At 40.4% G+C, this 144,179-nt stretch overlaps 3 protein-coding genes across 10 annotated transcripts; 2 read left to right on the top strand and 1 right to left on the bottom strand.

Moving 5' to 3' along the window:
- Positions 1-21,607: 21,607 nt before the first annotated feature.
- On the top strand, positions 21,608-37,450 carry PDIA6 (protein disulfide isomerase family A member 6). The gene is made up of 13 exons (XM_005521859.3): positions 21,608-21,698; positions 24,642-24,783; positions 25,590-25,647; positions 26,292-26,418; positions 26,909-27,015; positions 28,364-28,497; positions 28,910-29,024; positions 30,225-30,365; positions 31,523-31,607; positions 31,703-31,775; positions 32,773-32,931; positions 34,992-35,088; positions 35,836-37,450. Exons 1-13 carry the CDS (start codon positions 21,665-21,667, stop codon positions 35,902-35,904), a joined length of 1,341 nt encoding a protein of 446 aa, XP_005521916.1. The 5' UTR covers positions 21,608-21,664; the 3' UTR covers positions 35,905-37,450.
- Positions 37,451-37,543: 93 nt separating this feature from the next.
- On the bottom strand, positions 37,544-56,536 carry ATP6V1C2 (ATPase H+ transporting V1 subunit C2). Of its 6 annotated transcripts, none has more exons than XM_014251452.2 (14): positions 56,433-56,536; positions 55,388-55,605; positions 54,164-54,231; positions 48,819-48,904; positions 48,229-48,258; positions 44,650-44,744; positions 43,874-43,965; positions 42,156-42,254; positions 41,042-41,110; positions 40,028-40,120; positions 39,524-39,617; positions 39,100-39,197; positions 38,552-38,681; positions 37,544-37,744 (listed from the first exon to the last, which is right to left on the bottom strand). In XM_014251452.2, exons 2-14 carry the CDS (start codon positions 55,514-55,516, stop codon positions 37,649-37,651), a joined length of 1,179 nt encoding a protein of 392 aa, XP_014106927.1. In that variant the 5' UTR covers positions 55,517-55,605; positions 56,433-56,536; the 3' UTR covers positions 37,544-37,648. The 6 variants fall into 6 exon arrangements, with proteins under 6 accessions (XP_014106927.1, XP_014106932.1, XP_014106930.1 ...); XM_014251457.2 differs by lacking the exon at positions 56,433-56,536 and adding an exon at positions 54,750-54,792 and having other exon boundaries at positions 48,819-48,918; positions 55,388-55,527; XM_014251455.2 differs by lacking the exon at positions 56,433-56,536 and adding an exon at positions 54,750-54,792 and having other exon boundaries at positions 55,388-55,527.
- Positions 56,537-60,475: 3,939 nt separating this feature from the next.
- NOL10 (nucleolar protein 10) lies at positions 60,476-113,362 on the top strand. Of its 3 annotated transcripts, none has more exons than XM_005521862.3 (21): positions 60,476-60,631; positions 61,091-61,136; positions 61,890-61,988; positions 62,723-62,800; positions 64,606-64,643; positions 68,076-68,212; positions 68,948-69,013; positions 70,700-70,760; positions 71,271-71,356; positions 71,717-71,795; positions 73,007-73,156; positions 75,502-75,568; positions 80,228-80,280; positions 95,902-96,028; positions 97,009-97,088; positions 97,264-97,362; positions 97,933-98,022; positions 99,530-99,703; positions 100,086-100,333; positions 105,593-105,695; positions 108,547-113,362. In XM_005521862.3, exons 1-21 carry the CDS (start codon positions 60,566-60,568, stop codon positions 108,664-108,666), a joined length of 2,067 nt encoding a protein of 688 aa, XP_005521919.1. In that variant the 5' UTR covers positions 60,476-60,565; the 3' UTR covers positions 108,667-113,362. The 3 variants fall into 3 exon arrangements, with proteins under 3 accessions (XP_005521919.1, XP_014106947.1, XP_014106948.1); XM_014251472.2 differs by having other exon boundaries at positions 100,083-100,333; XM_014251473.2 differs by lacking the exon at positions 108,547-113,362 and adding an exon at positions 107,272-107,469 and having other exon boundaries at positions 100,083-100,333.
- Positions 113,363-144,179: the final 30,817 nt, after the last annotated feature.

Genomic DNA, 144,179 nt, shown 5'->3' with positions numbered 1-144,179 from the left:
CAGCAGTAAGGCCTGAGCAAAGCTTGAGACTGACTCATATTTGCAGGTTTTAGCCAGGATGGCTGAAAGAGCCCCAGCCCTGCTGCTCCCAGGAGCTGCTGCCCACAGAGCAGAACAGCAAGGTATTACTTATGTTCCCCCTCGTGCAGAGCAGCACAGAGCAACACCCTGTGCATCAGCACAGGATGAAGTGCACACAACTACATCAGGCTGTAACTTCTGGCCTTTGGAGGTGGACAAGCATCCTGTTCAGCTTCTTCTTCAGGGACACCAAGCACTGCAAGAGGAGTGGTGCAGACAGTGGGAATGGCTGCAGCTACACCCACAGCTCTGCCTGTGAACACAGGCAGCAAACGCAGCTGGAGCACAGGTAGGCAGGGATACAACAGTGACCAGACTTCAGAGATATGGCTAAGAAGAGTTTTTTAAAAGCAGAATTCCTCAGAACAAGCAAAAAGCCCAGAATGGGAATGAGACTTGTAAGAGTTATGGACAAGTTCTTTCTCCTGCTGTCCACTGTGATGAAGAGCTGGTAAGGAACAGCTGCACCCTGCAATCCTGAACTGAGGATGAGGGACTTTGTGGCTACATTAGTAAATTAAATAATGCTGGAGACCAATCCCTGGCAACTTAAACAACTGGAATGGCACTGTAATGTCCCCCATGTCAAACTGGATCAGGAGACTTGTTAACAATTTAACTGAACAGATGACTGGGCAGCAGTGCTTGCATCTGTGCCATAGTGTTTTCTTATCGATTAGAAGGAACACAGTTCTCATAAAATCCTCTACTGATATTCCTCAGTGGACACTAGTTCACAGGAGTTATGCAGCTACAAAACCCCTTGTTTTGTTCTTGGTTTGGGAACTGATGTTTGCTGTAGCCATACCTTCCTGGTTTCCCACAAATTTCTGCAGACATTCAAACCCAAGGTGCTGGCACACTGCCTCAGTCTCTTGAAAAAGATTCCCCACAATAAATTACAATCCCCTCCACACAGCAGGCCTGTCATTACCTTGCTAATCAAAGCAAGTACTGTCAAAGGACCTGCAGAAAGGAAACTTGCATTTTTACGTCAAGTTTTTTCCAATTTAAAAAATTGCTCATTGCCTAATTCATTAAACAGTAGGAACTAGAAATGAAACATTAAATTTAGCAGAGATGCTACTGCTAATTATTAACCACAGTCTCTCATTAAGCACTTGTCTATCATTCTAATATACAGTATGAACTAAAGAGAATAAAACATAATCTCCTAATCAAATTGAAACCTAATGATACCCAATTGAACAAGCATATGGTCATTTTCTCAAAAGATCAACTAGTGGCTTTATCTTCCTATTGTTAATTAACTGAAGCCTCATTGCTTGGAAATAGCATGTATTATTTCCATATCACATTAATTCCTGTCAGGAATAGGATAAAAGTGTACCTCACACCTGAACAAGAAGCACTGCCACAGGATGTAGCTTCAATCATATTGTTTTATTTGATAAGGGACAACTATCTTTACAGGACAAAATCTCCCCCTGTGACTCTGGTTTGAGTCACAACTCTTCTCATGGTTAAAGGAGGTGCTTTGTGTAGACACTACATGATTTACTGCTCTGTTTGCAGGGCTCCAAAGCAAAACTGTGCAACTCAACTGCCATACACATCAACTCTGAAAGGCAAATCAATATCGAATTGCTCTGTCCTGGTAGCAAGTTAGTCATTTAGAAATGTTGAGGCCAGTGTTTCTCACTGCGAATGATGAAATTGCTAAGGTTGCTGTGTGGAAATCAGGAAAATAGCTGAAGGCAATGTTTGCAATTGTCACTCTTCCCAAGAAAATGTAGATTATAATGGCCCATTTTTTTTTTCTGTAAGGCTTGAATCAAACTGAATCCAATGGATAAGATCTTTTATTTGGCTTTCTCAGTTTTTCTATCTAGCTTTGCAAATCTGAAGTGGGGACAGGGTAAAAGAGAAACTTCGTGATCTGTGTGAGATTCTGCTGTTGCCTTGGCCTAACTCAAAGGATTCCTAGGAAAACATATTCAAATTTGAGCTTGCTTCTAAAAATATGCAAATGGCAACTGCCTTTCTCTCCATTCCCATCTCCTACCATTTAGGAATTCAATTACAGATGATATCAACCGTGACAAACCACATGAGAGCAAAAGCAGTAAGATTTAAATGATGTAATTGTAGATATTGGAAAATTAATTGCCTATGTGTCAACTGCACAGCCATAGTAATTCACAATCAAAAGGCAACTGCAAAGAGCAATTCATTTGACCCATTTCAGACTGAGATAAACTGCCTTCTCCAGAGAAACTGGAAAAGCCTGGTTTGATCCACTGACTACAAAAGTGTTTCTGGTAATTACCTTTGACTTACCCACCATCTAGACAGATAGTTAAGTAGAGATGTATGTCACCTTACATCTACCATTCAGGACATAAAAATGATAATACATATTGATCCGGTTTTCAATATGTAAGAATTCCAGGTTTCCAGCCTGCACAACTATTTTCTAGGCTGCCTCCTTGATGGTTTTCGAGCCTGCCTCCAGTATTTCTGCCCTTTGACAGGAACAAATGCCCCTTGATTTGCCTTTATTTTTCAGCTCCACTGAAATGCACCAATATTTGAATATGGGTTTCACAATATTTGGGGGTTTAAGAGGTAGCTTTAAAAAGCCTCTATCCTGCATTGCTTTGTTTTGCAGTTGTGAGCACACAGCAATTCAACACTCCCTATAGCTAAGGGTTATCATTTTTCTTTGCTCCAGATGTTCATTTTAAGACAGATCCTAAATGGCTAAAAGGGCACTTCAAGATGGTGTTTTCTGAAAGAGACTGTTAATTAACCTTCTGATTTCCTGTGTTTGCTAAAATCCGCATTGTTCTTTTTGCTAATTCCTCATCTCTTAACCTGACATTTTGGCCTGTGCCTTCAGCCTTCAGAACCAAACCTTCCTGTTTCTTGATCTTGCAGATAGCTCAAGGGACTGGTTCTTTAGCTCTTTCTATCACCCTCATAGATTTTGCTACAAGGAAGATTTCGAAAACTTCTGTGAACTGTCAGCGTTTTTCCTGGTTATTGCCCCTCTCCTTTATTATCAGAAAATTGCAAAATTTATTACTATTGCAACACCTTAATTACTGTTAGATTTTGTGACTGTCTAATAAGTGATTTAGTATAAGTTTGTGCAAAAGATAACATTCATCTTGTCAGGACAGTTAAAGGACTAAAAATGAAAGAATTCACCTTCAATTACCTATTACCTAAAGATTTACTGTGAATACTGCATTCCCAAATAAAGCTATTCCTACTCCTTTCCTCTAACAAGAAAGGCCGTCATAGTCTCCCAGTCTGTTTCAATATCTTAATATTTTCCTCCAACATACTGTAAAACAGTGCCCACCAGAATCTTACCTGCACCTTTTGTGCTCCATCTCCCTCTGCCAAGCACTCAAATTCGCACTCTTTGTTGCCTGCTGCCTTCACATGCCTTCATACGCCTGGCATAGTTTAACTTGTAACCACTCTCGTCACTGCTGATCTCATCACAGATTGATCATGTTAGTTTGCAATTGACTTTACCATGCTGCCCGATGCCTTGGAAAGTAACTTATTGTCTCCAATTCCAAGACAGTGGGATATTTGATTGTGTTTTTCACAAAAGACTATCACAGTTTTTCAGCTATAAATGCTTTGGAATAACACTGTTCAGTTTCAGTCTGACCACATCTGTGAACAGCAGTGTTCATGTATTAGGTCTCAAAAAAAACATTAATAAAAGATGTCAGTGATAAGAAAATTGAATAGCAGGATTATACAAGCAAACCTAGGTATTAAATCGTAGGACATTTACCTTTTGAAGAGAGCAGGAATGTCTTCATGGCTGTCAGTGCCTCTATGCAGTAGGGACAAGATTCCAGCTCCACTCACACCATGGTCCAGTCTCTCTCCCTGGCCTCAGAGGTCCTGCTTGCAGTTGAACACTATGGCCATTGGGTATGTGCACACACAGGGAAGAATTTGTCTGGACTGATGCAGGTGGTATTCCATCTGAATCAGCAGGCTGTACTGCCATCATCAATGGCATGTAGAAGTTTTAGGCTGTGATTCATCTGATTTATTTTGATGTTGCTTTAAGATGACATGAATCACATCTTAAAACTGCCTGTCTCTCACCACAGAGCTGAGAGTGACAGTGATTTAAATGCATATAGACACAAACACCTAGAAGTAACATTCATACTAATGTTGCAAACAGTATCAGGGCCAGGCTGCAGGAGCAGGCCCAAGAAATGCTCTCTCCACCTCCAAGAAAGGATGGTGATGCCTGTGGGAAAAAGCCCTAGCCTGGGATCCCTCCTCAGTTCTTCTCATGAACTGCTTGGGGGAGTGCTAGGTGAATGGGACCAAAACTATGTCAATGACTTTTCTAGGAAATTTACAGCATGGACAATCAAGCTCCCAGTCCTCGATCCATGTCTGGATTTAATGTATGTTCCCAGAGTGTCATAGCTACTTTTTAACAGAATCCTGATACCAACTTTCTCTCTCAGCTCTAGGCGCTAAAACAGACTTGGGAACAGGAAATTTTGGTGCCTGTATTATTTCTCTTTTCTAAGGACACCAAGGAATTTTCAGGATCAACACCTTCTCACAAACTGTATTGCTTTGTTGAACTGTTTTACTATCAGACAAATCACAGTTTAGCATCACATGCCATCACCCAGTAACTTCAAGGACTGCACACATCTCCATTTGTTATTAAATGTTTACTTAAGCCTGGAGGGAAAAATGTGCCCAAAGACACACACACACAGAGGCAAAAGGCATTATTCTGTGATGCTGTTTCCATACAAGACAAAAAAAATTACTGAACCCTCATCCACAGAAGTTCTACAAACTGTTCTCCAGGATGGGAACCAGAGTTTCCCTGCCCACACTAACCTGCTGTCTGCTTACCCTGCCCACTTACAGATGAACCTTCCAGCCCTTTGTTCAAGGAGGAACAGCTTCAAGACGAGGGGTTCAACAGTCCCTTTTTCATCCAGAACAACGTAGCTCAATGCTTAGTTTCCATATATGCAGCATAGGTCTGAAGCTGCTCAGTCAAAGAAGATAACAGAATAAATAAGCTCCCATATACTGTTTTATTGCTTTGGTTAGACTGAGCTCTATTGGGCATCTATTAAATCTGCAGAATTACTGGGTCTTGTCAGAATATGGCATGAGATAAATAACTCTGCACAGTCCTGTAGAAAACAAGGTTATTCTGGCATGCACAGAAGGAGTCCCAGCTCTTGCTGGAGCTATTAAAGAAAACTGAGCTGCCTGTGAAGCTTAAGCGTCTCTGGCAACAACCCCATGGGAGTTTTGAAGATTTAAGTCTTTGATACCTAAGATACAGATTAAGTTTGGGTTATGCTCAAAGGTCTCAGTCATTTGCCCAATAGGGAAAGTGTCATTTCTTCATGGTGGTGTAAAAGGCTGACAGAGATACCTTAAATCTTGATGATATATTCATAACTGTGGGTTCTCTTCCTTCCAGCAAGTTACTTGGCTATGCTTTGAGAGTGAAGGTGATCTTGGGCCACTGGTTACAAAATCCCTAAAATAGTCTTCATAATGATTTTTCAAGTTGTATAATTTGATGTTTGCAAGAAAGGCAATTTGAACATACCAAATATCTTGATGCAACCTGGTAGCAACATCATAGCAGATGTTTCACTGAATTTTGTAATTAATGCAGAACTAAAACACCTTTAGTTCATACTTTATGATTAAATTTTCTCTGCAGATTAAATTTTCTCATAACCCCTGCAGTAACTCTTCAGGGGACTGTAAAATTGTCTGTATCATATTTTTAGAAAAATATTCCTCCAACTATTGCTATGGAACAATTTAAATTTCTCTATCCTGGATTTTAGTCTCAACTTTAAGGATTTCTTATCATCTGCAGCACAAGCTGCATACATTTTTATACCACTTCTTCAAATATAAATCATCTTAAAATTCATCCACAAGAATATGACTTCTGTATGTTTACCTGGCACAAACTCAAGAAAAATTTTTGCTCTTTTGGGAAAAGCTCAGACTGGGGAATCATTTCCTTTCTGACAGGACATAGCATCAAGTTTATAGTCTTTGTTATTTTGAGACCTCTTTATCCACAGGAAGTTCTCTCGTGCTGCCTTCCTGCTTGGCCTCAGGGAATTTAGCAGTGAAGAGTCAGGATTTAGCATCTGCCCCACTAGAAACTACTCATTCTCCCATCTTTGTGGCTTATTTCAGGTGTAGCCTCAGCCTGTATCAGCTTACAAGACTTGCACTGACCTGTATTAGGAGGAGCAGAAAGTAAGACATGGGCAGGGAGATAGAGAGAGCTGCTATGCTGCAATGCAGACTCCCACACCCAGCTCCCGTTGCCCACCCGGCCCAGCTAGAGAGCCCTCTTCCTTGGTTCCTCACATCATGAACAGGAAGAAGAGGTTTTGAATGACATCTCTTTATTTCCTTGTCTTCAGAATCTGCATTAATGAGATATGCAGATTAGCAAACCAAAGTTAATTATTTTCTGACACAAATTACGGGAGATGAATCACTGATTACTAAAGCAGCTTTGAGGTCTTTCTCTGTATGGCTTATGTAAAAAAAAGGGAAAAGTGACAGCCACACAAAGCTCTGGTGATGTCTGTAACACCCTTGAGGAAGTATATAGGGGTAGACGTTTCCACAAGTATATTTCACAGCCACCAAAATCAGAATCATTTGGGTCGGAAGGGATCTTAAAGATCATCTATTTTCAATGCCCCTGTCATGGGCAGGGAACCTTTCACTAGACCAGGCTGCTCAAAGCCCCATCCAATCCAGCCTTGAGCACTTCTAGAGATGTGCATCCACAAATCCTCTGGTCAACCTGTTCCAGTGTCTTATTAAAAAATAAAAAAATAAAAAAAATTAAAAGAGAATTTCCCATATGTGCCAAAGTATCTGGAAGAGCCAAAATTAGCCATAATGGGCAGGAACCCACTTGCTCACATTTCATCTGCCTGAAGGCTCAGTATGGCATTCAACCAGGTTCTTCATACGATTTCTGACAGAAAAGACATAAGTGAGATTAGCAGTTATCTCTCTTAACTACAGAGGCAGCCTAAAATCCCATCATGGTTTAAATAAGTGTTTGACATAGAAGTCAAGCAGACAGCTCCTGTTCTAGATGATTCCTTTCGCACATTTGTCCCCTGGGCTTTTAATCACTCTAACAAATGGCTTCAAAAATACAGATTAAGTGTTCTTACAAACACTTATTGGGTTTTGTGGAGGGAAAAGAGTCACAGGGAAATTTAGCTTTTCATCTTGTCTCCTGGCTCTGGAAGTCATGGATGAACTACACCCCCTGCAAAAAAACACCAAACTAAACTAATGCTTAAACTTGTAGGACTCTATTTGTATTAATAAATTAAGCTAGAGGCATAGGCCTGACCACTGGATTTTCTAGAGTGGCTACATCATTAGAATAATCCATGGCATAATTTTGTCTCAGACCAACTAGCACTTTCCTACAAGTGAACACTTGCCATAAGCCTCAGGTACAGTTTTGGATTTAATGTAAACCAGAGATTTTTGGAATTAATGCAAGGCAGGGATCAATCAAAAAACACACATTTTTTAGAAGCTAAAGAGCTCCATAGTGTGATAATAGCTAGATAAAGTCAGCTGGCTTCAAAGCCATAAAGGGCTCCAGGTTTTGTTGAGTTTACCACTGGCAGTATAACTGCAGTACATCAGTAGTCCAAAGCAATGAAACCAAAAGATCCTTTTTGTCCCTTAACCATTCTGCTGAAATTGCACTGAACTTAATCCATTTGGTGGTAAAAGGAGGAAAACTGGCATTACATGTTTAAAGCTAAAAACAGAACATAAATCTAACCATAAATTAATCCCCTTGGTGAAATCTAGACTCTGGATTTTGTGCTCACTGTTGGTGTCACTGTTTTCACATGCAGCAGTGTAAGGAAAGTCCTTGGGGTTTTTGAGGGGTTTAACAGAAATAATCTGGGCAGGTTACTGTGATAGCAAAGAGCTAGAGTGTAGCACCAGAGCTGCACAGGCTCAGAGGTTCAATCACAGGTTCTAACAATAGTGATACTTGCCCAAATTATACCTTGCCTCCTGATAATGTGTATTTGCACACTGACCTTTCACTAATCACAGTGCCATGTGTGCCCAGCTAGTATGATCATAATGTTTACTTCTCATGAGGCACCTCCAGAGGCTAAGGACATAAATTTGAAACATAGATGGTATAAGACAGGCCTTTAAATCCATCCAATCTGTCTACTGTATTGCTGCCCTCTCAGTGTGATTTCAGAAGCTTTAGCAAAGAAAGAGCTGTGAAAAACAGGCTTTTGCTCAGTGTATTGGAGCCTTGACATCTGAGCCACCTCAATCCAAGCACAGTAGATTTTGTGACGCCTAAAGTCAGAGTCAGCCTTTTCTCCTCTGCCCTGCTGAAAGACATAATATTGGTGGCTGCTCACCTGAGAGCCCAACCTAGTAACTGTAAAGTTCTATGAAGCCCAAAGGTGAATATGTGTCAATAAACACAAAATCAGCATTTTGTAAGCAACAGAGGCACAAGAGGCACACAGGTCTCAAGCAGTGAAATGAAAAGTTTCCTTCAAGTCCGTATTTCCACCAGTATCGGAAAAAGTCAGAAAAGTCTTTACATCTCACCCAAGTAACTCTTGTAAGCAACAAATAAGGTTGTGGTCCTAAAACTTCACATTTCACAATAAGAATACAGACTAATTTTGATCTTTCCCTGTACATGATCTTTCAGCTACTCAGTGTTGAGTTCTCCTTCTGAACCTCTTAGCATCCACTCAGGACCCTGCTCATTAAACAAATGTCCTTCAACATTCAAGAAGCCACTTGTTCTAACTTCAGCAATGTAGCAAGGATATGTTCTTGCATTTCCCTTCATTACCATAGTGTCAGCCTCCTAAATTAAAACTCAAGATCCTATTTCTATGTCATATACAGAGGTGACAGAAGAATTTATGTGGTTTAATTTGAAATATTGTCTTGTTCCCTCCAATTATGTTTATTTCTCTAAGTTGGATGAGAAGAAAAATATCTTACTCTGCTACATCCATTTCTGTTATTCCTGGTGATTCTGCACTAGCATTTGCCACATTAAATCAAATGTCCCTATATGACACTGATGATGTTAAGATTTGGAACAGAAACTTCAGGATCAGTCCCAGTAGAGAAAGAAGACAAATGTCTGAATGTGGATGCACCATAATGCATGGAAGACGTGGGGTGTAAGAATGGCATGTATTGACACCTAGATTTGCTCATCATCAAGTTCATAGCATATCTACCAACAGTTTCTGCATGTCTCACACCCAGGCTGGGTTAAAAAAGGAGTGCCTAAAATAAAGAACATCCTACATCAAGACTAAAACAAAGATTCAAGACATTACAAGATGATGGAAAGAAGATGAGGAACAGGAAATTTCATTTAAACATAAAAAAATGTTTACCTGAAAGGGTGTTCAAAAATGGTAGTTGTGAAGTCTTCACTCTTGGAAATATTCAAAACCACACCTGGCATGGTCTTAAGCAAGCTGCTTTGGTTAACCCTGCTTTGAGCAAGAGTATTGGACTAGATAATCTTCAGAAGTCCAACCTCCACCATTCTGTGATTCTAACAGTGCTGGATCCTTAAAACCTCTTCTTAAGGAGACAAATAACCATAAGCAAATTCTCTGAAGGAGATGCAATAGCATAGTGAGATGAGAGCAAGGTCACCATCAGCTTCTGTGGGTGCAAAAATGCTTATCCAAAACTATCAACTGGTCATGAAATGTCGCTCTATTAGGAACGGCGAAATGAATGACACAGACTCTCTAAGGAGTCGATCAGGAGAATTTCCCCCAGTTTATTGCTTCAGATCTTTTTTATAGACCGATACATGAAAAGTACAGAAAAGAAACTCTTATTGGTTAGTAAACTAACATATCACCATCATTGGTCAGTGGGCCTCACCACCCCTCGACCTTCTCCTGCAAGAAAACAAGGAACAGACAAACAGCACCTGCAAGGCTGTTTTCTGTCTCTGAGGATTGTTTTAATTCCTCCTTATGAATTCCCAGGCCACTTTCTCAGGCAAGACTGAGAAAGCTATGTGGCCTGCAGTTTCACATGCTCTCTGTTTCAGAGTTAGCATCCATAATGAAACTATGGAGAACCCAGGAAATTTGATGAGTACTCAGTAATCAGAGTCATTTGTACATTTTCCCTCCACAATGCATATGGACCAGACTATCTTGTCTACCTGATCAGTTTGATCATCTCAGATGCCTAAATGGTGGGCATGTGACTTGGACACACATCTTAGTGCTTGAGATCATTCAGGTATGAGGATGGGAGGAAATAAAATAACCTTTCCTTCCATATAACATCTGCCTTTGAGCTTTAAAATATTGTTTCTACAATGGTGCGGAATTATTTCCTACAATGATGTGATGCAATATGCGGCAGTGTGAGCTTTTTCTTCTACAGAAGCACTGTAAAATTCAGTGCGCACAATTTAATGTAGCATTTCCTCAGATGGGATAAATTAATACTGACCCAGCTCTTGACCTTTGCTCATTTTTAAACTGCAATTGTGTGCTTGTCTAAAAGATATGGGCTAGTTCAGATAGGGGAAGCCCAAGGACCTTTGTTTTAACCCAGGTCAGCCCGGACTATCAGAATGAACCCTTCTTGCCCTAGAGTTGACAGCTATATTAACTTATGAGTACTCAGTTAAAAAATACAACACATTATGTCTAATTTTGGACATACGATTTTCCATTTTAATGCTAGTAAACAGTGCAAATTGACATGTTAATGCAGTAGCTCAAATTAACCTTATTTCTGTTAGCTTCCATCAAAGTCTTAAGGACAGTGAGACTTAGACCTGTTCAACTCTTTTTACTCTTCCCTTCCCTTGATCTCCAATCTCGAGCCACAACATTTTTATGAACAGACTGTTTTGACAGTACCAACAGTATAATGATGAAATATGCTGCATGTCAAAGGCAAGCAGCACCATCTGCTAGCACTTTCAGAGCACTGCAAGGAGCAGAAGGCTTGCATCAAACTTGGGCAATCCTGCAGTAGAAGTGGGTGAGAAAAGGCAAGATGATATTTCTCATATATACACCAATTCTCTATAAAATTCTAGAGTAAAGATGTCTTTACTGTTATGTGCCATTAAGTCAGTTCATGACTCAAACTAATCAAGATTTTTTGAAGTACACCAAACTACAACATATTTTTCTGAACATTTTGATTTATTGCAATAAAAAGCATTCAAAGTAATATGCTAGTTTAATTTAAAGGCTTTGGGGAAAAAGATTCCTAAGGTCCAAGATAGATATCTGGCAAAAGAGACCTGATCACAGGCATTCATATATAACCAATATTCTCTTGTCTCAGATCATCCTCTAATTTCTCCCCCAGAGAATCTCTAAAATAGAGTGTAGATGCTGTCTCTAGTCTACCCATTTCTATTCTTTCACTCCCTCCATTTGCTCTCCATCCCCTTTCCAGATGTGTGTGTCTGAATGAATGTTGCCCTGCACAGGGACAATTGGCTAGATATTTTCCAAATACTCATTTTAAAGAAACTTTTAGGAAACAATGTTTTTTTCTGGCAATATACAAGTTACGTTAGTTACGAAAATAGCCTCCCCTTCTGAGGAGGAGTTGATCCAAGCCATTCTCCCTGATAAAAGAAAAAAAAAAATACTAAAAAAGTCAAAAGAAGATAGTTCTCCAGACCTCTAGCTTCCACAGCATAAACACGTCACAGTTCTGAAGCTGCTAGAAACACCCTTTCCTCAGAGTGCTCTTCTGTACAGTAGTGGGAATTAGCTTTCCGATGGATGACATGTTTTAATTAATGACAACAGCAGACTGAGTGAGGGGAAAGGAAGTAAGTTAGTCTGCAGATTTACAAATTCTGGCACAGAAAACATGTGGCACAGCAAGAACTAAAATCCAAGAGGATCCAAATACTAACACAAGGCAAACACATGCCTTTTCAGATGTTTAATACAGAATTCACATACTTCTATAAGCCAACAGTTGAGTCCAGACAGAGTACCAGCTGGTGTCTGGAGATAAGGTGTTTTGACTTCTAGCTTGTCACTCATTTGTCACTCAAATGAAAAACTGCAGAACTCACAAGATGACTCAAACAATATTTGAAAAATAAAGGGCATCACTCCAGAGAAAGCCAGTATTCCACATGTTAAACCAACAAGTGTAGGCAGAGGATCAGCACTGAGTTGGTAGCTGGTTCAACTCATATAGTATAAATCAAGCCTGTGAAATACTAAATAAAAGAGAGTAGCAAAAAAATATGCATCTGGGATGACCAGCTTCTGGCTCATCACACAACCTGCCTGGCCAGGATGGCCAGTGGCATGAAAAAAGGGACCCCTGTGGCTTTCAATGATGACTGTGTTCCTTTGCAACCTTGCTCATGCTCAGCCTCTCCTTACATGGGAATTCTGCAAATTGCAATGTTACTAACACACAATTTACTATATTTAAATGTTTTTGTACTACAAGGACTCAAGTGAAACTGGCTGTTGTTACATTTTAGAATCTTTCCTTATAAGTTCTGTATCTTTCACATCTTTGTCACATGCACAGGGCTACCATACAGACCTGTGCCTGCACTGTAATTCCCACCATCTGTACATTTACAAAGATGAGCATGTAGCAAATAATGCAAAATGGAATATGCATAAGAGAAAGTCACAAGACTATTTTCATGAGAAAAGCAATTTTTTTTCTGTTTTCCAATGTATAACGTACATATTCTCAGCTTCTTGATATTCATTAGCTTGATAATAAGTAACGCACACTATTTGCTTCTGGGGTTGTTTTATTTATTTTGCAAGTCCACCAAGTTTTGCAAATTCTCTCAACACACATGTGCACACTCACACAAGTCTCTTAAAAATTCTCCTTGTCAGAGATCCACCAACTAAAGTGAATTAGAGGTGCTGATTTCATCCCCATATCTAAGTGGTCTCTGACTAGTGGCTTGGCCTAGTGTTGGGTGCTGAGATACCGAGACATCCCAGAAATGCAGCTGGGGTGGAGCTGGAAAGGGGCTGCCAAAGAAAGCTTGGAGCTGCAGAAAGATGTATTCCATAGGGACTGTGTAGCTGAAGGAAAGGCTCAGGCACTTTGTCTAAGATCCAGCCAAGGATTATGTTTCAGTACAGAGACAAAAGAAAAACTCAAAGCTACACCTATTAAAAGGCTGGAAGATGTCTTTCCAAGTAGACTAAAGACAGACACCAGAAGCCCTGGAAGAGTGCCATCAGCCCTGCTCCTGGAGCTCTGGGCTTTCTTGCTGCATCCCAAGAGCTGGTAGGAGATGCTGTTAGTGGGGTACCCTTGGATGTGACCCCAGTTTAAAGAATAATTCTCTCACAATCCCCTGCTGTTTTATGTACCCCAGTTACACCATCCCAGTTATGTCACCCCTTGTTCACGCCCCAAAGTTATGTCATCCCTGTTCTTCACCCCAGTTCCAGAATATTCCCTGCTCCCATCTACCCTATTGGTCTTCATTCCCTGTCACTCTGCCCCTGAACCCTAGTTGGTTGTTAACCCTTAGCCACACCACTGCACCGCCCCTGTGCCCTCTACCCTGGAGGGGTAAAAAAGCCTGGACCCTCCGTTGTTCATGGTTCTTTGTCCCTGGTTCCCTTCTGTGAGAGCTTAGTAAACTCCACAGCAATACCACACAAAAACCCCCTCTTGTGTCATTCATCAACCATCAGGTACCAACACAGTACAGGAGTGTCTGGTGTGCTGAGCTATCCCCTTTCTGTAGAGACAAAGCTCTCAGGAAGGTGATCGTTTCGGCAGCTCCTGCCATGCCACTACACTTCCTCTCAATCCAATACTGAAGTAAAGCAGTGGTATTAGCAGAGCTCATATCCAAAGAATTCTGACTGGGAGGGATAGCTGGCCTATGGCTTAGCTTATTGCTTGGGACAGGACTAGATCTGAGAGTCACAGACCACAATAAGAGCAGGGATGGAAGATGACAGAAAGGTCTGCAAAAAGTATCTTCTTTGGACATGGTATAACTGGGAGAAGGTTTGGACACTCTAGGGACACTCTAGGATTAAGTTTAGGGTCAGTTTAAGAGAAAAAGCACAAAACCATAGCTGTAGGGACCCAAGAAAGTATATTCCAAAGCAAACTAAGGGCTAATGCCCTAAATCTTCTCTAAGAAATATTCAGCCCAGAGGAAGCTCTTAGCTTAGGGGTATTGTGGTTTATCCTCACCAGAACATTGTAAACCTCGTTAACACTTTTTGATTTAATAGTGATTAAAGAAGTTGCATACAACAGCACTGGTAACATCACTAGGAGGTAACATCACAAAGGAAGCAACACGAAGCAATGTTGATTAGGTGACAATTTGTTACAACACAGTAGAGGGTGCCATCTATAGGGGGTTTTGTTTTAATAATGTTTAGGAGCACTACAAAGCTTTTGTGTGTTTGTGACCCTATTCAGCAGCCCTGAATGTAGGTTCTACTGACTGTCCCCAGTGACTCACAGTCACAGGCAAGTGGCAACTCAGGCTGAGTACTGATCAAGAGGAGCTTATAGAAAAATATTGCAAACTTCTTAGAGAGTAATGGCCACTGCTGTCTTCTCTGTCAGTGCTGTCATAAGTCTCTATTGGATTCTGTGTACACAAAGCTACTCACACATATCTCCAAGTGTTCTGCTGAGATCCCTGTGAGCTAAAAGGCATCAAGACTGCCACTGAAATGAACATGCTGTGCTCGGGTCTGCAAAGGACATGCAGTCTTACACAGAGAGATGGCACAGTGGCATCTAGTGGTTATCACTGCCTTAGCTATTATCAAGAAGCAATAATTCTTGATGCCTTAGGGTCATGCCCTGCACTAGTGCTGTGATGGGGGAATATAAAAACTGTAGGGCTACAAAAGCTAAACTATGAAATATAAAATGTATTTCTGGGTCCCTCTCCCCTGCAAAGAAACCCCCTGGCATGTGGGGCCAACCCCAGGCTTGGGATTCTCAATAGCTCTTCCAACAAACAGCTTTCATGAACTCATCCTTAATTTCTTCCCAAGTCTCTCTCATCTGCTTCCACGTATTCCACAAAAAACCTTCTTGATCATATGGATATTTGTACTATACAGGTATTTGTCATCTATTTTCATTGTTTACTCATTATTAGGAAGCAGGTCAGTCCAACTCTTTCTAAACCTCTGTCACCTTGATGCCCTTTTCTAAAATAATTTAAATTTATTGTTGTGATTTTTTTTAGCAAAGCAGTTCTATTTTTTATCATGGTACAAATAATGGTAATCTTATATATTATTCAGCTAATGAGGGTCTTTATGTTGTCCATTAGCAACTCAGGCTAAGAAACTCCAGAAGAGCAAAAAGGGTTGGTGGCAACTGCCCTACACAAGTTGTTTTCCAACCCCACCCTCAAAATAATCAATTCCTTAATGAAATCTAGATAAGCATTTGAAAAAATAGAACAGCAATATGAAATCAGGCAAAAAAATCAACCAGACTGTACCTTTGAAGAAAAATACTGCCTGCTGTTGTGTACAAATACTCTGGTGCATTGCACTGCCAGTCCAGACTGACCAAGCTGAAAGGAGAGGATCAGGACAGGGCTGAAGAACCCTGTCCCATCAGCCAGCACCCCCAGGGATGCAGGTACCACTAGAGCTGCCTGGATGTGCAGGCTCCCTCTTCCAACCAGACTTGCTTCCACCAACCTGAAACAACCAAACTAGTAGAGATCTACAACATCTAATAAGTATACCCCTTCACTCACACTCTTGGTATTTTTCCCTTCATTTTAGAGTTTCCCTTGGTGTACATACACTGCTGTACTTTTCAACTCCCTCAATATCTGCTCTCTTAGTCTTGTTCCACCACTTCTCAAATATCCTTTAAAATCAACACTTCTGAAAGCTTTACTAAAACACAGGCAAAGCCAGGCTGGCCTTACACAATGTGTTTATTGGAGTTTAAGGCAAACTCTCCTGTTCAATGGCAGAAGAGAGCCAGTACAGCCCAAAGCAGCTGAATGAGGAAAGCTTCTATATTTGGTGACTTAGTAAAGCAAGACACCAAAAGGGGAAGCTGAGGTGGACTCGCAAGCTATACATGAGATGTCTGAAAACACTGATTTCTAATGAAACTCATATTTGTAACAAGATCATACAGCTTCAGCCTTTCAGAAACAACTAGAAAAGATTTATTTGATTTCAAACTCATTTACAGTCCCTCTAACACAATCTGACAGGAATATTAGGTCTGTAGTGGTGGCTCTTAGATTAATCAGTGGGCTGATGCTTTGACTTTCTTGAGCAGAGATGTTAAGTGGCCATATGGATGCTGCAAACACATGCATTTCTCATCTAGCAGAGTTACAGTGATTCAATTCTGTGTAGAATTACACAGAGTTATAAAGCTTGTGTGGCAAAAGCTAACCTCAGCAGAAAGCCTTGCACAGAGATAGTTTGTCATGCAATAGAAAGCATTAACTCTGCTAGCAGTGCTGTGTTCACTGTACAGGTAGGTGGCAGAGATGGGCCTTCATAGACCACTAGAGGTGATCTTCAGAGCCAAAGTTAAGTCTGCTTAACAGACTCAGACCCTGAGACTAAGTGCTCAGGGTCATATTTAGAGTTTTAATAGCTCTAGGGATGAAGGTTGCAAAATCTTTGTGTGCCAATGCTCAGTCACTCTCAAAGTGAAAAATGCTTTCCCATCATGTAACCAGAATTGCCTTTGCTGGAATTTTCCTTGGTTGAAACATTTCCCCTGGTCCTTTCTCAAGACATAGTAGGAACTCAGGCTGAGGAGGCTTTCCTCACCAAGGAGAACAATCTGTGCTCATGGGCATTCAGACTTCCAAGGCTTTTCTATGAAACAGGTCAGCCTATCTGTCATACATTCAAGTCAGACCTATTTTTCTTAATGAAAGACAGATATTCTTTACAATATTTGAATTTAAAATAAGAATAAAGCTATTCTTTACTTAATTACAACAGATTTTTCCCCTTGGCACAAACGGTCAAATAAAACAAGGCAGTCATTAACACTGAAAAATGTCAAGACACTTACCGGAGTTCCATAACATTAGGTACCCACTGTACTTGTCTCTTCTTGACAATCCCAGAGTGACTTCCAAAGTGACAGATAGTGTGGCCTGCCATACAATTACACATGACCTAGTCAGCCCTGAGATTCATGAAGAGACTGTAATTGTATGTTTAGCACAGAAGTGAGGCTCAACTGGAGATGCTCCTAAAGGATCCTCTGAACTGCAATACCGTCCTCTGCACGAAGCATCATGTTTACTTCCTGAAAATCTTATTGGTTTAGTTGAAATAGTTTTGTGTAATTTTTTCTTTCAATACATAATATTCTGGTAGATCTGCCAGAAGAGACAAAGGATTTTCTGTTTCTGTGCTGTCAAGCCCTGTTAGAAGCCAAAAGGTTTGAGACTTGCTGTGCTTGGAATCAGGGTGAAGAAAACAGGGAAATGGACCCAGAAGCAACTCATTTTTTTTCAGCAAAACAAGAATTTATTTTTCCATTTTGTTCCTATTCCCTCTTTGGAAATGTAAGCACAGGAAGAAGTGTCATTATGTACTCTTTGGGACGAATTTTGGGAACTCCTCTCCCATGTAACTAACTGAATTTGAAAGGTGCTTCTAGACTGGATGCTCATGCTTGCTCCCTCTCTGATATACTGGTATCTGAGACATCTCCTGCATCATGCATTCCCTTTCTTCTCACATGTTCAGCAGCATCCTCAGCACAGAGGCATCCTCAATAAACCAGATCCTTATTGAGTATTTTCCATTTACCACTGAAATCTGAGGGTTAAGTCTATGCTAACTTAAGGTATTAGAAGTCAGAACTATTGGGGTCCTATCAGACTCTTGCCTCTGAACCTGCCCCTTCCCTTATGCAGAGGTTTCAGGGAATTTAGATAAATTAAATTTAATTGCTGGATACAAAGCCATGAGCTGCCAGCTGGGTTTCCCACCATTCCTGCTGTCACTGCTTCCAGCAGCACCAGAATGAAATGGGGTCATACTAGTTACACCTCCATCAGCAATGGCCACTCCTCCCAAACTTCTTCATGAACAACAGTAAAACTGGTCTGGCAGCTAGTAACGTTAGAAGTACTAAAAAATAGTATTTGCTGCTTTTTTGAAGGAATGGGTGCATCCTCAGATCCCAGAAGAAGCGACACTTCACAGCTTGAGGGACCTCTGACAGGTATCCTGCATCAAACAATATTCTAGAAAATGCCACTAGAAATCCTTCTGATTCATCTTGCAACCTCGCTGTCTCACGTGGCCCAGATGAATAACAGGTGACTTTCTGCATCAGGGTATGTCACTGTTACCTATCTTGCTTGCTATCAGGATATAACCTAAGAGAGGAGGCATCTGGGAAACATGATACCTTCTGTTGTCATGAATAAAAAATAAAACTCATACTGCAGCAGTCTGGGCTGTGGCTGCATGATCAGGTCAGACTGGGTGCCTCTAAAACTACTGAGTTTTCAATGCCATTTTGAGAGTCCAGAAGTGATGACAAAATGGCTGTGAAACATGCTAATCGCAAATAAATTATGATACAAAGAAGTGGAATGATAGGTCCCCCTGAGAACCTGAATGACCACAATAGTAAAGACTTGGGAGACAAAGGCCTGGATTTGAATAGGTGAATGCTCCATTTAAACAACAGAAGAGGACAGATGGCTAATTCCAGCCTTTTGGTAACTCCAAGTGACTAAAATTAAATCCATGTTAATAACACAAATGAAAAATGTTCCTTCAGGCAAAGCATGTTTTACTATGAACTGCACTACAGAAATACTCAGCCCCATCTCAATTTGGAAGTCAGAAAGCAGCCAGAACTTGTAAAGTCAGAATGTCTCTGTGTTACACTCCTTATACTCATCTGCCAAGGCAGGAACCAGGCAAGACCCCCAGAATACAAGGTTATTTGTTACATTTATAATCTTGATTATCTCAGTGTCATATACAACTGTTCTTCAAACACAGCATTTCCTTTCTCTGGTAACCGATCTCAGGTTTGGTGTCAGCTGGCTCCCCTGCATGCATCCATGAGGTGTCACAGGCTCATATATGGAACAATATCCTCATCAGCCTGCTGATCTTGGAAATCTGCAGTACCTTCTAATCCTGTCCCTGCAAATTTCTACCTATCTTTAAATGTAGACTCAATAACTTCTCTCATTAACCTCTGCAGACAAAGTATCTTTATTCTCCCTTGTATGTATCACAAGTCACATGAGACTTTTTGGCACTAATACATCAAAGTTCATGCTGCAATGGAGAAACGGCATCTAAATCTCTGTCGAAATTCCATTCAAGCACTGTCTTCACTGAGATAGTAAAGCCCCACGCAAGCTCATTACCACCCTTAATGCATTTTGTCTGAAGGCAATGCATTTATCACATAGCCTCTATCATTTCCCTGTTTCCATTGTTATCTATCACTTGACTAATATTTGTCATGGTGCAGGTTTTTATTGGCACTATCTTATGCATCATATTTCCAGAACACAAATAAAAATGTTGAACTGTTCCTGTAGAACCATTTCCTGCAGAACTCACCAGGAATTTGATGAGGCAGTAAAAATTTGTCTTAAAAAGTTCTTATTTGGCAATAAGTACTTTAACACATGCTTCTCAGTGCTACAGAAGTGTTAAATACAACAATTCAATTTACTGTAGCAGACACCCGTGGAAACGAAATCACTTTTATCTTTATGCAGAATCTTCTTTTAGCCATACTCTCCCCTCACCTCCAATTCTCAATTTTCTCTGCCAATTTACATGCCAGGAAACGATTCTTTAATGATTTCTGGGTTTGAGAATTTTACCTGGAGTTAACATCATGCTAATTGCTCAATAGTGCCCTGACATCTGTTTAGTTTTTTCACCATACTAGTGGAAAGTACGAGACACTTTTGAGAAATACTCACTGATGGTCTGCAAAGCAGCTCCCGTTTGCTTTAGGAATCAATAAAATAATAGACATGTTTTGTCTTAAGGTCTACCAAAAGTCACAAACCTGAACCCGTCTGCTCAGCAGCCTGCCCTTTTACAGATGGAAATGCCAAGACATCAGTATTTTGTAGCCATCCTCATTAAAATGTTTATTTCAGGTGTCTGTGTGTCCCCATTTCTGAAAAAACTTGAGGGTGAAAACAGCCGTCTGTTCTTACCATGCTAACAACTTCATTCTCTCAAAAGACAGGACTGAACCGTACTGTAAAGTGCTATATGTGAGCATGATGTACTGGGGATGTGGATGGCGATAAAATTTAGACAGCTTCAGATCCAGCTGCTGAAAAGATCTATTCTAATGGTACGTTAAATTCAGCCACCATTACTACACTATAAAACTCACTTAATCGTGTAATCCTAGCTCTTCAAAAGCCTTTATCTGGATCTGTGCCAAAGATATAGCCCCAAGCCCTAGGGCCCACCTGCAATGTGGAGTCTTGGGGCGGGGGGGGGTGGGGGGGGAGGGCAGCGAAATACCAGCTTTTCGAATCAGTCATTTCTCGTGTTTTTGAACTGGGATGCTGACTTTTCATACTAAAAAGCCACCTACAAGTTGTGCTGCTGGACCCAATTTTCCAAGCGTCTGTCAGATGCAAGCAGGTTACCCGGGGTTTAATTGTCCTTTTCACCAGCACGCACCACTCCCCTCCCGCTGCTTGTATTCCCCCAGACTGCAGCACACGCAGCCGGCTAATTTCTAACTTCAACAGGCGAGCTTGATACTTGAATTTTTTTTTATTTTTTTTTTTTTTCCAGATCTAGATCCATGCTTTGGCTTTCACGGAGGCTGTAGCAAAGCAACTCGGCCACCTAACAGGACAGATCCCTGGCATGCCTTCCTTCTCCCTGAAGGCCTGCGCGGTTCTGGCCCAGACCCGGGCAGCCGCCAGCGCTGAGGCGGGAGCGGCTGAGGGCGCCCTGGACAGGGCAAGATCCCAAAAAATTGCTGAAAGCAAACTGAGGGAGCTTTCCCGGGAGCACCAGAGCTGACCAGGGCCACCTGCACCACGGTCGCGCCCCCGGCAGCTCCGAGTCTCTAACCCAACCCCACCCTGCCCCGCCGTGCCGTGCCGTGCCGTGCCGTGCCGTGCCCTGCCCTGCCCTGCCCCGCCCTGCCCCGCCCTGCCCTGCCCCGCCCTGCCCTGCCCCGCCGTGCCGTGCCGTGCCGTGCCCTGCCCTGCTATGCTATGCCCTGCCCTGCCCTGCCCTGCCTAGTCGCCGCCCTCCGCCTCCTCCTCTTCCTCCTCCGCCCCTCAGCGCCTCCCCAGCCCCCCGCGCGCCACAGCAGCAGCTGGCGCGGCCGCTCCCCATTGGCTGCGGCGCTGCCCGGGCCCCGGCGCGGCCAATGCGCGGCGGCCACGGCGGGGCGCGTGGCGCCGGCGGGGCGGGCCGGGGCGGGGCGCGCAGGCCGTGGCGGCGGCGGCAGCCGAGGGAGCGGGGCAGCCATGGGGGTGCGCGGCGCGGGCCGGCTGTGGTGGGGTAGGAGCCGTGGGGGCCCGGGGGGCGGCCTGAGGGGGTAGCGGGACACGGCGGGACGTGACTTCCCTTTCCCCGGCTTTGCGGGCCCCGTCGCGGCGGGAGGGAGTGGGGCCTGGGGCCGTGCGGCCCCTCTACGGGCCGGCGGGAGGAGCGGAGAGCCTCCTGAAAGGAGGTTGTAGCCAGGTGGGGATCAGCCTCTTCTCCCAGGCACTAGGACTAGAGGATATAGTCTTAAGCTGCGCCACGGGAGGTTTAGATTGGACATTAGAACTAATTTCCTCACACATAGGGTGATTAGCTGTTAGATCGGGCTGCCCGGGGTGGTGGTGCAGTCACCGTCCCTAAAAGTGTTTAAGGAAAGACTGGACGCGACACTCAGTGCCATGGTCTGTTTGACAGAGGGGTGGCGATCGGGTATGGGCTGGACTTCATCGCAGAGGGCTTTTCCAACCCCACTGATTCTGTGGGGGCAGCGCTCGCAGTCGCGGTCCGGCTGTGGCCGGTCTGTGCCGCGGGGGCGGGGGTTGCTCGGTGGGTTAGCGAAGCACACGTAGAGAGATCTTAAAGATTCCAGCAGAAAAAAAAAAATAAATAAAAAAAAATGTTTATCTCTCACCCTAATCAAAGACCTTCTTTGGTTCGAGTGATTTGAGTAAGCGGCGGTGTTGTGGGTGCCTGGCTGCCCTGCCTTGCGATCTGGTGCTTTGAGGGCAGAAAGAGAGCAGTGACCGAGATCAAACGGAGGGTTCCGAGGGGGGCTGGTGTTCCCCTGCCCCTGCTACTGCCTCTTGTGTGCCGGAGGAATCAGTAGACGATTCCCACTCGGGCCCTTCGATGGACATGCCGAAGGTGCCGGGAGCTCTGCCCCAGGCTGTGGCTCGACGAGCGCACGTGTGCAGGGATGTGTGGGCCTCGGCACACCGAGCACTGCTGCAGGATGGGGGTAACTGTAGGAGGAAATCCACAGAATCGTCATCATCCCGTGACAAAAGCTTTTTTTTTTTCAATGGATCTCCCGACTTGCAACTCTGCGGTTCAGTTAGCACTAGTAATACCAATATGGAGCTGCCTTAGCTGGTTTATTGATGCTTCTGTGTGATTTGCTTACATTCGAAAACAACTTTTGAAATCGGGTTATCTATTTCTTTTTTTCCTTAATAACAAGGGCAGATTTGCATTTATCTGACTTGATGCTTGTAGGAAAACGATCCTTTTCTTTGCTGAAGTTGAATTAAACCTTGACTGTTTTACTATAGAAAGGAAAGTTATGCCATCAATTCATGACTCATAGTTTTAAAAAAATGCAGTGGTGGGGGACTAGGTGAATTTCACCATGTACTTTCTTTTGTGAGTTCTCTTTAGCAGATGTATTTACATAAGCTAGAACTTCTGTCTTTTAAGGGACAGAAGTGGCTGAGTGAACTCTGTCTTCTGAATGTATTCTGCCAGAGATCACCTAAAAGGTGAAGCAAGAATATACTGATTTCAATTTAATGGTCTCATTCTCTCTAGAGGTTTTTTTCTCTTGAGCGTGACTGTAACATTCAATGAGGTTTTACATTATTTTCTTACTCTACCCCAGCAGCATCTGCTACTGCTAGGGCACTGTAACATGCTGTGACAGCCTCAGATCGCCTTGGAAGTCAGTTGATCAATGCTGACAAAGTGCTGCTTGTGTATGGGTGTAATGAAGAGACAGAGCCAGTCTAACACGTACAGCTGGTGGTGGAAACCGATTTTGATCACCAGAAGAAAAGGGTTGGGTCCTTTTGCTAGAAGAAACCATTAGGATTGGGTAGTGGTGCAGCAGAGAGGGGCACTGGTTTATAGTGTGCCAATTTAGTCCTGATCTCTGCTTGAGTAACCTGGAAGAGGTTATGTCTGTCAGCCTCACTCTCCTGCAAAATAGGGGTAATGAAACTGGCTTTTACTGTGTGGGACTGATAAAGTGTAGGTGATGCTGTATAGTCTGTATAGTATGTGCTGTAGAGTTTCTGCATCATTGACCTGTTTTTCTCTCATGTTGAGTCTTGAGAGAGAATGTGCAGCTTCCCGTTCAAATTATTATCCACTTGCAGCAAAGCTTTTTTATGTCTGGTTCTAACTTCGGTGTCTGAGCTCTTACTCCCTCCAGTCTTTAGTGGATTAAGAAAAGTCTTTTGCAGGGTAGATTTTGTTACAGAAATGCTTGTCATCTCTCAATCTCCCTGACTAGGTAGAAGGAAGGATGATGAGGTTTTATGTACTAAGTCTCAAGAAATAATAAGTTCCAGAAATTATCAGAAGTACAAAGCCATAAGAGAAAACAATTTCCTTCTGTCTTTTAATGTTATTTTTTTAGCATTCTCAGGGTGCTTGAATTGTTAATCAGAGAGATTTAGCTGTTGTTCTCCAGTCTGTTCCTAAAGACTTAAGTCAATGGTAGACTAAGATCCTCATGAGCAAGAATGATGCACTACTACGGCAAAGTTAGTGTAACTGTGCCAAGCCTAGTTGGGATAGTCCTGTGTGATGTGGTCCTATAAAAGGTGTGTTTGAGTGCCTGCTGTGCAAGAGGTTTGAACAACTGGCTTAGGAGTTTCTAAGAACTGAAAGAAAACATATCTGATATTGGGGATCCCTGCAGAAGTTCTGGTGGTGTAGTTAACCAGCAGGAGTTAGGGTAGGGGCTTTGACACAAGTCTCTCTGAAGAGCCATAGCAGGAGTGGCGTAACTCCAGGTAGCTTTAGGCAGAAACATTATTTTACATGATCCTATGAAATCATGTTTTAAGCAAGGAGGGAGAGCATATATCTTGTGTTAATTTCCTTTTTGATGTGGTCTAACTGGAATCCCTTCCCACCACTGCTGATTTGTGAAGAGTGGGGAAATGATTTAGCCATGGCAACAGGAGAGACGTAAATGTTCAACAGGACTGCTGATGTCTTTTCTTTTCCTTGTAGGCACAGTGAGCTGCACATTTTTCCTGGCAGTTAACGGTTTATATTCAGCCAGTGATGATGTGATAGAGCTCACACCAACTAACTTCAACAAGGAGGTCATTCAGAGCGAGAGCCTGTGGCTTGTGGAGTTCTATGCCCCATGGTAAGAACTACAGCTGTGTACTTGCTTGATCTTATGACAGAGGAGCAGCACAGATGAGGGCACTGGAATCTGCTGCTGATCAGCTCAAGGTTTCATTCAGTTGTTGGCAGCACAGTTATTGATGGCCTCATGACTAGCAAAATAGCTGTACTTGGGATTCCTGCTTTAAATATTTTCATGAGGAAAAGAGGCAGAACTTGGCATTTCAAATTGCCAAATGGAGCCTGGTAGCAAAACCTATGCCATTTTTCTACTGGATTTTTTCTGGTTAAATTAGTGTTAAAAATGGCTGAAGTTCAGTAGGTAAGTAAGTCCCTCACTTCTGTGTTTCTGAGCCTAATTCTGATGTGAAAGCACAGATCTGAATTCACACTTAAAATTTCCAATTTCCATGTAAAAATAATGGCTTTGTGCACCTTAATTTAGCATCCTTTGTCTCCTGTTCTGCTCAGGTCCAGAGTGTGGAGTCTATTCCATTTAAATTCTGGTGATATGTATATTCTATCTTTGTACAAATCCTCTGTGATATTGCCATCTGAAGCTCCACATTCTGGAAAAAGTGGCCTTTTGTTGCCACAGCTTGAGTTTGTCTGGATTAAGAGGTTTAAGGGGAGCCTTGGTGTGCCTCTTGTGGAGGTTGTTCTTCAGAAGTCTGAGAGATGGTATGATCTTGTGGCACAGGCTCTCTTCTTCTTAATGAGTAAATCCTCAGTCTCCTACAGTTTGCTGTGACTGTGAAATAGTTGTAAGATCTGAATGACATTTGCCATTTTTTGTTGCTTGTTTTTTCTTTTTTTCCCCAAAAGGTGTGGTCATTGTCAAAGGCTAACCCCTGAGTGGAAGAAAGCAGCAACAGCTTTAAAAGTAAGTTTAGCTTTTCAAATGTGCTTGTGGAAGTGGATTAAAGAGAGTTTGGCTTTTTGACATCTGGATTGGGAATGTGGAGTGGTTTGGTCCTTACAACCATTACCACTTTAATCATATTTGTCCAGCCAGAAAAGTGTTATTCAGGCACTTGATAACTCAGTATTTTTGTTTGGTTTGCTTTGTTGTATTATTTTTAAAAGAAGCCATTGAATTGTAGAGGAAGAAAGTCAATTCTGTCCCTGTGAATTCCCATTACTATTCTCTAGGAATGAAAAGAGCTTTGTAAGCCATTGGTGTTGACTATTTTTTTTTTACTTACAGAAAAATTAGTCATGTTGTGATTAGCTAAACTCTTGCCTATGTGAAATATATTTATTCTCCTTCTTAGAAAACCAAACCAAAAAACCCAACTAAATAATAGCCCAAAGAATTCAAAATTTATTTTGTCATGCTGAAGAAAGAAGTGGACATTTATAGTGTTCTGTAGCCTAATGCTTGCGGGGTAAAGCACCTCTGTTCTATTGTAGTCCTAGTAACTTCCCCTCTCTCTTCCCCCTTCCCTTATGCCCCCAGCATAGAGTACAAAAGGTCTTAAATTGCTGTAGAAGTCTTGGATGTAATGTTTTGGGTTTTTTCGGTAGGGTGTAGTGAAAGTGGGTGCAGTGGATGCAGATAAACATCAGTCCTTGGGTGGACAGTATGGAGTCAGAGGATTTCCAACTATCAAGATATTTGGAGCCAACAAAAACAAAGCAGAGGATTATCAGGGTAAATGCAATGAATTTTTAGATGTTGCATGCCTAAAAACTTCCCTGAATGCAATAATCATGGTGGCTGTTAATGCTGTGTTATGTGGTTTTTCCTTCCTGTCTATTGCTTGTAGTAATGGAGAGACAGATGTGTGGGAGTGGTTTGACCAAATTGTGTATATCTTAGCATTGTCTAACAGTCCCACCTGCAGGTCATAATTGTTGGAGCTTGATAGGGAGTTTCAAGGAATTATTCCTTTCTTCCTGTTTATTTGAAGGTTGCTATAGTCACTCCTCGTCAGAAAAGCCAGGTAATGAAAAGGTGTAGTGAAGTCAGTCTTGCTGCTTAAGTCAGATGTCCCACCACTAATACTGTACCACTCATAGCCCGGTTCTGCTTTTCCTGAAAGTTCATTAGGATGAGGGAGGATTAAGTTTGTAATTAAGTTAGGAGCATACCTTAAACTTGGCCTTTTGATGGTTTGATCACTTATTTTGCTGCACTGCAGGTGGGAGGACAAGTGACGCTATTGTTGATGCTGCTCTAAGTGCTCTTCGGTCCCTGGTGAAAGAACGTCTGAGTGGCAGAAGTGGAGGATACAGTTCTGGAAAACAGGTATTTGAGGGAATGTGAGTTTGTTTTTCAGGTGGAGACTGCCTTGTATGGGAGATCAAAGCTCCCAACTGTTGGGGGAGACACCAACTCAGTCACAGAATTGGAAGGGGTGTCTGGAGTTTTATCTAGTCCAGGTGCCCTGCACAGTGCAGGGCCAGCTGGAGCAAATTGCTCAGGGCTGTGTCCCTTAAAGTTGTATATCCAAGAACAGACTCCAAATAGACTGCATTCTCCAGTCAACCTATTCCAGTGTTTGACTGTGTTCACAGTAGAAATCTTTCCTCTTATGTTATAGGTTATAGAATAATAGAATGGTATTTCTTGTGTTTCAATTTTGTCCCTTCTTTTTCTTGTTGCAGTGAAGAACCTGACTTTGTTTTCTTTACTCTCCAGTACTTTCTCATCACGTGTCAGATGCTCAAAGCCCTTAATCAGTACTGACTGTTGGCTGGACTTGCTCCAGTGTGTGCATGCCTATTCTATAGGGGAGCCTAGATCCAGCACTCCACATTGTGCTGAGCAGAAGAAAATACTGCCTCCTTACACACCTTCTGGCAACTCTGCCTAGTGCAGCTTAGGAGGCTGATGACTACCTTTGCCACAGGATTGCAGTGCTGGCTCATGTTCAGCTTGTCCACCAGGACACTCATGTTCCTCTTTGAAAAGTTGCTTTCCAGCTAGTCAGTTCTCAGTGTATACTGGTGTATGGGACTGTTACTCTCCAGATGCATCTCCCTTTGAGCTTTGGGGTTCTGTTAGCCCCATTCTCCAGGTGGTTCAGGTACCATTTGTCTAATCTAAATTAGACAGATTAAGATTCTTTAATTTGGTAGTGTTTTTCTGAAGTTGGCTTGCCAGATTTCTCCCTGATGGTAGATTGAAAAGCTTCCAACTCCTACTCCTGTTTCTGAGTCGTGGTGCAAGTACAGTCTGACATCCTCAGAGTGGCCACATAGAAGACCTGGACTGTACCCTGTTGTGTGTATTGCACACCACATATTTGTTTTACCTTGAAACCAGGACTTGGTTCCAGATGGTGGGGGGGAGCACTTTGTTCAGATTAGTGCATGAGGAACTGAAAAAGTGTTCCCACATCTTGGTAGTTAGTTTGTCCCAATTTCTCTTCATTCAAGAGAGGGTTCATTTGCTGTGTCTTGAAAATACTGTGGGGAGTAGGCTGTGTGTACTGTCAGATTTAAAAAGGGAAAGTTGTATGACCTAACATTGCCTGTTTTGTATCTTGCACAAATAAAGATCATTTGGTTCAATGTGACACACACGGGAGTTGGCCTGTGTGGGAGACCAGTTTTGGTTACTTCTTACATGAGCATCTGTTTGTTTCTTACAGAGCCGGGAGAGTGGAGGTGGAGATAAGAAGGATGTGATTGAGCTGACTGATGACAGCTTTGATAAGAATGTCATAAATAGTGACGATGTGTGGATGGTGGAGTTCTATGCCCCATGGTGTGGGCACTGCAAAAAGTAAATGAGGTTTTACTTTAACAGTATAGTTCCTGTTATTGCCTGTTTTGTGTAATACCTTTAATCCCCTAAAAGAGACCTTGCATCCCTAGTATACCAGAAGTGAGTTTTTTTGTAAGATGATCTAACAAAAACTTGTGGGTTTCTGCTCAGGGCTCCTTAGTGCTGCTCTGGCTGCACTCCTCCTTAGCAGTGAAATTCCCAGTTATTAGTAGAAATAAGTTCTGTGAATAATATAAAACTTTTCATTCCTTCAGATGAAGGACATCAGTCTTCTTTGGATAACCCTCTTAGCTGTCAGCATTCTCAGCATGAGACTTTTTCTTGAGTAAAACATGCTACATAATGTTGAATTGTGGTATACTTTTGTTAGCTCTGAGAGAGCTTAGGGCACTTATACTCTGTTTTTCAGCCTGGAGCCAGAATGGGCAGCTGCTGCCACTGAGGTGAAGGAACAAACAAAAGGAAAAGTAAAGCTGGCTGCAGTAGATGCAACAGTCAATCAGGTGCTGGCAAGCCGATATGGGGTGAGTGTGCTCTGCAGTGGTTAAAATTTCCTTTCCATCTCTTCCAAGTCAGATTTCTCTTCAATCCTTACTGAACTGTTCCTCAATCTGGTAGCATTTAAATGTTTTGTGCTAAAAAAAAGTGATACATTCAGTTTATTAACCACAAATAATTAATGAATGTCAGTAACAACATAAATGGAGAAAGAGGAAAAGAATTACTCTGGATGTTGCTGAGAAGAAAGACTATTTATTTCCATAATTTCTTGTATACCTTTATCATCTGGAGTGAGAGGTCTCTTTCTTGAGACTGTAGGCTAGTTGGGCATCTCTGGAACACTTGGAGTGATCCCAGTTATCAGAGATCACTCTGACAATATCAGCTGCCCAGATCAGGTGTGTTGCTCACCAAAAGAGAGTGGATACTTGTTGTAGTCTAGGGTATAGCGGAGCGGAAGACACCGGGATGTAACGGAAAGTTAGCAGACCCCGTCTCTATTAGGATAGTAAAACCTTCTGCAATTAGCCAATAGCACCTAGGTGTGATGTAAGCAGATGGGAGTAACACAGTGACCCCAGGCTATAAAATGTTAAATTCCCCTGCAATAAACGCCATTGCTTCGCCATCCATCACATTGATGTCTTGTGGGTAGAATGGTCCGAGTGGCCAAGGGGGGCCACCGTGCTGGCTTCTGAACCAGGGTGTCTGCCTTGCTTGAAAAACCTACAGATACTCTTGAATTTTTAGGACAGTCCACATACCTTACAGTGTGCTGCATAATTTCCCTCTAAGTGCACATGGCTGACAATGTAGAGGGAACACTGAGCAAGACTTAGAGGAAGTGTAGCCGAAGGAGCTACGGTGCTCTTGCTGCCGTGTCTGGCCAGTGTTTTCCACCCCCAGACAAACCAGGAAATTAATTTTTAATTGGTGTCAGAGGTAAAGATAGTCTTCATGGTGCTTAAACCTGAAGTGCTTGGTGCATCTAAATTGAGATGAAACCAAAGCTGGTTCATCAGGCCAAAAGCCCAAAGCAGCATTTTAGTGTACGTTAACCTTGTTTTGAATTGTTCCAAAGGTAGGAAGCTACAAAATTCAAGTTGAGTCAGAACATGTGAGACACGAAGATGTTGAATCTCCTCCCTTGCTCTTAGGATAGAGGACATCAAATATTTTCCACCATAAATATCAGGAGCTGATGGTTTAAATTTGTCTTGCAGATTCGTGGATTTCCCACCATTAAAATCTTCCAGAAAGGAGAAGACCCTGTTGATTATGATGGTGGGAGAACTAGATCTGATATCATTGCTCGTGCTCTGGATCTGTTTTCTGATAATGCACCACCGCCTGAGCTCCTGGAGGTACCTATGCATCATTTTCTCAAACTGCTTTTGCATCATACTCTTTCTTGGAAGCAGTTTTTACAGGTCTATATGAACTGTAAATAAACCACACCTAAGTGTGGTGCTTCTGCGCTATTTTGTCCCAGAAAGTAAAGGATGACAAGCTTTGAATAGCAAAAAGCTGAATGTTCATTTCTATAATCAATTTGTTGTTTTCTGGAAGATGATCAAATTTGATACAGTGAAGGCATTGACAGGATGGTGCCAGGGTATCTGAATCTGCTCCTGCGGAATGAGTGGAAAAGTTGAGTTCTGTGCCCCATCTCTTTTTTTACAATAAAAGGGCAGGGCCTTGTCATTTGCAAGCTTTCCATTAAGAGATGAGTTTTGCTTGTTGTCCAAAAAACTCCACCCTCTGCCAGGTGACTTCTTTTTTCAGCTTGCTATTGGTAGATTTGAAATGGTGATCGCTTGTCTCCAAAGTGAGGTGCATGCAAGACAGTCTATTGGGATACAGGAAGGAAAAAAAAATAAAATCTGTACTATTAATAAACATAAAGATATTTTTATATGGTGCTTATTTCATCTTTCTTATCCTTCTATGTTTTCTAATATTAATACAGCAATATATATTAAATATAATATTAATCATATAATTGATTATATCAGAGGCTGCATGCTTATAAATTTATTTACTAGTGGGATGCACAATCAAAGGTTGGAGACCACTGATGAATCCATTTTTGAGACAGATCCCACAAAACCAGTGTTGCTGTAACTGTTGCTTGAACATTCTCATCCATAGCAAAGGTTGCCTCTGCTGGCTCTCCTTGTGCTCGCAGGCATTTGCATGGGCCTGGGGCTGCTTTTTCCAGCCTTGAGCAAGAACAGTGATTTTGAGCGAGAGGTGACATCTGACTGTGCCTTCTGTAGGCCTAATTTGCTACTGCATAGTTTCCTGTTGCTGCAACTCTCAACAGATCATCTTGTGAACTCTGTAAATTACTCTTGTACTGGGGGACTGGTGAAGTAGAAGAGACTTGTAAGCTTTTGTATCAAGTTGTTTCAATGCTTACTACCTTGCAGGATGGCGTTATTAGGCTGTTGGAGGGAAGTACAGTCACAACTGAAGAACCAGGTCTTATTCTCACTGACTTTCTACTGCTTTCTTCTAGATAATTAGTGAGGATGTTCTGAAGAGTACCTGTGATGCTCATCAGCTCTGCATCATTTCTGTCCTGCCTCATATTCTTGACACAGGTACACACATATAAGCAAGCTGACTTCTGTATGAATTTGTCGCTTAAAGCATGTAGTTGTGTTTTTTAATTTGTCCAATTCTGTTTAATGAACAGGAGCTTCAGGGAGAAATTCTTACCTGGATGTCATGTTAAAAATGGCTGAAAAATACAAAAAGAAAATGTGGGGGTAAGTCTTATTGTCCACTGGTAATCTTGGAAAAGATGTGAGCATTTCTGGGGGAAATGGGATAAAATTTGTATGATACCTGTTTAGCAACAGAAAGAGTTGTTCCTTGTTCAGGGTAGCATGTTTTGGTATTCCACTAATTACTAGAGAAGGGAATACTGTGACTTTAAAATGGCCCTTTTTTTTATTTTCATCCACCTCTCAAATTCTGCATTTACAAGTGATACCTAAGCATTAATGAAATTAAGCATCTCTTATTCTTGTCCTGAGCACTGAAGTATTTTAGGGAGGTTTCTTTTACCATCTTTCACGGGTTGGTGAGTCTGCCAGTGTGACTGTTGAATTCGCAAAAAACCCCAAGTAAATTGCAGTTTATTAACATGTTTCATGCTCTAGAAACAGACCAGCAGGCTATGCCTTTACTCCTCTCAGGTGCTGGTTAGGATCTCTGGGACTTCTCAGGAAAGTGAAAGCTGTTCCTGTCACACTGACTGCTGTGAAGAGGAGCAAAATTGCATGAAAGCCAGGGGGAAAATGCTGAGATTGGCTTATTCCGGAGGTTCCTCAGGGGACATGCTAAGATGAGAGGAACTGAGTGTCCTTAGCTAGAAATCCTCCTTAGTGATATTTGGCCAGGACTTTGTAATCATTAGATCTGTGACTTGAGTACTTTTAAACCTTCTCCTTAATACTGGCTAAGTGTAGCAGTGTGTTCAGGTTGCTAACATAGTTCTTCCCCTGCACTGTGTTTAGTGGCTGTTCTTACCCAGCTTTTGGTGGCTGTGTGGGTGGGACTGGCCTAGAGGTGCTGCTGAGAGGGGGCTTTCTTCTGTTGCAAGGTTCAAGATCAGGACTCTCCTTTTCCCTGCTGATTTTGAAAGTGTCAAGGGCAATACAGAGCCTCACTTGAACTCTGCAAGGTTGCAGGATATGTGATTTGAAAATTATTGTAGTGCCTATCCTCATTGTTAATTTTTTATTTCATCTTTTCCTTAAGGTGGCTGTGGACAGAAGCAGGTGCTCAGTCAGATCTTGAGAGCTCTCTGGGGATTGGAGGCTTTGGGTATCCAGCAATGGCAGCTGTTAATGCTCGGAAGATGAAATTTGCCCTTCTGAAAGGATCGTTCAGTGAGCAAGGGATTAATGAGTTTCTCAGGTATGAAATCTTTAAGTGACTTAAGTCTTTCTGTATCTGGGGCTATAACTCTTTAGACCACAAGCAGACTCTCCTACATCAGACAAGACTTGCACAGTTAAGAGAATTAAGATAAGAATCCAGTGGAGTAAGGGAATGGTTTCAATGGGGATTGCAGTAAAGTAGTCATTACCTTTTTGTGGTGTGCAGAATTAAGTTGGCCATTTAGCTTTAGACAGGTAGTTATAGTACAATATTTGAAAAGAGAAGTGGACTTTGATGTTGAAAAATTCTCTGGTAACTTAAGAAATAACTCACTAATGAATTCCATTTAATTCAAATGGTGCATTCTGTCTAGTCATTAGTAATTGGAATATCCCCAGTTTGGGAATTCTAATGGTTACTGTTGAAGTTCTTGAGGCTGTATATGTTACTGTTCATCTTTTGTATTCAGATTGGTCCTGTCTTCACCCTCCCACCTTTCCATTCTCCTGGCACTTGATAAATTGATTGGGAGAGGTGAAACAATCCATCCAAAAAGTCAATAGCTCACTGCTCAGTACAAGTCCTGTGAAACTGCCTCTTGTGTAGCTGGGCAAGAGCCAGTGCTGAGAATGGAAGAAACGGAGGGGATGACAGAATGTGGCAGCAGCACTGAAACAGAGCAGCTAAACTTAAACTGTTATTTTAGTGTGGTCTAAGTGAAGTGGGAACTCTGCTTGGACATAAAGTATCAGCTGCCATAAGTTATGCGAGAGGCCTTGAGACCTTCCAATAGAAGTGTTATTTCCATGTCTATCCTTGGAGGATGGCAGCAAATGCAAATACAACAGCATCTCTTCACCTTGCCATGAGAAGCGCATTAATTGAATGCAGTTCCTACTGGATTAATGGAATTAGTGCTATATTCTTACCTGTGAAAGTGATCAGACTTTCATCTTAATGCCAAAAAAAAAGGAACATTCTTAGGGCATCAAGTTAAATTCAGGATACAGATGAAAAAAGAGAAATACCAGATAGTTTATACTAATGCACATGAAAGTGCCTGCCTTTGTCAGACATGGCAAATTTTCTTAGTCTATAAAGTCCATCTTAGTGAAGCCTTTCCTGTGTGAGGCTGGATGATGCTCCTAGGGCACAACAGCCAATTTAACAGCTTACATTGCATTAGGTAATTGGTTTGGTATTGTCTTATGCAGCTCTACTTGCTAGAATAATCTCTTCCCGACACTTGAACTCAGCTGTGTTGCTTAGAGAAAGCAGTATAATCACAGCTGGTGTGGTTGGCCATTCACTCAGCTGCTGTAGGCAGCTTCTGCAATCTAATAGGCAATCTCAGCAGTGTTTACTGCAAATATGGAAACTGGTACTGTGAAAAGCATAAAAACTGAGAACTCCACTTGAGGAGGAGTAGTAATTTACTCTTATTTGCCTCTGAAAGATGCAAAGGAATTAGCTCCTCAGGGTTTTATTGCTGGGCTTACTGGGCAAGCCTAACTAGCAAGTTCAGTGAAAAGCATAAAAACTGAGAACTCCACTTGAGGAGGAGTAGTAATTTACTCTTATTTGCCTCTGAAAGATGCAAAGGAATTAGCTCCTCAGGGTTTTATTGCTGGGCTTACTGGGCAAGCCTAACTAGCAAGTTCAGGATGGAGTGTCTCAAACAAAGCTGGTTACCCCTGTACCCTTTGGAGCCCAGGGATGCTGTCTCCACTAAAGAAGATCACTGGTGATTGCAAGTAACATTTGCAGGTGACTTCCAGAACAAGATTTACAGGCTCCCCTTGGAGTTGCCTTAAGTGATAAACTGTTAAAGAGGCTGCACTTATCTGTGATTTTTACACTGCTGAAATATAAAATGGTGTATCTCAGATGACTTTGAATGCAGTCATAAATTTTCAATGTTGCTTAGAGGGCTCTGTGATTTTCTTCTTCTTGAAGTTTTTGCAGCCAGACAGTTTAGATCTACTTAATGAGATGAAATCTTGAGCTTGTATTCCCCTTATCTGAAGCAGGCTCTGTTCCAGGTGGATGGAGGTTGGGGGAATTTCTTAAATTTAACTTTACTTGTTTTTCCTCAGGGAACTCTCAGTTGGTCGTGGATCTACAGCACCAGTGGGTGGTGGAGCTTTCCCCAAAATTCATTCAGTTGAACCTTGGGATGGCAAAGATGGTGAGGTAAGAGGTGCTCCATTTCTGCAAGTGTTGAGGAGTTGCTGTGTTCAGCAGTGATGGGATAGAATAACTAACACCTGTCAGTGTGAAAGTTCTTGTTCTTACAAGATGGTGGCAAGTTGTGTTGATGGTTTCCCATTATCTTAATCCTGCCAGCAGACCAAATGTTACATTGATCATCTGACATTGTGGACCAGATGTTCCTGCCTAACTGTTAGGATGTGATCTGAAAGCTGGATCCCTTGAGGCAGAAATGTATTACCAGTGCTGACTAAGGGAGGTGGTAGTGCATACATTCAAGACCCCAGTGTTGTGGAGACTTGGGTTCTGCAATATGCTGATCTTGCCATCAAGGTCTTAATGCCAGAAAGCTTGTCAGGTAAAGCCTGTGTAATAAATAACATGGTGACCAAGTCTACCTTCTTAAGGTAAACCAAAGTTTTTTAGTTTTACAGTTTTTGCAGTCCTTTGATCTACTTCAGATAGATAAAAACACGGAATATGGTATATTTTTGTTACACAGTTTATTTGTATAGCCTTCATCTGGAGTATTTTGATTAGTAAAAAACAACCCTCTAGTCTAAACTCTTATCACTTGTCCTGTGCTTAATGCACTTGGGAGTTTTCTGAATGAAAGAGATGACAGGAGAGAGCTTTACTCTCAGGATGAAGTAAGAATCTTTCCAACTCGGGGATCTCCTGGCATTAAGCATTTCTAAGCATGTACTCAAAACTTTCCCTTTTTAACAGCTTCCAGTTGAAGATGACATTGATCTCAGTGATGTGGATCTGGATGACTGGGATAAAGATGAGCTGTGAGATCTTCAGGAAACTTCTTTTCTTGGGAGAGACTGCGCAGCAGTTTGCAGCCTGGATCACAATCAGACAGATATTTCAGTGGCCTTTTTATGGAGAAGTAGCACATGACACACTGTGCTGTTGGATGCACTGCAGCAGTGGACTGTACGCATCTCAAGAAAACATTGCAGAAATTCTATGAATTGTCATAACCAGTAAACTTGATTGTATTCTGTGTAACAAATATTTTGAGGACAACATGGATATTTCTTTGAAACATCTTGGGTTTTATTTTGTTGATAATGTGCTGTTTGAGTGTTACTGGAGGCTGTTAGTGTAACCAATTTTAACTGTAATTTTTTTCATGGAGGTGGAACCTGCTCAGCTTCTGTTTCAATTAAAGAATAAAATATTTTTTGACACACAGTGTTAGTCTTGTATAGAGTAAGAAAAGTGCACATAGTACAAGCAGTCCCATTTTGGATGACTCTTGAAAGTGAACTGTAGAATAGAGGCTTGTGCAGAGGGCAGTCCTAAACCACCTCCTTGCTGTGAGATCTTGACAGTTTGGCCTAAAGCCTGGTAAGGTGGACAATCTTAGTTTAACTGCTCTTCAGTCTTCCTTTTCCTATTCCTTCTCAGGGGCTTTCTCTTTACTTGTGCCAGACTTCATAAGATCATTAATATAATGGAAGTGGGGTTGCTGCTGTAATGAGAGATGCTGGGAGCAGTTGGTCTTTCCCCTGGATTAATGATGAAGCTAGTCTGTGTTCTAGGGCATAAGGATTTCCAGGTGCTAACAGAACACCACCCTGGTGCTGTCTCCAGCAAATTGGGTAATATTTCTTCACTCCCCATCTGGCATTGTTTTGATCTGAAATTGCTATTTCCTTTAGAAGGGGAATCAGGACTGTGAATAGGGATGGATACTGCTGCTTTTTTAATAAAAATACTATTATTTTATTGCTCTCCATGTCTTGTATATTGGTGTCTAGTGAAGTGACCCTGATGTGATCAGCTTGTTTATAAATAATGAATGAAAGAGCTGAAAGATTCCCCTTCTTTCAAGGAAATAACATAATACGGATATTTGTCATCTGGTGTCTGTAAGAGATTGCCCATAGCTCATCCCCGTGAAAGGCAGTGCTGGAACCATGGGCAGCCAGCAGTAACTGCTAATTCTGTGCATATGTGCTGCGACTCTTAAATCACCCCAACAGATGAGCTGTAATGGAACTGCTAACTGAAATATCTTTGCAAAAATTAAACTCATGAGTACTTGGGACTGTAAGTCATATTATGGTAAGTCCCACAGCACATTTGAGGATCTTTCCTCTTCAGCTTTTGGGTTTTTTCTTTTGTTAAATTAAAGGAGCTTTGGGCTTTGCTCTGATTCTTTCTACTTTTTCTGTTTGGATTTTTTTTAAGTTTGCTTTGTTAGAAAAAAGAGGACTGTGTACACCTAGTAGATCCATTAGCCACCACACCAAATCAATTGTTTTATTTTAAGTCCAGTAGATATTCGATCTTTGTAATTTACCAAAAAAAAATAAATACTACCATAGTACCTCTGCCTCTGAAATATGTTTTTGTAAAACTATGAATAAGAGAACTTAAGTTGTAGTCACTGTAAAAATTACTAGAAGTGGTAGGAAGATCATCCTGCTACAGCATCTGCATTTTAATTTGACTTTCAGCAGCTAAAGGTTGTTTTACAGTAACATGAGTCTTGAAAATTAATAGACGAAGCTTGAGCAATTCTTCTTTAACTGCAGTCAAGAAGACTGAGGTCAATCTTGAAATAGACATAAGGATAGTATTCTTGATTACTCAGTTGTAACCCAGGGATGTCCATGCCAGGCTGTAAAAGGAAGTAATGGTTTCAGTACCAGTAAACCTGTGCAGTCCCAAGCTGCAGGGGATTGCTTTTGTGCTCCTTTCTCACAGGTGCAATGGAGCTTTGTATGTGCTGTGCTTAAGGTGGGGAATTCACCACAGAGAATAAGCTCTGCTGCTTGTTTCAGGCTGCCTAATGTAATTGAGAATTCATGCCTATGCTGTTATGAACTTGGAGCATTTTAGAGTGCTTCAGCTCTACAGCAACCCATCTCTGTTCTCACTTCATGCAGTAGGACCTGTGCTTGCTGGTTTTAGGCTGTTTTGAAGGCCTGCTAGCTCATTTATTGCTTTAGCCTGAATTGTTTTGAATTGTAATTCAGGATATGGGGAAGGAGAAAGCAAGTACTGCTTCTTGTTGAAGATCTAGGTTATTTATGAATGACAGCCTTTTACAGGGGACAAAGGCATCACTGTCCTAAGCTTTAGTTCCAAATTAATTTTTTTGCTTGTGTTGATCTGAATGTTTATAGTAGATTTTAAGCTTTTTACATAGAGTGGCCATAACTGAGCAGACCTATTTTGTTCTGGTAGCTGTAAACATCAGATGCTTTAACAGAACATGCAGGCAATCTCTCAGCATCTTCATCATAATCTGAGCCTACCCTAATCCAGTCTATAACCGACTGGGATTAGAGCTGCATCCAGGGCTCCTATCATTGCAAGATGTGAGAAGATGCATGCTTTAACCCCAGGACAGTGGGTTCAGTTCAGGACAATTCATTTGGCTGAGAGAGGCTACAGCATGTGCACTTGCAGTCCAAATACATACATCCATTATACTTGCTGCTGCAACTTCATCCAGGTGTTTGAAGACCAGGTTCAGGACGTCTCTCAGGCGCTTCACAGACTTCCTGTTTGGCTGCAGCAGCATTGCTTGGAAATTCACAGGGAGGCCATACCTCAGAACACAACATACATGATCATCAGCTGGGAAGGGACACAGCTGTCTGCTCCTGCCTTTCTCCCTCCTCAGCCTCCAGGCATGCCCTCTGTGGTGTGTTGTGGAAACAATGCTGCCTCTTACTGGAAAGCATTTCCTTTTTGAAGCCAAAAGTCAACTAAATAGTGTCTTCTTGTTTTCCCCTTCCCTGTAAGTGCCCCCAGAGAATCGTTTTTCATCAGATTCGTATGTCACCTTTTTTGTGGACATCCATATTGTCCCCTGTGAGCTCCTGGAGTGAAGTGTGTAAGGCACACACCTCGAGCAAGACAAAACAAGGTGTGTAAGGATTCCTCCCACAAAGGAACTGCACCAGGAAGAGAGCTGTACATTTTGACTTCCCCAGGAACCTCTGCCTGCACTCTGTGTCTACTCACCTCAGCACAGATTCAACAAAAACTCTCAAGGCTTTCACATGAATCCAAGCAACAAATGCTTCACTGAAATTCACCTTCAGCCAGCGTAGTAAGGGGCCCTGTGAGAACAGAACAGTGCTGTGATCCCTTCACTGAGTGAAGCAGCTCCATAGCCAACACTGCCACTGAGGCCATCATGGGCTGCTGGGATAGTTCCCAGGCAGCCTGATAGTAGCTCCCAGTCTATCAGAAACTCAAGTCACTTTGGGCAAATCATGTTATTTTTTCCATGCCCCAGTGTCTTAGTCACCCCAGGACACCCAGTTTTAATGGAACTCACCAGAGACTGTTCGAACCATAAAACCATTTCTGAGAGAGGTGCTTAGGCATGCTGGTAGCAAAGGCTGCCACTATGGGGGCCACCAACTAACAAGGTGCTACTTACATATTGTTGTTTCTTGTCAGAAGCTAATTTCATCAGCTCTTCCTTTTCACATTTCAGTTCCTTCTCATCATAATAAAATTCTCGAACCATGAACCTACAATTGAATGACATTTGCTCTCACAAGCCTTAGTCCAAGCAATATGCACACTCATTTTTTTTTTGCCGGGAGAAGCAGGTATGGGAAGTTGCTAGCCATTTAACAAGTTAAAGTATGTGGGGGGTGGGAGTTGAAATCACCCCAGACAGCTTTCTGCTGTCAGCAGAATGAGAGCCAAAAGGGCAATTCTAGGATCTGTAACTTGGAGCTTAAAGAACAGGATCACTGATTTTGCTACCACAGCTCCTTCCCAACCTGCCCTCTCAGTGGCTTTAGGACCAACAGCAACCCAAGCAGTCAAGAAGTCCTAAAACAAGTGATGGATTCAGCAAGCTGCACACACAATAAGCCTCACGTGATCCTCATCTCTTGCTGGCTTGTCCTGCCCAGCAGTCAGGGCCTCTTACCTGTTCTCCCTGGCTTTAGCCTTAAAGTCATCCATCACTTTTCTAAACAGGGTCACAGTGAAGAGTCCTCCCTCTGCATCCTCAGCAATCATTCTGTGGGAGGGAAATCCACTGCTGTGATTTGACATGGCAAACCCCTCATCCCTTTTTTACCTACCTCACTTTCCCCTTTTGCAATTATATTTTAGTTTCATTTATGATACTGAACAATGCCCTTCTTTTTGAAAACTGCTGTGACAGAAACAGGGAACAATGACTTGTCTTGCACTGGCTACTCTATTTCAATGTAAAACTCAATTTGTTTAGTTCCTGAACCAACTGTAATACACACACATTCTGCCTGCCTGATTTTTCTGTTTCCTGGTATCATTCCCCCAACTTAACATGCAGTTGTGTTTTTGAGACAGGCAGTAGGCAAGACAGCTTGTTTCTTTCTCTGTGCTTTCTACCTTCTCCATTTCAGGTAATACCACTGTCAGCTCTTGTGCCCTGGACTGGATCTCATAGTCTGCATGAGCTGAGCAATGGAATATTTAAGTCCTGTGAAAGATTTTTTCTACCTGAGGTGAAAGGATGAGTTAATATGGCTTTTGCTAGTGCAAATAACAGTATGCTGAATTATTCTATGCTACAACAGGAAGCAATTAAAAATGCAGATTTAGTTTTTCATCTTTTTATAAAGTACTTTCCATAAAGCTCTATGTGATTGCCTGTGTCTGAACTATACCTCCATTAATATAATAAATTGCCTGTTTTACACAAAAAGAAGCAGCAGCCTGGTTGAAAGTAAAAAGAAATAGATTACTGGAAAAGGGAACAAGCTAATTGTAAAAACAATTACTTTTTCTTTCCTCTGTGCTTTCTTTCAACAAACTAAATTGTATTTGAATTGCAAATACTTTAATGCGGAGCCTATGCATTAGACCAGTGATTTCCTCCAGGATCCACCAATTTGAGAGGCTGAATCATGACAGGGATCACTGAAACAAACACAGAGCTTGGAATTTCACTTACTTGGTGGAGCGAGGTACTACCATATCTGAGAGTGATTCATAGGTCTTCTGCCACTGTAGGTAGCTTGACCTTTGAGCAACACAAAATAAAGCACAGTAAATAAATACTATATACTGGAAAGCAAATGTTGATATATGTCGTTAATTAAGCTAATAACTTAGGTTAGAAGGGTTGAGCTCTTTGTGCTGGGTAATGTCATTAAGATACATTAAGCCTCTCCTATCCTTTCTTCTCCTAGTCACCAGCTGAGAAGATGCTTTCCTCAGTGCTACACCCTCAGTCTTCACTTTGGATCTTGGCTTGAGGAAGGGTCAACATCAGTAAGCTGATGGTGGGAAGAACATGGTATATACTTCCAGACTGCCCACACAGTATCCCATGCTCCAGGACACCTGCACAAACTGCCCATGGGTAGGTGTGCTACATCTGCTATGTGCAATCCCAGAGCTGATCTGGTGCTAGACTGCACTCCTCGTGAATGCCAACACTGTGAGAAAGGGAACAGGGGGATGGTAAGAGTTTACAAAGAGAGAAGTCTCTTTTTAGTGTGAATAAACTCAGATAATGAAGTCAACAAACTTAGATAGCTTTTTGCAACCTGGTTTTCAGAGACAGAAGAGTGATGGTGCTGTATATGTGTTTTGGGACAGGGCTATATGGAAAGGAAAAGTTTTGTGTAGGGCCCTGAGGAGAACATGGTGCAACTTCCCCATTGGTAGCAGTCATCCTATGTAAGGGCACTTACAAGGCCACAGACAGCAGAGAGAGACTGTGAGCTGAGAAGGTCTAATTCCTTTTAGAAACTGTCTATGCTGCTGTAAGCATTTATTTTAGCTCATACTATTCCTATCAGGAGACTGAGAACCCACTAGTAGTCATGGAAAAACCTACATGTTAATTGTCCTGCTCTAACTTTGGCACAGTCTTTGTCTCTCTCTTTTGTGCTAGTACTGCTCTTGGCAGAAACTCTTCTTTCTTCTTTGCTAAGGGCTCCACCTGTGCCCCAGTCAGGGCACTCATGTGCTGCCCCAACCTGACCTGGTATCACCTGGTTCTGGAGCTTAGGCCTGGGACTCAGTGCCACACGGGGTGTGTGCACACACTATTGCCTTACTTTGGCACCACGACAAGCAGCGTGATAAGATACTCGGAATTCAGAACAAAGTCTTCTTTGTGCACAATGTCTGCCAGGGTCCGAGTCAGCAGATTTCCCCTACAGTGAAGAAGACAAAGTAAAAATAACAGTAGCAGGAACTCCTCAGTGGAACATTGGAGGCATTGTGCTGTGGGTGGAAATGCTAACAGTATATACTGGGGTAGAAGAAAGCCCAGAAGGACATGGCTAAAGGACACAGCTACACTTCTGAAATGGCTGTTTCATTATTTTTACTACAACTAAAATAATCAAAAAGTAACTAATACTAAGGACACAATATTGGTGACTAGCAGGAGGCCAGTTTATGCCCTTTATGTAAAATTACACCGTTCTGCTGCTGTAAGGATGTAAATACTTGGGAAGTGCACATCTGCTCCCAGTCATTGCCACATCTTGTGGGAAGCACCTGCTCTCTCAGGAAGCCTGACCGTGCTGCAGGGAGTGAGCCATGTAAGTACAGACCTAAGCCATCACAGCAGCCTGGCATTCCTGGTCTGCTGTGGGCAGGCACACTGAGACACTTCCTGCTGAACAGCAGCAGGAGCAGTAGTCAGTCACACACAGGTGCAACCTGCAGGAGACTAAGCCCACCTGATCACATTAATTTCTAGGACATGTAGGTAGGCAGGGCTGGCCATATAAGGCCGGAAAGCACTAGGTGTTAAGAGGAGCTGCACTCCCTGTCGCTGGGCAGGAGTGAAAAAGGACCTAAAATAGTAGTTTTTGTTTGAGATTCACTGGGCCAGTCTAAATATTAACTAATTGGCTAGTTATTTTGCTAGATATTTGTTCAACCCAAGTTATTTGGCACTGTAGACACCAGAGTTGTCAGCATTTAAAGGTGGATGGAATGGTGACAGAAGATCGTCCCCGGCCATGAGGTCTCCAATCTTCTCCCTCCTCATGCTGCTGGAGCCCTGGCCAGCAGGCTGCCAGTGTGGTTGTGGTGCCAGGCAGCCACCTGTGCCCTGTGCCTAATCCTGAGTAGGAACAGTGGCACATATGAGCATCTGTTGGGTGAGGGCTTGCACAGCATCATCTAAGTTTCTTTAAATTTACTACTTACTGGATTTTACCAATCTCCCCAGTGATATCCTAGAAAAAAACCCAGGTATCAATGCTGACATAGGCAAAGACCATAAGCAGATGAAGACAGGAGAAAGAACATTTGGGAAGCCCGAGCAGTGCATTACCTGAACTAACGGGAGGAAAGAAAGAAAACAAAAATATAAGTGGTATGCTGGTGAGGTGCAGGATGAAGCAAGATAGAGCTGTTTCCAATGGGAGCTTTGCAAATGCTGCTCAGAACATGGGGCACAGCTCCATGTGGCAAAGGAATCCACTAGCTGACACAGTTCAATTAATTTCTAATTTGCTGAAGTCACATCAGAGCAAAACAGTTGACTTTTTCCAAGACTGCCTGCTCACACCGTCAATAAAATCCTATTAGGAACTTAGTCTCCCTGAGCTGATTTTGAAAATATGCTGACCACACCAGCTATCCCACCACCTGTTTTCACTGGGTCTCTGAATGCTCAGCATGTCCCAAAGGAAAAAAGTTGTTCCCACCAGAACACACATGGTTCACTGCACAGCAATGAACACACTGCACAGCTGTGAACACACACTGCCCTCATTTCAGCCATGCAACAGCATCCCCAGTGCAAAATACTTACATTGTTTTCTTCTCCAGGCTTTGCAAATTTCCTTTAATGTTGTTGTATGCAGCTGATCTGGCCTTTAGGTCTGTTTCTATTTGAGTCACTTGCTAAAACAAAGTGAAAAAAAGGAGTCAGTGCAGTGCTTGAGGCCTTGTTCTCACCTTTGTCCCGCTACTACAGCACCTTAACACAGAGACACAGCTGCCAGCTCCCCTAAAATCACCGAGAGAGAGCTTGGGGCCAGAGCTCCCCTGGGGCAAAGGCCCCTGTAGAAAGTAGTGCTCAGTCAGCTGTTGCTGTTGGTGTGCCAGAGCTGTACCTAAGGGGCAAGTTCATGGTTTTGTTACCTACGCTGAACAACAACACATCATGCCTTTCTGACTGAACTAACAATGTAAATAATTTATTCAGCCTGAAGGCATTTGATTTGTCAGACCAACAATTTCACAAAAAACATCTCCAATGTGGAGAATAATATGACACTATATGAAAAAAAAAAAGAAAATTAAAATTAAGGGGATTAAAGTGCAGAAAACGTATCAATGAACTCTAGTGAATCTGATAAAGTGCCATATACTTACAGACTGAATAGGTTTCAATATATGTATCATTATTATTGCAGAGAAATTAAAATAATATCAACTGCTTCAGTACAAAGTGTGTGCTTCTGAGCTTGTTCCTGCCCAAACCAAAGGCAAATCTCCCACTGACTGCCATGAGAGAAAGAATCACAACCAGCCAAAAGACATGCTTCCCCATGCTGACATCTTAAAATCATGAGTACAATTTACCTTTGTTAATGCTTCTGATATATTCTTCAGCGGCTGCTTTATGGGATATTTGGCCATGTCCCACTCAAACCGTGTCAAGTAGCTAATTAGGTCAACTGAAAATGCAAAGAGATGCATGAAAGCAGATAGTGTATCAGATGGCAGGTCAAGGTTTGAGAAGTAGTCCCCACTATAGCTTAGGCATAGCTTTGATTAACTTTAGAGTGTTAACTAGAAGCCCACCTCTCAATTATTATAGAGATTTTATCTAGAGCAAATATGCACAGATCCTATGCCCAATCTAATCAACTTCTTAAACATCCCCAAACTTAAAAGTTAAACCAAAAATCTTTTCTGCATTGCACCTAACAGTACAGAAAAAGTGTAAAATTATCTGTATCAGTGGGACACAGCAGTGTACAGCTATTCTTCACAGTAAAACAGTTTTGCGTAATCTCAGTCTTGTTTTCTGCAATATGCCTGAATTTAATCCCAACAACAGCTATCAGAAAAATACTTTGTGCCGAGGATCAGCAGTAATATTCAGGGTTGCTGAGAGCTTGATCAAAGGTATTAAGAACGTAGCAGATGTCATTTCTCTGTGATTCAGTCAAAAGCTCACTAGAAATCAAACAAATGCAGGTGTGATGAGGAATTCCTAATAGACTGCACACAGAGGTCTCCATTTTACACAAAGCTAGAGACTATATATTAGATAAATCAAATCACAGCATCCAAGAACAGAAATTCACAGCAAGGGTCTGTGCATGCAACCCCCAAAACAAGGCACCCTTGGACCACAGGAACCCAGGGCTTGCTTCCAGAATGAAGGGGAAATGAATGCATACAACAACCAGCCCCTAGAACAAGATGTTCCTGTTTCACTGTTTGAAGATCAAGGGTTCTTGTTGTTAGAAAAAATTTAGGTTTAGTACATTATGGTACCCAATAAGGAATTCTCCTCCAGCAGCTCATTAAATCAAACAGCTCTTTGTCTGAGTCCTGAGGGTCTTTGGATGCTGAACACACCACTACACAGTGCTCTTGCAGACCTTTATAGGATGCAGCAAAGTCATGCATCCTGCCACAACAAGATGGGCTGGTACTGCCCCCCAGAAGGTTAGGGAGACAAGGGGAAGGCCGGAGGCAGGGTCTCAAGGTCTAGACAAAGAAGCCAGAAGCACTGTCACCTAAAGGGTGGGCTACCTTCCAGACCAGGAGGGTAAAAATGGAGAATGTCTGGGAAGTTGCTCTAAGGTGATAGGGAACAAAACAAGCTCAAGGTGCCAAGTAAAAGGACATGCATGCTGGGGCCCTTCAGTGTTCTTTGCTGCCTTGTTCAAGGAGTGAATTCAGTCCCACAGCAAGGTTTGAGCACAATTTCTTATGGTCTGCTTTGAGGTTTAGAGGAAAACTTTATGAACCAAGATGCAGGAGAAGGAATGTGAAAAACTGTGTAACTGCCATACCACCAGACTGAGGGTACTCTGCAGTCTCATGTGATACTGAACACCCTTGGCAGGAGAGCACTATCCTTTCCATGGGCTTCTCTCACCCCACAACAGAGTCAGTTTACCCTATTAGATTTCCAAAGCATGGAAAGTCTTATGTTAGGAGAAACAGGCTTCTTAGCAAGAGAGAAACTGCCTGGAAGGCAGAGAGCACTTGCCTTGGCAGTGTTCTCCCCCTCTTTGAAAACCACAGCTGTGTCAATGACCCCCACATCCAATGGACAAGAGTCATAGGGCAAAGATCCAACCCTTCCTGCTAATATCTGATCAGGAACAAGCAAATTCTCCTGTACAGGGAGGGTGTAGAAAAGGGGCAACACTGCAGAAGATTAGGAGAGCTATGACACAGCTGCTGCATGCACAGCTCTCTATTGACGCTTGCTCGTGATCTCTGTGGGGAAGGCAGAGAGGTCAAAAGCACTTCAGCAACAAAGTTCACACAGCATTTCAGCACGGGGTACAGAACACAAAGATTTCACCCTGCTGCCTCTCTTCTAAGCTCATGTGTGTAGGCTTTGCAGACACAGGCTCTTTAAAGGCAGACACTGACCTATTTATAGCTGAAGAGAGATAAAAGTTCCCTGAAGAACTTCACATGGCCTTTCTATCCTTACATTTCTTGAATCTCAGCAGCATCCAAATGCTGGCCAGTTGAGCACAGCATGAGTTCTCAGCCCGGTTTCTCAAACTCACTCCTGAGTGAGCTTGCCAGTGCTAGCTGGCACTGGTGCAGGTTAGTTAAGCAGCCTAACCTTGGGGATGGCACAAACTACTGTCAACACACTAGCAGAGCTGTGTTTAAAATGCCAAGCAGCCCCAGCACCCTGATGCTCCTGGAATGTCATCCCTCATTTATGGATCCTGTCGAGTCACTTCCAAAAGGCTTCACAAAGCTGCCCACCCAGGACAGATGATTCCTACCAGCTCACAGCTGCCCAGGGAACCCACAGCCTGAATGTCTCATAAACTATCTTACACACCCAGCTCTAAAATGCAATGTTAAATACTTCCTTTCCAAAACACTTAATTCTTCAAAATTGTTATTTTTCCCATTTTGCTTTGTTTTGGGCTTACGATAGAGAATGGAATTATTCCACCACTTACCAAATTTTAATATTAATTTAGGTTAAACATTTCCATAAATGGATGAAAATTTGGTATGGATCTTTGAAGAAAAGCTTTACTTACATTTCAAGAAAGGTTGTTTATGCTGTAATGATATATTAGAAGTTTCTATATTACACAAGCACACATTTCCCCCTCTAAGAGAGAAATTTGCATGTGGCTGCTTTCAACCATTGTCCACTGGAAAGTTGAGTGTCTGTGTATGTGTGTGTGTGCAAGTTCATGTAACTAAAAGTGATGTATTTTTTACTACTTTGCAATTTTTTTCCTACAAATATAGCAAAAAACTTTTTAGACACACAGCCACGACCAAACTGTTTTGGGGGTTATATACAACTGAGCTACAGTCAGTGTTACTTAAAGCCATGGTAAAGCCTTGGTATGGTCGAACAGTATGAAACAGGACCATGCAGCAAGAAATTGTGTCTTACAATTTTGTTTCTGATTTCACAACCTCAAGGAAGCCTTCAACTTTATAATTCTTTTGTTAATAAGGAAGGGAAGGAGGAAGAATTGGTACAGTAAATTTGCTGATGCTTATGAAGACTGACACAGGAATATTAGGGGAATCCTCATAATACTAAAGCTGACTTCATTTTTTAAGACGCAGTCAATAATTTTTAAAAAGGTTAATGTCCTAATTCAATATGATTTGTTTAGATGACCAAACCCAGACAGAGGAAATTAGTAAGACATGCAAGTAATTTCCATAGCCTTCTAATACAACACATGCAGAGCTGATAGGGAAAAAAATGGTGTAAAAAGGGGAAACAAAAAAAAATTAACAAAACCTGTTGTTACTCAAGTCATAGGGATATCGTGATCAAGCTACGAGGTTGTTACTTGAGAAATCCATCGTAACCTGATCACTGTATCTCTACAACCAGACCAAGACTTGTGTCTAGCACTAATATACACAAATGCATGCATGCAACAACACCACAACCATCAGTTCTCAACATACTTTGGAGACATTTCATTTTATCCTTTAGCCCTGAAACACAGTAAGTGTGATTATTGTATTTCTCAAACAGTTGCACCCATCAAACATCAGGACATTTCTAAGAGAACTTCCTCCCCATCCTTTACTAATACAGGTCTGAAGTACAACATTGCAGAAAAGGGAAATGGAGTGTACACTCTTAGTTTATCCAAAAGCATTATGCTGCAAGTCTGTAATCAGCATGCATACCACATCCAATTTTATTGTATTTTTCCAGAATAACTGGGGTATGCAAATTACTGACAGATCACTGACAGTTGACACATAGCCATACAGAATGAGATTTAGGTGCCCTTAAGAAGTCAAGCCCAGTCAGGGCACAGAAATGTGCTAGATCATGTTAGGAGTGAACAAGGATGTCTCTTACTTTCATCTTCACCCCAAAGTTAGCTTCTGCTGAGAAAAATGGGAGCAGGCTAGACATGTTCTTATAAAATGTCGTTGGTGGTTGTTCTTTCTAAAGTGTGTGGGTTTCAATTTCACATATTCATATTCTGAAGCAAGCAAAAGCAGCATCAATGCATTTAAACCCCCACATTCACAGCACCTACCTCCATTGGCCAGAAGGTTTTCCTGGACTTTATCTTTTGAGTCTTCCATAACTTCTCCTATGTACTGGGCTATTTTCCTTATTACGCTTAACAAGAGAAACTTCGTTAGTGAAGAAACAAAATTATTACAAAACAGATTCACAGTGATCTGATAAACACAGAAATATACAAATAAAAAACTTCTGAAGCAGAGCAGGTTAGTTTGCAATTCAGAAAAATAAAAAAATCTAGGACACAATGCAGACCCTTTAAATACACTGATCTTGGCAAAAACATAGGTAACATCATTTTGCCTGTGCTCTGGACTTACAAAAGATCAAGATTCAGTCTTCTGTACACTCATACACATAGCAGAAACCAGAAGGCAAGAAAGGTGAGAAACTCATGTTTAAAACCCCCAAGGAAATTTAGGGAAAGGAGATTACATACAGACATTGACTGAAGATCTGTTCCATAGGATGCTAAAAAAGTCCTTAGAGTTCACTGAGAAAAGGTTCTCAGAAAATACTCAAGGGAAAATAGCAGTGTTATCTTGCTTCATGGGGATTTTTTTTTCTTATTCCTTTTCTTACAGGACTCTTTTTCTCTTCTCTTTTAGCATGGTGAACAAGACACTCCTTTAAGGTGTAGGAGAACTAGATTCAAATCCTTCTGTCCAATTCAGAGTAGTGATTTGTAGAGAGGCCCTCCTAGAGAACACTGTCTCCACTGTGCCACTTATTCTTTGCTTATTTTAAGAAATGGATTAATCAAATCCTTCTAGCAGTAGCTCCCCTTGTCTCTAGTCAAAGCACCTGTCTCATACAGGATGAGATACTTTCTGGTTATTTAAGTATCCTTTTACACTCAAAAATATTCACAGAATTTGGCCTGTAGTTCCCTAGCTGTCCTAGATTGACTACACTTTGTAAAAAAACCCAGCAGCTACAAGGTTACTTGCCTGACCATTAAACTAGCAGAGACACGAAGTGGACACAATCCTTGGCATTGTGACACAGAGAGTAACAGCAGGCTTCATTTCTGCTTCATTTATCTTTCCTTACTGAGGGGAGATTACTATAGCTGCAGATGAGCTGGAGACTGAAAAGGCATCTACAGTGTTTGGACAAGATGTGTTGCTGTGACCAATCCTGTGGTTTTCAAGAGCAGGAAAGGGACTTTGGGCAAGGTATAGATTCCAGGAAAGCATCAGAGAAGAGGATTTTTCTTTCATGTGCTGCAAAGCAATTGCATCTATCTCTGTTATTGTGAAGAAACTTAGAGTCTTGGGAAAGGTTTTCGAGTCCTATGACAGGTAGGAAAAATCAGATTTCTAATGTCAAGAATGCAGTACTTAAAATTTGTGCTGTTTGGGATAAATTCAGTCTGAAGAAGAGAAGATCTTCTTGTCACCTTTCAGTATATAAAGGGCTCTTATAAGAAAGTTGGTCAGAGGCTTTTTACCAGTGCCTGTAGTGACAGGACAAGAGGCAACACTTTTAAACTAAGAGTAGATTTTGACTGGACATAAAAAAATAACTTTTTTACTATGAAGGTGATGAGGCACTGGCACAGGTTGCACAGGGAAGTTGTGGATGTCCAGTCCCTGGAAGCATTCAAGGCCAGGTTGTATAGGGCTTTGAGCAGCTTGGTCTAATGAAAGATGTTCCTGCCAATGGCAGTAGGTTGGAACTAGAGGATCTCTAAAGTACCCTTTCAACCCAAATCATTCTTCTCATGACCCTGGACAGGCGCAGTTCAGAGTGCCTGTAGGAGGAATCTATGCCACTGTGCTCCAGTTCACATCCCTTTCTCAGAGCTGCTGCAGATTTCACCACCTGGCTGCAGCCCTGTAGGGACCCGGCAGCAGCTGGGGGTTGCTGGAGTACAGCAAGTGTTGCCCACACTCAGGCTGTGGGGGGCTTGAGGGATCCAGACAGAGGTTCCCTGACAATTGCAACTTTGCCAAGCACTTCTGCAAATTTCAGCTTGTAAATAAAGCTGGTTTTTGTCTCCTTCACAATGCTCAGAGAGCCCAAAGGAACTTGCAACAAGACAGCGTTGGTAAAACCATAACAGAAGGCTAAAGACATTATAGAGAAAGTAGTTCAAAGGAACATGTGTAAACCAGGAGCTTCTCCAAAGGGCCTGAGCTGTTTTCATTACTCTTGAGTGCATCTGGTGGCTGACCTGACAGGTGGGAGACAGCTCTGGCCTCTCTCCATGGATACAAAGGGTGGGACAGGTGTGTGCTCTCATGCACCTGACAGTCCTACCTGCCCAGGCAGGGCTTGGCTCTCTTCCCACCCACACATCCTGTGGTCCCTGCAGCAGGATACAGCCACATCATGTGTAATACACTGTGCCAGAGGAATGTTCTCCAGTCCTGCCTTAGCCTCTGTGCACATCCTGTGACATGCAAGCGGGATTCACTCACCCAATACACTTCCTGTGCAGACAGAACCCACCCCCTCCACACCACTGATGTCTGGGACAAATGACAGGAATCAGACTCCTGGAGGAACCCCACTGACTACACTGACATCCAACAATGGGAAGCTTTCACAGCCAACCATCAGATCTCTGCCTTTAGATGAGATGAATCCCATCTTGAGCAAATGTCATGATCAAATGATGCATTATAAAGAGTTTCAGCAAAACTGCTTCAAGAAGTAGTAATAAAAATCTATAAAGGGAATAGCTCCATTTAACCTACTATTATGTCTTGAGACTGTGATGTTTTGGCTCTGCAATCTGATTGCAACCCTGCCATGTCATTAGCTTCCAAAAAAAAAAAAAGTCTAGCACTCTTCAGGCGATAGTGAGAAAGAAAGGGTGCTATCCACCAGGCCTCTGAAATACAGCAGGGAGCAGAAGTCCTGCAATCTGAGGCCACTCCCAAGTATGCCACTGACCGAGGAGCAGAGAGAACCCCCGGGTAAGAGTGACCCAGGAGACTGCCAGCTTTTGAGAGAGCTCCATGCCACCACAGGATGACATGGAAAAACACTCCTCCTCCCTGTGTAAATAAATAATAAAAGTATGTGGAAACAATAGCTCCTGCAAACTCTTGCCCCTTCTCTGCTGTCCTGGCAGGAGGCAGTGCTGACAGGTTTGTGCTGCCTGGCGTTACTGGCAGCTGTGTTTATCCAGCAACAGTTCAGCAGGCAGCTCTTTCATGGGACCAGGAATATAAATGCTCAGGTCATCTGAAGAAGGCTTGTAACCCTCTGGATGCCATTTACTTCAACCAAGTGCGAGTGCTTGGCATTTTAACCCTTGAATCACAATGTAGACATAAAACCTGAGGGATTTATTTAAGACAAAACTATTTTGTATGTCCTTGTGGGACTCAATCTGCTAATACCTTCAATTATTCTGTTATTTTCTGTTACTACTTGAATGTTACTACTCTAATGCATTTTTCTTATTTTTCAAAACCTCTTTCTTATATTTAAATCTTAATGGTTACCTATCTTGACAGGCAAATGAGACAAACAGGAAGAGACCTTGCCTCAGCAGATTACAGTGGAAGGGCCTCACTGACCCTCCTGCTCCATGCCTAGAGCCCATCAGAGGGTAAGAGTCATTACTGGCATTAAAGGGACAATTAGTGGAGTAAAGTGGTGTTCAGCTTGAGCAGGCAGCTGTATCGTGTTGGCAAGTACAGACAAAGATAACAGAAGGAGTCAGTGAGCCTAAGGAGCTCCAACAGATATTTCACTTCTAACTGCCTTCCATGGTCTTACATGGATTCTGCAGTCAGCTTTTCAGAAGTCCTAACTCTTCACAAACCTGGGGATTAGTTATGCCTTTCTGAAAAATCAGTTCTGATGATTTCTGGAAGCCCTCAAACCCAGATCACACAGTTTCTTCCTATCTGCCACCCTGACTAAAGACACTAGAATCACAGAATATTCTGAGTTGGAAGAAATCCACAGGGATCATCGAACACTTTCCATTAGAACAGACAGCATGTATTTGCACCGTCTCTCCCCAAATTTGCCCCCATTTCCACTTCCTCAAGAATTTCTGCCAGTGAAGAAGAAGCTGGAACATGCTACAAAGAATATGGGGCAGTATTTTTGGCAGGGTCACAATGGAGATGGTTTTGTTGATAAATTAAGTTGCTCTGTCTTGCTTAAAGTCACAGAAAAGCAGTATGGTTTAGTTTTAGGTAGTCCTGTGAGGAGCAGGGTGTTGGACTCAATGATTGTAATAGGTCTGTTTCAACTCAAGATATGAATCATATTCTATGATACTAAAAGATCAATCTTGTGTGCAACCCAGAATTATCTATCAGATGCAATCATTCTAATACAACCCTTATGTAGCATCAGTACAATCAGAAAAAAAAAAAAAATAAAATATGGAGAAATGTATTCTAGCAGACCAACTTTCACCTGAACTGCCTAGCATAGATGCATACAGTTTATATCAGGGTTTCTGTATATCTTTGCAACTGCCACACAGAGATCTATGAAAGGATTGAGCATATTTAGACAAAAGAAAATGCTTATCAGTCCAGACTGGGAGAAAAAAGGCAAAAAGATCCAAAGCTTATGCATGTCTCTGTGACCAAAACTACATGTGAGGTAAGCTGCCAAAGCAAAAAAATAGATCAAAGCAGAAAAACCCAGCAGCTTAAACCTTCACTGCCTCAAAGTCTACCTTGTGCCATATACTATCTTAAAACTTGGCATTTTCTCAGCTTGCACATCATTCTTTTGTACACCCAGGTCAGTTTGTCCCAAAAGACAAACTTGCCAATTGTCATCAAGCAGATCATGTGAGTCTTTGCTTAATTAGGTTTGATGCAATATGAGTCAATATTCTGTTTTTTAAGGAGTTTAAAAGCCTGAGAGGGAGAGGTCTGGACTTCATTCAAAAGAATATAATCCTTAAAAGTCCTCTATCTAGTTGAAAAGGGATAAAAGGTTCAATATAAATATTCTGTCAAAACAAAATCAGGAAGGGCTTCACCTTCTCTAAGTGTTGCTTTATCAAGTTTCTGGATGAGATGGGAGGATGTTCTTTAAAACAAAAACAAAAGCACAAAACAGAACAAAATAACCCTACAACCCACCATTTGAAGTAGTTTCCTTATGAGAAACAGCTTCCCTAGCAGTGCCATTTGAATGGATTGCTGTGCTGACAAAGCTACTACTCAGCTAAATTTTAAGGAATGATCCTTACTTTATGATAACTCCATGACAGTCAACAGAGGGGTTAAACAAAGCCTAACCACTTTAGTCCAGTTGTAGTCCAGGCTGAACTGAGTCAGACCGAGGTGAACACAAGGACATATCATCCCATAAAAACAATGACATTTCTCATTTGTAGGTGGTAAATAAGATTTATTTTACCTTTCAGCAAAGCTATCAAGTTTTCCCAACTCATCTGACAGACCAACAAGAGCATCCAGTGTGCCAACCTGTGTAAAAGATGAGAATTAGGTGAAAGATCCACAACTCTGTCTAAGGCTTTTGTAGGCAGAGACTTAAGGAGACTGACTTGTCCTCAGTACATGTGAATTCAACAGTTTGGCAGACCTTTATTTACTTGGTGGAAAATAGTAGCAATTCCTTTGCCCAAGAACTAAGGCATAAAAATCCCTTTCCAATAAAGGGAAAAAGTATGTGTAGTCTCAAGATTACACATCAGTGTCTTTCTTCCTGTTTTCACTTCATCCTCTATCATCAAGCTGCATAGAATAGTCTTCAACCAGACAAAACAGTGACTGGAAATGCACACAAATAAAGCACATATACAAACAAGTCAGATGTACTGAGAGAACAAAGGGAAGCAGCACTTATTCAAAAGGGGGTGTCTGTCTGTGTTCTCTGTTATTACCAAAGCAAGTCTCTCACAATGTCATTTCTGACCAACATCTGCTTTTTGAATCAGTCAGTCATAACCCCATATTTATGGTATTGCAGCATATTGCCAAACCTTTTCGTGTAATGTTGCCAGCTCAACATTGTGTAGGGTCAATCTAAGGGAGAAGAAACAAATTTTATGTAGAACAAATAGGATGTGAATGGGCATCTTCAGATACTCCAAATGCTTTACCTCCTTCAACATAAGAAGACTCTCACCAACCCCAGTGGGGTAAGGTCCACAGATGGTAAAAATAAGGTCCATGGATGATAAAAATCATATCAATCTCAGGTGTGCATACAAAAAAGCAACAGTCTTTTATCTGTCAGTAATCTTGCAGTCATGGCTGTGGATAGTCAGCATTAGCAATGCATGTATTACTTTGATGACTAGGAGCAAATTGTACATGGAATGCAATAGATCAGTTATTTAACATCTCAACATATTCATATATGAATACGTCATGAATAACATATTCAACAACTCATGCTCCTTATACATGTACACTTCCAATGTGAAGCTCAGCTTCAGGCACAATTACGTATTTCTCTGTGATCAATTTTCAGTTGACTGAACACAACTCATCCCCCAACCACAGTCTCCTTCTACTGTCTGCACATTATCCCAAATGATAAGTTCCATATTTATCCCAAATTTAGCCCTGGCCAATGCTGCTGTATTGCCCATACACAAACCCCTTCCTCACTTACCTTTAAGTCTGGAATATGGAATTTACTGTTGCTGGACAGGTTGGATTTAGATGTCACAGTGTTCATTCTCTCCCATGCCTGCAGATTTGTTTTGTCTCCCGGGGCAGAAATTAGCCAGAACTCTGACATGATCTAATATTTTCACGTCACTGCTGGTCACTGCAGAAACTCAAAGCAGGTAAGTGGCTAAAAGAGCACCACACAAAATGTGTTCTTCCCTAAGAACAGAAAGAGTTAGAACAGATCACTGATTTCTTTTCTTCAAAAACACCAGGAGAGTGAGTCAGTTCTGTGTCTCAGGCTGAAATGGAACATGACCTTCTCCAGAATGTCACGGAAAGAGTGTGGCTGTTCCTTCCTTCTCAGGATTGTTCCATCCAGTTTCTGCCTGAAGAAATTAAGCTTTCTCCTCCCCTTTTCCCTCCCAGCCTGTTCCATTTGCCTTGCACTTTAACTTCAGTGCCTATTGGGGAGCTTGGGGGCTTCACCGAACCACCCAAATGTAATAAAGAATTTCTGCTTGATAAATATTCTCTCTCACATTGTTGGATATTTGCAAGGAAAAATGAAAGGAAGACCTCTGCTGAGCACAGAGGCCGCAAAAGATACCACTGGCAAGAAGGAATTTTGCTCTCCTCTATGTTTTTCCTTCCCAAGATAGGGAAGTCCTATCTCCTCGATAGGAAGGAGCTGGAGGAAGGCAAGTCCTGGCGTACAGGGACGGTATCGGCAGAGCCACACAGATGGAAGTGTGGCGAGAATAGAGGGACAACTACTAGAGGGAAGCAAAGAGATAAGGGCAGAAGAGCGAGTAGCTGGCACCAGACCGCAATCCTCCGTTCCTCCCCGAGAGCTCCCGCGGAGCATCCCCGCCGCACGCCCTCGCTCTCAGGTGCGCGGGACAGGGCAGGTGCGGTCCTCCGCCCCCGCGCCGGGCCCCGCCGTGCCCGAGCGCTGCCAGCACGGCTGTGGGGGGCTGCCGGGGCTCCGCGGGGCACTGACCGCTGCTTCTCCTGCCCGCTGTGTCACCTGCCCGCTGCTTTACCTGCCCGCTGCCTCTCCTGCCCCTGCCGTGCCCGCAGGCGCCGCTGCCCGTGCCCGCGCCGCTCCCGGCGGCTCCCGGCGCGGACATGCCCGGAGCGGCGGCCGGGCAGGGTCGGGGCGGAGCGGAGCCAGGCGCGGGGCGGCCGCCGCATCCACGGGTTGGGTCAGGGAGCTCACGGAGCACAGGGGGCTGCTGCACCGTGTGACCTAAAAGCTCTGTCACAGCTCTGACTAGGGCAGCTTTGCATCTTCTTGCTGTCTTTTAAACTGGCGCAAATAATGCAGAAGCCATTTGTTTTTATTAAACATTGACTACCTTTAGCAAATCTGAAGGTTTTGGAATAATTAAAGAAACTTCTAAGAAACTCTTGCTTCCGGGACTTCCCTGAGTGCTTCATTTAACAAATATGCAGTGCAGGAGTCTGCAAAATAGTGATGCTTACATTCCTGGTGATGCTTCTTCCTTCATGTGTAGCTGCGGCTTTTAGTCCTTACCAAATCTTAATCTTGTCTTACATTGCCATAAGCTTGGTTAAGACATTTGGGAGTATTTCACAGATTATGTGGAATTATGTTCTCCAGGCATTTCTAATTCCAGGCACGCTCTGAAGGTTACAAGTGTCTAAACACCCAGTACCTGCCTCTGAGAGGCATCTCTGCAAGGATCAAGGCCCCTTGTTGGGGGTTATCCAGTTCTCATCTTCCAGTTGAGTGGTCCAATTCCTGTGCTGTCATCCAGCACTTAGGCAGTCTCTGCTAATATTGGGGGCTTATTTTCTTTAAAAAATGGGGTATTTTTAACTCATGTTTCTCTGTAGCAAAAGTAAATGAAGCCCCTACAAGAAATTAAACACAAGGATGCTCTTAGTTTTCTACACAACCTGTCATAAACTGAGAGGGTTTGAGATGCTGGGGCCAGGTAGGTCTGGTCACGCACAGAAGAAGAGCTCTTGACACATCCAAGAACCTTAAGTGAAGACCCCTAAAAGACTTAAGTGTCTTCAGCTCTAGGAAGAAGCAGCTGATGCAAGGCATCCTGAATGATGCCATGTAAATCATGCTTTAGGTAACTAAAGGTCAAGGTTGGTCAAGGTCTTAGGCCCTAAATTTATAGATTCTTTAGGTTAGCCAAGGATTCATCTTCCTTTGCTTCTCTTTAACATTTTTAGTGATATATAAAAAAGCAATACATGTGTGGAGGAGGAGAGTCTCTACTGAAAGTACTCCAGAAAAAGACACTGAGGTTTGTAGCTGAAATAACCATTTCATGGGGTTTTTTGGTTTGCTTTTTTGTTGGTTTTGTTTTGTTTTCTGGGTTTTTTGGTTTTTGTTTTTTTTTAATTTCAGGGCTAATTAAATATTCAGTTCTCATAACTGCTGTGATTCTAATTCTTTTCAATCATAGTGTCCCCTAGGGCATGACAAAGGGTTTTCCAGAAGTTATGGGAAAAAAATGAACATATTGGTCTGTGAGATGGCATTCTTTTTATTATTTAAGATTATTTAATTAAGATTTATTAATTAATTTATTAATTAAGATTTTTATTATTTAAGATTATTGTCTAATCCTTCTTTTTCGTTTGTCTCCTTAGACTATACATTTTAATAATGAAAACATACTTAACTGACTTTTAAATATCTACATCATATACCTTTACCAACAGCTTTCAGGTCAGAAATGTACAGTAGACCTGATCACCTAGATAAGGGAGTTCTTTCTCATCTCAAACCAAGAAACAGTTTTCACTGGATCCTTGCTGCAGTCTCAAGCTGTGGAAATGCTTTGCATGATTAATTTTAGAAACGCTACATTCCCATAATCTCCTTAAATTTAGAATCATGTAAATTGAACCTAGGGCTAACAGATGAGAAAAGTTTCTTGCTGCAGTGGTGCTAGATTTTAGGAATGTTTTTCTGTACACATGGATGTTCTAACAAATAACGTAAAATCCAAGCTGTAGAGTTGTTGGATTTCTGGATTCTACAATAGACACTACTTAATTCCTGAACATTTTTATAGCAGAAATGCCATTTTTCTTTTTAATATGGCATTTTTACTATTATTAAAGTGAAATATTTTATGCTACTTATTGTTTTAAAAGAAAATTTCCAAGAAAACACAATGCTAATGTCTAAGCAACGTCCTGTTGAATGTTTTCTATTATCACATTTTCTTGGTTTACTGTGACTTTTCAAACTTTTTTCTTTTTACCCCATTACGTATTTTTAAGATGAGGCAGCGGTGGAGGGGAAGGAGCAGGCAGCACATGCTGTGGGACAAGTGCTGCAGTCTGGTGGTAACACAGCTCTGCCAGCTCATTTCCCTGGCTGGCCCTGCATGTGATGCCATGTGATCTCAGAGCTGTCTAATTCCCTCATGATCATCACGTGTCTTTCTGCTCCCTTTGATCCACCAAAGCAATGAACTTTTCTGTGACTTTGCCTCTCAGTATTAGTGAGTACTTCTTCAGGTGCCACACTGAGGGAGCAAAACTCTGCCTCTGAACAGTCTTTAAGAATATTGAAATACTCTACTTGAAGTATCTCCCAAGACAACTTTCCCAAACAGATAACCAGAATTAATTACCTAGATAATTATAACATTGACACTAGAAGGAAAGCTGCTAGCTCCAGTGTTCTACACCTCTAGGAATTTCTTGTGGGTTCAGACATCTGATGCTGCTGAATGCCTATTGAGGTGCCCTGGAATATCCTGTTGGGCCTTCAAGCTGGTGTTCTAGGATAACACAGGTCTTCTGCACATCCCAAGTCACATCAACCAACCCCCCATGAATGTCTGGGATTCCTTACAATATCCAGAACTGTGGAAAAGTGACCAATTCAGCTTTAAATGCCTATTAACAGCTCATGGTGCTCTAAGACTGTGGAACCTGACCAAACTGACCCCACAGAAGACACCCAGTGCCTGCTGCATCACACTCCTTGTGCTTCACTAACTGCATTTACCAGGGATGAGATTCAGCTGCCTCAGCTTCTACTGCCACTAGAGATGTCCCTGCACATCCTGCCTGCCTCCAGATTACACTGCAGAAAGGTTTGGATTTTCCACAGATCTTGTGTCAGCCCCACCCAGGTGCCCTGGATACCATATGGCATCTCAAATGTCACAAGACAACCTACACATAAGTAAGTAAAGCCTTAGCTTTCTGAAATGAGAGCTTAAACACCTAGCTTAATCCTACAGGTACTGATATATAGGTGTGCTCATCTCCCAGGAATCTCAGCTCTAAAACTCTCTAATACAACCCAGAACAGAGCATTTTTTAGTAATGATATTGGTATATTGTTATTTTGATACATCATTCAGGTAACACCATGCATAAGACTTATTTGAAACTGCTTCAGTTTGCACTTTGTGCCAGAGTTCTGCACTGTTAAAAATTTAGTTGTGACTTTCATTGTTTCTGCAACATGCTTATGGACTGGATGTACACTACTTCAGTCCCTGATTTTGCTCCTGTAAATTGGAACGAGAATGCTTGAAATTCTGGATGTTGTGGGGTTTTTGTTTTCCAACAGCAATGCCACAGAGCAATAAGAATGTGTCCTTCTGTGGTTACTGGCAAGGTTCTGATCAGCAAATCCTGAACTCACTGTTTTCCATGGCTAACGGACACAGTCTGCCCACAGTGTGACAAAATCAACCTTCTCCATCAAGGCTGCCAGAACAACTTCTGCCTTCCTGAGTTCACATTAAAATCATCGAGAATGACATCACAGCCTGACGGACACCCGTGAGGGGCAGACAGGGCTCTGTGTCCGGACACAGGCCGGGCCCCGGGAGAGGGCACACGGCTGTCCCGGCTCCAGCCCACTCCGCACATCCCGAGTCCTGGCAGCGCCGCGCTGCGCGGCGCGGTGCCCGTGGGCAGCGCCCAGGGAGGAGGCAGCAGCGGAGCCGTTTTGCTGCGAGCTGCGGAGCCAGCGGACCTTATTGTCCCGCGGTTTTGCTGTCTTTCCCCCGTTCTCCCCCGTGTGAGGGAGGGGCAGAGCCGCGGTCGCGGGACGCGCTCCCCGCCAGGCCCCGCACGCCGCCGGCTGAGGCCGAGCGGGCGGAAGCGGCTCGCCTTCCGCTTCCCCTCTGCCCGGGAAGAGGCGGGCACAGCTGCGGCCATGCAGGTCTCCAGCCTCAACGAGGTGAAGATCTACAGCCTGAGCGCCGGCAGGAGCCTCCCAGAGGTGAGTGCGGCGGGGGGAACGCGCCCGGCCCGGCCCGGCCCGGCTCGGCCCGGGTCCCGCGGCGGGAGCTGATCCGCGCGGTGTCGGCGCGGGGGCCGAGCCCCGGCCCGGCCCGGCTGAGCTGCCCCGGTCCATGTGCGACTGTGCTGGGATCGTTACCGAGAAACAGCTCTGAGTGTTTCTTGAACTAGAAATGCAGTTTGAATTCCTACACCTCTGAGTGTAGCGGTGCTGGTCCATAGACCCGTAAGCAACACGACTTTGTAAGTTTTCTTGGTGTGGAATGGTTAAACTTACCGGTGGAATGAAATTAGAAGATAATCAAGGAAAAAAACAACAACAACAAAAGAATTAGCGGCCTAAGTGTCTTAGATTTAAAATGGTTGGTTAAACTTTAAGTGATTCTCGAGTTCCTATATGAACAATGAGCTCAAGACTGATGTATACTTTTGCTTGCAGTGGCTCTCTGACAGGAAGAAAAGAGCTTTACAGAAGAAAGATGTGGGTGAGTTTTCCCCTCGCAGGGTGCTCAGCTATACTCAGCTACTCCACATACATCAGTGCACATCCAGAGGAGACTTCTCACTGACTGATACACAGAAGTTATCCCTAACTCATAATATAAAAACTAGAGAGTTAAACTACAGATTGTTATTTCAACTTCTTGTATAGCTTCACATGAACACTGTATAACCAGTGGTGTTTTAAATTTTAGACATTAAATATTTGGGTTGTGGATTGTAACAGAAACATGATGGATGAATTCCATGTTGTTATGTTAAAAGCAGACCATAAACTCCGCTGTGATGCTGTGCTAATCTTAGAGCAGGACCACATCATTTTAGCCTAAGCTTGTTACACAAAATTAAAAAAAACTATTTTTTTAATGAAAGCTATATAACACAGGAAGTGTTATACAAGACACTTAACCAAGAAAAAAAATACATAGAGGTAATGGAGCATGGAATACCTTATACAAGGCCTTAATTGTGTAGGTGTGGAATGAGTATTTACTACTACATTACATAATAACTTGTTACACAGTTACCTTGGAGTACTAATTTATTTTACACAGAGATAGATAGTCTGCTTCTCAGGGTTAGCAGACTGTGCTAATCTGTTTATAATATGTTAGTTATAATATCTCTAAAGGATATTCCCTATAGTCAATTAACTCAACATGCTTCCTTAGGAAACCATTACAATTTTTTTGACTGATAGAATTGTGCTAATTCTACAATTTTTTTTTTCTTTACAGATATCCGTAGAAGAATTGAACTTATTCAAGACTTTGAAATGCCCACAGTTAGCACAAAGATTAAGGTATCGAGAGATGGACAGTATATTATGGCAGTTGGTGAGTTAACAAACTGTCTAACAGAGGCCAAAAGTCCTAGGTAATCTTGGGTGCAGAGTGACTTAGTGTTCCAGGTAGAATTGGTAACAGTTCCTTTTAAAGTGTGGAAGTGAACGTTCTGCTGGAAGCTGGCTCTTAACATGTGATAGAACAGCTGTCTTGGGAGCTGTGGAACACTTCTGTTTAGAATACATACATTCTTAGAATCGTAGAATGGTTTGGGTTGGAAGGCACTTTTCAAGATAATCTAATCCAAACCCCCTGCTGCCAAATAAAAAACTAATAAAACAGATCTGTTATAATACAGTTAAATACTAAGTTCTGAATTACTTTTCTTGCGCATATGTTAAATAACTTTGGAACATCATAGTTTGAGTATTGTTTTGTAGGAGGAGGAGGATAATGCTGCATTTTGTAACTGTCAGAATGGGATCCAAGCATGAATACTTAAGTAGGTCTTTCAAATTTACTGGAAGGTGTTACTAGATTCTGTATGATGTATCTGGTAGTTAGAAGAACCTACATACAATGGGTGCTTGCAGAAACCAGGCTGTAAAGTTGTGTTACTAAGAGGCATGTTTTTCCAGTCACAGAGGCTTTGGGAAGATCAGAGGACTTACAGTAGAAACACAGTAAAGCCATATGTATGATATACTTAAAAGAAAAAAAACAACTTTTGTGTTATCTTTTTGTTTAACTTTTTTATTTAATTAAACATCAAATTATTCTTTCAGGAACTTACAAGCCCAGGGTCCGCTGTTTTGATACCTTTCAGTTATCCCAGAAATTTGAAAGATGCTTAGATTCAGAAGGTTAGTATAAGCCATGGCTGTTTGTAAAGATGTCTGTCATTTATAATTCAGGTTGGACTTGAGCAGAAATTCTGCTCCCTGTGCTGAAGGTACAGAATGTACTTCAGGGGAACACAAGAATCTAGAGTTAAACTGCCTAGTCTTCGTCTCTGAATTTTCCCCTTTTATTTTTATTTCAAAGTTCTTTCCTTGCTTGAAAAAGCAGGTGTGAGGGATGTAAGATTTACCTTGAGCTAGAAAATGTGGGGCTCAGAGGGTGAATGTGGCTGAAATCTGTGTTCTGTTCGGTGAATGTGATAAAGGTACAATGGCTGGGTGGTGGCAAGATCTCCCTTACCTGTTCTGTGAAGCAGTAAGGTAGGAGAATGCTCTGTGGGTTGCTCTGTTTTCTCTCTGGAGCCCAAGCTCAGTAGGTGAATCACAGGGTAAAGAGAATTTCCTGTATGGGCATATTGGTTTGTTTGTTTGCTGATTTGATTTTCTGTTTGTTTTCTGGAAACAAGGTACTTAGGGGTAGATGGTAGCATGGCCAAGGCCTTAATTACACCTTGTTTGCTACTAATTTGGTGGGAGAACAACTGTGATGAGGAAAATAAGGAGCCGTCTAGACAATGGGAAAGGGAGAATCAGCTGGCAGTTAGAGGAGGGTGGGAGCTGGCAGAGCTCTGAACTTCTAGGGTGCTTAAATTTGAGGAATTATGGGGTTGATTGTTTAGGGATTTTTTGGGGGGGGAGTGGGGTGTGAGAGTTTTTACTTCAGGTTTTTTTGTTTGAAAACTGGGATATTAGAAGACTGATGACTGAAAGCTGGGATATAGGGGTAACCAAAACAGTGAGAAAATGAGCACATTCATTACAGAAGAGTTGAACTGGTTTAACTTTGATGTGTATGAAAGTGGTGTGAAAAATAAAAATTGTAATAAGAGCACGAGGGTATTTCTTTGCTCTCTGCCTCAGGACTACAAGGAGTCATGTAGGGTAAAGGAGCACTATTAGGCAGGGTTTCAGAGAGGCTGGAGTGAGGAACATATAGCAAGAGTGAAACCCTCTTCAAAAGAATAGAAATCATTGTAATCATAAATGCTTACTGCTAATTAGAGTTTAAAGTAGATTTTTTTGAACTGGCATCTTAGTAGACTGCAGAAGTATGTTTAATTTGAAGTCTAGCATAGAGTCACTCCAGGTAACTTTAAATGAGTTATCTCATTTAAATAGAACCAATTTAGCTGGAGCAGCTACTCCCTAACGTTCCCAACTCCACTTGATTAAAACTAGGTAGTTCAATACATTAGTGTTCAGCATGATTTGTAGCTTCCACATTTGTGACGTTTTTGAGCCTTAGAACTTCTTTTGTGGAAGTGCTGACCTCTTGGAAGGTCTGCATATGCAAGTTATATGCATATATGTCCAAACTCATGTAATTTTTTATCACCTTTGATGGATTACCAAAGCTCCGTGGACCAGACACTCACTGAAAACCATTTGATTAGACATTCCCACAGCAATAAAATACATGGTTGAGCATTGTGTTGAGGAATGTGTCAAGCATAGAAGAACAATAAAAAGATTACAGGATATTTCATATGTTTATAAAGTTTTAAAAAGCTACTTATGGTTTTGCAAATCAAGTTACATCATTAGAGATCTTACTAAAGATTAATGCCTACATTATGCATTGACACCTGTGGGGAATAATTACATGACTAAAGATTAGCATGAGTGTAAATGTTTTCAGGATTATGCCAATGTTTGCAAATAAGTTTGCTTGCTTAGTTAACTCAAAATTCTCTTGCTCTCTCCTCTAGTGGTTACGTTTGAGATATTATCAGATGATTACTCAAAGGTATGTTTAATAGCTTTCAGTGTATAAATGAAAAAGTTGTTTAGTAAGTATATTAAACTGCATTTTCATATATAGTAAAGGCAATCAATCAACACAGCTTTTGGAACAGAAATATTTTTCTTAAAAACAGCAAACAGGATAAATATTTTTTGTACCTTTAAAATTTTGTTTGTTTTCTTTGTGTCTTTGTACTGTAATTTGCTTTGGTGCTTTTAAAGTCTTTTTTCTGTTGGAAAGAAAAGCTTCAAATAGTGTTCTAGCCTAGAAGCAAAATAATATGAAAAATGGAATTAACTGTTCTTTCTGGCTAACATTTAATCACGATTCCTTGTGACAAGTGATGCACTCATACACTGTTTTTGAAAGGTGGGGTAGCAGTGGGTAAGTTAACAACCTGATTTGTCAGTGTTGTTACAGGCATGATGATTATGAGCATATGAATGAGGCAAAAATTGCAGAGAGATGTAATGTCTTTTTTTTAATTTATTTTTTTTAATTAATTGCTGTACCTGGAGGAATCACCTGAGTGTTTATTTTATGCGCTTTTTTTTTTTTTCTGTGAAAAGACCTTACCATTTCAGGTATAGGTTTGTTTTAATAAATACTGCCATTTGATCAGAGACATGATCATCTAGCCTTGTAGCTGTTTTACATTTTTCCTGTGAGATTTCCAAGGAAGTGCATGAGTTTAAGTAGCAGAAGGTAATGGCTGATACTTTACAGTAGCTTCCCACTTGTCTGTCTGGTGGAAAATGTTTCTGGCTGTACATTCCAAATAGTCATTTGGGAGACTGAGGAACATGCTGTATCCCCAGATGTTTCTGACTGGTTATGAACAGAAAGGAGTGTGTGTTTTCAGCTGAAATGGGTGCTGTATTTCAGGCTGAGGCTCTACTGTTTTAACTTCATACAATCCTTGTTTTCAATTTTATTTTACTAAAACTTAAGAAATCATCAGAAAGAAAAATAAACTTCAAGTAGCTGTCATAATTCTGTGGACATGTTAGAAAGAGGGAATGATATTTGAGAAATTACACATGAAATTTTAAGAATCATAGAAGTATCAGTTGGAACGGGACCTTAAAATATCATTTTAATGCTTGAACAGTTCTGGCAAAATTTGCAGGCATGGTGGTTCCACAGATTTACTGAATAAATTGTTGCAATTCTGCTCTACCTTATCATAAAGAATTTTTAGTTCCTGTCAAACCTGCCCAGGAAAATCTCAAGTTTTTACTGTTGCTACTGCAGAGAGGGATTTTTTTGGTACTGTCTGTATTCTGTCCCTTGTCAGTCTTGGTAGCCCTGTTGGCGCTCTGAGTATCCTTTCATAGCCAGGGAAAATAGTGTCTCTCATATCTGTTTCTGCCATCCCCGTAAGGTTGCTTTGAGGCTTGTTTGCTTTTTCACAGTGAGAGCACCTGTTTTCTTTCATACAGATTAGCACCTGTAAGTCCAGTTACATTGCTGTGCTTTTCTCAGTTTTAGGCTTAAAAGTCTTAGACTTGGACTAAGTTTCAGACTTGGGAGAGAGTATTATTCTTTTTCCACAGCTTTTTGCCAGGAGACCTGTATTTCCATGTAGTATTTTTGCCACACACCAGTGCCAGTGCTTTTGCTACTGTCAGGTTGTAGTTTTCTGGTGGTGACCAAAATTAATTTAGTAAAAAGAAAAGACAAACACAATTTACAGTGAGCTGTATCCACTACTAATGAAAGAGAACACAAATATATTCAAGCCCAATATTATAGAAATTTGTGTTTAAATAGAAAATTATTAGCGATAAGACAGTTATTAGGAGAATATTTGGATCCTTTTGGCAGCTGTAAAAATCTTTTTGGAGGCAGAGTGGGTGAGAAGAAAATTCACTTTTCTTATTGAAAGTAAACCGCATCTTCTTTCTTCCTTGAAACAGGTTTTTGATGACTTAGTGATAGTGAACTAAGAACACATGATACTGATATTTTTAAATAAAATATGGTTTAATTTTGTGTTCTTATAGTTTATGTAGCTTCTGTACTGCATAAAAATGCAGACATTCTTTTTTCTGCAATGATAGTAGAGAAAAGATTGGTCTGAGTATTGTTTCGAACAGAGCTTTATTTGTAAAAGAGTAAAGAGCTTTGTTTGTTTGAAGCCTCCAGGAAAAAGCATAAAGGCATTAGGCAAAAAATAAAGTGCAACGTATATGAACAACACCACTGTGTAGCATTAGCTGTGCAACTGTATCTGTAACTTAATATGAAATTTTGGTTAGAATTCTGAATTATGATACTCTGCTTAGTCTTGGACCAAGATGAGTAAGTCCATGAATAAAAGTTGAAACACTTAGGGTTTCTGGTATCAAAAAAAGAACACAAGTAAGGAGGAACTTAATGATAAATAAGCATGAAGTGCCAGCCCAGGTCAGTATTTTCTCCATGTCTCTTAAGGGAAGAATATACAGATTTATAAATAAAGATGACAGCTTTAAAGTAACTTACGTACCTCACCTTTCCTGAGTTTCTCATCCTTATTTGCATTGCTGACAGTGTAATTCAGCGGTAGAAGACTTTAGATATTGACTATCTACTGTTTTTAGAAGATGCATGTACTACACAGGCTAAACTAAAGTATCACTTTTTTAATCCAAGCTAAATAGGGATGAGGCTCAGAGATAAAGGTTTGGCTGTGATTATCATGCATGGCATGAGTTTGGGACAAGCCAGCTGTTCCTCCATTGCACAGTGCCATGGTTTGAGTGCAACAGGTGATGTGGGTGATCCTGTCTCTGGAGGGGGAAGAATCCCTTCCTGTGGGTATGTGCCCTGTTAACCTGCCATAAGGAGTGTAACAGCAAGACCTGGCTTATTTATTTACTGAGGTAGATTAAGCTCTCTGGTAATGCCTCCCTGCAGGTTTTTCCAGGACTGAGATGTTTGTCTTAAGTTTCAGAAAGAAAAAATGATCTTACTCAGTTGGCAAAGAACAAAAATGCAGAAAGATCATTGGTGTCATTTATTGGAATGCTGCTGTGTGTCAGGATGTGTAGCTCATGCTTAGTACCTGTGAACTTACTGATGTCTGCACAGCTTTGTACCTGGAAGAAATCGCTAACTGTAGTGTCTTGAAGGAAGTAGAAATGTTAATTTTGGTGCAGCAGAACATGAGCTAATTGTGCTGGTTCTGACTGCAGTGTCACTTTCAGGGTGTCTCATTTACTCTTGTGAACATTCATATAATGTATATTAACAAAACTCTTTGCTGTGGCTAGTGCGAATGATGAAGCACTAATTGATTCTGTCATTTTAGCAGAAATTGTTTGAATAAGTTTGGATAAGCCTGCATAAATTTGAAAAACAAAGAAAATCACTGAAGTTTGTGCTGTAAGACAAGTTGGGGAGATCCTTGTTTGTTTCCGTATGTTTCAGTGTTTTCTGTTTTACTTTCAGATTGTCTTCTTGCAGTGTGGCAGATTTGTGGAGTTTCATTCACAACATGGCCATTACTACAAGACAAGAATACCAAAATTTGGTAGAGATTTCTCTTACCACTACCCATCGTGTGACCTGTATTTCGTAGGAGCAAGGTATTAAGTGGAATATTTTGTTTCAGTTTTGTTAGCAGTGTTTTCCAGTAGTAGAATGAACATTAAAATATTAGAAAAGTTAAAAAGTGGAAGAAGTGGCAATTCCTTCCATATTAATAATGGAGATGGTGAAGAGTGGAAAATTTGGGAAGATTAAAATTAATTCAGTTTCCCATGCTATTTTTAATCTGCTTTTTTTCTTTGATTCTTAAACCATGTATATCATGTATTTGCAAATTTGTATTAAAAACTGCATGTTGGTGTATTGTTTTAAAAAGTGATGGAGTGAGGAAAATTAAATAACTTTTCCTATCCTGGTTGGTGTTTTATTGCTGTGAAGTGTGAGTTAAATCACATAATTTGGTTTCTGAAAAGACATAGTAAAAATAAAATTAGATCCTTAGGGTTTCAAACAAAGTAAGTAGAAATTCAAGATGTAACTTAAATCACAGGAAATTAAAAGATCTTGAGAAATGAATTAATGTATCTTTTGCCTGGAAAAGTAGTAATTGTTAGGATATTGAAGTAAAATAAATAAATGGTCACTATGCACATTTTTCTCTGTATTTTGAACACCAAAGTATATGTTTGTCTTTTTGCAAATTGTAAATTCTGCAAATTGTGTATTTGGCAAAATTAGGCTGTGAAAAAAACCTTTGCAGTGCCTCCAAATTTACAGCAGTGTCTTTCAGTATCTGTAAGACACAAGAGTAATTTTGGGTTTTTCTTTTGTAGTTCTGAAGTTTACAGGCTAAATCTGGAACAAGGAAGATTTCTGAACTCCCTGCAAACTGAAGCTTCGTAAGTTCTGTGTAATGCATGACCTCTGTCTTCTTTCCACTAGGTGGAAGCAGACTTCTAGCATGCTCACCACCAGAACTGTCTCTGAACACTGCCCAAATGCTTTGCAGAATTGAAAATGAACATATGCTGAGTCTGAGTCTCATTTTATTTTATGTTCTGTAATTTTTTTTCTTCTAGTTTTTATGTTTAATTGAATTTTCTTTTGTGGATGTTTTAAAATTGCTTAATATGGACTAAATAGGTATTACATAACTTGATCTTAAGAACATTTCATTAAAACTTCGCCATTATTACTCAATTTAGCCATCATATAGAGATCTACCCACAGGGTATGTACTTTCCCAGACATGTCTTTGTCCTTCCGCTCTTGAAGTAAGTAGCCCAAAGAGAATTTTTATATCTCCAGCATGTGTCTGATTCTTTTTAAAACATTACCAGAGTAGGAACTGAGCTTTTTTCATGTGGGGAGAGGCAGATGAGAAGCACAGACTTCATTAGATAGAGTGGCTTGTTGGTGGACAACAGCTGCTGTCAGTGGGCAGAACAGCTTAATGGATGAAGAAGTATTTGGGAAGACACAATAAAAAACTGAGTAACAGGAGAAAGAAAAGGGGAAATTCTGGAATGGAAGGGGTAAGGGTGTAGGATAAAATCTGGATTAGAGAGGTGAGACTTAAGTTGTGAGAAGGTTTTGAGGTGAGGGAGTTGGATGAGTCTAATGAGAATTAGAGGTAGAGGGCTTTGAATAGAAGTTGGAAAGTGCTGGGATAAGTGGTATACAGAGAAATATTTTTACTTTGGAAGAATTGTTGTTGAAATACAGGGCTCTTGGGTACCCTGCTGAGAAACAGGATACTTGGGTGAGAGGGGACCATTGGTCAGACAGAACACTTTGGAGATGTAAGCTTTAGAACATAAGTAATCATAAAGATCTTTTGTCATAATTAGAATTAGAGATTCATTTAGGTTGGAAAAGGCCTCTAACATCATCAAGCCCAACCATTAACCCAACACTGCCAAGTCCACCACTAAACCATGTCCCCAAAACGCCTCATCTACGCATCTTTGAAATACGTCCAGGGACAGCAATTGAACCACTTCCCTGGGCAGCCTGTTCCAATGCTTGGCAATCCCTTCAGTGAAGAAAATTTTTCTAGAATCCATGTGAACCTCCCCTGGCACATCTTGAGGCCATTTTTTCATGTCCTATCGAGTTGTTTAAGAATACAGTGGAGCAGAATGATGAGGCAGGTGTTGGTGGTAGGTGGTGGATAAGGGCAGAGGAACACAGAGAACCTCAGAGCCCAAGCTGCTGCTCAGGGCACGTCATGTGAATTCAGATTAATTTTCTAAGGGGGGTCTTGAAAGCGCCAAAGATAAAAATTTCCCAGCCTGTATGATTAACACATTCCATTGCTTAATTATCCTTATAGCATAAAAATATTATGCTTACATCCAGTTGGAACCTTACCTGTTTGAAGTAATCAGCACTGTCTCTGGCTCCAGATTGTTAGTAAGCTCCCCCTAAATATGGGAAGCTGTTGTTATGTGGCCATCTGTCCCTCCCTCCAATTTTTGCTTTTCCAGGTTGAGGAATAGTGTACATGATTACAGAAATCTTATTAGGTGTTCATGTGTTAAATTGTTCTGAGGTCATTAAACTTGCTCCTTTTTCTGTTGTAGGGAGAGTAATGTCTGTGACATAAATCCTGTACACTTCTTGTTTGCTATGGGGACGGCTGAGGTAAATGCTTGTATGCCTTTTATGAAAAGGGCAGTAGATTTTGTTTCATTTTTGTAATAACTTGCAGGAGGATAAGAAGAAATCATGTACCTAATTAATTAAGTTGGTCTCATTTGCTATGTTAAGTATAAATATGTTAAAGATGACTTTTAAGAGCATAGTGCAGATAAAATATTAGTTACTTGGTTGCCGAGTGCTTGAGATTTTGCAGATGAGAGCAAAAATAATGTTCTTTAATTTTGCAGTGTAGCCATCTGTAGAAATTAGCTGGCATGTGTACCCTATTAATCTTAAGAAAATTAGTGTTAGCGATTTTGATTTAGATTGCATTGAAAAAACTAGAAATGAAACGTGTGCAGCCTGTTATGTCATTATTAGAACAACTCATGTCAGCCTAGGAAATTTTGTTAATTATTCATTAGATTAGATAATTCATTTTTTTATTTAAATGTTTTCAGACTATGAGGCACCTGCTGCATAAGCTTGAACCATATTTTCTAAACTGTTTAGGGTAAAGTGGAATGCTGGGATCCTAGAACTAGAAATCGAGTTGGGCTGTTGGACTGTGCTTTAAGCAGTGTGACAGCAGACACAGAGTGAGTAAAGGCTACCTTTTCAAATTGTGTTGTTCTGAATTTTTCAGAAGTTTTGGTTTTAAAAATAAGTCCCACCTTACTGTAAAATGACCTGCCTCTTCTCTGGTCATTGCTAGTGTGAGTAAAGGATTTTCTTAGTCATAAAGAAGTTCTCTTACACACTAATCTAAGTAGCAGTGGCTATTTTTGTATATAAATATGTGTTGTGAATGTAAACAGTGCAGCTTTTTGAAGTAGCATTTTTCAATTATACCTGATTTAGTATTAGCTAAGAATTAACTTAGCTACTTTTTAACATTAAAAATATTATTTCCAGGCTTTATTGAAAGAATGCCTAACTATAAGCATTTTGCTTTGCAGGATAGAAGGTTTGCCATCCATTTCAGCACTGAAATTTGATGGGGCTTTGAATATGGCTGTTGGAACATCTACTGGGCAGGTAGATTTGACTTAATCTACTGTAGTTCTTAGGAGATTCTGCTCTTGCAATTCCCAATCCAAGTCTATTATACATTGAATGCAGTATATATCTATTATTGCAAGTATTTATTAGACCATAAATTATGTGTATAGAGTAGTAATAGTCAAACTGCAATTTAATTTTATCAAATGCTTGTGCTCTTCAGAATTTTGTAGGTACCACTTTAAATCTTCATAACCTACATACTATGTAAGTTCAAATTTGCAGTTTTCTTACGACTTGAGTCAAGTGTGTGGGGAAGTTGCTGCTTTTTGGGACTATGAGTACCATCTCAATGCAACATATGTGCTCTGCCTTGTCTTGATGGTGGCTAAAAAACCTGAAATTATTGTCTTTCAACTGTTATTTTTAGTGTCTTATCTTGATATGAAGAATCATTTCAATTCATTTATTTTTGCCATCATATTTATAAAGGGAAGTGTGGGGATTGTTTCCTGCCTTCATCAGTATTTTCATGGGTTTAGAAACTGAAGCTTCTTCAAGAACAGATAAATGTGTGAAAATTGTATTTTCTATGTTATTGTACAAGTCAGACAAATTTTATTGTAAATTGTGTTTCTGATTAAATAAACTGATAATACTATTTTTCCCAAAAATTACTGTTATTCACACTTTACATATGAAAAATTTAACTTTCTCAAGTTCCATAGGAAGTTTTGGAGGTAAAATACATGTTTTTGGAAGACAGGGCCTGTACTCTCTACTTTCCTTAACATAAAAAATTACATTCTGTGGTGTTTCACTGAGGGAAAGTTACATTCACTGAATTTGGAAGGGAGTCTGAAAATTTAAATAATGTAACAACAACACAAGAATCTGGAAGTGAAATATTACGAATTATGAAATACTAAGAGTATTTCATACTCTTAGTAAGAGTAAGGTTTGTTGTTTTCAATAGAAATTAAAAAGTCATTAGAAAGATGGTTAGGTCTTAAATTTGTTAATTTTTCTAGATGGAAAAATAGTGATGTTAAAATACCTGGCTAGAATAAACTGGGCTCTCCTAATAAGTTGTTTTCAGAATTTAATATTATTTATTTTATGTAAATACTGCCTATGTATTTATGTAAAATCTCAAGTGTAGTTAAGTGTTTAGTGAAGATCTGATGGGCATGACTTCCTCATAATCTTACAATGTTATAAATTCAATTTGTCTCTTATTCTTCAAGGTCCTATTGTATGATCTCCGGTCTAGTAATCCATTAATAGTCAAAGATCACCACTATGGCCTGCCTATTAAATCAATTCAGTTTCAGCATCAGTTGGATTTAATTATCTCTGCGGATTCTCGAATCATAAAAATGTGGAACAAAGATACAGTAAGTAATTTGATGTTGCTGCATTCAGATTTTTTAATTTTTACTTTATTTGGGTTGAGAGTTTTTGGGGTTTTTTTGTTTGTTTGTTGTTTTGGAGTGTTTTTGTGCAGCTTGATTAATTAAGCTGAAATTCAGTGTAAGAAGTTGAGATTTTAATGTCTCTTAATTTACATAGCATTTTGTCCTGTCTGACTAAATCCACATCTGGGAAGTTACTCAATAGCCTGTCAGGTATAAAGATACAGTCTTAGGGGGTTTTTAGCTGTTTGTACATGTCTGGCCAAGAGGCTTCTTTCAGGAGAAGGATTTAAACATAAAAAGTAGTATCTTAGCCATTGCCTTGGTTTGTATATTTCTCAGTGTTCTTGAATACATCCATTACTTTTTTTCACCTGAAAAAACATGTTCATTCCAATTCCCTGCTCAGAGTTGGGTTAATTTCAAAGGTAGATCAGTTACGGACCTGTTAAAATCAGGTACTTCTTGCTTATTTTCACAGGATCCTGTTTGGATACTGAAGCAGATACTATGCATGGAGCCAAATAACAGTGTGTCTTACACTGTCTTAGGGATTATGTTGCAATGGGCAATGTCTTTATCCCTGCCCTTTGCACCTCTAAGTGAAATTGAAATCTCTGATTTTCATGGCACTTTTTTCATTATATCATGCTGTCATCCTCATTCTTACCTTTGTGTCAATGAACCTTACTATGAATCTGTGGGGCAACATACTTTGTTGCCATAGATTCATAGTAAGACTATTGTAACTTGTTTTGGTTTGAGGGGATGTCTGTAGTCATTGTGTTCCTTCTAAAAAACATGCTCCATCTATGTTTTTCTAACTTTATAGTGAAACAGAATTGTAGTAGGGGCTTTTTTCTAATTATTTGAGGCAGTCACTTCAGTATTGTTGTGCTGCTTCATGAACTTTCAACAGCCTCTTTTATTTTTTCTCTGATCACAAATAGTTTTTTGTAAGCTCCTCTGCAGTTAATTTTTATTGTTTGAAAGAGCAAATAAATTATTGGTTATTATTTAAAACATCTGCAGTGGCCTCTCCATTTTTCCTAGGTATGTGTATTTCCCTCCTTGAGAATGAAACGCTGTAAGGTTTGTCAGGTGGCCTCTGGTGGGAAAAGGGAGGGCTTCTCTCCGCTGGAAGGCAAAGATAGCTTTGGACTCTTTCCTAGAGTATGTTCCAGCTGGCTCCACCTCTCCCAGATGCTGGTTCCTGACTATCTCTGGCCGGGAACCAAGTGCAGAGGCAGACTTCGGGTGGAGAGCATATGGCTTTGATACCAGAATAGCCCCATGCTGAGACGTGCCTTGGGGTGGGGAGCACCAGGCTTTTGTCTGCTGAGGCCAGGGTGGAGGAAGACTCTTCTTAATCATCAGGGAGAGACCAGAGGTGGGTGGGGTAACAGCATGTAACTGGGAGGGAAAGGAAGGGCCCAGAAAGGTAGGTGGGATTGCTGCAGGGAAAGAAAAAAAAGAGGAACAGGATCAAAATTTGCCTTGTTCCTGTCCCTCATTTAGAATTCTGCAGGCATGTAGTCTCATGCTTCAGATTATGTGGTCCAGTTTTTAGAGACTCTTACTTTACTGGCTGTTTTGTGTGTTGGCTTATAAGAGCACCTGTATTTTGTCTGGGTTTTTCAGACTGTGTTCCAGTTCTTACTATTTTGAGAACATTGTTTCCTGCTTTTACCTCTTTCTTAAGTAACCTTTATAACTTTTAATTCTGATCTAAGCTAGATACCGCTGCATGTTCTTACTGCTTTTATTTTATATCAAGACCTCTTTATGATTTATAAATTCAGTACTCAGTATTAAATAAAATGTTGAGCTATATTTCATTTCATGTAGACATTAGTACAGTGGAAGAACCAAGCCCCAGATTCAAATTCTAATTCATTTATTCAGCTAATCATTCTTAGCAAAGTAAAGTTACTTAAAGCTACCCCATTCAGAGCTGAATAAACTGAGGGTTATGCTGGCAGTGTGTTAGCCCCGCTTTTACGTAAAATAAAATAAATCTTAACATGTATTTTCAACACAGAAGTGTAAACTGAGAATTTAGAGGTGCCACTGTACGTTGCTATGTCTTCAATTGCCAGTAGGCTGCACTTCCTTGTAAGAGATTGAATCAGAGATAAAATACAATACTGAGTTCCTTTTGTTATGTTCAGAAATTAATAACATTTTATTGTTCTGCAAAATCTGTTCCATCTTTATTCCATCATGTTTCTTAGCTTCAATAGTAGCTATTATTAATGTTTAGATTTACTGAATTTAATTATATTGTTTAGAGTTCTTCATGATTTATTTTCTTTCTACAATTTCAGGGGAAGATATTTACTTCAATGGAGCCAGAACATGATATAAATGATGTCTGCCTTTATCCAAATTCGGGTATGTTAAGTATATTAATGTCTTGCTGAATTCAAAAGGAAAAGCTTGTTAACCCAAGGTGCGGTCTTTGTTTGGGTGATACAATTTAGGTCTACTTTCCTCCTTACGGCAGAGCTTGGAATAAAGGGTTATTTGTCAGTGTCCTTGTTTCCTCTACATCTGTATTACATTGGAGCCTCTTTGCAGTTAGAAGCTGCTGTGCTGTTAATTGAGTGACTGACCTTTTTACTCCTTCAAATATCTGAAGTGACTCATTTCATAAGAATAGGAATTTTGGCCTGTTGTCTTGACTAAGTCCCAGATGGCTTAGAGCTTGCTTTGTAGAGGTAGGAAAAACCTCTTTACAGCAAATTTGCAGATTTTTTTCAAGTGTTTCAAGGATTTTATCTTTCCTTGATTTAAATACAGCACTTAAATTGTGCCATCCCTTAGGTTTCAAGTGTAGATTCCTAAGTATACAAATTTGCATGGTTTCTGTAATTGTTTTCAGATTTTTTACATTTCATAATATGTTTAGACATTAAAGCTGAGGATCACTTTTAACCAAGTTTTCCAGGACTTAATGAGTAAAAATATTTTACAAAGTGGTGGTTGTATGTGCATATGTGCTTTGGTTGTACTTCAGATTGCAACTGGAATTAGTTTTCTTGCTTAATATGAGTTGCTTTAGTTCTTAAGTATGGTGTGACACCTACTTCCTTTTTAGAAAGCAGTATTGAAAAAAATGAAATAAGTTAGGATCACTTGGATGTCACAGAGCAAAAGTCTTGAAACAGACAATGCCTGAGTTGCAAACTGCTATTATCCTAATTTTAGAGAGGTAGCAGTAAAGATAGAGCAACTTGGACTTTGATTCATGCTAGCAGCTCAAATTTAAGATCGTAGATAAGTGAGATTGAGATTTCTAGCAAGTTAAAACTTATCTTTGTCTTTTCTGCCAGCTTCAGTTAAGAATGTGTTGGAGTTGTGTTTTCTTTTTTTTTTTCTTTTTTTTTTTTTTTTTTTTTTGTGAGATGAGCAATTAAATACTCTTTCCTCATAAGATGGTGGGCATTTTTGACCTTATGCGCAGAGTACATGCCAGGTGCCCTGGTGGAATGTAGGATTTCACGTGGGTGTATTTGAGAATTATTGCATGGTGACAGGGTGGACTGTGTGTTCTGGAGATGGATAAACCCTCATCGGTGGTGGCTACAGAGGGACATCATTGGAGTGAATTGTTTTTAGCATTGCACCCAGGTTTCACCTGTGAGCTTATTGGTTTCATCTAAAAGAGAATCCAGCAGCAAATTAACGTCCACACTGCATCAATGAAGAGCTCACTGTGGGGAACGGAACAGAAAAAAGTTATTTGTCAATGTAGAATCATAGTATAATTTAGGTTGGAAGGTACCCCTGGGAGTTGTATATTTCCTACTCAAAGCAGGGCCAACTTGCAGTTAGATCCAGCTTTGAAGTCTGATCAGGTTGCTCAGATCAAATCAAGTTTGAATATGTCACGGATGGGCATTACTCCGCTGTGGATGCTCTGTAGCCTTTGTGGTATGTGGACATGCCTTGTGTACTTTTGCAGAAGTGATTTTCATGAAACTTTGCAGGACGAATCTTGTAGCACAAAGAATTGAATGCACACATCTCCCTAATGTTGCTATTGGACGTTGCTTTTCACATGTCTGTGACTGAGATCTAGATTGTGCAGTCCAATTCTGTGTCCCACATCTCCTTCTCAAATCAGTGCTGCTTTTCTTACTGTGTGGAGGGGAACAGGTTGATAGTTTTGGTAAGAACTGTTTATGGAAAGAAAACTGGGTTGTATTTTATAGTCACATGGAGACAGTGGGGCAAAAGCTAGAGCATGTTGCAGTGGAAATTGAGAGATCTAGGGTAAGAGGTGGAGCATCATGTGTTTATCATGAATACTGTTGGACCAGCATTTAAGATGCCTAGAACCACCTCATTCTTGTTCAGAATGTGAGAAATAATCAGGACTGAAGATCTGAAAAAAAGGAAATACTTTCAGTAAGATGGGCTTGCAGTTGTGGAAAGTCAAAAATATATAACATGATTTCAGTATCAGTATGGGTTTAGCTCAGTGGTCCTTCTGGTGCCCCAGCATTCTCAGATGCATAGCAGAGGAAACCCAGGAGATCTTTGCCTAGCTTGTGTTTTAACACTTCTTGTGTCACTGCTACTCAGAAAGACAAAACCCCATTTTCACCCTTATTGGAGAGGTAAGAATTTGATGGGCGGACTGTTCGGGTGATGAGGAATTGGTTGGATAGTCTCATCCAGAAGGTGTAGTGGTCAACAGTTCAGTGTCCAAATGGAAATCAGTGACAGGTGGTGTCCCTTAGGGCTCTGTATTGGGACAAACTTTATTTAATATCTTCATTAATGACATAGCGAGATTGAGTGTACCCTCAGCAAACTGGCAGATGACACCAAGCTGAAGGATGTGATGCCATCCAGAGGTACTTGGACGAGCTTCAGAATTGAGCCCATGGGAATCTCATCCAAACCAAACTATTCTATGATTCTATAATTCTATCAGTTATGGTAAACTCAAGATCACTATACTGTGAACTGGGTTTTTTTGGTGGTAGTTTTTTAGTTAGGTAGTTCCACAGTTAGGCATTTTTAATTAAATTACCAACTGGCTTCAGTATTAGTACCTTTCCTGGGAAGCAAGCCCTCTTGTATCTTTGACCAAACTACATAATGACAGACCTTAGTGGATCCCTTAAAAGTCAAATATCTTCCTCTTATCATACATGAACAGAATGGGGCTAGGGGGAAAAATGTTTACCTCTTACTGAGTAGCTTTCAGTCAATTTAAGTTGTAGAATATAAATGAAACTTGTTAACAGTCTCATCTGTTTCAATTACTGTAGGAAAAATTAAAATGTAAGCATCTGCATTTTCTAAAACTACTGCTCCCACATACTATCACTTCATACTCCCATTTTCATCCTTTTACATTCATGATACTGTATTGCAGATAATTTTCCAAAGAGGGTCTTACTAAAACTTATGAAAAAAGGCTTTCCCTTATTTCCCTTCTACAGTAATCAACCTAGGCTGTTATGTAGTTTGTTAGGGTGTAGTCTTTCTTCCTATAAAAATTTATTAAAACTAACAAGCTGAAGCAATAAAAATGCATGGAATAGACTTCTCCTTTCAGAGTGGTTTACTTTCTCTTTCTTCTATTTCCCCTGTAGTATACACTCATATACTGTTCTGAAGTCTGCTTTTGTCCTTTAATTATTGATAGAAAACTCTCAAAGAGGAGGTTTTACTTTACTGTCATCTTTGAAGCATCTGCAGAATTAATTTCTGTCTTTATATCTTAATGATTCCTATTCAGTCAGTGGAAAGATGCTTTGTCTTATGAAATAGTAGTGAGTGTGCTGTTAGGGGAGCATGTAACTTCTCTGCTATACTGGATCACTCCATGTGTGTTTATTCAAGTGTATGCTATAAATTCTTGCTTTTTCCTTAAATTGCCTGCAAACCTTTCCAGGCACAGTTTTTAGCCTGTTTACTGACAAAGCTTTCACAAGTACCTTGCTTTTGCTGGGAAAGTAAGCCCGCTTCTTTCTGACAAGTCCAGCTGCATTATATATCTATAATAAAAGGATTAGGTAGGAAGGATTACTCCACCCATGTTAATTGCATTCCTGTAGTTGGGTGTAAATTATATTTCTGCCCTCTGCGTGTGTAGTAATTGACCCAATTATTCATAGTCTCAGTGACATGTGTTACAGTTCTTTCAGATCAGAATGTTATCTAATTTGATGGCACTTTTCTTCTTCATAATCAATCTCTTGTATTACTTGCTGATCAGCTACATTGGAAAGACAAAATTGAGATAAACAGAAAAGTATATGGCAAATGTTCTTATTACTCTTTTATGTAGAAGGAAATTGAGAGTGTTCTTCATTTTGAACTTACATGATGTCTTTTGGCAGTAGGAGGTTTTCCAGATTTTAGTATTCCTACAGTATTTTTTTATATTCAGAGTACATAAACACCTCATTCGTGGTGTTTTTTGGTATATTCATAGATACTTCAAATTCTACATTTGCCCTGCTTGGTTATACACTAGTATTACTCCTTTTGAAGCCACAGTATCCTGTATCTCATTTTGGGCTGAGAAGCTGCTGTTTTGTTTATTTCCCAAGATGAAATATGAATGAAATACGAATAACATAAACCATGTTATGATTCATGTCTCTGTTTAGGTGTGTGTTTAAAAATAAAACAACCACATGTACTAATACCAGTGTATTAATAATGCAGTTTTATGTCCAAGGTTGTTTTTTACTGCAATACTAACTGGACTTGTTCTAAACAATATTAAGGGATGAACTGTTTACATTTATTATGAAAGTTGGCAACCTGCACTTGTCAGAGCTTAATGTTGCTTAAAGTGGTGCTGAACAATTAAGATAGATGACAAAAGGGAATGAATATATAGAAAATTAAGTTTTGTTAATTATGCTGATTTCACCTTTTTTTCCATGGTATTTGATGCAACAATTTATTACAGGTCTTGATTAATGTCCATTGCAAGCCAAGAATATGTACTTTATGAGCTTTTTTAAAAATAGTATAAACCTCTTCTGATCAATATTTTTAAATGTGGAAATTTCTTTTTAGGAATGCTAATGACTGCCAATGAAGCCCCTAAAATGAATATCTATTATATACCAGTAAGTAATACAAGTTATTGCTGATACTGCTCCTTAAGACGCAATTGTTTGGTGCTATTCACGTATTTCAGTTGAAATTCATATCTACATTGTCTTGAGTTGTCACAATAAAGTAAATTTGGGTTAAACATAATTTATTAATGTAACATGTTGAATTACTTAAGAAACAACCTGTAATTTGTCTTTTTCTACCAGTTTCAAAACTGGTTAGTGGCTGCAGAAGATTCAGGTGGAGCTTTTTTTTGATAGCTGATGGAAAGGAATTCCTAAATAAGGGACTATGTTTTTCAAGATAATGACTTTGCTTTGTTGTGAAATATTTCATTAGTGTCTTTAATATGTGGTGTACAGTGACATAGTCATAACAGTAAATATTCTTCTCTGTTCTGACAAAGACATAATATTGTGTGACTACAGGTACGGCTCATGACTAACTTCTGCTCAATGCCCTTCTTCAAATGCAGCTTTTCATGGGATAAGCTTTCCACTTGAAAGGCTTAACTGTAGGTTTAACTATATGTTTTATCTCTGCAGATAGGTTTCAGGGAGACTTAACAGCAAGCCTTCTGGTGTCAGGGAATGGTACAGAAAATTACACCTGCATTTCACTCTTGGTTTAGTTTCTACAGTGTGTTCTCTAGAGGTTTTCTTGTCCTGACAGAAGAGAAATAGTATGATATCTATGTAAATGTTACATGCAGAATAGCTGATCAGACTAAAAATACATACTTCTTAATTAATTTTATTCACATTTTGGACAAACTGTAAAATTTATTAGCATTGAAATATGCATTTAACTATTTTTTAAATGAGCCAAAAAGTCTTCATTTAGCTAACTGATTTTAAATTAATTTAAATTTCATTTTTTTCAGTTCATTTCTGGTCATCCCCCACTGCCATATCCATTGTGTACGATCCTGATTATGTTCAGGATAGAGATTTATGAGTTTACATTTCTGTTTGTGGAATAGAATATATATCCATGTTGTATTTGTGTATCTAAATAGAATAATATGCCCCTCTAAACAATTCTGTAGTCTGATATATTTCCTTACATTATTATATTTTTTATTTAAAGAGATGTGGCATTTTATACCGAAGTTATGTCAGGTTGTTCTTCGGGTATGAATTTCTGTAATTCTGTTTCTGTGATTCACGTCTACTCAACTCACATTTTGTGAACTGCGCCGTTCCATGCTTTCAATAACAAAGGGGAACAACAAATGTTTTTATGTTTCTGACAAAATACTAGCTGTAGTTAAGAGCTGAACACTTTTCTTTCCATTTACCTTGTTTTTTGTAAGGTTGAGTAGCTCTCCAAGCAATTTTTCTCTATTGTCTCTTTTAATTAATGTATAATGGAACACAAACTCACATATTTTGAAATCTGATGAGTTTTTAAAACTGGAATGGACTAGTTAGTCATTTTAAATAATCCAGGTGGAAAAAGCATTCCTTCTGTCACTAAGGGTAAGGTTCAGCTTCTCTCTGAAAATTGTGCACTGAGATTATTTTTTATGCAGGTGTGCATGATACATGAACCTGACAGCTATAGTACATTAGAGGTTCACATCCAGCTTAGCCAAAAAGTTATTCCATTGTCTTGATTGTCACCAGTGATGAATGTTTGTTAGAACTTGTTCAAGCTAGTATTACTTTGAGTATTCTTGCACATACTGTAAATCAAAATGAAAACTTACTTTTTGCTCTCAAAAATCTCACTCTCACAGAATCCTATGTGAGTACTGAATTCATGTTTCTGAAGTCAGACAAGTAATTTTTAGTTAAGAAATTTAAGCACTCTGTATTAGATCTCAGATCTAATACCTAGAGACAATATTGTAAACTTAAATACTGACTAATACTATCTAGTATTTTTGCAGCATGCAGGCTATTCCAGTGAAGATTAACATAAATCTTGCCCTAAATCATCTTCCTGTGTCACCATCCCCTGATTTTTGTTACCTGAGTCTGCCTAAACTTGTTTGGATGATACCTTTTAATGGGTTTTACATTCTCAGTGACATGAGTATACAAATAGACCCAAATGATGAATGTTAAAGCATAAAATATGAGTTCTATTTTTGAGATCTTGTTGTATGTAAGAAAATTTGAAATTTATTTCAAAGACTACTGCCAAGATTAAATTTGCTTTTCAAATAAGCTAAACTTCTCCAGTTTGTGTCAATGGCTTTGAGTGTGAAGGCTGTTGAACATACCTTAAATATTGTTGTTACTTTTTTAGCTGACAATCTGTAGTTCATTTCAAAACATGTAATACTTACTTTAGACAATAGGAAAGTTAAATAGTAGTGAGAAGAAGTTACTTTGAAATAGAGACAGAAATCTCACACTCTGGTCTGACTTTTTTACCCTGTGCCTTTTTACAGGCAAGACAGAAGGGGCTGGCACAGCCAGTGTTGTATAATTGAAGGGTGCATTTCCTAAAAATCAAGTATTTAAAACTAAATTTGTTTTTGTTGGCTGTTTTGTTTATTTTTTAATCTACCTTTTAAATAAAGAAAATATAAAATGGAGGACTTCTGTTAGCCTTTAACTGCTCCAGGGCATTTTTTATTAGGGAAAACTTAATGTTATTAACATGTTCATGTTACAGTTTTATTCCTTGATCTTCCAGTGTAGTTATTTGAGCATGGAGTTGCACACCTGTCCTTTGGTTTCTCTGTCAGTAGATGATTAATACATGGGTTTTTTCCATCCTTGGAAGGCTTATTAATTTCCTTGCATAGGCAAAGTTAAGTTTAGTTAATGGGTTTTTGGAGCAAAACCTTAAAGAACTGTATTACTTGATCTCTTTTCATGGTGTCATTTTCTATCTTCCTCTAAGAGCTAGGATACTCAGTTTTTATAATGAGTAACTTAATTTTCTCTTTGTTTATATTAAGGTACTTGAATACTACTAAAAATGTGTCCTTTGTCTTTAAGATGTTGATGAACTGAGTTACAAGTCTTGTTGAATTCCATAACAGAATAAATGCCTGGGAGAAATGCTACTAACTGTAAAGGACAGTTACATAAATAAAATCCATTCAAATGCCCATGCCCGTCATTGGCCTGTAGTGCTAATAATTATTGTCTTGTTTTAAATGCACACTGGAACAGCTATAAGGAATTGCCATGGCTATGATCAAGGAGGATACTTAAAATCCCAAATATATAGTGCTGTGCTCTATGTAAGGAGAAAAAAATTTGCAGCAGTAGGAGTCTTAAGGAGCAGTGCATGCACAGATGGGTGCGACAGACCCAGCATCCACTGTCCGTGATTGGAGTTGGCCAGACAGTGCAGGACTATGCCCAGCCCAGCACACCCAGCCTCTCAGCAGGTTTTATTAGTGTGGGCACAGTGCTGTGCTAACACAGCTCATGACTGGTGAACTGGAGCTGGCTCGTGTCCGGCCAGCTTGGAATGTGCTCTGACTGAGCTCATGTCTGACTGAATTATCTGTGTACGTGTGCCCGTTCTCTCCATTATTAATGCCAAAGCTAAATTTCCATTTCAAACCCAAAAAATTACTGTCTCTTGAACTTCAGGATTATGAAAGATTTGACAGTATCATAATATTGCCTTTAAAAGAAATAGCACACATCAGCTTTTCTTGCAGAAGTTTCATCAGGATAGATATGACTAGATAGTTGAGACTAGGAATGTCTGAGAACACTGTGTCTCATATAAAAAAGTTAAAAAATCACTGCAGGCTTTTCTTTTGTGTGCAAAACTGTAAGTAGAGGAAATACAAGGTGATTTTTTGGTTTTTCTAGGAAGGACAGGCAGGTTTGCTTTTTTATGGCAAGATTCCTCATGTAAGTACACAGTGCAGAGTGAGCAAAAAGCAAATTGAATCTGACCCTGGAAATGAAATGTTTGTGTTACATGGGTAATATCTTGAGTGGCTTAGCTTAGAGACTTTGTTTTATTTTGTTGGGCTTTAATGAGGGCAAGTGCCTCTGAATTCCTAACTGGAATTGGGCCATTTGCCATTAGTTTAATAGCTAACTTGCAGTTTATGCAAACATTTGGAACCTGCTTCTTGCCAGCTGGCTTCCTGGTACATCACTTTGATGTGTGCCTCGGGAAGGTTGAAATGAAAGTTGTGTGTGCCTTGGGATAGCTTTTAGACTACTGACTCAGAGACATAAGTAGATTCAATAGTGCAACCAGGTCCTGGCCAGAGAAGTGAAGAGAGGCAGAACTTCCATTGACACATGGTGGTCCACTGGCCTGGGATCTAAGATAAGTCAGATTCTTTTTAAGTTTAATTGAGGCTGTCATGTTCCATGACATACAACGTTGTCTTTGCAGGTTATACAGAAAACCCCCTACATGTCAGCTCCTGGGTGCTCTGGTTGGAGAGCAAAGGGCATAGGTGTTACTCTGAGTGTTTACTTCTGGTTACAAACATGTCTGATCTTAGCACAGATGTTGCAAAGCAGTCCTGTCTCATTTATAGGACTTGAAACTTTGGGCTACACGAACATACTGAAACTGAAACTTCTGTGTTCATTAGGCTGTTAACAGAAGAGAGCAATTAAGCGTGTAATTAATTGAGTGTAATATTCTGTGTTCTGGATTTTTTTTATTTTCCTGCAATCTTGGCAGAACACTCCCTGTTGAGGCTAGAAGCAATGTACTTTTGGTGTAGTGAAGATATTAAGCTCTTTAAGAAAAAATAAATCCTGGAGCATCTCTGGCTTCTTTTCAGGTGGTTTTGGAAAATAATTTGATATCCTAGCACTCTCCTGTTGGAGTTATAAATTGGAGATGTTTCAAGAGCAAGTATTTATTGCCTACTGAATGATTTGGTTTCTCCAAGAGTATTAAGGTTCTGGTTTATAATACGGTACCTACCTCGGACATGTGGCTGTCCTTATTGCTAGAAATATCATTAATTTTGTCCTTCAAAATAGTTTTAGAAAACTTGAGAAAAAGTAGTTTTTCCTTAGTGGTTGACACTGAAGTATTTTAATCACTGATTAAGGCAACAAATCCTATAAGCTTACATGTTTTCATTTAATGCTCTGGATGTTTGGTGAAACAAATCTGTAGAGGAATCTTGTACTGATGGAAATACAAGCAAAAGCAGTTTTTTAATACCTCACTTCATCCCCTGTATTTCTTTCTGAATATTTGTTTGGAGTAGTTCTAGAATGTAAATTGGGGATGATCATGCTTTGATTGTAGGCATCCAGGTGAGCTGCTTCTAAATGGCTGAATTGATCAAAGTTGTGTTCATTTCACTCACAGACAGAAAAAGCATTTATCTGAAATAGGCAGGTATTTTCTGTCAGTCTGTGAGAGGGTGCTCTCACTAGCTCTGTACAGGATGTTATGACCATCAGATACCTGTCTTTACAGTCTGTCATTTTTCGCTTTAAAAGGTGTGGGAGGTTTCCCCTGTGTTATACTCTCCACACTTAGCTCTATGATCACAGCCTTTCAGAACAGTTTTATCACTCTGGGACTTACATTCTTATCCTTTTGGGATCTGCTGGTTTTTCTCTTTTGGGTGTTTATATGATATGAGTATAAACCTACCTGTCCACACTTTGTACTTCATGCCTTTGAGACCAGTGTTCTGTATAGTCAGCTGTCATTCAAATAGTTTGTGGGTGCTGTTAAGACTTAGAGTGAGACCTTCTGTACAGATTTTTGGCGTGTGCAGTAAAAGCTGTGAATCAAATGATGCAATTCTTACTATGTTTGCATTTGGCATTTTGACACTAATAGAACAGATTAGCAGTAGAGTGCAAGATTTTGATTTCTTTTAGAATGTTTGCATGTCTTCTGATTGGCAGTATTAGGTCATTCTGCATAGGTGCTGCCTCAAATGATGTATTGAAGATCATATGATGAGGCTGTGTTTTTTAGAAGACAGTTTTTTATCTTGTTCAGTATAGCCCTTCCCTATGTTTTTGGTAAAGTGGAAAGCAACCATGAAACTGGCTTGTGCTAAGAGATTTTTTCTATCCTGAAACAGTAGATAATGTAGAAAAACATATCATAGTCTGGGAAAAAATAATGTAAAATAAAATGGTAGTTGTGACATAGAATGGAAAATTTTGGTCTTAATCTTAGTTTGTTCATTTTGAAAACATGAAATGACCAGAAAGAAGGGTTGTTATGAAGTAATGTATTACAGTTGAGCTTTGGGGCTGCCAAGTGTCAAAAGAAAGTTTCCATTAATAAAAAGATACTTGAGTGCATCTCTGGCCTTTAAATTCTGAGTTTTGATATATCAATCTTGCAAAATTGTGTTTTCCATCCAAAACAGTCTAATCCTTTACACAAAAAAAAAATCTGGTGAATGATACATTACCTATCTCACAGTATTTACAAGCATAGGAAAAAAGTTGTTTATCTTCACAAGCAGAAATGTGAGCTTCCTACTTTTAACCTAAACACTTTCAAACTGAAAAATAACATACTGGGCTTATTCCCAAGAAAGGATATCCTCCATTTCCCATGTGCTTGCTGAGAGACCAAGGTACCACTTATCACATATATATAGAAGGAAAACACCAATGTGTGATAATCAGGAAACAATTTCTCATCTTCCTGTGAAACTTGTTTTAGATTTTTTTCTTGCTGATGATGTACTAGTTTGACATCATGTCTCGATTATGAAGGTGTGTGAACCCTGCTTAGTGCTGTTGTGGCTGTTAGTGTTCTAGGCAGCACCTGTTCAGTACTTTTGAACAGACAGCAGCACACTGACTAAAGTCGTATGTATAGTCTATGTCAAACCCTTCATAGAGCACAGGAGAAAACTCTTCAAAGCAGAAGTTGTATGGAATTATACCAGGTGATTAATCTGACCATTGATAGAAGAATCATGTGCTTTTTAGTGTTGTGACTGTTTCTCAAGCAATTGGTGGTAATGGACCTTCTGTTCTTGAGTTCTTATTTTAAGAAACATGTTTTGAGAGGGGAGTGTGCTCCCCTTCCTTTAAACCTTGAGTATCTGAAAGATATTTATTTCTTAACTTGCACTTGTTCTTTCCTTTGGGCCATCTATTATTCACTTGATTTCTGAAAATCTAGAGATGCAGTTGCCTAGCTTCAGTCAGTGAAGAGAAAAGCAGTCACAGATAATGAAAATGTGTAATTGCTGAAAGGAAGTTTTGTACTGTGCTACATTTCTATCAGCATGTAATAAGAACTAGAGTGTTTTAGCTTTTGGATCAGAAAAGACAAAGCATTTGAGAATTTTCTTCATGTAATAATTTCAACTAAGTCTTTATTTCATTACATTTGAAATTACAGGGTAACTGTATTTCATCTTCTGTATAACATCTATGTTGTACGCAGAATTGAAACGTGTTGTGAGTCATGACTATTTTATGCAGAAATAGAAAAAGTTATGAAGAGCTAAGATTTTTATCACTGAAAACCTTTAAAGTAAATAAAACTATCATATATGTGAAAGCTTTTCAATATTTATTTGAAAACTGCTTTCTACTTAAAATTATTTCCTGAGTTATACAAAATTTCTTTAGCATTATGCTCTGCAACAATGTATGTTTATGCTGCACTTATCTTCATTATCTGTCTGGAGGAGCTGCACATTCTCAACAGGTAGTTGCTTCTCCTTCCCTTTGTGTTGTCTGGCAGTACTTGCATAAACTCACAGAGAAGTCTTCCTCCCAGTTTTGCAAAAAGCAATTAAGCTGCAATGGTAGAGAGTTATTAGAAACTCACACATTCCTAGATTTCCAGTAGTTTGCCAGTCATGTAAGGTAGACAAAGAGCTGGATTTGCCATTAGTTTTGCATCTGTAGCGTTCCTCAAATTTCCCTAAAATACAGCTCATCTTCCAGTGTGTTTTGTTTTCATGACTGTAAAGATATTTATGCTGTAACATCCCTTGGCATCTGGTGTGTACTGTAAGAACTCTTTTGTTGCTATCCATTTAAAAGCATGAGAGATGAGATCCTACACAGTGTGACGGTTGAGGAGTATTCCTGACCCATCAAGAGACCTTGAGAAGGGGACATGCTGCCACTTGTCATTTTTAGCTTATTTTTGGTGGTTGTTACTTGTTAATTTAGATTGCCATCAGAAGCTATTGCATATGTACTAAAAATGCATGTGTTACTGTCATCTATGTTAGTAGTGGAAATTCTGTCCACTGACGGCCTGTGCCCTTAGTATTGCAAGAAGTGCCATTATGTTTTGAGAAACATATTTCTGAACATGTTGGAACAGTTAGAAGCTGTGTAGTTCTTTTCTTGTTGAAAAGGAAGGCCAAGACAGTTACGAAGTTTCCCACTTACCATTGCCTTGTCTGCCTCTCCTGCAGTCACAATTGTAAATGCAAGGGAAGAACCTAAGGAGGAGTTTATTCTTTCTAATGTATCATGATGGGGTGGAGTTTTTTGTTAGACTGTGTAAACTGTGAAGGTGGTGAAGGGAGATTGTCCTGGTTCAGTGACACAGAGTCACTGAACAGTAAATTGACTTCATGAAGTTTCTAATGAGCACCGTAACCTATGCAAAGGAATTGGTGAGAGCACTTAGTCAAATGTGGTAGGGAATGGAAGATGTGGATGGCCAAAGTAAAATGTGGTTCCTGACTTACTGTCAGCAGGGCATTGGATCAACTGCTCATACCTGATCTGCAACTTTTTTTTTTTCATAGATAAAGAAAGACAATCAGCATGTGTGCATAGGTAAATAAAACCTGTGAAGTGAGTCCCAGCTGAACTTATTGCACAGTATTAAGGCAGTTTACCTAGTTGCCTTTCTTATTATTGCAGGTATGCTATAGAAGCTGCTTTGTTAGAATAAGAACAGACTTCTGGTAACTTTTGAATTATTTGCAGCTGATATTTTTGGGAAGGTACTTGAAACAGGTCGTGGTTGTAACACACACTGAGAAGACACTCTCCTCTTACTTTTTGAGCTTCATTTGATTAGTTGACTTCATGTGAAAGTAGTATACTCTTGTACTTCAAGTTTCAATGTATCTTTCTGACTTCACATTGTCTCAATATTTAAAACCTGTAGGGAGTCTGATAAATAACAGATCCATAGCAGTACTGATGAAGTGTTTGTTTTATGTATGACAGAACATGATAGGGACATTGGTGGAAGCATCAGACTCTGCACTTAATGTTCTGTCTGGTAAGTCACAGATGACTTGAGAAGTATCCCGTTTTAGTTCTGTCTTGTGAGGGAAAAAGCTATTCTGGTAATCTTATTTACAATTTTAAGGAGTAACTTCATTTGTTTGAGGGTGGTTTTTCCCAACATTATGAGCAACTGGATCATTGTCTCCTCCAAAAGATGGTGACTTCACTAAGAACACTCACAGGAGAGTAGACCTGGGACTGGTTAACTGACTGTAGTATTGTCAGACTAGAGAATATCAGATTGAGAAAAAAAAAAAACAAACCACCACTATAAAGCCAAACTTTTTAGAATTAGAAAAAGAAGTACTTACTATCTGATAACTACCAGGGCGGAAAGATTTAGTATCTCATTCCTAGAAGATGCATGCAAGTTCCTGCAGCAGTTTTTGTTTAACACTGGGAAGATCTTAAAAGCAATGTTTCTTTTAACGTGCTCTCTAAGGAGTAAAACCTCCAAGTAGTTGATTTGGCAGCTTCCATAGCATAGTGAAAGGTAGGAAAACCAACTATTCAACTTCTCTGATTAATGAATGTGCCAAAAATGTCTGGATATGCTGGAGTTAGGATGAGAGAAAGAGCCAATTCATTGTTTAGTTCAGTGAAATTTATGACTGTGTGGGCTTAAAACCAACTGCAGTGCTGTTGTCAGTAGTATGCCAAAAAGGGAGAATGTGCTATTTAGTCTCTCTTGGTCATGTCTGTACTCTACTGAGCTACTTACTTAAAAGCACCAAATCTACACCATGTGATGCAGGGTGAATGAAAGCATGAAATTATGAGGAATATATGGGAGATTTGTTTGGAGTTTATTCCCCAAACCAATTTAATTTAGAGAATCAAGGAATTTTATTCAGTCCATTAAATAGAACTACGAGATTAACAGGGCATAATTGGAGTTGATTGTAGAGCATTCATAGGAAGAATGAAGATTACAAAAGAATGACAGAATTCAAAATGATAAATTGTTTGCAGCACATTGTTTGCTACAGGAAACGCTGTATATGGCAATGTAGTAGATAGAAACATAACAATATAATGTGGTCCCAAGGCTCCTTCCTAACATGAGCTGATCTCTTGGGCTGGCTACAGTTAAAGACCAAAAGCATAGTAACAAGAACAGAGAGCTGCAGCTTTTCACATCTACAAGCTAGAAATAATCCATCTGGGTTTTTAGAGTTACCAATTGCAATTGATTTAATGTTAAATGTTGACAAGGTACAGTGAGGTGTTCTTTCTTCTCTTGACTTCTCAATGCATCTAGATGGAAACTTTTCAAAGTTATTACATATTGAGATCTGTCTAATTCTCAAAATTAGAGAACAAAACATTGAAAACAATATTCTTAAAATGAATAGTAATTAATATTTCATGTAATTGCATTAATTAAACTTGGCTATACAGTTAGAGAGCTAATTATGTTTAAAATGCAATTGCACATTTCAATCACTGCCCACACCCTGGGGATCATAATTATTTTTTTTTACCTTCCTCATTAGACCTTCTGTAATCTTTCTCCTGTTAAATGGTGTGATTGAAATTGAGAATATGCATGCATAGATGTGCATTTGCTTTCTCCAGCAATTATATTCTTTTAAAGGGTTTAAATGCTTCATATTGTGACATTTCATTAAAAAAAAAACAAAATTAAGATTTTATTGTTATTATTTGTCCTCTCCAAAGAATTATTTTTTGTCTCCTATAAGTGAAGTCATTGAGTCAGACATAAAATATATTTTGTTTCAAGAAATGATAGTCTAGAAAATAATCTGTCTTTGTTGAAGTACTTTAAGTTTTATTTTTGGTTTTGTTTTTTAATGGGAATGGAGGAGTTACCTTGGATTGTGAAGTCAAGTCCCATTTTATCACAAGCACTCAGATTGTATCATGTTTTCCTTGAATATTTCAGATTTTGTCTGAAAATTAATTGTTAGTTGTTCCCCATTATCTCCACATAAAAGGCTGTTAAGAGTCACTCTGATGCTTAGCTCAGCTCTAGTTTACAGTGTCTCTGTGATGTATTTGTACTTGTGCAGGCATTACTGTTTCAGAAATCCTCCTTGCTGCCTTTCACAGTCCTTGATACAGTTTGCATTCACATATACCAGAGTCGTACAAAATGTCTCCACCAGCTCATGAATAATTTTACACAATGCACTGTACCTAGAGATTTGTTGAAGACCTTAAATATATGCTATTTTTGTTGTAATCACCATTATTCAAATAATACGGCAGTGAATTATTTTAGTTAGTACATTTTTGCTACTCAGTAATGGTCTTTGTCAAAATGTGTAGGAGGTACTACAACACGCAGATTTTTGACAGAAGGTTTTATTTCTAAAATACAAAAGAACGGTGATAGGTTGTATTTTCTTGCTTTTTTGTTACTAACTGTATCACTATGGTGTGGCTTGATGCAGTCTTGCAGAGTTAATTTTTGTGAAACTGAAATTTTTGTGAATCTGCCTGCTGCTGTCTCTTGCAGCCGCAGCAAATAATGCTTCTGCTTTCTAAAGCCTTTGGAACTGTTGAATGATGCCCACATATATTTAGTCTTCTAGAGGGAATTTGGGCAGTCTAACCTTTCCAAATTCTGCTAACTAATTTTCAAATCCCATTAATGCTGTCAGTGAACATTTTGCATATTTTTGATTGCTGAAATAAACCAGTGAAGATTAGAGGGTTGAGTCTTACTATATTTTGACATCTTGTTTATTGCTGAGGAGTTTATCACTGCTGTGTTTGAAATCTTCCAGGAACTTACTGTTTAACATCCAGAAAAACAGATTTCGGAACCTGTTTTTACTGCCTGAGAAGAAAAGAGCAACTGTTCAGTCACTCCTGTAGAATTGATCTCAGAAACTTTCAAACAGATACTTAACAACTCTCATCTGGATGTGCATTCATAGTAGCTTAATTTAAATCTCTTGATATCTAACTGTGGAAGCTTCTACGCATCCTGGTCTTCTTTTAAGCTGTTAAATATGTTTAACACTAATAAGGATTAAGGCAGGTTTTTTTGGCTCTAAGGGCTCTGCAGAGCTGGCTGTCAAACTGTTGAGTGGTGTTTAAAAGTGTACAAGTGCTGTGAAGGGTTCCAAATTGAAGATAAGGAACATCTTTAGTGTGCTGGGAATAATACCTATGCTGTCCTAAAGTTCATTAATTTTAGGAGAATTGCAGACCAATGACAGGATGATATTTTCTACGGAAGTGCTCAGGAATTAAGTCCACATTTTTACTTCCTATGGCTTGGAATAAGATGAAGGGCAGTGGTGAGGTGTCTGCATTACCATCACAGTGCTAATCTTTGCTGTGGAGAGGAAGGGACTGGGGTGGCCCATCTGTCACTGCCTTGCAGTGTGGTGGTGAGACACTGAGGGACAGCTGCACTTGGTCACCTCATGGGTGCTGCTTCCAGCTGCTCAAGGGAGGGGAACAGAGCATGGAGCACCCCTTCTCTCTCTGCCAGCTGGGCCCTGCTGGTACAGGGTCCTCTGTTTATGGGCAACAACATTTTTGAAGCAATCTTACTGACTTTCAGCAGCAATTGGCAGAAATTGTCTCAAGAAGTGGTTATCTCATACAGAAAACAAAATAATAATAATAATGAAAACAGGAAAAAATATTGATTCAATCATTCTTGGTGCTCATGTCAGATTTTCCTATGCTAAAAAGAATTTGGATAAAAGTTGAGAATAGATGTGCACTTATTTAATAATGATTTTCCCACTTGGCTGAGAGCAACTTTTCTAAAACTTGCACAGAAACCTATTTGGTGTATCATGAATATTGTAAAAATTATATCTGTCACTTAAGTTGCATGTAAATACCTCATAACATTTTTTTCTTCATGCTGTGAATTTCAGTGCATTTTTCTTTGTGAGGTGTGGTAGATTTGTACCTTTCCACTCAAAATTGGCAAGTATATTAATTGACCTACACAAACTCCACAGCTTTGTTTTGTTGTGGTGGCTTTAACAGGCCAGGCTGAGGTGGTGCCAGTGCTGGATGGCAGCAGCTCCAAGGGGTCCCACGGGCTCCCACACGTGTTGCAGTGTGGCCACTGTATGGAAAGTCATGAACTGGGGAAGACAGGCCAGTTTCACTTCTCCCACCTTGTCCCTGGAGGCCCAGTGCAGACCAACCCTGTCAATTGTTGCTTTTGTTCCTGGGCATAGGAATGGTGGAACCTTGGAGCCTGGCATTCTGGAGTGCTTTTAGCATCATCCTGGGATGACTGTTGCTTGACAGTTGAGCATTAAATTCTGCAGTTAAAAATGAAGAGGCAGTTAAATTCTGTGAAGCATTAGTATTGCAAAAGAAGGACATTTCTTGTTTATATTCTTGGCATTGTGGCTGATATTGTTTGCCTTTCCTAATTTTGAATTTCTTCCTAAGCTTTAAAAAATGTTTCATTTTAATGCATGAAGCAGAGCTCCTAAGGTGTCCTAGAATAGGTAGGCAAGTGGTTTCAAGTGGGGTGGGAGAAAGGGAAATAAGATAATAAAATATACACAGACATCTCTGTAGGGTTTTCCTTTCTGTCAGGTAACATGTGAAATGGTTGGACTTTCTATTTTTTCCTGGTATTCTGCCACCACTTTTTTCCATTAAGTATCTCATTTCCCCCACTTTGTTTTCTAGGATCTGATCATCCAACTCACTCCACATGGTTATTGTGAATAATCAGGTTTTTTACTTTATGTGTTTCATGGCACAGATTACACCCAATGAAAGGTTTTACTCTCAGTATCAAGTTCTGAGTATAGGAGAGAATGTTGTCCTTAAATTTTATTACAAGAGAAGTTTTGTTTAGTAAGTAAGCACCTTGGGAGTTTTTTTTTAATAAGAAGGATAAACTGCTTCATCTAAAACAAAATCATAGGTAAACTTAAGGTTCTTCCACACCAATCATGCTTTGATGGTCTGGTAATGAGGCACAGATAACTGTTCTTAAGTGGCATGAAGACATTTAATAGATCTAGACTGCTTTCTTTTTAATATAAAAGCTTGGCATTTAAATAAGTGGGCTTGGGGGAAATAAAATAAAAAATTAAAATCTGGATGGAGACAAAAGCTTCTGGAATGTTGGCAAGAAGTCAGTCTGAATGTTATATATGCCATATATTCCTGGAGCAGACATGGGGATTTTGGTTAATTAAGTAGGTAAAATGTTTCTTGTTAGTGACATCTTGAGTATTTCTGTGGAAGCTTTTGGTAATTGGAATGAAAAATGCAGCATGGTAAAAAAAGTGCACTTTTTTATTTGGCATGTAATGGTTCTCAGATAGGGCTGAAATGTTAGAAAGATAAATAATATTTAATAAAGAAACAATAGTGGGCTAGAATAAAATATTCTATGGTGTGTTACAGGCAAGAATATGTTAGATAGAATGTTATGGTCTAGAACACAATTTTTGAGGTTTTTTATGTGTAGTTGTCTTAAAAAAAAGACTTTTGAAATAGATGAAATGCACTTTTTAAATGAACGGCATTATCTCATATTGTTATCATACAATCACATTAAAACAAACTGTGTATTTGTTAAATAAATAAAATCACTTCTAGTTGTTTCCATAATAGAATAGGCTCTTAAAATGTTGTTGTACCACAAGCATTCCTATGGTTGACTGCAGAGTTTTTAACATTAATTTTTAGCAAACAAATCAGAAACTTCATTCAAAGTCCCACTATAGGATTTAACTGGTCACTTAACATTCTAAAATGTCAGCTCATTTACACTAAAGAGAGAAATGCAGTGTTAGATTTTTCCATGCAGCTAACACACCTACTAAAATAAGATTGCTGGAACAGCTGAGTGTGGCTGCATGAGTCAAGATGGAAAGGAATTTGAATCAGAACAGCGGGAGGGAAAAGTAAAGGGAGCTGATTTTTAACTTGAGAAATTGGAGGAAAATACACTGATTGTGCTACCTAATATTGTGCAAACAAATCCTTTGCCCTCATCATGGAAATATGCAAGTAGTTTTAGTATTTCTTATTATCTGTTCATACAGTCTGGGTTTATCCCTGAATAAAATATATGAAATATATCTGTGATGTTATAATTAAAATAAATAGGTCAGAGTAGTGTTCAACATGATTGCATAGTGAATCTAACGAGTTCAAGATCCAGCAGCACTTTACAAGTTACTTGCTATCTGGTGCCATTAGTTTGTAATGTCTTCTATAATGTTTGGCTCTAAGCCTTTAATAAATTCATCAGACTGTGACCACTTGAAGCAGTTACGCTTGAAACCTCCGGACTGGCTGGTCTCAAATGACCTAAATTAAAACAACACTTACATAATCTATAGTACTCCTTGTTGGTAATGCAAGCAATAAGTTTAATTGTATTTTCTAAGTACTGTGGGATTAATTTGTTGTTCCATTGTAGCACAGTAGCCCAGAGCTTAACTGCAGGCTTTTTCTGTAAGAAAATGCAATGTTATAACTGCATAATGTCCACAGGTTTTAGGACCTGCCCCAAAATGGTGTTCCTTCTTGGACAACTTGACTGAAGAACTGGAAGAGAATCCAGAAAGCACTGTTTATGATGATTACAAATTTGTTACCAGAAAAGACCTTGAAAATTTAGGTAAAACAGTTGTATACACTCTTTTGCTGTCCTCTTTGTTCAATTTTTGAACATTTATGCATCTGATATTTGTAATTTCAGTGTGATGTATGAGGACTGTTAGAAGTTCACTGGCAGTAATTTCCTCTTGTTTTCTTGGTTATTAATATTCCAGTAATATGGTTTTAAGTTCCTTGATTCCCAACCAATTCAACACTAGACACTTGTGTTTCTCAGATTTTTATCCCAAGAAGGTGATTGATATTTGCTGATGTAAGTCTGGGAATCTGTTATGTGTGCTTTCATATGTCACATGGAAGGCATAGGAAGAGAAGTTGGTTTAGTTTTCAAAATATTTTTGAGGTGTTCAAGTAGAAATTGGAACTCACAGCCAAAGGCTACCCTATTTGAATGTAATAATTTTCAGAAAATACAAATCATTCTAGGGCTAATAGTTTCAAGAAATTGGAATACTGAAAATTATATAGCAGAGAGGGTAAGCAACTTTCTCCTGTGGAATTTAGTCCTTTGTCTGTCCATTACATGGTTTGATTGCAATGTTTTGCTCCAATTTACTTAATTTACCTCTGACTGTGAGTGTTGGGTTTGACCCAAAGCAAAACTCTTTAAATGAAACAGTCTTTCTATCATACTAAAAAAGGTATTATCAAACACCTATGGACTTTCAAAAAGTCCCCTGGAATTCTTTGTGAACTTCTACAGAGCGTGGTGCATGTGGGCATTTTGTTCAAAGTGCTCAGTAGCATGGATTATGACAAGAAAAGTGTTTTTTTTATGCTCTGAAGAAGCTTAAAATTTTTTGCTGGTCAAAATTATTTTTATTCACAGTTTTATTTAGTCTTGATGTCACGATTGTGACTGTTAGATTATTGTTTTGCATAGGCAGTGCTTGTTTGTCTTAAGGAAGTTAACTCACTGGCTTGGAATAGAAGTTCTTTAGATATGAAAGCTCTTTGAAATTCTCCGGAATTTTTTCCTAGGCCTTGCTCATCTCATTGGATCATCATTGCTCAGAGCATATATGCATGGCTTCTTCATGGACATAAGACTTTATCATAAGGTAGATAAGGCTGAATCTTGTAAATTTTTATTCTTAACAATAAAATGTATGTGCTGGGGGTTTTCTTTGTCTTTGTGTGGTTTTTTGTTTTGGCTGGGGTTTTTTTCCATCCAGATAATGGACTGTGTCCTGTATTTATAGTATTTTTTTTTTATGTCCTCCTGCTTGTTCAAAGGCAAAAACGATGGCCAACCCCTTTGCCTATGAAGAATATAGAAGAGAGAAAATAAGGCAGAAGATAGAAGAAACACGTGCACAGAGAGTTCAACTGAAGGTAAATCCTAGAAATAAATAGAATACTTCAGGGAAAACTATTCATAAAGAGTAATATTTTCCTAAGTGTATCTTACAGATGTAGTGATTTAGGATTTGGTTGTGTTTATGACTGGACACACAAAGTAATTTATAACATAAAATTCCCATACGTGTGATTTTGAAAGGCTGATACCAAACTAAAAGAGCAGCACTCATTTGCCACTTGAGCAGATAATCCATTGGTAAAACAGCATTTTCTGCTTCTGTCATTAAAGTACTTAAGCCATTGAAACATGATACTCTGGAAAGAGATACATAAAAATGTATTGTGTTTATAACTAGTAACTTTCTAGATTGAATCTGTTCAGCATAAAAGGTGAAAGAGTTGTTTTTAAATTTCTAAAGCTGATGCATTAGAAGTTAAAAATAAAATACAAGTTCTTAAATCTTCTCTAAGTGCAGTTGCTTTACTAGTACCTAGAGATATTTGGAACCAGTCAAGGAGCTTTTCTGCAATAGTTGTAAGAATCTAAAACATGTAGGTTGCATGCATAAAAGGCTAATTTATTAATTTCTTTCCTCTTTTTAGAAACTCCCAAAAGTTAATAAAGAACTTGCACTCAAACTGATTGAAGAAGAAGGAGAAGAGCAACAGTTTAGTAAAAAAAGGAAACAAAAGGTGAGCTGTTTTGGTGAAATCTCTAGCTGGAAGCACAGAACTAGCAATGCTTATAGGATTCTTTTTTGTTGTTGCTATTTGGCCAAACAGATTCAAAATACCATTGAAAGTTACACATTTGCACCATTTTTGTGTTTGAAATCTACTCTTTTTGTTTTCTGTATCCTTAGTTCCACCCTCCTTTTCTTCAGTAACAATGAAAACTAATGCAGTGGTGGGACGTAATAAACTGGTATAAGTTGAGCAATGTTAAAAAAGGAAGCATTTTCTAATAAAAAGCCATGTATATAATGACTTTAAAATTACAATAACTGGCCGTCTCATAAGATGAATTAGTGGCTTGAACTGTTCTGAATTCACCAGTAGCATAATTTACACTGAGTTCATTTTACTTTGACATGAATTATACTGCCTTCTGTATGTGAAAGTAGTGAAGAAAAAGTGTTATAATATGTATAAGAACATTTCCTCCTAAGTATTTACAGTAAAATAACAGTAGCATTGCATAAAGCCATGTACCCTTATGTCCTGATGAGACTCTTGTGGCTGGGTTCTTCTCCCCCTTGGACTGAGATTGATGAGAGAGAGGCAGTTTTCTCTTGTTAAGACTTGGTTATTTATTCTTCTCTTATCTACATTACATGTATACAGAGTGCAAGGAGCTACATGCACTAAGATAGAAAGGTGCAAAATGGCTAACACGGAACTTCTTCAAGGTCTTTTATATGTCTATTTATCCAATTAACAAATGCCACGTAAATTATTTTTCTTAGTGACTCAATACCTGTGTGCTGCACTGCGGCACTTTTTATCCAATTACTTATTACTAGCCAGAAACCCCTAAAAAAAGAAGATGGAGGAAGAAGAAGGAAGAATAGACAGCACTCTAAATCCTCCATCTTGTTTTTTGTTTTATAACAGAACCCAAACCTTAAACTCTTAACTTTTTTACCTAGTGACTTAAGAAAACTCTAACTTGCACACTCACACTCCTAGTTTTTCCATTTAACTTTAACAGTTGTTTCCATGGTGTTATATGAAATTCAGTGCTTTCTTGGATGTCAGAGACAGGTATCAGAGATAAGGGCACACACTCTGTATCTCTGACTCCAACACCCTTATAATTTGTTTTGCATCTTGTAGACTCATCCCCATCAGGCCATATATTTGCCTTGGATATACTGCTGATTAGTCAGTAGGTATCAACCTGTCTCCAGACTAGCTGGCTGAATGCATGAGAAACATTTGTTTGAAAATATTAGTAATTGTGTATTTAAAGTGTCTGTACTGTGCATTAAAAAAAACTCTTGCTTACAGGTAGCTTAAAACAATCTTTGTAAAAGTACAATAAGCATAAATCTCAATTTTTATTTGACCTGGAAGGGTAAAGCAACTGGCATTTCATATGCTGGTTATTAATTTTGTTAATTAAGAGAAAGTGTTACTTATTTCATTAATGTCTGTTTCAGAATTGTCTAACTTGGCTTGTGCTTTGCTTCTGTTTCAGAATCTGCCCAGCCTTCTCAAAGATGATCGTTTTAAGGTCATGTTTGAGAATCCAGATTTCCAGGTGGATGAGCAGAGTGAAGAATTTAGGCTACTTAATCCACTTGTTTCTAAAATAAGTGAGAAAAGAAAGAGGAAGCTAAAGATCTTAGAAGAACTGGAAGCACAAGGACAGGTAAAATATTTTCCATTTGGATTAAGAAAACTCCATAGGCTTTATTTTCCTCTGTTTCAAGCTTTCAGACTTTTGACCCAGAAAGATGGAGGCAATGCAAGAATGTCTTATCAGCTACAATAATTAACTGTATTTATAATTTTAATCTAGTTTTTAGATGTAATAATGTTTTTGCACAAATACAGGTTTGAAAAACATAAAAATATGTGGATGGTAACAACCTTTGTAATGTATTTTCAGCTTCATTTGCTGCTACTGCCTAGGTTCAAAAATTGTAGTTCAGCTGTATCTATGTAAAAGCTGTCACATACTCTAATTGCAGGAATGATTTGGAAAGAAAATTAGTTTATGATTTCTTATTTTATACTATTTTTGTCAGCAGGAAGAGGAGGAAGAACCAGAAGGAAAAGCAAGTGATGCAGAAAGTTCTGAGAGTTCAGATGATGAAAAAGGCTGGGTTGAAGAGGTCAGGAAACAGCGCAAGCTTTTACGCCAAGAGGAAAAACTAAAGCGGCAGGAAAGGCTCAAGGAGGATCAGCAAACATTACTAAAACCTCAGTTTTTTGAGATTAAAGAAGGAGAGGAATTCAGAAGCTTCAAAGACTCTGCCAAAAAACAAAAATTAATGAAGTAAGACTAATGTTCCTATTTTAATAGGTGGGGGTGGATGATTCTCAAGTATTTCCCTACAGTGCAGGCCCATGATGTTTTGGCTTGGAAGCACTTGCTAGTAAAGCTACATTTGGTGATCCAAGGGTATAACTTAAAGTGACATAGTCATTGAAAGCTTTGTTTTATAAACAATACACTACTTAAAGCAGGACAGAGGCACAACACACATGAAATGAGTAAGATATTACTGAGTCAGATCGGGGGATCCATTACTCAGTGTTGGTGAAGTGCTGTTCTCACAGGTAACACTTGTCTTGTGAGACTGGTTATATTTCTCCACCAGTGTCAGTATGAGGTTAACAGACTGGATGTTTTTCATCTGACTATATAAAAGGATTTAGAATGCTACGTGAGTAGTCACTGTTTTGGGAGTAGGATCAACATGGGTCAACATGGTAAAAGAAAAATTGTTTTGTCTAGATGTTTTTATGGAATCTAGTAATTTTCAAAATCTACACTGTCCTTATAATATGGGACCTACTATTTCTGTTTCTCTTTTTGCAATACAAAACACCAGGTTAGGAGGGTGTTTGTTAAGTGTAGTTTTTTTGGTTTGGTTTTTTCATTTCTTTAAATTGATGATCATCTGAAATAATGGGTACATGGATAAGCATGTCAAACTAAAGAAGGAGCACATTAAATTGAAGGACTTGGTTTTGAGGTGCTCAGTGGCTGCAAATCTCATTGATTTAGTTTTTTTCAGAGGTTAGTTGAGCCCTGAGGTTTGATAGCATTTTATTGTTTGGAGCACAGACACTCATTAAACCTTTTAAGACAGTAGCTTCAAAGTTCTTGCAGCACAGCTGGTGCAGAGCAGGATTTTGACTGATGTTGGAAATGGGTAGTTGAGCTAGATGGATCTTGTAATAAACATTTTGGTTTTATTTAGAATGAAATTATGCAGTCAAGGAAAATAAAGTGAATAATACAATGGGGTTGTTCCTTTATGTCGCTAATGACTACAATCTAGTTGTTTTATTATGGAAATTTTCAGGAGACACATAAAGAAACACTTGATAAAAATTCAGCCTTTTAACTGGAATGATCATGTAAAATGGATTTTTAAGTGTTAGCAAGACAGCGTTCCTATGGTAGTCAGATGGTCTATGATTTCCATGTTGTACCTGTGAGACCTCTTTTAAGTAGAAATAGTGGTATTTTATAAATAGGGATTTATAGCGGTTCAGCAGGACTGATTGCCATGTTTTCCTTAGCTGTTTATTATCAGCAAGGAATTTCACACAGAGATTTTTTCTTTGTTCTTTTAATTGAATATACCCACTTATTCTGAACTTCTAATTTCTTTAGATATTTCCATTAACTTTCTTCTGATTATTTTTCTTTTTTCCTTTGTTCCAGAAGATGAAGCAACTTTTTAATTTTGTCAGTTTTTCTTCTTTGTCAGGAGAAAATCTACTTTGGATATTCTGACAAAGTACAATAGGTTAATTTTTTTTTTTTTTTTACATTGTGATTAGGTTTATAGTTGTAATAGCTGTAACTTAGAAGGAACCTGAAACACTGGTCAAATGACACTGTATTCTCAGTGCAAGTGAAATTCTTCATTAAAAGGCTGTATGGCTGCAGCCTACTCATATATTGTTCTTTTGCACAAATTCAGCTGCAAATTCTCAAGGATGCTCAGTTTGAAGCATAAAAATGTCATTTTATTCAAAACATGGAAGCCTTAAATGTGAATAGTGGTGTGGAAATTCAAGTAAATAAGCCAAGACAGTTGGAAGGAAGATAAATATTTAGAAAAAAATGATGCAGTGTGACACTGAACAAAGTAAATTCTTTCATCTGGATTTAAGGAAGAAAAATAATTTCTTCACCCCCGGAAAATCAAAAGCAAATACCACAGACCTGTCCTGTAGATGAAGAACTATCTGTGATGACAGAAGTCATCAAAAGTCTTTTAACAGACTGCTTGGAAAGAAAGGAGAATCTGTCATTAGATTTGCTGCTAATGGATACCATCTCTGGTAGATGCACAGATAGGATATCATGTAAAATGTAAAAAAAATTTAAAGGAATTTGAGGACAGAATAGGATGACCAAAAAATTGAACGTGGTAGCATCACTTCCTTTGTTTTCTGAGTTGCTGTCATTGAATTGACTTACATGGGGTTTTTTAATCTTTGTCCAAGCAATTAGCTCTGTATTCTCTGATCCCCTTTGTGTTCATCCAAGCATTGCTCTCAGTATGGAGTTTGGTGTTACCCGAACTCTTAGAAGTAATTTAAAAATCAACAGCTGATACCTGTTTCATATAATGCATATCTGACAGGATTTTGTAGTCGTAATGAGTTAGGCTGTGTTGTGAGCTAACTTGTTTGGTTAGTAAGTATTTTTGCATATTAGAATTTTACGAAGAAAATAAATACGTTTTGTGCTGGCCTTATTCAGTGATAAGTAGTCAGCATAAAAGTAATTAATTCAAGTAGCATGCTGAAAACTGGGAAGACTGTAGTGGCATGTACAATCTGGCGAGGCTGGCATGTTTGTCTTTGATTTGATATATCCAAATTACGGAATGATGGTCTGTGACCAATATAATTAAGTATCTTAATACCTTCACTATGCATTTAATGGCTAGATGTTCTTTTTTTCTCTAATCATATAATGTTCTACCTGAGGAAACAGTTTATGACTTATATAAAACTGGGTGTTTCTTTTGACATGTTCCTGACTCAGCACGGCTCCAAGCCCAACTTTTAAAGCAGCGGTGCGTACTATAAATTTTTTCTTAGACCAACAGTCTACACATTTCTCTGTGCAGGAGAACTGCAAAATTTGCTCATGGTTTTATAAAACACCTGGTCTCAAATCCATGTATGTTTAATTTTCCCCTTTTGTACACTTAAGCTTGCACAACAAACCTGCAAATCCTTGCTTTCTTTCCCTACAACATAAGTTTCCTACCTAGTAACTTGAAAGGAAACTGTAAAAGGAAAGGATCTTTATCTGTATGCTAAAAGTTATCTTGATTTACTTTGTCCCTTTAAAGAGTATGTTACTGAAGTTAAAATGTGTCAAAATCAAAAATTATAGTAGTCATATTTTATAAAAAGTATGACAATTAATGGATGTATCTTCAGAGGTGGCCAAGAAAGCCAACAAAAGCATAATTGATATTCCTTATTATTGCTAAAGAGGTATTCCTGGTTTATAGCTGGAAAAGTCCTGAAAAACTGTGTTCTTATAATGAGGAAAAAAATTGCATGGGTAATTTTTTGTTTGGTTTTTACATTAAGGCAGGGGAATTCACTCTCAAAATGCTCTGAATGTATCCCTTGAATTAATTTGTTGAGGAAGATGAAAAAAAACCCTACCAAAACAAAAAACCCAGCTGTTGTTTGTGTAGCAGTATGTACAATTCACTATCCCTTGTAGTCTGAACATTCTCAGATAGAGCCATACCTGTGTTTTTTCAGTAAGGTTACAACCCCACAGCATGTTGCTAGTATCTACTCATTTTAATTTTTCTCCTGACTAAAGCAGTGTCTAAGCAGTCATGCTAAATAATTGCTGGGTAGTAGCCATATTTCTCCAGTTCCCTTTCAAAGGGGAGAAAAATGGGACTTCACTTGAATGTAGAAATCCCACCACAATGTTGGTGACTGATCTTCTGCCACAGTTAGCTCTAAGGCTTAGCTTGTCTTTCCGATTCGCACAGATGGAACAAGTTTTTACATGTACTCAAGGAAAAATATACTACAGAAAAAAATACAATCAAAGTACCTAGTCATGAGAAATAAAGTATTTCTTGACAGTAATTTTTCATTGTTAATCTGAAAAGTCTTTGTTACATAAAATGGCTCATTAAACAAAATTCAGTGGACTCAGAGACTTCATGCTTAGGCCACAGCCATGAGTTCTTCATACACAATGAATGTCACTGACATTGGTGGCTGCCAATTTTTTTATATATATCATCTCTATTTTTATGATGATTTATTTTCCACTTTAAAAATTGTACAGAAAATGTTTCTTGGCCCTCTTCAGAGAGAGCTAATGAGGCACTAATAGCATTTCAAATTGCAGAAACGAATTTTGTTTACAAATAGGAGACTGTTTTCTAAGCAGACACAGAGTGAGTTTGATTGTACAAGCCATGTCTTATTCTGAGAGGGTGCTACTTAGCTCATAGGAGTTACATTCTAGGAGAAGGATGAGCCATGTCAGGACTCACAGGTGCCTTTAGGGTGGCTGGCTGAAGCCAGTACTGTCCCTGCCTGCCTCTCCCCTGAGCTGGAGGCTATGTGGGAACAAGGCATTTTTCCACTCTTCATCTCTTCCAGTTTACAGCCCACCTTAACTGAATTCAGCAAATTAAATACCAGCTCACAACCTGGAGCAGCTGGGCCTTGTGCAGGGCATTAACTTCCAATGGAGAAAAGCTGAAAACAGTGTCATTTTTGACCACACCAGCTTCCCCCTTCTCCACAGAAATGCTGGAGTTTGGTGCCTGAGGGAGAAGCTCTGCACCAGTTTGTTGACAGAAATTCAGTGATAAACACTGTGCTGGAAGGCACATGCTTCTGTGGAGCTCTTGTCTGGGCCCAGAGTCTATCTTTATCACATTCTCTTGTTTATACTGTTCTTTTTTTTTTTCTTCTTTTTTTCTTCTTTTTTTCTTTTTTCTTTTTCTTTTTTTTTTTTCTTTCTTATTTTTTTTCTTTTATTCAGAAAACTACTTACACTGTTGCGGGCACAGTGTCCAAACAGGCATTTGTGCTTGGATTAAGTAGTGAAGTGATTCATTCGGAGATAATTCATTCTAGTGTATAGTCAAGCTTACTTCTTTCCCTCAAAAGTGTTTCCAATTCAGAAATTATAATATTTCAAGAAAACTGAATATATCTAGCCTTACTGTTTTTCATTTGTGCAGTTTAATATCACCAACTTTTCAGACATTTCATAGAAAACTATAGCAGTAGAAGGACATGTTTTCTTTCTCAACTAGAGTCGTGTTACTTTTTTAGCAGCAAAAACAATGAACTTTACATAAATTTTAAAAGTGTTTCTACTGAAAGCTGTATCTGGAGGGAATGATTTGAATTTCTTTCTTTCTGTTTCCTGAATGTTTATTTTTCTTTAGTTATGACATTTCAGATTTTCAGAGAAATAGAGATTAGTTTTGACTGCATTATCAATTTTTATTACAGTAAAAAGATGGCAAGAATAGGGACTAACATTAGTTTTTCTCTGCAGGAAAACTCTTGAAGATCGTTTAAAGCTTGAAGAAAAACTTGGCACACTCAATGTGTCTGATACCACAGTAGGCAGCAAACAGGCAACATTCAAATTAAAGAAGGTGAGCTATATATATATAATTTTTAAGATAATGCACAAGTAACTTTAGTTTTTGCATGAAAGAACAGGAACTTAAAACCGTCAAGCAAATGTCCCTCTTCATTTCTTTATAAGCTGCCAACTCTTCAGGTTCTTGGCAAGAGAATGAAAGCCTCCGGTAGTACTCTGTGTTTATCCCATATAACTCAGGCAACACTCATAAAATCTTATGTTCCAGTGGAAAATAATGGCATGCATCTTTTAATAGTTTATTTGCAGAGGTACCACCAGAAGCTTGTGGCCTTGCCTGACTTCAGTGCCAGAACTGATCAGATCTAAGTCTGCAGTCCAAATGCAATTTAGGGTGCTTCAATTTAGGCTTTCTCTTGGTTTAGCATGTTGAGAGGTCTCAGCAAGATAGAAGCTGAGCTCCAAACAACCTTTGTTTTTGACTTTATGTAAAACAGATCACAGGAATGAGCTCTGGTCCTATACTGGCAGTCACATTCTATGTGGAGTGTGTAGTTGACTGCTGCCTAATTACCTTTCCCAAGGGTTTTGATTTTCCATTCTAAAGACTTCTGTAGATTTCATACAGGTGATTGCTTTATAGTGTAGGGACAGTTAAATAAATGCCTGTGTGCATCTGTTCCTGCTGCAGTACATTTAAGGATTTTTTACTAGAAAATTGCTTTAGAACTGAAGAGAGGATTCAGTCTAAAAGCTGAAGACCCATATGAATTGATACTTGACCTGACAAAATTTACTTTGGTTAAAATTGGTGTTTCTCAGGTAAGTATCTTTGCTGTAATACATTTCTCCTTACCACCATTCAAATGCTGTTCTCACTGGTAAAACGCTCTCACAAAAGTGGCTAAGTAGTTATTTAATTGTCACATTGGATATGTCTGAAGGGAAAAGAAAAAGATTTATTGACTGTTTCTACCTTACTTTACTGATTATTATCTGTTTGCAGATATCTTTTTTCATCTCTTTTTGATTCCTTATATTGCTGGAATTTGAAATGTGGTAACTGGAATAAGTTACAAATTCCTCTGCAGTGCCATGTAGGGTAACCTCTCTGGCAATCTTACCAGCTCTGTAACTGATATGTTGGTGTCTTGTAGCTTATTAAACGGGCTTTGCAGGGGTCAAAGCACAGTCTTTTTTACAGTAGCTTTAACTTAAGAAGTGCAAAGCCACAAGGTTTCTTGCAGTTGGTGGTGCACACTGAACTGTCACCTTTTACTGACAGATTTTGGAGCAAGGTAGGCAGACCTTGCGGGAAGAAGACAGATACAGCAGTGGTTTGGAATGCCAATTTTACTTGATTCCATCAGATAAGATACAGCTTTGAGGGCTTTCTTTAATTATGGTGCTTCTAACATTTATGGATTTTCTTTTCCTGATTGTTTAATGATTCTGCTTTATTGAAATATGTGCACTGTAATCATCTGCATTAAAAGATTTTTTAAAATCTAATGTAAAGAAAAATAATGCATCTGCAGTGGAGATATTTTCTCCTATCAAGAGAACAACAAAGATATACAAGTCTTCTCTCAAATAAACGGACTCTGTGTATCTTCTTACTTAAGTAGGATTCATCAAGACTTTCAGAAGAGGTCTGGCAACAGAGAGAAACTACCTGTATTTTCAAATAGTGGATTTCTTGTTGCTCTACTTGCAGTGAAAATGGGAATTCATAAATTTCATCAAGGTCTAAAGACCAGTAGCTTTTTCTGCCTTGATACCAGTATGGGCTGATCGCTACATCTGGTAAATTGGTTTGTATCTCACCTCAGCCAAAATGCTGTCCATGCAAGCAAACCTCTAGCTCAGCTTAAATGGTGTGTGCATGGGAGACTGGGGCAGATGAGCTGACATGAATGCTGTTGGTACAGAATGAGATGCAGTGGGGCATCCACAGCTGCATCCACAGTGGGAATTCTGTCACACTGTTGGTGCATTTATCCTGGGCTGCTTGAAATTGCTCGAATTACTGGAATAATTTTTGACATGGACAGCTGCCTGAGCTTGGCTAGTTCAAGTCTGCTAGTTACAGTTTATGCTTAGTTTAAAGACAAGCTTTAGTCTTCCAAAGAAAATAGTAGTTTGTGTCTGTAAGAGCAATTTCATCTGCATGGTACATCATAACATCTTCCAGCATGTTTTTGATTATGAGAAGAAACATTAATAGAGCATGTGCCACAAGAGCAGAGATGTAGAATTACTTCTATGTAGAAAGTCCTTCTAGAATTGCATACAGTATATCAAACACTTTCAATAACTCCTAAGAGCACATTTTAGGAAACGTGTATGCTTCAGCAAATTTAACTAATTGTTCTGTCTTTATAAAATTAAATTGTGCAATATTAAGCCTGACAGATTTCAAGAAGCATTTGGACAATACCCTTGGGCACACAGTGTGATTCTGGCCAGGGACACTCCTTAGGGCCTGGGGTTGGATTCAGTGATACTTGAGGGTCCCTTCCAACTCAGCTGCTTCTATTCTGTGATTAAACTTGAAAACACTAGTTAACCAAAGTAGATACTAAGTAGCCACAAATTGGGATGGATGTTCTTAAGGGTATTTAACCATAAATTCTGGAGTGTATTGTTAAGCATTGTTTTTTATCTGTAATGCATTATTAATATCTGTATGTTAAACATCTGCTCTGAAAAACTTGGAATGGTAATGCTTAAGGGTATCTAGAATTAACAGTCACAGTATGACACAAGATAGCATGGGGCAACTAATGGTAACATTTCCAGATTTGCTTAATGGAATTCTGACTTGATATATTCATCCTGGGACAATGAGATGATGTGTAAATTTACAGGAACCTGAGTCTATTTTTGTTTTAATATTCCAGTCAGAGCAGCAAAGGAAACAGCAGGAAGCTGAGAAACTACATCGTCAAGAGAGGAAGACTCTTCGGCGTTCTGCCAGTCATCTCAAGAGTAGACGTGGAAGAGGACGACTATTTCATTGATTTATATTATTTTTTTTAAGAAAATTCTTACCTCATTTTTCATTTGAAAAAGGGGCTGTTTCAAATTGGGACACCGTACCAATGGATTTGTATTTTGATTCATTGTTGAACACGAAACCAGAACTTCTTAAACTTTATGTTAATTATTGAAAAGTTTATGAAAGTTAAAGTACTGACCAAAGGACACTGAATATGGTCCATTGTGAACCAATTGTATTTGTTCAGAAATCACCAGCAACTGGTTATTGTGTAACCCTGGATGTTTTCTATATAAGAATTCCTGTATACAATGAGGCTGCTTGTCTTCTATTTAACTTAAGAGCTGTTAGTTTCAGTTTTTGAAATCTTTGTGACTGCTTAGATAAAAGATCAAGAGTAAGTTATTTTGTCTGAAAGGCTTATCTTTACAAGGGTGCAACAAATTTTTCTGGTTTCTGAAGGATGACACACAGTTGTATTTTTCAAAAACTGACTTTGGCTTTATATTCTTGGGTTTATATTCTTGGGTTGCCTTTAGTAGCAAATGGTTGTCAAGAGGACAGTTGAGAATTCCTGATTTGTGTTCCTCTGAGTCTTTCTGTAAGGATGCCACACCAGTGTACAAAGTGTACAGAAGGGTCCTATTAATTTAGATTTAGTGAATATAAAACCTGATCCTGATGTTTCTGTTTTGGAAAGCCAGCCATGGTTCAACATAGATCAAGTGGCATATGTTCATGTAACAAGCACTTCTAGGCCATGCCAGTAGTCTCCTATGCTTCAAAAAAAAGTGTTTAGTTAAAAAAGTTAAAAAAATCCTTGAACCTAAGTAGGTCACTGTTTAGCAAATAAATTAAATTTTTACCTTTGATCCTAAGGGAACCTTTTTATTGCTTTTCAAAAGCCTTTATAAATTGCCTTTTTGTAGATAAAAAAGCCTGAACTTTGGATCCAACAAGAATCAGTGAATCTCCCTATCACTGTAAATGTTTTTGAGAGGCTCATAGATTCTTAAGTGTTTTGCTTTATAAACCAGGGAGGTATTAATATGGTCAGGTGTCTTGGACAGTATTTATAGAATCTTTGCAATTACCTCAGTAAAAGCCTTGGTTTCTTATATCCTCATATTTTTTGATTTTGTTGGTAGATGATAGAAAAATTAGCCACATGGATAATTTTTTTTTCTTCCTGACTTAATTTTACTGCTTTAATTCCTTCTGGTTTTAACTGTATTGATGCCTTTAGTTTAAAAAGGCCCTTTCACCTGCTATTATCTTAAAAAATTTCCATTGTAGTCATCACCTCTGCCCTTGCATTCAGCTAAAGGATGAGTCTCTCAATACCTAGTTTTTTACCTCTAGCTGTCAAATTTCTGCATTGTCCATAAGCTTCTCATGCTTTTTATTTAGCACAGAACTATTCAGTATTCCAATGTCAGTCTCACCATGCTGTAAGTACCATTATTACTTCTCCTTAGGCACTGAGAAAATGTGAATGCAGTTGTGGTTGCTTTGGGGTTTGTCCCTCTTTTTGGAGTCTTGACTTTTGATATTCACGACTTCGAAGTCCAAATGCAGTGGCAAGTTAAAATTTGTACTACTGCAACATCTTCCCCCTAGAGCATTATGCTATCTCTGAAACTATCTGTGTGCAATTCTGATGTGCTTACATCATAGTTGGGGCTATAGCAATGTGGAAAGGTTAACAGTGGAAACTGGCCTCCATCATGGTTGGTACAGGGAGAGTTGGGGTCTGAGTGGACAGAACTGGCATTGTAAGAGCAGGTATTTGGCAGAGTTTGCTCCTTCTTGTGGTGGGCCTAAATCCCATTATATTTGATCTAGAGCTGCATTTATGGTTGAAGGCATCTGTATTTCAGCAACGATTCTGTGGGCTGTCAAGAGCAGTAAAAAACCAAATGTGGTTTGTAGCAACGTGCTACGTTGAGGTCCCCAAGGCTGCCTGCACACTCGGGTCTGGGGCAGGAGACTACTAGAAAGCTACTGGGAAAACGATATCGGGACAGGTTCTTGTTTGGGTATCCAAAAGCTTTTATTGCCTCAAATGGGGTCCAAGGACAAGAACAAAAACAGCTGAGGGTCCAGGCTTATATAGAGGGTAAGAGGGGGCGGTTCAGAGGGCTAGGATCCAATGGGAGTAGGGCAAAGTGGTGCATAGGAGGGGTTAGGGACAGGGACAACCATTGGGAATTGGCAAGGCGGGGCAATGCACCAAAGCAGGGCCAATAGGGGTTCAAGGAAGGGAGAACATTTTAGGGGGTATACATAAATGAGAAGTGGGGGCTGAACAGGGGTGGTCGGGGCCAACAGACCAGTGAGATAATGGAACTAGGAACTAATTAACATGAGAATGCAAAGGCCTGTGGGGAGAAGGCTTCTCTCACCCTAGCCTTGGTAGGTTTTACTTATTGCAGCCCTTCCAAGGACGAGGGATGGGGAATTTGGTAATTGGCCCTTGGTCCCCACAGTGGTTGATCCGTAGGGTGGTAATGCATTGAGTTTGAAATGGTTAACTTCCAGCTTAAAATGAGTATATTTCCTGTGATTTGAGATTCTTCTGACTGACTGATTAAGTGAGTGTTTTGCTTTTCATGCACTTGCATTCACAATGTAAGTATTGTGATAGTATTGATCATGTAGTTAGGTTGAAGCCTATATGATTAAAGGAATATGCTTTGTACTGTTAGAAGGTGCATGCCAACTGCCCCTAGTATGCCATTTATGTCATCTCAAAGAAAGTTGGGATACACTTTAAATACCTCCTTGGACCTGCTGGCAGTGCTCTTCCTAATGCACCCCAGGACAACACTGGCCTTGTTGGCCACAAGGTCACTGCCAGCTCATGGACAGCTTATTGTCCACCAGGACCCCCAGGTCCTTCTCTGTAGAGCTGCTTCCCAGCAAGCCAGCCCCAGCCTGTGCTGGTACCCAGGGTTGTTCCTCCCCAGGTGCAAGACACTGCATTTGCCTTTGTTAAATTTGAAACTGTTCCTCTCTGCCCCTCTCTCGAACCCACTGAGGTCCTTCTGAAGGGCTGCACAGCCCTTTGGGGTATTGGCCTCTCCTCACAGCTTAGTGTTTTCATCAGGGAACTTGCTGAGCAGGTTTCTGCCCCTTCATCCAAGTCATTGATAAGTTAAACAATATTGAACCTTGGGGGACACAACTCATGACAGCCGCCACTGTCCTGTGCCTATAGACCCTCTGCCACTGATTACTCTCTGGGATCTGCCATTCAGCCAGTTCTCAATCCACATCACTATCCACATAAGGACCTGGCATGAAGCTTGTTGAGGTTGATTAAACAGATTAACAGTAGGTTAAAGTTGTTCTTGAACAGCTGTCTGGGGAAGATTGGAAGTTTCAGTAGAAGCTGGCGTATTAATGCAACATCATTGCAAATGAATTAACTTCATCATGCAAGCAAAACAGGCAAGTGTTAGTCTGCGTTTCATTAATGTTTTTCAGTCAGTGGTCGCTTCATTTTCCATACTGCCGGAATCAGTATTTATCCAGAATTGCAGTTCCTAGAAGTTGAGCCTCTGCTGGCATCCTTTGTGACATTTAAGGTTCATACTGTTATGGTCAGTATGATCAGATGCTGTAGCCTTCATGGAAACCCTGATTGTTTCTTACGTGTTAGAACTTAGTGGTGAGAATCAGTTTTTAAAACTCACTATAAATAAATGTAGAGATAGTGGCTAAATGTGAGTGAAATGCCTATGAGATAAAGGAATCATCTAGGTCTGATGTGTCATCTCTACTTCAGTATTTTTTTACTCCACAGGTAATATGATTTACATCAGTTAAGCTATTAGTCATTCAGCAAACATTGAACCAAAACTAATTATCTAATGTTCTTTCCAAAATTCTGTTACCAAGCCAAGAATCATTCTGTGTTCTTGTGGCTGGTATAATTGTCTGAAATTAAGCACATCTACCAATTTAAACAAAACAGTGAAAAGATTTACCACACACTGCTGGTTTTTAATATCTGAACAAAAGAAATGTGATTTTAAAATATTACCCTGAATACACAGCAAGTGCATGTAAAATGTATTATGCACATGGGGTTTATATATGGAGCTTAAAGCAGGTTTGAGATGTCCAGCTTCAAGAGTTGTGAGAGAGGATGTAACAGCTTTCAGATTACTCCATCTTGTTTTGCAGCAGCCTTTTATATTTGCATTCTTCATGTTTCCAGGTTTGAAAATGGTGAATGTAATCTAATTTCAGGAAGAAAGGACCATATTTCAGATGCAGGAGTACAGTGAAGCAGTGCATCTCCTTGCCTGGGGAGGTTGTGCAATGTCCACGAAAAGACTTGTGATGTTGGATTAAACATCTGCAGGTATAGATGTCTGTGTACCTTCAGGTGTAGTGGTGCCTTCCCTGAGGAAGAGGAACGGTTTAATGAACTTTAGAGGACCTCTCCAGCCTGATTACTCTATGAATGTTGTAGGGCATAAGGAGGAAACATGTATCATTAATTGACTGGAGTAATTTTCCCCCTTTGTCTCATCCTTCCACTGAATCACTCAGTTCTATCTTTTTATCTTTCTTAAAGATTAAGTACTTCTTTTGGCATGTGTCCATAGCTAATATATTTTGTCTGATCTTGAGAAGCATGGGGATTTTAAACTGAATGGAAGTACATAAATCTATTAAAAAATTTTACCTCTTGATCATTATCTCTATTTCAAAGCTCATTGTATTCATCAACTGACTCTTTGTGTTGAATATTAGATAGTCCTGTCATGAAAATGAACAATTTATAGTAAAACCTGCAGAAAATAATCAGGTTTAGCACCACTTCCAGTTTATGTAACTGGAAGAAAAGGAGTTCCTGAATTTTAAAGGATCTCTAGGTCATGGAATCATAGATTCATTTGGGGTAGAAGCGACTTAAAAGATGTTCTAGTTCCAAGCCCCCTGTCCGTGGGCAGAGAACCTTCCACTAGACCAAGTTGCTCAGAGCCCCACCCAACCTGGCCTTGAACACTACCAGGATGGGGAGTCCAAATACGCTCTGAGTGACCTGTGCCAGTGCCTCACCATCCTCACAGTAAAGAATTTCTTCCTAATATCTAACTTAAACCCACCCCCTTTCAGCTTAAGGCCATTCTCCCTTGTCCTGTCTCTACACTCACTACATGTCCATGTGCAAAGTCCCTCTGCATCTCTCTTGAAGGCCTCCTTTAACTATTGGAAGGTGCTCTGAAGTCACCCCAACCCTTCTCTCTGAGAACCTGAGGCTGAACAACCCCAATTCTCAACCTGTCTTCATAAGAGATGTTCCAGCCCTGTGATCAAATTAGTGGCTCTGTTTTGTTTTTTAATTTGACTCAGATCCTTAATCTACATGAGGCCTAGTTTATTTTATTGATAAAGTGACACATTACTTTGTGCTTGTCCTGTAAGTGGCATTTCCATACAAAATAGTTGTGAGTATGCCCTGGTACAGACTGGTTTTCACTCATGTATCAGCAGAGCTAAAATAGGTGGGCTTTTTGTACAAGTCAATGAAAATCACAACGACCAAACCATCCATATTAGTGTAAATTCAGAAATGTGTCTGCCTGTTCCTGACTGTTTTTCAGGATCTCTGACTTACGTTTTTTGCTTAGTGTTTTAGACTATGGAGCATATCCAAGAAGAGAAGATCTACCCTAAACATGTTCAGAAAGCAGTAACTTTTATCTTACTCTTTGAAAAGGATTGAGTGCTGCACTTCCTTTGACAGATATATTTAATTAGAGTTGAAGGACAATAATTTTGCAGTAAGATCAGGTACAAGTTGAAATGCTCTCATTCAGTGGGGTTATGCTGAGATTTGGGTCAGCTTACCTATGAAGGCAAGTCCTTGTTCCAGTTCTTAATTGATTGGGGGCAAAAGTAAAAATTCCATTTCCTCATTAAAGAGAAAACTAGGCAGTTGAAGTGGGAAATACCAGCCCAGCCCTAATCAGAATTTATACTCCCAATTCCTGGAACCACCCTTCCCTTCCCTACAGCACTTTCTGCCAAAGCTGCCTTCTCTCCTACTTACTATCTTGTTTGAACATCTGGCTCTTTCTTCTGGAGTGCCTCTCTACGCTCCACCTTTTTCTGTTAATATCAGGATCTCTGGTACAAATTTGTACAGATGCAGCACAGATTTGAGAATGAGCACTAAAATGGTAATAGTAGACTGGCTGTGTAAGGGCACATTTTGAGCAGAAAGGATTTGTGTGAGCCCGAAAATACAGAGAGCTGTGGCACCAGAGGGGATTTGGAGAGCTGGTGCACACTCATTTTACTGGCAATAGGCTTTAAACCCCCCAAAATCTACTTCTGCTCTGTGTGTATCTACTACTGCTAGCTCTCCTTCACTAAGGTCTGGATGTTTTGACTGGTATTGGTGTGTTTTATATTTTTTTTTAAAGAATTTTACCTGCAGCATTAGTGTAAATGCAATGTACAGTTATATACATACAGTTACATTATGTACAACTACACAAAATATTTAGTGTTCAAAAGCATCCAAATGATAACTTTTCTGATTTCAATCATTAATATTATGTCCTTTCCATTTACCAGCATTTCTTCTGTAGATGCATTTTCTTCTGTTTTTTAACTGTTATAATATTGCCATAAGTGGAGTGCATACAGCATGGGTCACAAAAGATCATATGCCTGCCTGTGAGGATTTAATATTTTATGCAAGTGACAGTGTTGTGAAAAGTAATTATCTTGTCTGTTGAGGTTCTGCTGATATTCTTGTAAACTGAATCAAAAGGGAAGTTTCATCATAGGTACTTTTTCTCCTTTCCCAGATGTAAATTGTAGATTGCCCAATGGAACTATGACACTAAGGCACTGAAAATGAGGTAATATTTTAAACAAATCTCCACAGCAAATAAATATCCTCTATCAGAGGTATTTTAGACAGGTTTCAACAAATCACTTTTGCACAGTGCCATGGTAACTGCATTGCTGCAATTTAAGTATCAAGTATATTAAGAAGAAGAGTGTAGCTGATCGTTCTCCAGTTCTCAGGATGGGACCTGACACTGTTCAGTTTACAAGTACAGACACAACCAGAGGCATTGTGTAACATCTCACATGTGCCTGTAGTTGGGGACTGGTGTCACTCATCTGCAACTTAGCCAGTAAGGGGAGGTATTAGAATGATTGGTAACTTCAGAGGCAGCTATACCAGAAGAATTCAAAGGTGACAATACTTTATTCCTGTAATCCGTCTCCCAAACCATGAAAGGTTCCAATTAAAAACTGGAAGATAGAAATTTCTCCAGAGCAGAGGTGAGACACAAGGCTATGTCAGGTGTTCAAGAAATGCTTGTTGTCCCTGGAGTGGTGGGAATGAAAGCTTGCTTTGGTGATGGCATTTGGGATAGATGTGAGGGCACGTCTGCCAGGATGTGCTGGATATGTAATGTGACCAAAGCAAGGAGGATTTACTCCCAAGCAGAGAGAACATTGCACCTCAGGGTGCTACAGGATGAAATGACCAACCAGTCAGGGCAGGTGGCTCCTTCCAGAGGATCTCTCTTTCCCTTCTTAAATGCTGTGTGCATGATGACTACTGAAATGATTTCTAGAAAGTAATGCTCCAATGTGGATGTCTGCCTTGATGTCTGGTGATGTTTACATGCTTCCTCTTAATCACAGAAAAGTAATTGACCTCTAGTGTCAGCTGTAACATTTGTTTTCCCTTGCCTCTGAAGATCTGGGGAATCAGAGCTCTTCAAAGGCCACTTCCCATGAAACTGAAGGAATTTCTCATAGGAGGAAGCAACTTAGAAAAAGTCCCTGTTTAGTAAGGCAGTCGGTAAAGGAGCTGGAAAGAAAGGGAGAGAGGAGGTATGGAAAATAATTTGAGATTCGGGCAAAAACATTTTCCAATTAAAAAAAAGAGTTTAACAATGTAAATGTCAAATTTTCAGGAGCTGAAACTAGTCTGCTTTGATTTGGGGTTTTCAGTGAAAACTTTCAATGTTTAATTTTATTGCCATTTTCTCCTAGATGGTGCAGTCCTGTCCTGACCTGGTGTGGTTTCTTGCACTTCAGGGTCTTTTAAAAACTGGATTCCTCCAGCCAGCATGGCAAGGCTGGTACAGCGAGTTAGGTAGAAATAGTAATGTGAACACTTTCAAACATTTTTGCTGATTCTGCTGCCCCCCATCCCCTGCAACATCTGGAATTATTGGGGGTTAGATATTTGGGCAGTATCTAATCACAAGGGCTAAAGTGCTGGAGTATCTGAACCCTTTTAATCTTCCCTCCCTCCTATGTAGGCATGTTTTTGACACTTTTCTCCTCCCTGTCCAGCTGAGGGAGACTAGAGGAGTAATAGAGGAGCTTTGGGGCATTTGGCATCCAGCCAGGCTTAACCTGCCACTGATAGACAACCTCTTCATTTTTTCAGTCTGTCTGTAGCTGGTAAATTTTAACAGCAAAACAATTTCTGCACTAAGTAGGAATAGTAGAAATGAAAATTATTATCAATGCTGTTTTTCCCTAGTGTTGGAATTTGGTGACAACTAACAGATAGGAGCTAACTGGAAATGATTTCTTAATCACAGAAAGCCTTGGAGCTTCTGAATTTGGGACACCCCTACTTCTGGCTTACTTCATGTATCACTTCATCTAGCTCACCATACTGAGTAATGCATTTTAGGGCACCTATACAACTAACTTCAAGATACAAAACAGGCAGAAGAACTATATGGGCTTAAGGAGCTGTTACTGTCTAAGGTACTTGTACAGTCAACCAATTTCTACTTTATGAGCTTGTGTTACTCCCACAGGTCAAATTTTCTACTTCTTGGCTAAGACAAGAATTGTGACTGGCCTGCAGGCGTGCTCAGAGTTCAGGTGTGCCCAAATCTCTGAACAAAGCTCAGAAATTGCCAGGACAAGGCTGTCCTCAGATTTTGGCAGCATCCATGTCTCCAGCCTTCCCTCCACTGTGCATTCTCTGAGCAATCTACTTGGTCTTTCTTGAAAGCCTTCTGTATGTCAGTGCTGGTGTATCTACAAATATCTTCAGTATTTCAGCAAGGTACCTCAGGCTCCCAGTGGATCCTAAGCAGTGTTCCTCACCACCTAGCAGAAAAGTGATAGAATCAAAACTTTCCATAGGAGATTTAACTTTCTTCTATAAGTATTAAGGGTCTATAAAAGTAAAATTGGTCACTAGGTTCAGAGAAAGAGTATTAAGCCTTAAGGCAGAAGGACATAAATACACAAGGGACAGTAACTATTCTGGAGAACTTCAGTCAGTTTCTAAATCAGATGATGTAAATGCCTCAAAGCAAGAAATTTGAAAGCTAATCAATTTTTTTTAACACTGTTTTGCATGTGGATTTCAAGCACCGAAGGAGGGAAATTGCTATGTCAATGGGCTCTCATGTGTTTTAACTGAAGAAGCAGTGATAACATGTGAGTGAGCTGTGGTGCCATGCTCCAAATCCCTCAACAACAGTTCTGAATCTCGGGTGAACAGAACTACCATGTGATCATTTTCTCTCAATTGAAAGTTCTTATTTGGATGCATAACTACCCGAAGGCAGAGAGAGGTAATCTGAATGACTGGTACGTAATTTTATTTGCTCTCATGGATGCTGTTTGCATTCATTACAGAGAACCCATTGCACAGGATGAACTATTACTGAAGCATTTGTTAGAATTATCAAGCATTCATCCCACATGCAAGCTTTGAACTGTTACTGAATAATTTTTTCAATTCATTTTGTTTGGGCTTTTGTTCCACCTGCAGATCTTGTCTTTTCCATCTACGCAGCTTCCTTCCAAACCACTGGGGTTGGCTCTGCATCTTCTGTGCAAGACACACTCTTGCTGGCATTGGAGGAGCATTACCTGTGCTGAGATGATGTTGGCTGTATATTTATTGTGACAATGGCAAGGTGCTGCCTGGCTTACTGGTTGCCTGTCGGTCTGGGTGCTGTTGAGGGGAAGAAGTTTGTCATGCTGGGGTAAGGGGTAGTGGCTGTGTAGGTGTTAGAACTCCCTGGCTCTCAGAGCTGCTGCCCTGGCCCCTAATGGTGGCTGGGAAGAGCAGACCATGGTTTCTCCTCTGCCTCAGAGGCCAAAGTCTAGCAGGGTGCTCTGTTTGGGAAATCAGATCTGCTGTATGCTTTTCACAAACCCACTTCCTGGTTGCCAAATAATTTCCCAAACTAGAATGAGGCTGCAGGGAAAACGCTGAAAGCTGTGTAAGATTTCTGCTGTTGCATAGCTTCACACACATTCTCAATGTTTGTGTTGTGGTTTTTCCCAAAATCAGAAGAGATGAGATGAGGACGATGTCTCAGAAGAACAAGGTAGGACAGAGGCGGAAAGATGGGGACAAATATTTTAGCAGGGTCCATGGAAATAGGACAAGGGGTAATGGTTTTAAACAGAAAGAGATTTAGATCATATATAAGGAAGAAGTTATTTACAATGACTGGGATAAAACACTGGCATGGGTTGTCTTGAGAGGTGGGGGATGCCCCATCTCTGGAATCATTCAAGGTCAGGTTGGATGGAGCTCTGAATAACCTGATCTAGTTGAAGATGTCCCAGGCTTGTGGCAGGGGGTTGGACTGGGTGACCTTTAAAGGACCCTTTCAACCCAAATTATTCCATGATCTGATTATTCTAGATAGTGAAAGTTTTCAAATCCACAGACTGTTTCTGTCAGAGCACTGTCTTAACTGCTGTGGCAAGGAGCTGAAATTTTGGTCTGCTCTGATGGACAAGACTGTCTACATCTTTAATTTCCTGACAGTAGGGTACACCATACACCAGAAAAGTGGTTAAATGCAAATAAATTCTGCCTTAAACAGAAGGTAGGGAAAAAAGTTGCATTCCCTGCTCTGAAATTGGTGATATAATTAGAGACCGTATTTGTCAAAACATCCCTGTCCCCAGTTGTTGTTGCTAATGATTTAAACTGAAGACACCCTTTTCTCTGGAAGATACAATTAGTGAGGAATAAAAGAGAATCTTTAAAAATATTTATAAAGAATCAGAACAATACACTGGGATTTTTTTCTCCTATTTTACTCCTGAGCTAAAGAAGACCAGCAGTCTTACTTTTGTGTGGTATGTGCCCTTGAAACTCTCTGGATTCAGCTCACAAAGATAACTGGAGCCACCGTCAGGAATAAGTTAGGTCTTAAATGCCATTTTTGGTTGGGCTTTATATGTATAAGGCTTTATAGTTTCCCTCAGAGAACAGCTTCAGCATCTGAAGGTGACTGTGTAGGTTTCTTCCATGGTTGTAGGATTAGACAAGGGCAGTGGGATTGCAAACTGACAGAGCACCTGGGGAGAGGCAAAAATGCTGTGAACATTTGCAACATCAGATGAGTTGTTTTTTCTTTCATGTGATTTTTCTTTGAGCAATGTATAATTTTGGTTTAGCTCATGTTGACTTGGACATGTGACCTGTTCCTACAGCAGCACCTTCTACCTATTACTCAACAGCACCAACACCATTTAGCTTGGGAAGAGCCTTAGCTGGAAATGATTTCTCTATACTCTTCCAGCTTCCCCTTGAGATTCCACAAACCTACTGCCACTGCAGTGGTGTGACACTTCCTACTGCTAATGCTGTGCTGGGCTCCGTGGCTTCACCTGAGCTTTGTTCCTGCTGTTGGCTTTGAGGAAACAGTGAGGCAGCTGTTTGCTTCTCATCCTCTTTGTGACAATGCTTCTGATTTTGCAGATTTCTTTCATGACCCTTTTCAGTTGTCTCTTTTCCAGACTAAGTCCTGAGCTATTTGGTAACTGTACAGAAGATATCCCATGTTTGAGATATCTGTAAATATGCCAGCAATTCAAATTACTTGGCTTTCTGAAAATCTCTTAATACTATACCTTACCTTTTGCTTGGAAAATAGGTTTGGTTTCTGTCAGTTCTCAGAGGGTAAGAGGAGAGGTCCTCTTGTGGGGTCATAAATTGTTATAGACAGGAAAGAAAGGGTTGCAGTCAATAGGCAGCTTCTCTGACAGGAAAAGGGGAGTGTGGGTGTTCCCAGGGACCTTGTGCACATCCATGTATTTGTAACTGATTTGGAAAGATAAATCATCACCCAGGAAAAAATAAAAAATAAAGAAGGCTGCACAGAGCTGTAGGACAATTCAGTGAACTTGAACAGAAAACAAAGTGACAGCTGTCAGTGTGACATGATGTGACATGGCAGTGGCACATCAGCTCTGCAAAGTAATAGGGACAGTCAGCTGCAGGGTCACAACAGTGAGCTCTCAGCTCATTACTGGTATTCAGAAAAGATCTTGGACAAAGTTGTCTGAAATCATGGATTCAGCAAGAGTCCAAAGTTACCAGAAATGAGAGGAGAGGAATATAAAAAGAAGTAATTAGTATCTGCACTATACATAAAACTCAATAGCTCCTGTACTGTGGATGTCAGGTTGAGTTCTGGTCATCTAACTATGAGAAAGGCTGAGGTACAATTATGAACTGAAGAGAAACAGCATTTTTTATAAGAAAATGAAGAGCTTCCTTGCAAATGAAATAGTGGGGAACACCTCAGCTTGGAAACAGAGACAGCTGAGCAGTCATATCATAGAAGCCTATAAAATGGTTAGAATGGTCTGTAAAGGAAGGTTGCAAAACTACTAAGTATTCTTCATGATGTAAGATCCACATACTATCAAATAAAATTATCAGGTAGCAGGTTTAAGACAAACATGTAGAGTTGCATGTATGATAAACATGTACATTGTGAGACCAGTTACCTTAGGCTATTATGGAGGCCAGCTATAGGTATTAGTCCTAGAAGGGGTGAGATATCTACTGAGCTTTACTGTACCTCAGAGCCTGGATGCCATCTCCAGCTCAAGAAACCTTCAGTGATTGCTTCAAGCTGGAAGCATTTGTTGAGAAGCTCGCTCTGTACTTGACCTGTTCCTTATGCCTTTCCTTACATATCTGCAATGGAGCAGGGAACTTTGCTCTGCCTATAGTTGTCTGTGAGGGGACCAAAGGCTGTGAGATTTCCGTGACAGGCACTTAGGAGCAGATTAGCTAAACACCTAAGTGATGCAGGGTAGGTAGAGCTTATCCTCCTCCAGAAGTGATACTACACTCAAGATCCACCAAAAGTCGCTTTGTCCCATTTCCTACAATTCTATGGAAACAGTAGTAAAAGTGCCTACCTCTCCCCTTCCCACCTCTGGGTTCTCATCAGGACATGGCAGAAAGGGGTCCTGGGAGCTAAAGGGCAAGAAAGGCTGAAACAGGACAGAGTCAGCAGCAGATGTGCAGTCCCCTCACCAGTGGAATCACAGTGGAGGTGGAGGGTAAGTCACACCCCAGAAGTGCACCAGCCCAGACACTCTGAGATGTGGCTCCAAAGCCAGGCTGAGCTAGAAGCAGGGTCTGTGGGTGCTGGAGCCAACATTGTATCAGTCTGGTGTGTTACTGGCAGCATACCCACAGCAGAGTGCAAGGGGCAGAATGAGGTTCTTCCAAGCTTTGGGAGAAACAAATTGCCACCACTGAGCCTGTAGGAATGAGCTGCTGTTATATCATCACAGCAGAGGTGGTGATGATCCAGATGAAACATCTAAGGAGCAGTTTCACAACACATCTGTCCCATGAGCTTTCCATGGGAAAAAGGGCAGAACATGAATAGGCTTACAGGACAGATACCAGCCTCATCCCTGCTCTTTGTCTCTCCTTTTGGTAAGATGGTGGTTTTGGGCTGTAAGCTGACCCACAGGTCTCTGTAGTGATATGCAGGGTGCAGGTGCTGATGCCCATGCATTTCAGAATGCACATTCTTTAAGAACAATGGTTTGGGGAAGTTACCACTGACTTGAGTATCCTTCCTGCTCTGTCTGCCCCAACAATACCAATTCTTCTAGATACCACTGAAAATGGACAAGGGACTTGAAGAGCTGGGAGCAAAACAAAAAGAAAAAAATAAAGAATTATATACTTGCAATTATAGAGGTGAATTGAGCTCACAAGGAATTCAAAGAGCAGAGCAAGAACTAGCATTTGCAAATTACATCATAATAAGAAAGATATAAGCAAACAGTGGATTCGTGCATATTGCCTTATGTCCTCTTTAAAAATACCTGAAGATTTATATGAACTATAAGGCTTTTCCCTCCCAGGGTCTTACTCTGAAGTCTCCTGTTTATTAACAGACAAGTACTATTGCCAGGAAAGTTGCTGAACCTCTAACTTTCAATAGTGGTCATTGGCCTTAAGTCTGGAAGACTGGAGCTGCATGTAACCATAAGTACACAAGCCTGGAAATCCCTCCTCAGAGGCAAAATAGCTTCCAGGCTCTGACTAGGTATTAGGTGAAGAAACTTGAAGATGCTTTCCATGGCCATATCATGCATGTTATGAGGCTGGGCAGTCTGAAGTGTTTGATGGCTCCTGCCCAAGTCAGCCTCATAGTGTCTACCACATATGAGTAACACCCAGTCTGTGAAGCACAAGTACAACCACTTCAGTGTAGTTACATTAAAGTATGCTTTACAAATAAAAATTGAGAACAGCTCCCTGCAGTCCACAAATGCCTTCTGCTTCTACAAGTCCTCTCCTTTTCCTATACAAGATCTTTCCCTAATGCTTTTGAAACCAGAGCACCAAATGAAAATATTTCCAGCTTGTTTTCAACTGTTGCTGATAACATCTGAAGTGATTAGAGAGTTTCATTTGTTTATTTTTGTTACTTTTCATTCATTAAATGGATGGGGCTTTAAACAACCTGGTCTGATGGAAGGTGTCTCTAGGAACTAGATGATCCAAAGGTTCCTTCCAACCCAAACTACTCCATAATTCTATGAAATGCAGGCATAGAGCAAAAGATTAGACTATAAGGGATGAGTTTGTGGAGTAAAATCTGGTTGGAAGAATGCCATTTTTACTGCTAGTAGTCTCGAAGGTGGTATTTCTGTCATCCTGCTGGAAAATAGAGCCTGACAGGACATAATCTCTGCTGTTCCAAAAGTACTTCTGATTTTTTCTGTTTAAAAGTGTAGTTTTGACCTGTTTAAACTCTGACCAGAACTCTGCAGATTTTTTAGGCAGGACTCTTGAAGGATTCAGGTATCACTCACAACAGGCCAGAAAACTGTTGTCTCCTGCACAAGCTGGCTAGAGAAGTCTGCATGTCTACAGCCCTGAGCAACAACACATTTTAGGGATAGGGCTCACCTTGCTCAGCAAGCAGGACAGGTGTCCTTTACACAAAATTTCAGCTTGGATTGCAGAAGGAAACTAGGGTTCTACAGCCTATGGTTCAAAGATCCCGTTGTGAAGTATTACTCATTTGTACCCATACATACAGCAGAGGAGACTTCCAGAGCCAATTCACCGTTATGTCTCTTCTTTCTCTCTGTCCTAGCTATGACAAAAGTTTTGGATAGGTTTGTAAACTGCACCTGTGAACCAGCTTTTGGCTTTCACTGCAGACAGAACAGGGAGAAATTGAATTTTCCATTTTCTTGGAATCAATTAAAATCAAACATTTTCAGTTCCTAGCCCACCTACAATATTTTTTGTTCATTTTTCCGTTCGGCACTGCAAGTCCCTTCTCTCTTCCCTCCCCCAGTAAAATTTACATGTTCCTAATCCTAGGATTTACTTAAGCAACTAGAGAGGATCCTGAAATGGCTTCTCCTCCAACTGCTTTGTCTCCAGCTGGAGACAATTACCAATTTGTCCAATTCTCACCACATATATTATTAAGATCAAAGGCAGACCTCAAAACATTAGTGACTAATTTCAGTGTTATAGTTCTAATAAAATAAAAGCTTGCCACTATTAGGCAACATCTCTTTTGTATGTGGTAACTTCTTCATTGAATTCTGAGGTTTTCTTCCTTCTCAGATAGAATTAATCATAGTTGCAAGGATCTATGGATTACTGCTGCTTTTAAATTTTTAAGTAGGGTGGCAGATGGGAGTAATTTGGGTATGTACCCAGCAGGAGCATGGAGAGGAGCAGAAGAGTGTCAATAATTTGTTTTTTCTCATTCTAATAAAATTCTGTATCCAGTGATAGAAACTCTTATTGCAAGGGTCTCCTTTTATCACAAGGCTTGCTAGCAGATGTTGATATATTCTATACCAATGCAAGCACAAGGAAAATAAAGTTCCACAGTTTGGTCTTCTGGAGAACAGATTTGGGCAAGCATGGAAGGGTAGAAGCTGAATTTACTGTGATGCTCTGCTGTGGGGACACAGAAGTCCAAAGTAGGGGCTGTTGAAAGGGTCTGGAGAGGGAAAGGTGAACACTGATTCCCTCTGTGGTGCAGGTCATCTGAGACTTGCCACCAGTTAGTGCAAGCAGACAGGAAAATCAACGATGATGAGAGGATTATGTCTGAAACCACCTTACCTGACTTATGTCCCAGAGCTCAGATCAAGGCTGGAGTAGCACTGCTCTTGCCAGCAAGATTCACAGCCTAAGAGGAGCCTGTCTCTGGGGCAGTTGGATAGGGTTACCCAGGAAAGAGAGGCGCTAAAAGACAGGCATAGGAGCAAGGTCTAGAAACTGAGAACCTAAGATCTATCTTTCCATCTCTCCTGAGGTGTGAACTGGAATGCTGCACTGAAGATGATCACTGACATTTCCTCTGGCTGTCTGGCTGCTTTTCTTTCATAATGAATGTGGCTGCTGCTTCTTGGGCTGTCAGTGACCTCTGTTGTGGGTGACCTCTCCCTGGTGTGACTCTCTAGGAGCTGGGGGCACTATGAACACCATGTTGCCATACCTCCATCAGCAAGCAGTGTGCACTGCAGCTCTTGGCTTGGCCAGGGTGATTTTGGTCACTAAATCATTTTGCAACACCATTCTCCCCATTGCCATCCCCCCAGACTGTCAGGCAATGGATGAGGTGACATGGTGGCAGTGTGGTGCCTTTAGCCGGTCTCAGTGCCTGTGTGTGTGACAGGCTAATCCCGTGTGCATGGGCTGGGTAGCTGGGGTGCTCTTGTGAGCCCCATCTGTCTGGATGTGCTGCAAGATAAAAGGGGATGCCTTGAACCACTGTGGCTAAATTTGTTAGAGATGTTCTGCCAGAGCCTGGAGTTAAAGGAGACCTTTTCCATGTAGCAATGCCAGAAAAGATGATCACAAACAACTGGCTGTCACGGGTCTGCTCTGAAGTCACAGTTTTTGCAACACCCCAATTTAAGCAGTTCCATCCCCCAGTGACTCCAAGAGTACCAATCAAATGTGAAAGCATCCTTCTCACAGGGAAAGCTTTGCTGGAGGAACTTATGTCATGGAGCTGCAGCTGCTCCATCAGGGCAGCATGGAGCCACTGCCAGAATCTCTGCCCTTGCTGCCTGCATCCAAATCACATGGGGTGGCCCTTCTGCCCCTTCAGGGTCAGCCATGGAGTCTCTTGAGATTTTTACTTGATGTGAATTTGACATCACCTCTGTTTGACCTTTAATCTTCAAACAATTTTTAATTCTTTTTTTTTTTTAAGCTTAGATAATACATGGACTAATAATTCTTTAAAAAGGTGTGTGTCTGGATTTCCCCCCTTTTTCACGTCTGCAGCACTATAGGTTGGCTATGACCTGCCACAGCTGTGTTGTGTGCTTGGCATCTTGCGTCATTATAGCCCCAGAGGGTTTCTCGAAGCCTAATCTGAAAGCTGATTTATGGCAGTCCACCTTAACCCACATGAGCCATTGGCTCACTTCTGACTCTTTGCTAGGTTTCCTGACTTCTGCCTTGTGTATTTCAGAAGCAGAAGGGAAAGATGGGATTTCTGCTGAATGTAGGCCAGCTCTTCAGCCAGTCACTGGAGTTTTGCCAGTAGCTGCCAGATGGAGATTGGGCACTGGCTTTGTCAGATGAAATATTCATCTTTCCCAGCCAAGATTCAGTGGCATCTGGCTAGATATTCTTTACTTCCTAAGAGATTTTCTACTACTTATCCCAAATACTTTGGTTGTAGATCTGGTACTATCTGACTACAGCTTTTCCTCTAGCTGCTTGCAGTGAAGCATTTATGTACACACAATCACAGCAGATAAATCTCTTAGAAAGAGATAATCATAATCTCTTTAATCAACACATTGTAGTAATCCCTTGTAAACAGACTGGCTTCAGCAAACCTTTTACTAGGTCAGTGTCCTCACTGATCTTTTCCCTCTTCAGTTTTGTTCTGTGTCAGCCATGTAGTAGAAGGTATTTCAGAGAGATCAGGAAATTAAATGATTGTGTGCACAGCCAGGAGCTGATAATATGATGGTAATATGATGATAATATTGCATACATATGCTATTTGATGATAATGAATCTAAGAATAGCAATTAAAGATACGTAGGAAGAATGGAAACACGTATTCTCTGTGGTTTAATACACAGCAAATTCCAGTGCTTCCAATCTTAGGGCATTCTGTGCTCAACCAGCATTTACAACATGCTTTTGTTTGTTTCTCATTCACATTTGGTGCTGCTGACACTGCAGAAGCGACAGTTGTGTTTCTACTCACACACAATGCTCATATGTTACTGTAAATGTACCTGTGGGAATGAGTTATTGAAAGAGCAGGGAAGGTGAATTACACACCTCCCTCCAGCAAACTCTCCTTCTCTGAGTTTGTTCCATAGTTGTAGAATCAGTAATAACATTTCTAAAGGAAAAGTGATTCATCCAAAAAGCTCTGACAAGAGGTCAGCTCTCCAAAAAATGGAAGGGAATATCTCAACAGAGGAAAGCCGGTGGTGTTGCCTGCCTGCTGCCCCTGCTCTGGCCCTTCTCACCATGCTGGTGTTTTTGCATGCATTTTTTAAAGGAGAGCGTTTCTAAGTACATGTTAGGGCTTTAGCATGCTGACTAGTGCATTGGAGGGACTCCAGATAAAGCAAAGAGAGCAAGCAGTGTTTGGGAAATTGGTGGGGCTCTTCTAAATTGTCAGATTATATTCTCATTTCAATCAAGCGACACAAAACCCAAGTTTGCAGCCTCCTGGAGGAACCAAGGAAATTTGATGGGAAAAAAGAGTGCCTCAGGCATCCCAGGATTTGCCTTAGAAGAGAGGACAGTATACCCATTACTGCTTGTGTTCTTTCCCAATTTATAGGTCAGCTTTAGCAGGCCTGCACGCACTTGAAGCATGAATGACAAGCTGCGTCCAGTCCCGTGGGTCTTACTCATGGGACTAGTCCTTACTCATCGGATCGGCCCCCGCAAGGCCGATTAGACTGCTCCTATGATTGAGCCTTTTGGCAGAAAGGACTCTTCATTCCAGTGGGGATCTGTTTGTTTTGTACGCCGTGAAAATGCAGACACCACTGGAAGGCAGCAGGAATTTTACCTGTGCAAGCTCCAATGTGCAGAGGGTCACAAGCTCACCTGGGACAGTCCTGGAGGCCGAGGCAGTCCTGGAGCCCCAGTGAAGGTCTGCACAAAGAAACTGAATGTGCATCCAGACACAGAATTTTTTAGTGTTTTTTCTTCTCATCCTGGAGTCTCCAGCATTCCTCCTCCTAGGGCTATGGCAGCAGTTAGGGCCTTCATGTATTTTTATTTGCTATAGGATGTATGTCATTTAAGTCAACTGAGGAAGTGGGAATGGAGGCAAAGAGTGCCCATTCATGTGATGTGTTGCAAAGGACATTTCTCTGTGTCCCTGTTTTAACCCACACAAGACAAAATGTTGCCACACTTAGCTACAGAGCAGCTGGGATCCAAGAATGAGAGTAAGCCAGGATATGGGCAGCTGAAGACTATAAACTCTGCAATGGACTGATTCCAGGAGCAGAGATCTACAACCCTGCTGATCACAAACACCCTGGGCATACGTTTCAATGTGCTATCTCATCAGCAGTGTTCTTGGCTGTGGGTGCTGATGCTAGCTGTGTTTTCACTGCAGAGATGGGTGCATGGGCATTGCCCAGCGCAGAATAACAGTGGTGCTTCCTGCCCTGCAGAGCAGACAACAGTGGGAGACAGCAGCACTGGAAAACCTCTTCATTATCTCAGCTTCCTGTTAAAGTAGAGTGTCTGGAAGGAAGGATGGTTCTACAGTTAGACCACTGGACTAGTAGAACTGAACAGTTCTTACCTGGACTTTCCTGTGTGATTTTGAAAGTCACTTAAAATCTGCTTCATTTTGTTCCATTTTAGGAATAGGAGCAATTCCCCAATTCCCTGTTTCAGAAGAGAAAAAGTTTTGTATTGTGGCTTAATTGTGAAGAAAATGTTTGTGAGAATCTAACAAGTAACAAATGTGAGAAGCTGATAGGCTGTGGCACTTGGGGGGTCCAGTTTGATGGTGGTAAAGGTGTCACAGTGGCAGAAGTCTTCCAAGTGTGCTGTGGGTTCTTATTTTTCTTGAGGTGTCTGTTACAGACACACAAAGTTCAGCTTTTTGTAGTTAGAGTGATTTTTGAAGAACTCAGCCTAAAAACAAGGAGAGATTTTACTCTGCTGTGTATAACTTTCTGTGTGTAATCTGTAGGTAGGCAAATTTGCCCATGAAGAAAAGTTCTTTCTCATGGTGGGCACAAGGCTGCTGTGACAGCACAGTCCTACACCTTGGCCATCATTGACAGACAGGCACAGCACTTGGTAATCTGTTTAAAAACACCTATTTGGGGTCAGATTGCTCTCAGGAACAGACATCCAGAAGTGCTGAGTGATCAACCTGGAGACCAGTTGGCTGGTTTGTCCCCACTGTCATTGCTACATCACTGAGGATGTGGAGAGAAGTGGAGGACACCTCAGAGAATTACCCGGTAGCCTCAGATGACACTGGAATTTCACAGTTAGTGGTTTTGATTGGGATTTTCTCATCCATGTTTTTCAATCAGTGGAAGGTGTTTTTAAGCAGGGACCTCTGTCCCATTCTGTAAAACAGTGCTGACCAAACTGGGGTAGGGAAAGGCTTTGCTGCAGAGATATGGCTGGACCTCAGAACAAAGAGCCAGAAGGGAAGGTGCATAAGCCACTTTGGCCGAGGGATCACAGGATCCTTGGGACCAGGGCTGGACTTCAACCAGGCCATATTCTCAGCCATGCAAAGCTGTTGGTGATCTTTTCAAGACAGCTGTTCTGTCTTGAAAACTCAGCTTATGAACTTGAGTTTCTTCTGAAACTTCCTAGGAACTGATTAAATAAGCTAAGAGGGCTCCATAAACGCAAGTATTTTAACTGAGGAGTTGGACTTGGCCTGCCCATTTTCATGAAGTGGTGGGTGTTTCACTGAATCTTGACAGAGACTTTTTGGGTGCTTTAGCTGCTCAGTCATCAGCTCCATCCAGCATTATGGGTTACTCCCCTTAGCTGCTCCAGCAGGCAGTTTGATGTCCCAGCTAGCCAGCCCACCTGCAGCAGCCTCTGCTGCTCTTTGAGGAACACAAGTGGGACAAATTTGCCAACACAGTTTCAGAGAGAGATGGGCAGCTGCAAGAGGCTGTCTCTTCTGAAAATGCTCCTAGTCTTTCCAAAGGGAAATGGTTTTGCAGTTAGTAGCTAGGAAGTGGCTCTATCTTGGCTGTTAGCAGTTCTGCTTTGGCTTGCTTAAGCCCATGTTTTCAAGGGGTCTTCCACATGTATATGTCAGAAGTTTGCTGATAAACCAGGGACATTTTTATAGGAGCTCTGAAGCATCTTCCACAGACAGTTTTGTGCTGATTTAACTACCACAGTTTAAAGCTTGTTGATATTGTGAAATTGATTGGGTTGTTGAAATCAATTTGAACATGATTTTGCTTAAGTAGTTCTCTAAACCAGTTTTCAAAGCATGCTACTACATTGGTGAAGAAATTTAAGCACAGATATGTTTTTTTGCCTTTCTTTGCACTGTGTGTGACCAATTTTTATTTGTACAAGTTGTGGTTCATATCAGAGGGTAAAATACTTATTTGCCACTTTGAAAGAGAATTTGGCAAAGTCTCACATCTTGTCCTTTCTATTTAAGAATGTTCCAAATAAAACCAGGGAAGATTGGTTTTAAGAAAGACAGGAATTCAAAACAAAAAAATTACTCACTTATTCACCTTGGTTCATTATGGTATAAAGCAGCAGAATGACATCATAAATTACAGATACTTTCACAACATCATTAAATCTATTTATCTTTTCAAGGTCAACTGTTTCCTTTTTGTCAGTGCACTTTGGTTATTCTCTTTTATGATCTCTTTTCCACTGTCAGTCCACAAGACTAAACTTTATAGACTGATTTATATTTTTTCACGGTACATTTCTTTACTTCTTGTTCTTACCTCCTCACACTCATCCCCAGAGATCTGGGATGGTCTGAAGGCAAGACAGAGCTCCTGCTGTGTTTAAAGATAGCTTCTGGTCTGGATGGGTAGTTCACTGTCTGGGTTGCTAATTTGGCTATGAATTGGATTCATTGGCCTCTATGAAATAGAAATAGGATGCTCTTCAGTAGCTTTCTAGTAGGTTTGATACAATTTATTCATTTTCATATCAATCCAATCCCTTTTGCCACCACAACTGAGCTTAACCTGCTCTCAACCTGATCTACCAAGATGCTCTGAGCCTTTGGATACATCTGTCCTGCCTGGATTTTCTCCTTGTAATGTTGTTTCCTGTGTTGTTGCTGCAACAGTTCTTTTTACAGAAATATTGATTCAGTGCTTTTCATTAACCAGAAAAGACAAATGAGTGCCCCAGCAGTGAGGACACAAGCAAACCCTCCCTTTGCTGTCAGCTATGCTATTTGAAGATGTTACTGACTCTTCAGGGTGCAGGTGACTGTTGGTTTTCTGCAGCTGACCATTTCCAAAGCGCTGATGCTGGACAAGATCATACAAACAACCTCAGATCATCTTCAGCCTCAGATCATCTTGATTTGAAGAGTCAGCACTGCTGTTATAATCTGTGTGACTTTGGGAATAGCAGGCTGGGGAGTCCTGGTGTAGAGGGTTCCTTCTGTAGAGGGGATCACAGGTGTGGCTACAGTGAGTAAGAGAGTGCTGTTGTGAGACAGCCTGTGAGACAATGAAAATGCCTTTTTCTGGCAGAAACAATCCTGTTCTCAGCCTGTGTGTGCACTCAGAGGTGGACTAGACACCCTCTCCACTGATGAAGAAGGTTTGCTGCTGTGGCTCATGTGTCTGTGGAGTCTTCTTGATCTGCTGCTGTGCCTAGCATGGTTTGGACCTGAATAGGTTTGGACCTAAGTCAGCTTGGACTTGCAGACAATGTTCATCCCACAGCTTGGGAATTAGCTTGGACTCAGTCTCACAGTGGTTTGGATGTTGCCACCCTGCTGCAAAAAAGCTGAACCAGACAGATCTGTTGTGGCAGGTCATTGTCCTCAGGATCAGAGAATGGGCCTGGGCCCATTTTATTTCCTGGTATTACTGTCCCCTTTGTGCCTCTCTCTATGTCCAGTGTCTGCAACCAGTTTTTATAAATCCCAAAGATGGCACTGTAATACAAAGACATGACCTGAAATAGGACTGACCATTCAAGACATCTCTTAGGGTTTTCTGCACCCCCAAGGCCACCCTGTGCATTCCAGTGCTCTCAAGGAACACAGAAGATGGACTTGATTAGACAGGTGGGACTGGAGTAATGTGGTCTCCAGTCGTATTTCCTAGTAGCTTCACAGGAGTCCCTGCTCTCAGTGCACCAAGAAGTAGTAAGGCCAAAGGGAGAAAATGAAGGGAAATAACAAATAGGAGCTGAAAGTTTGAAGTTCTTTTCTAGCATGGTAGATTTGCTTTATGGCTTTCACCAAGTTTCTCTATGCTTTGTGTCTTGGCATTGAAAATTGAGAAAATGTGTTACTCCAGTGGTGTAAAACCAAAGAGAAAACTCATTGAGGATCCATCAGCAGAGTTCATTAGATCAACAGATGGGAGCATTTGTGTGGCTTTCATTATTTGCATCACAGACCTCCCACTTTTATCCAATCAGGAGGATTTCTTGCCAGAGTGTCTTGTTGGAACTGCCACTGGCATCTGGGCATGGGCTGTGCATTTTACCTGCTCTCTGAACATTGATCAAAGCCCTCTGGGAGGAGAAACCAGCAACACACTAAATACATGTCAGCTCAGCTGTTTTCACATGCAGAGCTTTGCTTAGCCTGCGAAAGCTCATTGTCTCCAAGCCAAGTAATTGAAGGAGTCAAGGCCCTGTTTAACCTTTTGGGAAGCGCTGATGCTTTGACATCCACAAAGAGCTGCTTTGTTTGAGGAGCTAAAAGTTCTTTGCAAGATTAGGCTCAGGCATTGCAGCCCAGCACATGGCTGCTGGCTGCAGTGAGTAGGTAGATGGTTTGGGCTGGGATGTGGGAGTCCAAGGGCTCAACTGACTCCTCTGCCTGGGCAAATCTGAAACTGCACATCTTCCCAAGGACAATGCCCCAGCCACCAGGAATGAAGTAGAATACTCTTGAGGGAGCTGAGAAAGACATTGCAAGCACTCTGTCCCTCATGTTGGATCTTTTGCTTTTTATAAAGTGATCATTTATGCACAGGATAAAACCCAGTCTTCTAGCCCTGAACAGGTAATTTCAGGCACTGGTTCCTGTTTCTGTAAACAGGAGAGACTGAGGGGTACCTGCACCAGGACACTTTAGAGTTCATTTTGTGATGGCAAACCCCCACTTTAAAGTCTTCTGCTGAGACAGCAGATTTGAAACAGGAATAGTCTAAGCTCTGGGTTAAAAAGATAGTAGTAGTTTTCCTCAGTGTTTGAGCCTGGGCTGTCTGGTGAATGGGGTGAAAAATTCAGGGTAGAGGAACTCAGATTTTTCCAGGAAATGATCTACCTGAGATCCCAGTCCCCATCTTCCAGTCAGTGTGCCTGTTTAAGGCAGTCAGGAGTCAAGACAATATGAATTTAACCTTACAATTGTCCAGCATTCAGTACAGCCATTACATACATCATGTTCCATTCTGTTTCAAAAATGTCTGTAACAAATAAATCTGTAACACCTTTCTTTTTATGTAAGCCATATACACACAGCAGCTGTTTTGTCTCTTTTTTTTTCTCTTAGTTGTTACTGGTGCTTTTTTTAGTGCTTCTGCCTGTTTTAGAAGTGAATTTGGACCACCAGACTAGAGAACTGTTACTCCTTGTCTAATAGCAATCATATTCAGTAATTTTGTGTTAATGTAGTTAACAAGAGGAAAAATCAATTTCACCACCTTTACTTAACTTTATTCCCTTTGCCCCGTTTGAGATTGTTACTGTGGCAGCTCAAGTCAACCTCTAATCTCCATCATTCCTCAACCTAGAAAACAGGTTGCTGTTTCTGCTTGCTGAAACAGGCAACACGTGAGGCATTTCTCCAGTGTCATGCCTGGTACGAGCAAGATACTCCACAAGCTACTTTGGCATCTTCACCTCTGTAAATCTATCCAGTCTAATGAGGATCATGGGTTATTTTAGGTGGTGGCCTGTTAGCTACAGTGCTAAGGACCTGTCTTTCATTTACATCCTTGTGTAAGCAGTTCCTCGTGTTTGCTGTCCTCAATGGACATTGCAAGAACAGAGGAATCTTGGAAGAGCATTTAATGTACAGAAGAAACTCATTTGACTTGCTAAATTCTGCAATAAACACATTTTTTTATTTAATTGAACTTGAACAACAGAAACATCCAGGTCCCACATAATGTAATGGATACATTGATTGTAGGTAATTAATAACACTACTTTTTATTCCAGAACATGTCCAGAAAGCCAAGTGTATCACTAGCACCTGCTGAGGGGGTAAGCTTCAGCTGGGTTAGTATTTATGTCCAAAGAAAGCAAATAAATTTTTTGTGTGTTTGAGCTGTGGAGTGCCACTAATAAATATCCTCACACTCTTATAAAACACTATTTTATGTTGCACACTGAGGGGTGATTCTTGGTGTCCAAGCCTGGGCATAGACTGCAGAATCTGCAGAGAACTGGGACAGCACTTTGCAATTACACTTAACTCATCCCCTCTTGATGCCTTGGCAGTGAGCCTGGTGTAATGTGAGGCACTGTCTCGCGACCCTGAACCCAGAGACTGAGAATGCTTAAAAGGCTCTGGACCACAGCTGTTTTTCAAGAAAAGTCTTCTTTAAACATTAATTACCAGAAGATAAATGATTTGATGGGCTGAAATGATTGCAGGATGGATGCTGCTGCATTCCTGCATTTCTTGAGGAAGCTCCCTGCACCGTTGTGCCTCCTGTTCTGTCTGTGGCTGGTGCAATGTTACCAGCATACAGAAAGCTCAGGACACACTGATGGACAAGGTAGGTGGTCTCCAAGTCGCCTCTACCTGGCTGATGTTTTCCATCAGGTTTTTGAAGCTGGGCATGGAGCTGTTTGCAATTCTTTTGACTGGCTTTAGGTCTGTTCTTATCTCCTCTGTTCTGAAAGGTCTTATGCACTTATAATAAAGTTAAAAAATCCAGGTGCTTCTGCCCAGTGAGTGGTACACAGCCAGCCTGGAGTGTATTTATGCACAAAGACACAGGACACAGGTTCTGGTGTCCCATTCTAGGAGTGGACAGACAAATGTTGCTCCTTGGTGAATGCCTGTATTTTCACCACATGGGGGATGTGTACCCAAGGGTGTTATGAGGACAGAGCTAGATACCTGTCTTTTATTTTTTGTCTCTGAAAGCAGTTATAGAAACCTCCTTAGCAAAAAAGAAAAAAAAAAAAAAACAAAAACAAAAAAACCCAAAAAAAACCCCCAAAAAACCACCCCAAACAAACACCCAAAAAAATTAAGACTATGAGAAAAAAAATAGAAAGAGAAAAAAATCTCCTATCTCCTCCAAAAAGATACTGGAATGTGGGACAAAAGCATAATTTGACTTTTAGGTACTAAGCAGGGTTTTGATGGTGCACAAAGCCAGAACTTTTGAGACCTGAAAGCAGTGTGGTGCTGGAAAATCTCTGCCCCACCAACCACCTACTGTTTGGCCTTGGGGGTAGTCATGTCATCTGTCTCTGCATCTCTGCTTCCTTCTTAGAATATGCCTTGTCTCTGTACACTGGGTTCTCTGGGGTAAGGACCAGCCCATGACATTTATTAATATAGTGCTTGGCATGCTGGAGCATGACTCCACTGAGGTTTCCAGTTGCTACTGAAGTGCAAAATAATTAAAAGTGTATGTCGAGGCTTCTTTTATGTAATACTGTCATCTAGACAGTTGATGCTTATAGGCTTCTAGATTGAATCTGATTTAGGCCTCAAAATTATGTGTCTTGCTTACAAGACTTTTTCCTTACTGTGTGCTATACTGTCACAGCTACAACCACTGGAGAGCCCCTCTGCATGTGGAAGTGTAGCTGAGCATTTTCCCTGAAGGGCCCTTAGACTTGTCCCTGCTTACCCAGAAGAGCACTCAGCAGAAAACACCCCCAAAAGCATTTTAGAAAGGGGTCTCTGAATTTGCAAACTCACAAATGTCTTTGTCTCAGAGGCCTGAACAGCCACAAACCAAAGAGCTTGGCAGATCAGAAAACCCTCCACTAGGCACATGATTTTGGCTCTCTGAGGATGTGAGTCCAAGTCTTTTGCAGATTGATGTGACATGGAAAATCTCTCCTGTCACCAGCCAAACCAATGCCTAACGAGAAGCCAAGTCAGTGTGGTCACAGTGTTCCTGAGCTTTCTGCCACTGCATAGCCTGGGCTGCACCCGGTTTGCTTTGGCTTCACTCAGAGCAGGAACAGAACTCACTCATATCTGGTGTGAAAGGCTGCATGGGAATACTCCACATATATTCTAGTATGTAACACCAAGTCAACAGCACCCATAAAAGGAGATCCCAGAAATACCGGGCTAGATTATATAATCTTTGCAAAGGTTTCCCTTTGAGACCATTGACAAGCGCTGGGACACCTATCAAGAGCAGGCTTTTAGTTCTTGTGCCCCATATTCCCAGACCTTTCACCTCTTCAGCAATGCTTTCACATGGTGCAGTTGGCTGTGGAGGCCCTGGAGTGACCCAGAGTGGGGAATGCAGGGCAGCTGTGGCTCCAGGCAGGACTAAATGTGTAAACTATCAGTAAGCTCAACCCTGAACTCCCATGTTGCCACTTTGGTGCAGATGGGGTAGCCCTGAAAGGTGTGCTCTGCCCCATCACACATGCAGGCAAGCAGTGCAAACTGTGCCAAGGAGATGGTAATCCCCTGAGAAGGAGCACAAATTAGAGAGGATATGCTCATTTTCAGTAAATGGCTTTCAAATGAAACAACCATGATGGGACAGCTTAAAAAGACTTTTAATCAGTCCATTTTACTTCTGCTGCTTAGTGCCTTATAACTACTAATCTTTTTATTGCTTTACATTTCTTTGTCAGCATGTATTATAACCCAGTAGCCTACATCAGGCTCCAGTAGCAGCATGTTCTGTTGCACCAGAAGCAGCTTGAAAGCCACCTTAGGTTTTGCAAAACAGATGTGCAGTAACTTCTGACAAAGAGTTGGCCAGGTACAGTGTTATTTCATTCTCTGTACTCCAGTTTTATCAGACATAGCAAGCCTCATTTGAGGAGGATAACACTGGAATAATACTACTACTGAAGCCCAGTCCTACACAGCTGTTGTCAGTACCCAGGAACCTGTCAGAAATACAAAGAATTAGAAAGATTTGTGCCTTAGGTTTAGTGCTGCGGTAAGAGGCAAGGCACATGGCTTTAGAGTGGGAAATGGTGCTGTGATCACATATCCATCTGGAAACAATGGGGTTCCCTGAGAACAGATAAATCAATGAACAGTGGATGGTGCTTACCTGATAAATGATTCCACTGAACTGATCCTGTGTAGCTGATGGGAATGGCTAATTTGTTCTGCACTTTGCAAGTTCAGGAGAGATCCCTTCCCATGCTGTGCTTTGTGACTCCTAGGGCTGCTGTACAGAAGTTGATGTTGCTGTGGCCGAGAGCCTGTCTTGGCTCTGAACATTTGACTGAGGTAGATTGCTCACTGATGAGCATATTTTGGTTGGATTATTTCCTCCTGGCACCAGAAAAATGTAGGAAATCCAAAAGAGGGGTGGGATGGATCAGGCAGGTGTCTGGCTCATGTCCCTTTGCTGCTACAGTCTTGCCACAGCCCTGCAAAGGCAGCCTGGTGCATGTATCCATGCACAGGGTCAGTAGGGGTCATTACTGCTGGACAGAGATGCAGAAAGCCCCTAGGCTGTGCTGGAGGCTTCCAAAGACAGCCAAAATGAAATGCTGGGCATGGGACTTTCTGAGTTGCTGTCTCTCTCCTGAGGATGGGCACATACCCAAGGTCTGCTGCCTGGGACTGTGTACTAGCACTTCATCCCCCAGTGTCACTGGAATAGAGGCCTGCAAAATCTCTTTTAAGTTGATGAGACTGGGGCCTTTGTATTTGGATTCTGTGTACTGGACCTTTATGTTTTCCTTGTTCTAAGGAAGCTGCAAGAACACCTTTTCTTCACTCGCTTTAGCATTGGGACTAAACACTGGATTTCCTACTTACTACAGCCCTTTCCTTGGAAAGGGCCTAGCTGCCTCAGGCTAGTGGAAGCTCCAGCCCTGGCTTTGAATTTCACATGTTCAGGGATGTGTGAAAGAGACATAACAAGTATTATAAAGAGTGTAGGCAGATATTCAGTGTATACTGAGATATCATGAAGAAAGCACATGGGACATGGATGCAGACAAGACTATGTGTATATATGTGTATATATGTGTGTGTATATACATATACACAGGTGTATATGTGTAAGCCCATGTGGTTCTATGCTCAGTTTCCCCCTGGGCATTCACTGAGCTAAGGGCAGTGTCCCCTGACTTGTGAAATCTTTCATCTTGAGGAGACTGTAGTGATGTGACTGGACTGCTACCATTTGCTATTTGCTATCCTATTATGTTGTCCCTTCCCCTTTTACTGGGGCTGGTGTCTCCTCCTCAGATCTCCAAGAGCTGCTTGAGGACTACAGTTTTCAAGAAGCAGAACTAATCCTGCTGCTTTGTTCTTTGTTGGAATCACTCACCAATTTACATTTCTTCCGTAGAAACATCAGGAAAATAAAACACTTGATATACTATGTAGGTATGTTTCAGTCCAAAGTGAAGGGTTGGCTTTAACTTGCAAATATTATCTTTGGTCTAGGAGACATGGGTGACAGAGCCTTGGCTGTGCCATGGATGCCTCTGACCAGCCTGAGTGCATGAGCTCTTAAAGGAGAAATCCCTGGGGTAATCACAGGAGTCCATCAGGTCACAACCTGGAATGTTGGATCCATTTATAGGTAACCCTCACAGATATATAAATGCTGCTGCTTTGTCCAAAGCCCATTTTTAGTTCAGTAGCCTCTCAAAAAATGTTACAGTAGACAAAATATTCTGGACAGAAATCTGCTGAGGTGAAGAAATCCTTAGTTGGAAAGTACCCTTTCTTCAGTCTCACCCAACCCAAAACACTGGCTAACAAGTTTGAAATTGTATCACTTTTTAATTAACTACTGACTGATGTTACCTTTAGAATCATGGGCTGGAGACACAGAGTGCTAATGATTAAATAGCTTGATCCCTATCCTACAATCCTTATATTTTGCCAGTTGGCTATCAAAGTATGTCCGGAGCAGAGAAAGTGCTTGGCAACTTCACAGCCTTCAGTAATTTAAGAAAAACCCTGAATGACTCCCTAGAAAATGTTCCTATTTTAATCTATAGGCACTACCTACAGTTGCTGAAGAAAGGCTGTTCAGTGTTTCCTATGTTTCACAAGCTTTGAGCAACAATCACAATGAACTCTTTTTCCCAACTGCAAAGAACTTGGTAATTTAATAACAGGCTTTGGACAGGAAGACAAAGTGTTTCTCCAGGGAGCAACAGTAGAACTCCCTGCAATAAGAAGACCTTAGTCATGGTCGTGCACATACGGTCGTGCTGTGAAGACACTCCTGGCTGCATCCCTTCCATAGAGTGAATTTGTCTGGTGAACACAATTGCAACATCCTTTGCCATGGCCCATCATCTTCAATGACAGACTTACAATTTTGTCCTGGACTGTGTGAAGTTTCTTCAGCTTGTTTGCTTGTGTGGTTTCTGAACCCCTTCAGAATCTGTAGAGTATTTGGGTTAAAAACTGAGCTGTTTTTCAGACTCTTACCCAGTACTGCTGCAGTGCCAGGTGTGGCCAGAGGGCTGTTCAGCAGCCAGCAAATGACTTAAAGAGTAATTCCTCCTCTGACAGACAAGGTTTAATGGTATCACATTCAGCAAAATGGAACCAGACATGGTAGGTTGTCCTTCCTAGCGGGAGCTCACCCATCTGTGGCCAGACATGCTGGGAGCTGGGGCAAACTGGAGTTGGAAATCTGTCTGCAGGAGCGGCTTTGGCTGTTGTGATGAACATTTTTGTAGCTTTTCCAGAGATGGATAACCCGTCCATTTGCTTCAGTGGTTGCTGTTCCTACCTCTTTCTTTCCTTTGGTTTTATTTAAGGAGGCTTAAAACCAGTGATGCTGCTCTTGTCATTATTTGGTTTTTGTTTAGTCACAGATTACTTACTCTAAACATTGGTCATATTGATCTACACCTCTTGATGGGAAAGACTTTGTTTACCTGAATATCCTACAGCAGTCCAGCTAAAGTTTCAAAAACAGATTTGTAATTGCCTGAGTTTAGCTCACTTTTCCAGCAGGTGTGAATCCAGGTGTTTCAGAAAAAGCGACTGCTCCAACAGCTTGTCTCTGTTAGAAGATGTGCCCTACTCCCCTGCTACAGGTACAGTATTTGATTCATTCCTACCCACTTCATGGATTTCCCTACTGCTCTTTTCCCAGAAGATTTCTGAGCTGAGAGCAAAGTCAAAGCGCAAGATCTTTCTACTATGGAATTTTCTATTTGATGTCTTCTTAAAGGCAATTTCCTGCAGTGATGCCACATCCTTTCTTCTTCCTTGCTCTGGTTTTCAGGTTTTTCCCCACATCTCTTGGGAAGGTAAAGTTAAATAACAGTGAGGAGCTTAACTCACTCAGTGATTTTCACCATGCTGAAAAATGTAAACTCTTTCATGCTGAAAAAAAGATGTGAAAAACCTTTTTCTGTGAGATTTCATTGCACTAATTTAAAAAAAAAAAGGTGCAAAAATATCCATTTCACCTTAGAGCTCCATGTGTTTCATTGCTGTTAGCACACTGAGTCTGGTGCTGGGAATCACATCCCAGCTGTTAATAAGATATTTAAGGGTATTTACCATGCATTCATTACTAAACCAACATTTCTGCTGTAGTTGCTCTGGTATTTCCCAGACACCATTATCTGATCTTCTAATTATCACAATTTTATTCTTGTGTGGGTAATTAACAGGATGTATTAAGGTTCTCTGTGTGAAATTGCGTGTTAAGTTTTTAACTCCAGAACTCATTTAAGACCATTTCATCAAGGGCCTGGGGCAGTGACCCCAAGTCCCAGTTTCCATGGTGTCTGAGAAAGTGCAGGCATGGTCTGTGGGGTACTCAGCTGGGCATTGGCCAGAGGTCACCATCCAACAGGCATTGATGCTAGTTTAAATTTAGGGTACCTGGCTGCAAAATCTGTCAGCTGGAGAGTCAGTGTGCTTTGGCTAGGCTGGCAAGGCATGGTGACATTTGCTAGGTAATAGTAAATGGCAGAAATTTCTTGTATCAGCCCATCATGAATTTATATTTAGGAGCGTCAGTCCTAATTTATTCTGTTTTCCTTAACACAGATCGGTGCCAGAATCTAGTGAGACAGAAATAGACCATGGAGAAGGGGCAACCTTCTCCCTTCACCTTGGAGGGGGCAGCATGAAGCAAAGGAGGCACCCATACACTGACCAGGCAGAGGGGAAGGAGGACAGCTTGAACAGCAATCTTGGGACTTTTTTCAAATTCAGCAGCCCTTTTGGGTGGATTTTTAGGGCCAAACCTTCAAGGGATGTAAAGTTACCACATTCCCACACAGCTTTGCAGTGGGAGAGAGCATGACTCTGCGGAAGCAGAAAATGCAGCAGAGATGTAAAGTCAGGGAAGGGGTCAAATATCTGCACTGTGAGACAGACTTTAAAGAGGACAGCTAAGTGCTTTGATAGCATCATGCCAAAGTGAGGAGAGCACAGGGAGCACCAAGTGAGATGATATTAATGGCAAAAGTTATATATCAAAGCAAAAAAATCTAAAGTACCTGCACAGCCTGTACTCTGTCTGATGGGTTTTAACGGTGGTGCTGGGTACAAAGTGTACAACAGTTGTGGGGGGCATCAAGAGCAAGGATCTTCACTCCTCGTCACTATCCTGTGAAGGCAGAAAGGGGTTTCTGCCCTCCTTCATTCACTTGCTGCCACCTTGAAGAAGTAACTAGTGTGGGATGCTGAGGGCTTAGGAAACCTGCTTTTCTATATGGAAAACAGGTCCATTGCAGAGGGGAAGGCAGGCTGGGAAGCACAGCAATGCTCTGCTCCCTGGCCCCTTTCTGCCTGCAGTTTTGGAGGCTCAACACCCATGAATTTCTGCTAACTTCCATCACTGATCTGTTTTTCCATCCCTTGCACCATATTGGCTTTACTGGGACTTATTCACCTGAAGACAATGATGACAATAATAAGTCATCATTCAGGAGAGACAGGATAATATCTCCTGCAAGTAGATGCACATTAAGTTGCCAGCCTTATGGGAAAAGCAGGGGAGACCTTTCTGTTCCTAAAAGTCAACCTCTGAAAACCTTTACTTGATGGTTCTGTCCGCATTATCTCCATCCTCCACGCCATAGATACTGCTCCTGTGTATTTCTTGTAAGTCCCTGCATGCATTCATTCCACCCTCAGTTATATTAATTCCTATGGAAAAAATTACATCCTTTGCATCACTAACCATGTTGTTTTCCTTCACCCTGAGAGGCGAGCAGGTCATGACACTTATTTTCCCCCATGCTTTGGACATGTTCTCCCCTCTTTGCCATTTGCAAGCCTTGGCTGAGTTGCTGGTTCCAGAGCCACTGCATCCCAGCTTCTCCCCTCCAGTCCCCACACACCTCCCCTCTGTGTGCCTTGTGTTTTCCACAGCAGGAAGGTGTGAACCCTTTTCCAAACACAGAGCTTCACAGGGCCTCAGCGATGCCTTGCTTGCAGGAGGAAGCAACCAAACATGACTACATCAGAGGTCATCCAGAGGAATACTCCAAGCCTAATTCCCCAACTGCATGGGATGGAAAGTAAGCTAAGAAGAAAGAGAGCTTTCCTGCCCTGCTCACACAGCATGAACTCAACACGGAGCTGTGGTCTGTCCAGCTCATGTCAGGCTGGTTGCTCCTCCCCTAAATGCTTCCCCATGTGGGCCCTGGCCAGTGGTGACATTGGAAAGCAGATGTTTCTCTCCTGAAAAAGCAGTAGCTGAATCCTGGATTGTGTTTACATTCCCAGAAGATACACAGTGTGGAAATGTCTTGAAATAGGAAATAGTGTCCTGGCTGAACAAGTAAAAGGCATGAGATGAAAAAAAATCACTATCATCATTTCCTGAGAGACTTGCCAAATTCCTCATTTCTGTGCTTGATTTGCACATCCTGCAGATGTGTCTGCTCAAATTTCCCTTCTGGTATTTTCCTCTTACACGGTATGTCAGGCACAGATGCACATTCACATGAGTGAGGAGCTGGGATCATTAATGGTAAGTGAAATACCGACTGTCAGGGAGGCAGTGTGAGGAAGGGGATGTGACCCGGTGCACACAAGCAGCCGCAGACCCGGCGGTGGATGAGCACTCTCACGTGTTGTTACTTTTCTAGGCAACCACAAATGGATTGCTGCAGAGGTTCTGCAGGTGAGAAACAGTATCTGCACAGCCCTGAGCACTGCAATATGTTCCTCATGGGATGTTAAGAGCCACCTTTATTAAAAGAGAGGTGTACATTTGTGGCCTATATTGGAGGCCTTGTGAGATTTGGGCACCATCTGGCAGAAAATTTCCAAATTGATTTCCAAATCTTGTTTAAGTGGAAAACATTTCTTCTTGTCTCTCAGAAGATGTCATCTGCATATTTAGTTGTGGGTACTGTTGGGAAGCATTCCAAAGGAACTGAGGCAGGCTAGGCAGGCAAGGGGTTTGCATAAATACAGACTGATTTTAAGATTATGGTTCTGATTATTACTTTTTTGCAATAACCTAGGCTTAGAAGACCTGGTCACAAGCCTCCATGACAGAGATCCTATAAAACACAGCTGCTACCTCCCACCAGACGGGTCCCTGGCCCCAGCCAGATGCTGACTCCCACTTGCTGTCTCCTCTGGTTTATCCATGTTGAGGTCAGAGCAGGGCACAGCTAAGTGGTCACCTGGAGTGATACCTCCAACAGGACCATGACCTCACTCTAACACAGTCACAGTCATCTGCTCAAGCAAACATGACCAGTAAACAAGCTTGGGAGCATAGGACTTCAGGCTAAGGAAATTAAATACCAACTTCTTCTTGCAGCAATTTCCCCCTGTGAGGCAGGGGACACCAGAAGGTCGATGCTCCCAAAACACTGTTTCTGGGCTCCTGTTTCTTGTAGGGTCTATTTTTCTCTCTTTTTTT

The sequence above is a fragment of the Pseudopodoces humilis genome, chromosome 3 (assembly GCF_049639895.1).
Source record: "Pseudopodoces humilis isolate 2021_Gansu_Grassland_sample_001 chromosome 3, ASM4963989v1, whole genome shotgun sequence".
In the NCBI taxonomy this organism is placed as follows: domain Eukaryota; kingdom Metazoa; phylum Chordata; class Aves; order Passeriformes; family Paridae; genus Pseudopodoces; species Pseudopodoces humilis.
The sequence above is the reverse complement of the archived record's forward strand: the minus strand, read 5'-3'. Positions and strand labels throughout refer to the sequence as shown.

Bases quoted from the DNA above. Each gene is read 5' to 3' on its own strand.
- PDIA6 (XM_005521859.3), top strand. From the start codon at position 21,665: ATGGGGGTGCGCGGCGCGGGCCGGCTGTGGTGGG. The intron at 30,366-31,522 runs GTACCTATGCAT...GCTTTCTTCTAG, and splicing joins CACCGCCTGAGCTCCTGGAG to ATAATTAGTGAGGATGTTCT. The intron at 31,608-31,702 runs GTACACACATAT...TTTAATGAACAG, and splicing joins GCCTCATATTCTTGACACAG to GAGCTTCAGGGAGAAATTCT.
- ATP6V1C2 (XM_014251452.2), bottom strand. From the start codon at position 55,516: ATGTCAGAGTTCTGGCTAATTTCTGCCCCGGGAGACAAAACAAATCTG. The intron at 44,745-48,228 runs GTATGTTGAGAA...TTGCATTTTCAG, and splicing joins TAAAATGAAATGTCTCCAAA to TTGACCTAATTAGCTACTTG. The intron at 39,618-40,027 runs GTAAGAGGCCCT...ATTCAATTGTAG, and splicing joins GCTAAAGCCAGGGAGAACAG to GTTCATGGTTCGAGAATTTT.
- NOL10 (XM_014251472.2), top strand. From the start codon at position 60,566: ATGCAGGTCTCCAGCCTCAACGAGGTGAAGATCTACAGCCTGAGCGCC. The intron at 96,029-97,008 runs GTAAAACAGTTG...ATTTTTTCCTAG, and splicing joins AAAAGACCTTGAAAATTTAG to GCCTTGCTCATCTCATTGGA. The intron at 100,334-105,592 runs GTAAGACTAATG...TTTTCTCTGCAG, and splicing joins AAAAAACAAAAATTAATGAA to GAAAACTCTTGAAGATCGTT.